This window comes from Erythrolamprus reginae, chromosome Z (genome assembly GCF_031021105.1).
Source record: "Erythrolamprus reginae isolate rEryReg1 chromosome Z, rEryReg1.hap1, whole genome shotgun sequence".
In the NCBI taxonomy this organism is placed as follows: domain Eukaryota; kingdom Metazoa; phylum Chordata; class Lepidosauria; order Squamata; family Dipsadidae; genus Erythrolamprus; species Erythrolamprus reginae.
Genome location: NC_091963.1, coordinates 11,941,935 through 12,086,113, shown reverse-complemented (window position 1 = coordinate 12,086,113; position 144,179 = coordinate 11,941,935). Strand labels below are relative to the sequence as shown.

The 144,179-nt window shown below is 40.1% G+C and overlaps 2 protein-coding genes across 3 annotated transcripts; one reads left to right on the top strand and one right to left on the bottom strand.

The window, feature by feature from the left end:
- Positions 1-32,437: 32,437 nt before the first annotated feature.
- Positions 32,438-102,293, top strand: LMBR1 (limb development membrane protein 1). The gene is made up of 17 exons (XM_070727946.1): positions 32,438-32,850; positions 44,816-44,888; positions 49,754-49,793; positions 60,734-60,873; positions 63,845-63,948; positions 73,254-73,380; positions 73,920-73,988; positions 76,593-76,657; positions 77,135-77,207; positions 81,606-81,686; positions 85,554-85,630; positions 85,849-85,926; positions 86,772-86,845; positions 87,097-87,187; positions 91,552-91,618; positions 96,533-96,694; positions 100,376-102,293. Exons 1-17 carry the CDS (start codon positions 32,788-32,790, stop codon positions 100,459-100,461), a joined length of 1,470 nt encoding a protein of 489 aa, XP_070584047.1. The 5' UTR covers positions 32,438-32,787; the 3' UTR covers positions 100,462-102,293.
- RNF32 (ring finger protein 32) lies at positions 102,020-126,734 on the bottom strand. 2 transcript variants are annotated; one of them, XM_070727949.1, is made up of 9 exons: positions 126,543-126,734; positions 124,137-124,237; positions 123,307-123,592; positions 119,529-119,671; positions 118,272-118,304; positions 114,279-114,403; positions 112,618-112,726; positions 108,444-108,611; positions 102,020-107,339 (listed from the first exon to the last, which is right to left on the bottom strand). In XM_070727949.1, exons 2-9 carry the CDS (start codon positions 124,158-124,160, stop codon positions 107,112-107,114), a joined length of 1,116 nt encoding a protein of 371 aa, XP_070584050.1. In that variant the 5' UTR covers positions 124,161-124,237; positions 126,543-126,734; the 3' UTR covers positions 102,020-107,111. The 2 variants fall into 2 exon arrangements, with proteins under 2 accessions (XP_070584050.1, XP_070584048.1); XM_070727947.1 differs by having other exon boundaries at positions 126,435-126,562.
- Between the last annotated feature and the right edge of the window lie 17,445 nt (positions 126,735-144,179).

Below are 144,179 nucleotides of genomic sequence, written 5' to 3'. Positions count from 1 at the left end.
AAATGATTAGAAGTTTAGGCATGAAGGCTAGCAACTAGCCAAGCATGTGAACTTCAACAGTTCCCATAATCTAAAAGTTCAGAGAGGTACCAAAGGAAAGGTTACCCTTCTATCAGCGTTTAGTAAGATTGCAAGAGCTGTTTCCTCACCTTCAGTCATCTTCATTAGAACAAGATTTTTTTTCTATTGCTCTCTGTTTTCTCACCTTCAATCACCTTCATTTTTATTTTATTCGAAAGAACATATTTTTTAATATTATATATGTTGTTTTTGTGATGGTTTCTTTTCAAATAAGCCTTAATTGCTGCCAACCTGCCTTCCATTGAGGACCTGTATACTGCACGAGTCAAAAAGAGGGCGGGGAAAATATTTACTGACCCCTCGCATCCTGGACACAAATTGTTTCAACTACTACCCTCAAAACGTCACTACAGAGCACTGCACACCAAGACAACTAGACACAAGAACAGGTTTTTTTCCAAACGACATCACTCTACTAAACAAATAATTCCCTCAACACTGTCAGACTTTCTACTAAATCTGCACATCTATTCTACCAGTTTTTCTCATCATTCCTATCACCCATTTCCTCCCATGTTGACTTTATGACTGTAACTTGTTGCTTATAGCCTAAGATTTTTATTAATATTGCTTCTTCATTGCTTATTTGACCCCTATGACAATCATTACGTGTTGTACCACATGATTCTTGACAAATGTATATCTTATTTTATGGACGCTGAGAGCATATGCACCAAGACAAATTCCTTGTGTGTCCAATCACACTTGGCCAATAAAAATTCTATTCTATTCTATTCTATTCTAATTTAGCCTTGACAAAGAATGACCCTTAATTTAATTGGGCTTTATAGTATTTTTTGTATTGTTTTTATATGCTGTAAACTGCCCTGAATCTTTGGAGAAGGGCAGCATATAAGTTAAATAAATAAATAAATACATTATACATACATACATACATACATACATACATACATACATACATACATACATACTATCTATAGGCCTCCAGGGCAATCTGAGGAACATGACAACAAGATGGTGGATGAGATTACCCTAATGGCAGTAAAGGGAGATATTGTGGTTATGGGTGATTTCAACATGCCTGATGTTGACTGGAATATCCCCAGTGCCCTTACATGCAAAAGTAAGAATATAGTAGAGGCCTTTACAGGAGCAGCTATGGCACAGCTAGTTAAGACACCAACTAAAGGGGAGAATATTCTAGATTTAGTTTTTACCAATGGGAATCGGGTTTCAGAGGTCAAGGTGGGAGAAAATTTAGGTTGCAGTGACCATCTATGTTTGTGGTTTGATGTAAAAACTGATGGTGAGCAATCCTATACTGCAACCAAAGTATTGGATTTCAGAAAAACAAATTTTAATGCAATGGGGGAATATTTAAATAATGAATTAAAGGGGAGGGATAAAATGGCAGGAGCAAGCACCCAGTGGACTGTATTAAAAAAGGCCATCTTAAAAGCCACAAGACTTTATGTAAAGCAAGTAACTAAAGGTAAAAGGAAGAAGAAACCGCTATGGTTTAGCAATGATGTAAGGGCTATAGTCAATGAAAAAAAGGCTGCCTATAGGAGGTATAAAGAGTCTGGAAGTATAGCTGATAGAGAGGTGTATAAAATGAGACAGAAGGAGGCGAAACAGATAATACATGCTGCTAAAGCCTCAAAAGAGGAAGAAATTGCCAAATCTGTAAAGAAGGGGGATAAAACCTTCTTCAGATATATTAGTGATAGGAAGAAGAAAAACTGCAGCATCACAAAGCTTAGTACCGGGAATAATACATGCATTGATGGGAATAAGGAGATCGCTGACCATTTCAATAGCTACTTCTGTTCAGTTTTCTCAAAAGACACCTTACAAAATAATAATAATACTATAGAGGGATATAGCATTGCTTCCAGCTGTACGGACTCAGCTCCAGTGATCTTAGAAGCCGATGTCTTAGAAGAACTTGAAAGATTAAAGATAAATAAGGCAATGGGTCCAGATGGCATCCACCCCAGAGTTCTTAAAGAACTCAGATCTGTCATTGCTACCCCCCTGACTGATTTGTTTAACAAATCCCTGTTAACAGGAGATGTTCCTGAGGATTGGAGAATGGCCAGTGTTGTGCCTATCCACAAGAAGGGCAGTAGAGAAGAAGCTGGTAACTACAGGCCAGTTAGCTTGACATCAGTTGTAGTTAAAATGATGGAGACTCTACTCAAAAAGAGGATAAATCAGCATCTAAAAAACAATAACTTATTGGACCCAAATCAGCATGGCTTTACTGAAGGCAAATCGTGTCAGACTAATCTCATTGAGTTCTTTGACTATGTCACAAAGGTGTTGGATCAAGGTGGTGCCGTGGATATTGCCTATCTGGACTTCAGCAAAGCCTTTGATACGGTTCCACATAAAGAGCTGATAGATAAATTAGTGAAGATTGGACTTAATCCCTGGATAGTTCAGTGGATTTCAAGCTGGCTGAAGCATAGACATCAGAGAGTTATTGTTAATGGTGAGTATTCTGAGCAGAGACAGGTTACAAGCGGTGTGACACAAGGGTCTTTTCTGGGTCCTATTCTTTTTAATATGTTTGTGAGTGACATAGGGAAAGGTTTGGTAGGGAAGGTTTGCCTATTTGCCAATGACTCTAAAGTGTGCAATAGGGTTGATATTCCTGGAGGGGTCTGTAATATGGTAAATGGTTTAGCGTTACTAGATAAATGGTCAAAGCAATGGAAACTGCAGTTTAATGTTTCCAAATGTAAAATAATGCACTTGGGGAAAAGGAATCCTAAATCTGAGTATTGCATTGGCAGTTCTGTGTTAGCAAAAACTTCAGAAGAGAAGGATTTAGGGGTAGTGATTTCTGACAGTCTCAAAATGAGTGAGCAGTGTGGTCGGGCGGTAGGAAAGGCAAGTAGGATGCTTGGCTGCATAGCTAGAGGTATAACAAGCAGGAAGAGGGAGATTGTGATCCCCTTTTATAGAGCGCTGGTGAGACCACATTTGGAATACTGTGTTCAGTTCTGGAGACCTCACCTACAAAAAGATATTGACAAAATTGAACGGGTCCAAAGACGGGCTACAAGAATGGTGGAAGGTCTTAAGTATAAAACGTATCAGGAAAGACTGAATGAACTCAATCTGTATAGTCTGGAAGACAGAAGGAAAAGGGGGGACATGATCGAAACATTTAAATATGTTAAAGGGTTAAATAGGGTTCAGGAGGGAAGTGTTTTTAACAGGAAAGTGAACACAAGAACAAGGGGACACAATCTGAAGTTAGTTGGGGGAAAGATCAAAGGCTACTTGAGAAAATATTATTTTACTGAAAGAGTAGTAGATCCTTGGAACAAACTTCCAGCAGACGTGGTTGGGAAATCCACAGTAACTGAATTTAAACATGCCTGGGATAAACATATATCCATTGCAAGATAAAATACAGGAAATAGTAAAAGGGCAGACTAGATGGACCATGAGGTCTTTTTCTGCCGTCAGTCTTCTATGTTTCTATGTTTCTATACATACATACATACATACATACATACATACATACATACATACATACATACATACAGCCACATCTACTTATTCACCATGTTTCTAACTTCATAACTGCAGTGATTGGCTTAACGACAGTGGCAAGAAATGTCATACAATGGGGTAAAACTCATTTAACAAATGTCTCAGATTAGCAGCAGAATTTTTGGGTTCAATTGTGGTGGTAAATCAAAAACTATCTGTACATTCTTTACCTTGGCTATTTTCTGCCTTCTGTAAGAGGCAGCCATAGAGGAAGGAAAAGCTACTCCTAGAAGATTGGAAAACTTCAGAAATTGTGCCACTTTGTAAAATGTAGGAGCTCTGGAGAGAGAGAAAGGGAAGGGGGGGGACAGAGATGTAATAAGGGAAGAAGTCAAATTAAATCAGGTATTTGGAGAGGCATCTCGCCCATGGGATTGGCCCATCCCACTTATTCCAGGAGGCTCCCTATGGACCCCTGTGTGTCAAGGAACTTCAGCTGGAGGGATCCAGAAGTTGAAATATTCTTCTGTTGCAGGTGAGATCTGCCTCCATCCTTCTCCTCCCAGGGGAAGGGGCTTCTCTGTGGTTGCCCTCTTGTCCTGTCCTGGAAGGGCCCTAAAACCTGACTACCGTCTGGCCTGGGGGCCACAATGGAGGGCTCTACATGATGGGGTCAAGAGAAAACCCTAACTTGATGCTACCTGTCCTCTGTGTTTTTAGTTTCTATTTAGGTAAAGGTAAAGGCTCCCCTCACACATATGTGCTAGTCGTTCCTGACTCTAGGGGGCGGTGCTCATCTCCATTTCAAAGCGGAAGACTCAGCGCTGTCTGAAGACATCTTGGTGGTCATGTGGCCAGCAAGACTAAACACCAAAGGCACACGGAATGCTTTTACCTTCCCACCAAAGATGATCCCTATTTTTCTACCTGTGTTTTTTTCGAACTGCTTAGTTCAGCATTTCCCAACCTTGGCAACTTGAAGATATTTGGACTTCAACTCCCAGAATCCCCCAGCCAGCAAATGCTGGCTGGGGAATTCTGGGAGTTGAAGTCCAGATACCTTCAAGTTGCCAAGGTTGGGAAACACTGGCTTAGTTGGCAGAAGCTGGGAGAAGTAATGTGAGCTCACCCGGTCACATGTCACAATGCAATACAGTACAATACAATTCTTTATTGACCAAGTGTGATTGGGCACACAAGGAATTTGCTTTGATGCTTATGCTCTCAGTGTGGATAAAAGAAAATATAGATTTGTCAAGAAACATGTGGTACAACACTTAATGATTGTCAAAGGGATCTTAACAGATGGTCTCTTGAATATGAAATCCATTGAGAATTGCAGGAAATAGTAGAAAATGAAGAAACTATTTGAGAGCATTTCACCGAGGCAGTCTTCGTCGGCGCCATCTTGGAACTATGAGCCGAGCAGTACAGCAGGTAGAGTGCTGTACTGCAGGCCACCGAAGCTGACTTGTAGATCTGAAGGTCAGCGGTTCAAATCTCATCACCGGCTCAAGGTTGACTCAGCCTTCCATCCTTCTACCCGGATTGTGGGGGCAATATGCTGGCTCTGTTAAAAAAGTGCTATTGCTAACATATTGTAAGCCGCCCTGAGTCTAAGGAGAAGGGCGGCATAAAAATTGAATAAATAAGTAAGTAAGTAAGTAAGTAAGTAAGTAAGTAAGTAAGTAAGTAAGTAAGTAAGTAAGTAAGTAAGTAAGTAGGTAAACAAACAAACAAATAAATAAACAAACAAACAAATAAACAAACTATTGAACTTCCTACCTTTCCATCAACAAACTCAGTGCCTTAGTCACTGCGTCTCCATAGTTTCTATTTAACACTTGTTAATTTTGCTTACATATTTATCTTTTTATTGATGCCCAGAATCACTTCCAAGTGATTGGTGGCATATAAATTTAATAGATAAGGTGATCCCAGAACATGCAGAGCTCAACTGAAAAATTCAGAGCTCAGTCAAAAAATTGAGCTCAGCTCCTTGGGGAATCAAGATATCAAATTCAGCCCTAATGTTTACCCTGCAACAAATCAGTTCGTGTGAACTGGGTTTATTGGGGTTTGCATTCTCACGCGCTTGAGCTCTCTGGAGAGGTTGGCCGATTAACTTTGTGTTAAGAAAAATGTCTCCCTATTTAAACCACTGCCAACTTTTGCTGAAGTTTGCTCACTGTAACCAAATAAAGAGCTGAAGTCCTTCCACCAGTCTCCTGTCCAGGGGTGGGCCACTGCCCAGACAGGTGGGGTAGCAAAAATGGAGCCCCACCCTAGAGCACCTAATTTGCATGGAAGGATGTTGAAAGAAAATGCAGGGTGTCCTGCATAATAAGCCACACCCACAGTGTGGTAGTAAAAATTTTGGTAGCCCTTCACTGCTCCTGTCTCTCAGTATCAGAACTTACCACCTTGCTTTCTTGCTCTATTTTTGACCTCCAAGATAATGGCCTAAAGGTGAAATGGAAACAGGATCATGTCTAGCCAACTTTCAGTCATCATGCTGGTAATTGCCAACAAGGGACCTAGTTGCCAACTGTCTTATTTGCATCCATGATAGTGCTGAGCCTGGAGTGGACGCAATGTCCTCAGGCTTGTGTCCCAAAGCTGTCATTCTTTGTCCTTCCGAATGTTTGTATCCTGCTTTGGCTGCAAAACTTTAATAACTCATTAATTTTTAGAAGATGGTTTGTTAGCATCTGTGCCTTCCTCCTTTTTCAGTCATTACATCATGTATCGGAGGTGGCAGGCGCACTGAACAAATAGCTTTTCAGTTCCAAGACCAAATCCTTTATACCTAATGAATATTTCTCATTTATTGGCACAAAAGGTTCTGCTGATCTTTCAGAGTATTCAGACATCGTGTTTATAACCCTTTTTTAAAAGAGCACTTTCCTCATACGGTATTCCCTATGCGTATATAAAATAAATAAAAATAAATAAAAAAAAAATATATGGAAGCTGCCATCCCTGGAAAAGACATGGCTATTTTGCAGAGTTACACATGGAGATGTTTACTTCCTTTCTTGCTGTGCACCCTGTTTTAGGGATTTGAACCCGAGCGCTAACTAGCATTTGCTAGATTGGCAGTAGCTGGACCTGGAGCAAGAATGGGAGTTCCTTCCATCACGTGGCACCTGGATCTTGAATCTGGGCTGGCTTTCCATTGCAGCCACTGTGCCACCCTGGTCAGGATTTGATTTGATTTGATTTGATTTATTTATTTATTTTATTTTATTTTATTTTATTTTATTTTATTTTATTTTATTTTATTTTATTTTATTTTATTTTATTTTATTTTATTTTATTTTATTTTATTTTATTTTATTTTATTTTATTTTATTTTATTTTATTTTATTTTATTTTATTTTATTTTATTTTATTTTATTTTATTTTATTTTATTTTATTTTATTTTATTTTATTTTATTTTATTTTATTATTTTATTATTTTATTTTATTTTATTTTATTTTATTTTATTATTTTATTTCATTTCATTTCATTTCATTTCATTTTATTTATTAATTAATTAATTAATTAATTAATTAATTAGATTTATATGCTGCCCCTCTCTGTAGACTCGGGACGGCTCACAACAATAAAAACAACGTACAACAAATCTAATATTTAAAACATCTAAAAAACCCTTATTAAAAAAGCAAAACATGCACACAAACATACCATGCATAAATTGTATAGGCCTGGGGGAAGGGGGATATCTCAATTCCCCCATGCCTGACGACAGAGGTGGGATTTAAGGAGCTTACGAAAGGCAAGGAGGGTGGGGGCAACTCTGATCTCTGAGGGGAGCTGGTTCCAGAGGGTTGTGGCCGCCACAGAGAAAGCTCTTCCCCTGGGTCCCGCCAAACAACATTGTTTAGTCGACGGGACCCGGAGAAGGCCAACTCTGTGGGACCTGACTGGCCGCTGGGATTTGTGCAGCAAAAGGCGGTCCTGGAGATATTCTGGTCCGATGCCATGAAGGGCTTTATAGGTCATAACCAACACTTTGAATTATGACCGGAAATTGATCGGCAACCAATGCAGACTGCGGAGTGTTGGTGTGACATGGGCATATCTGGGAAAGCCCATGATTGCTCTTGCAGCTGCATTCTGCACGATCTGAAGTTTCTGAACACTCTTCAAAGGTAGCCCCATGTAGAGAGCGTTACAGTAGTTGAACCTCGAGGTGATGAGGGCATGAGTGACTGTGAGCAGTGACTCCCGGTCCAAATAGGGCTGCAACTGGTGCAACAGGCGAACCTGAGCGACTGCCCCCCTCGCCACAGCTGAAAGATGTTTCTCTAATGTGAGCTGTGGATCGAGGAGGAAGCCCACATCGCGGACCTTCTCTGAGAGGGTCAGTAATTCCCCCCCCCCCCAGGGTGATGGACGGACAGATGGAATTGTCCTCGGGAGGCAAACCCCACAGCCACTCCATCTTATCAGGGTTGAGTTTGAGTCTGTTGACACTCATCCAGACCCCAACAGCCTCCAGGCACCGGCACATCACATCCACTGCTTTGTTGACTGGGGGTGAAATTCATCAGGTTCAGACAGGTTCTATAGAACCAGTGGTGGCAATTATGGACAGTTTGGAGAACTGGTAAATCACACCACTGACTGGCCCCACTCTGCCCCTCCCTCTTACTCCTTCTCTTCTCCTTCTCGGGCTCATACACATAGAGCAAACATGAGAAGCAGGCAAGAAGCCGCCAGGTTGAATGCTAGAAGGGGGATTCTTCTCCAGATTTCCAACACCGGGGGTGGAAAGGTTTAATGCCCTTCGTTGTCCCTGACCTCGGGACCTCCTCTCTGCCTTTTCTCCCCTTCTCCTCATCCCCAGGGTTATTCGGAAAATTCTCACGGAGGAAGCAGAGATTCTCCTTGTTGTTCTACACTGGAACAATGCTCAGTGAAGGGCTGCAATTTTTTTTTTATTATCTCAATGTGGGCGTGGCTTATTTTGTGGGTGTGGCTTGCCAGCCCTGTGACCAGGTGGGAGTGGCTTGATGATCACGTGACCGGGGGGTGGCTCAAAAGTCATGTGACTGGCTTAAAGATGGCCAACTTCACGTCCCACATGTCAAGGGCTTGGGTTAGGGTTAGGGTGCCTGGCCTCTCCTCACCTCAAAGAGATACAATTTCTCTTACTATTACTAAACACCCCAAATATACTATTTAATTCTATGTATATATGCCATATGTGTACATACATATTATACACAGGCACCCAAAAATATACATTATCTACTATATAAAGTGTATGTGCACACAAGCATGCACAGCTCTGCTCTTCTAAAATTATACACATTCAACCTCATTTACTGTGATAGGAAAAAAATATCCAGTGCCCAGAAGAAGAAGAAAAATCAAAATTTTTCTACTGGTTCTGCGTACCTGACCGTACCCGTAGGAGCCCATCACCAGCCCCTCTGTCCTTGGTGGAATTCTTGGTGCCACATCCCTTGCTAAACTTTTCTGTCAATTCTGTGGGCATGGCTTGGTGGGGTGGTGCTGCCCTACCTTGCCATGAGTGACGTCAAGTTGGCCATGGCCACTCAGTCACATGACACCCCACCAAGCCATATCCATGAAGCCAGGCCCACAGAACCAGTAGGAGAAAAGTTTGAAGGTCACCCCTGTAATTACTACTATAGTAAAATCTGCAGGGACCCCTTTTATCTTTAATTTACCTGGCATTTTAAGGTTTAAGAGTCTTCGGAAAGGGGCGGCATACAAATCTAATAAATTATTATTATTATTATTATTATTATTATTATTATTATTATTATTTATGATTCCCATTTTTGGTGTTTCAGCTTCAAATTAATTTCTGATCATCTAGGGCAGTGTTTCCCAAACTTTTTTTGAGCCGCGGCACATTTACAAAATCCTGGCGAACATTGAGCTGGGGAGGGGCTAAAAAAAGTTTGGACAAAAAAAATCTCTCTCTTGCTCCATTTCGCTCTATTTCTCCCTCTCTCCCTCTTTCTCTCCCTTCCTTCCTTTCTTTCCCTCTCTCTCTCCATCCCTCTTTGTTTCTCTCTTCTTTCCTCTCTTTTTTGCTCTTTCTCTCTCCCTCCTTCCCTCCCTCTATGTCTTTCCCTCACTCTCCTTCCCCCCTCTTTCTCTCTCTCTCTTGCTTTCTCTCTCTCTCTTGCTGTCTTTCTCTCTCTTTCTCTCTCCCCCTCTCTCTCCCTCTCTCTTTCTCTCTCTTTCTTTCTTGCTATCTCTTTCTCTCTCTCTCTTTTGCTTTCTCTCTCTTTCTCTCTCCCCCCTCTCTCTCCCTCTCTCTTTCTCTCTCTCCCTCTTGCTATCTCTTTCTCTCTCTTGCTATCTCTTTCTTTCTTTCTTTCTCTCTCTCTTTCTCATACACCACGCCACAGCAGCGGCATTGGGCAGTAGCCATGGGGCGGCGGCAGGGTGGTCAGCTGTGAGGCGGAGCTCCGGAAAGTTGCGAGACCAGAAGCTGAGCTTCCTTCTTCGCGGTACACCTGACCATGTCTCACGGCACACTAGTGTGCCATGGCACACTAGTGTGCCACGGCACACTGGTTGGGAAACACTGATCTAGGGAGATTGGGCAGAGTGAGTGTGGATTGATTGCCATTAACTTCAGTTTGGTTCGATGAGCTCCAGGAAGGAAAGGATCCTTGACTTACAACCATTTGTATAACCATTAAAAGTTACAGTAGCACTACAGAAGAGGCTTATGCCTGATTCACGCAGGTCATAAAATGGGGCAAAACTCACTTAATAACTGCCTTGCATAATAATAGAAATTTTGGGCCCAATTGTTGTCATAAGTTGAGGATGACATGTATAGGTAATGTCTTCTTGGTTCCTGCAAGAGGAATATATACACGTAAATTCTGGTTCTTGGGCAACTATGGTTGCTTCAATATGGGTGTGGGCCGGGGTGAAATTCAATTCCCCCCCCCAACGGTTCTGTGGGCATGACAGCGGAAGGATACTGCAAAACCTCCATTCCCACCCCACTTTGGGGCCAGCTAGAGGCCGTGTTTTCCAGTTCTCCCTTTTCAATTTCACCCCTGGTGTGGGCTATTGGTGTAGCTTTAGGTGGCTGAGTTTTTTTCACAAGAAAGATCAGTGAGAGACAAATACGGAGAACGGAAGAAGCAAATGTACCACGCTTTGCTATTGAAAAATAATTCTTTTGTCCGTGGGGAAAAGTTCAGATTTGAAGCATGGCTAGAAAAGTGTTAACAGACCAATTTCCATGTTACCCATGGGGTTGCTGAAAGCATCATAAAAGTTGTGAGTGAAACCTAGCTTCTAAATTAGCTGCTTGTTAAAAAACAAGAGTTCAAAAATACGCAAGGATAAATCAAGCGAGTGGCATTAATCAATGCCGTACATTATAGGACTCTGCATTTCCTCTATGAAATTTATATAATTAATGTGTCTATGCCAAGGAATATAACTCTTTCTATTAGGAGAGACTTAACTTCAACCTGAAAGTTGACCTCACCTTGGAAACAATTTTCTGTATTATACTGCCATTTATAGGATGGTTTTCATCAGCACAGGAGTGGTAAATGGTTAGAAAATGTCATTTTCTCCCCCCTTGTCCTTTCTACCTTATTTGTTGAATTGATAGGCTTAGTTATATATGGCAAAAAGTCCATTCCTTTTTACCTAGTGCTTAATGTCAACCCTTATTTCCATTAAGCCCCGTCCACGTCTGTAATGCACATTTAGCAGCTATTATGCATGATTATAGTGAAGGGAAAAGAAAGTCAAAATAGAAGAAACAGTAATGAACACAAGCCAGAAACCTTCAATGGCAGCATCTTTCATTTATAGGCTTTTATCTTTTCAACTGGGAAACAAAACAAGATCTATTGGGTAGTTTGTTTGAACAGAATGTGATTTATTTTTTAAAAAATTCAAACAGGAAACATACTTTTCAGTTTTTAGACGTCTTTTCTAAAATGCCACCTTTTATGGTTCTTTCTTAACCATCAGTCGCGAACAGAGTACATAATGAGTGTTTTAGTGCTGCAACTCAACAGGACCGACACAGACTTCAGAGGATAATCAGAACTGCAGAAAAAACAATTGCTGCTAACCTGCCTTCCATTGAGGATCTATCTACTGCAAAAAGAGGGCAGGGCAAATATTTACTGACCTCTCGCATCCTGGAAACAAACTGTTTCAACTCCTACCCTCAAAATGTCGCTACAGAGCACTGCACACCAAGACAACTAGACACAAGAACAGTTTTTCCCAGAACGCCATCACTCTGCTAAACAAATAATTCCCTCAACACTGTCAGACTTTTTACTAAATCTGCACTTCTATTTCTGCTAGTTTTTCTCATCATTCCTATCATCCTTTTCTTCCCATGTATGACTGTAACTTGTTGCTTGTACCCTAAGATTGTTATTAATATTGATTGTTTCTTCATTGCTTATTTGACCCCTACGACAATCATTAAGTGTTGTACCTCATGATTCTTGACAAATGTATCTTTTTCTTTTATGTACACTGAGAGCATATGCACCAAGACAAATTCCTTGTGTGTCCAATCACAATTCTATTCTATTCTATTTAGTCAGCAGGTTTTTTTTTGTTAGAGTATAAAGACCCTGTGGAAAGAGCCTAGAATACGACTTGTTTTAAGAAAGACAGTAAATGAAGTGTTTTATTTCATTTTAATTGCACCCAGACTGAAGTCATCCAGGATAAACTCTGCTTCCAAAGTTCGCGCTTTCAGGAAGTCCTTAACTAAAAAAATCACAATTGGGACCTGGACTTCCGTCTCTAAGTAAAGTGGTCACTAAGTGACTCATGCCCAATTTTATGACCTTTTCAGCTACAGTCATTGACCGAGTTTCCCACATTGCTTGTTGGTAGGCCGGTGGGAAGGTCACAAATGGAGGTCACGTGACCCCAGAATGCTGCAACTACTGTATGTGAAAGCGGTTGCTAAGCAACCTGTCATGTCATCACCAGGGCCTAAATCTGCAGAGGAGCTGGAGCTGGAACTGAAGGAGATTAAAATGGCAGCTTTGTTGGAATGTGGGAGGCAACTCAGGGCCCCTCAGGATTGGGATGGCTTGTTAGCAAGGAGGAATGTATGTGTGTGTGTGTATGTGTGTGTGTGTGTGTGCTTTGCTCTGGGACTTGCCAAGTGCCTTGTCCCAGGTCATCACACACTCAAATTGTGATCGCCTGAGGGTAGGGATGCTGCAATGGTCATAATAATGAGGACCAGTCACAAACCAATTTTTCCAGCACCATTATAACTTTGAACAATAGTTAAATGAATTATCATAAGTTAAAGACTACCAGTATATTTGTGAACACATTATTCCCTCAGTCCCCTCATCCAATTTGGTTTCCTTACCAGGCACTCTTTGTTGTTCCTCACCTAAGCACTGCATTCACTAAGGCCAGGGGTGGGCAATTAATTTTGCCATGGGGTTGCATGAGAAATTGGGATGGTTTTAGAGGGCAGGATTAATATAATTAACTCAGTTCTACCCAATACTGTATATTATTGGGTAGAACTTTATAATTATAAATTATAATTATATTGTATTACAGTGAACCCTCGATCATCGCGAGGGTTCCGTTCCAGGACCCCAAGCGATGATCGATTTTTCGCGAAGTAGCGGTGCGGAAGTAAAAACACCATCTGCACATGCGCAGATGGTGTTTTTACTTCCACCGCCCTTCGCCCGCCCAGCCCGTTGCTCGCGCCTGGGGTTTCCCCGCGTGCGCGCCGCCCGCCCACGCCATTGCTGGGGCCGCTTCCCAGCTGGGAAGCGAAGCTGGGGTCCCCGCGCGCGCGCGCCGCCCACACTACGAGCGGCATTTCACCTTCCCTCCCAGGCAAAAAGATGCCGGCATTCTGGGCTGATGGGGTCGGACTTCCCAGGCGGAAGGCGTGCCCCTCTCCCCGCATCTTTTTGCCTGGGAGGGAAAGTGAAATGCCGCTCGTAGCAGCTGCTAGAGCCGCCGGCATTTCACTTTCCCTCCCAGGCAAAAAGATGCCGGGGAGAGGGGCACGCCTTCCGCCTGGGAAGTCCGGCCCCATCATCCCAGAATGCCGGCATCTTTTTGCCTGGGAGGGAAAGTGAAATGCCGGCGGCTCTAGCAGCTGCTACGAGCGGCATTTCACTTTCCCTCCCAGGCAAAAAGATGCCGGGGAGAGGGGCACGCCTTCCGCCTGGGAAGTCCGGCCCCATCATCCCAGAATGCCGGCATCTTTTTGCCTGGGAGGGAAAGTGAAATGCCGGCGGCTCTAGCAGCTGCTACGAGCGGCATTTCACTTTCCCTCCCAGGCAAAAAGATGCCGGGGAGAGGGGCACGCCTTCCGCCTGGGAAGTCCGGCCCCATCAGCCCATAATGCCGGCATCTTTTTGCCTGGGAGGGAAAGTGAAATGCTGCTTGTAGCAGCTGCTAGAGCCGCCGGCATTTCACTTTCACTTCCACCCCCTAGCCAAACGGCTTTTTTCGTGTTTAGCGCTCGAACGCCGTGCTAAACAGGAAAAAAGCCGTTTGGCTAGGGGGTGGATTCTTGCTTCTTAACCGGGAACAGTTGCCCCCTCTCCCAAAGCGATGTTCCAAAGCGGTCTCCGGGAAGCGACCGAGGGAAAGGCAGTTGTCTGCTTTTCCTTCAGCTGGAAAGAGGAGGCAAATGCCCTGCCTTCCCCCAGCCGGTTAATCGAGCGCTTCAAGTTAACCGGCTGGGGGAGTAGCCCCCGCCCGGCTCCCTTCAGCCCCCCGGGGTCAAGCGGGCGGGGGGCGGGCGGGACCTCGCCTGTCTCCGCCGCCCGCATCGCCCCTCCGACGGGCCGGCCTCCCCCGCCCGCCTCTGCTGCAGCCACCGCCGCCTCCCCGACTGGCACAAAAGGGCCCCGCCCGCCCCGCCCCAAAGTTTACCTTGCGGTGGGATTCAAAGTGCTGGGGTGGGGGGTGTCACTTCGCCGCTCGTGTCCTGGCTAAACCGGGCGGCAGGAGACAGGCTTTGAGTTTTTAGCTGCGGGGAGAGAAGTAGGACTTTCCTAACTCCCTCCCCCCGCAGCCAAAACTCAAAGCCTGTCTCTTTTTTTTCTTGCGGCGAGCCCAAGCCGTTCCCCTCTCGACCGCAGCCGAGCTTCCCTCGGCCCCCTTTGGCCCCGTCGCCTCCTCCCCGCCTGCCTTTCCTCGCCAAGCGCACGAAAAAAAAGAGAGAAGGCTTCTACCAGAAGCCGGGGACGGCGGGCAGGGGCATGAAGGATCTCTTGCGGGGGAAAAGCCGCTAGCCAGCTTTCGGAGCTCCTCCGCCATCACCCGCTTCTGGTAGAAGCCTGGCGAGGAAAGGCAGGCGGGGAGGAGGCGACGGGGCCAAAGGGGGCCGAGAGAAGCTCGGCTGCGGTCGAGAGAGAAACGGCTTGGGCTCGCCGCAAGAAAAAAAAGAGACAGGCTTTTAGTTTTGGCTGCGGGGGGAGGGAATCCCGCCGCAAGGTAAGCTTCGGGGCGGGGCGGGCGGGGCCCTTTTGTGCCAGTCGGGGAGGCGGCCGCAGCAGAGGCGGGCGGGGGAGGCCGGCCCGCCGGAGGGGCGATGCGGGCGGCGGAGACAGGCGAGGTCCCGGCCGCCCCCCGCCCACTTGGCCCCAGACCGGTGCAGCAGGAAAGGGACGGAGAAGGCTCACTGGCAGCCCTTGCCCATCGCCGCACCTTCGCTTCCCCCCCTCCCCCGCTGGATCCGGCAGCGTGCTGAGGGGAATTGCCGCGGACTGGAGGCAGTGAGGCAGACCGGCTCCGAGGCGAGCGGCCGGAGCTGCGCCCTCCTTCGCCCGCCAGGTGAGGCGAAGGCGAGGGGCGCGCGGCTGCAGCGAGGAGCCGAAGATCCGGGCGGGGAAGACCCAGGGAAGGTTCCTTCGTCCGCCTAGCAGCTGATCTGCTCGGCAGCGCAGCACCAGCGAGGAGCCGAAGATCTTCGGCTCCTCGCTGCTGCTGCGCTGCCGAGCAGATCAGCTGCTAGGCGGCCGCTCGAGAGCAAGAGGGGGAGAGATAGAGAAAGAGAGAGAAGGAAAGAAAGAGATGAGAGAGGGAGGAAGAGAGTGTGAGAGAGGAAGAAGCAACATAGAGAAAGAGGGGGAAGACCCAGGGAAGCCTCTGCCCGGCGGGGAAACTCCACCATCTACGCATGCGTGGAAGGGCACGCATGCGCAGATGGTGGAGTTTACTTCCGGGTTGAAAACTAGCAAAATAGCCCTTTCGCGATCCTTGAGGACGCGAAACTCGAGGGTTCACTGTATATGATATTATATATATATATATATATATATGTTAAATGTTTTTAACACATACAAAATATAGTTTGTCGGCTATAAATATATTACTGCCTTGCAGTGGCCCTGGGCTGGGCCTAGAGGCAAAAAAAAAAAAGGAGCTGTGACGTTCCTTAAAAATATACCAGGGTGATCCGACATAAGGAAAATATATATATATATATATATATATATATATATATATATATATATATATATATATATATATATATATATATATACTGTATATATATATATAATTATATATTATAATTATATTATAATTATAAATTAATTGCACACCCCTTCCTTCCTTCCTTCCTTCCTTCCTTCCTTCCTTGTTCCCTCCATTTCTCCTTCCTTCCTTCTCCAGATAGAAAGAAGCTTCTGTCTCTCTGATTTTCTCTGCCTTTTATTTCTGCTTTTGGGCAGTTCTTTACTTCTGTTTCAAAATATTCCTTTCAGGTGCCCCTCTTCAACTGACCTACAATGTCAGTTGAGAAAACATAATGCCACAAAGCGTAGCTTTTGATTTCAGATTGATGCGGAATAAAGATAGAACTGCCTGTCTCAGAGAAGAGAAACATTAAAAAAACAGCAGCAGAAAAAAAAACCCTAGTGGTGCCCTGAATTTGCCGTCTGAATTTGTTGCTTTTTTTGTATGAGGTTATCAGGAAAATAAAGTTATAAAGCATGTAGCTCTCGTGAGGAATGTTCGCGGGAGAAGTTGGAATTACTATTGTGTAGCAGGAAGCCAGCGGAAGAGAATGAGCAGTGCCAGTGGTCAGTAGATCATTGACTGCCGTTGTGGTGATGGTTAGAGATGAGCATCCTCATTCCGTTTCCCTCCGAGTTTTCGGAGAGGGGCGGCATACAAATCCAAATAATAAATAAATAAATAAATAAATAAAGTGCAAAGTGTGTGCTATAATATGCTACGTGAATGCTAAGGGCATGGACGCTGCTGCTATGGGTACCCAAGATGCTTACTAAAGCTCACAAAATTGACAGAGTCAATGCTGCCCGACAATTTCCTGACCATTTGACGGTGAGACTTTTCTCAACTGTATAGTGACAGGAGATGAAACGGGCTTATCACCATACTCCAGAGGGCAAACGTCAATCAATGCAGTGGCGCCATACCCATTCTCCTTCAGCCAAAAAATTCAAAACTCAGCAATCGGCGAGGAAAAATCTTGGGTACTCATTGCGCACAAATCTTGGGCACCCATCGCAGCAGTGTTCCTGCCTTTAGAATTTAGGTAGGGTATTACAGTGTGCACTTCGCACTTGGAGGGAAATGGAATGAGGACGCTTATCTCTAACCTTCACCACAATGCCAGTCGATGATCTACTGACCATTGGAACTGCTCATAATCTTCCGCTGGTTTCCTACTACACAATAGTAATTTCCCCTGCGAACATTCCCTGCGAGAGCTATGTGCCTTGCAACTTTACTTTCTAGATAACCCTCGTAATTTATTAATTTGTTCTTTTTTAATTATGATGTTTATATTTTACTAATTTTTATTTTATTCTAATTAATTTTATATTTAAAATTTAAAATTATGATGTTTATATTTTACTATTTTTTATTTTATTCTAATTAATTTTATATTTTAAATTTTAAATTTTAATATGCTTTTAGTTAAGTATGATGGACATGTGTTTATCCCAAGCAAGTTTAAACTCAGTTGCTCAGTTGCTGATGACTGAAACAATGGAAGTTGTTTCCAAACTTTCGGTAGGCTTTCTATGAAGTAATGCTTTCCAACAATATTTTCGAACTTTTCTTCTTTCAGTTTGAGGTTATAACCCTGTGTTCTTGATTTTTGCTTAATATTGAAAATACAGATAGTCCTTGATTTACAACAGTTCATTTAGTGACCTTTCAAAGTTACAACGGCACCGGGAAAAAAACAAATCCAAATTCACTTAACAATTGGGTCCAGATTTATTGCTCAAGATTTTGCAATTTTGACTTCACAACGCATGGAATGAGAACCGCCAGAAATACAAGTTTGTTTCAAAACAGAAGAAAGATATAAGAACACATTGCTGACAACTGAAGAACAGTAAGATATCTGTTTCAGCTTTATTAATTTTGTAGACCCTTCTGATTGTAGGTCATAACAAATCGGGGATAACCCTCGAAAATGTGGATGTAAGGGCCACTTAATATGCCTGCTGAACAGTTCTATGATGACTAAGAAACAACAAAATTGAAAATGGAGCAGTTAAATAATTCAAATGTAGAAAAAGAGTATGTCAAGAGAGTTATTGACTTATTTATTTAATGCCTGTGTGTTAAACGTTTTGCTGAAAATGCTGAACTAGGAGAAATAGAAATTGGAATTAAAATTGCTGGTAGAAACATTAATAACCTCAGAAATGCTGATGATATTACTTTGATGACTTGAAGAAAACCTAAGGGATTTCTTGAACAACAACAAAAAAAACCAACCCAATGCAATTAAACATAGAAGGTCAGATCTCCTGAGACTCAAAATTCTCAGGGACAGCTCATTTTTGAAAAAAAAAGAAGAAGGCAGTTGAAAAAAAGGCTAATTAAAGATGACATGGCTAAATAACATCACTGATGACATAAGCATGAGTTGCAAGAACTTAATTATAGACACCCATTCCCGGTAAAATGTTGCGTCTTGGGAACTGAAGTCAAATGTTCAACTAAGGAAGTATAGCGAGCTAATCCTTCTGATTAAAATATACTCCCAACTGGATTGTTTTATCATTTAGTTCCCACCAAAAAAATCTATTCTGTAAGGTTGGAAGATTTCATTTGATACACATGTAATTGTTCAAAAATTGCAGATTTATTTATTCCCCAAATTTTATTTTATTGAGTGGGGAATACAGTGTTCCCTCGATTTCCGCGGGGGATGCGTTCCGAGACCGCCCGCAAAAGTCGAATTTCCGCGAAGTAGAGATGTAGAAGTAAATACACCATTTTGGGCTATGGACAGTATCACAAGCCATCCCTTAACACTTTAAACCCCTAAATTACCATTTCCCATTCCCTTAACAACCATTTACTCACCATTATTACTGGTACTCACCATTGAATTAGACACTTAGTGATCCTGATATTTATAAACATAATTATTTATTAACAATAATTAATTTTTTTGTTATTTATTTGCAAAAATTATTAGTTTGGTGATGACGTATGATGTCATTGGGTGGGAAAAACCGTGGTATAGAAAAAAACCCGCGAAGTATTTTTAATTAATATTTTTTGAAAAACCGTGGTGTAGGCTATCCGCGAAGTTCGAACCCGTGAAAATCGAGGGAACACTGTAATTCGAAAGCAAGTTAATCATTTGAGGGAGCCACTGCAAAGTTTGAGCTTTATATATAAAAAAGTCTTCTGTCGAGCTCTCTGGTAGAATCCTCCCAAAAATGCCCAGATACAATTTCAGACACACACACACGTTTGAAAATTCAAAACAATGTTCTTTATACCGAAAAATGCAAATAAACAAAGCACTCTTTTTGTATAGCAAAGAGCACTTGTCTCCAAACAAATTGATAATTTGTACAAGTCCCTTATCAGTTCTCTGATACTTAGCTTGCAGCTGTGAGGCAATTCACAGTCCTTATTCTTTCACAAAGTGAAACACACTTTGCTCTGGTTTAGTTTCAAAGCGGGGAAAAATCAGCACACAAAGATCAAAGTCAGCAAAGCAGGCACGAAACACAACAATCACATAATCCTCCACAATGGCCAAACCCACAGGCTGCTATTTATAGCAGCCTCACTAATTACCACAGCCCCACCCAACCACAGGTGGCCTCATTTTCTTTGATAATAATCTCTCAGTTGTTGTTGCCTATGCATTGCTCTCCGCATGCGTGGCTGTATCATTAACTCTTGTTCCGAATCCAAGGAGGAGCTAGATAAGTGATCTCCTTCTGAGCTGTCTGCCACACTCTCCTCCTCCCTGTCACTCATGTCTTCTTGGTCAGAGGAGCCTTCATCAGCAGATTCCTACGGGGGGGGGGGGGGGAACAGGCCTGCAGCATGTGGATGTCTCCCCCACATCCACAGTCCTTGTGGCAGAAGCTGGGCCAGAGCTAACCACAACAAAAAAGTATAACATTTAATATGGTAGTAGGTAAATATGTGGCATGAATTGTTTAATTGTGGTTTGCTGGATTAACCTTGGTTTGGTATTTCTATTCTCCCCCTTTACCAGACAAACTTAGCATGTTTGAATATTTAATGTTATCCATTATACTGATTTAGAACTTCTCTCAGAGAGTTTCTTTTCTGATTGAACTTCATAAAGGCGGGCTAGAATCTACATGAATGGAAAAGCAAGTCTGTTGGCCACAAAGAAATATTTATCAGCCTTGATCACTTTGGGTTATCTGGACTGTAACACCCAGAATTCTCTAGCTAAGAATGCCCCAGCCAGAAGTCTGGGAGTTGAAGTCCACAAATCTTGAAGTTGCCAAGGTTGCGAAAGGCTGCCATAGAATAGTAAGATCAGCCAAGAAACAGTTCTCTTTCTTTAAATCCCACAACATTTCTTTTGCAAGTTAACAGCAAGCTGATGCTTATTTTGACAGTAAAAATTGGTCATCGTTGTTACATTACTCACAATTTGCAATGTTATTCTAAAATAACAGGGTTCACCTCTCGACAGACAGAAGATAATTGCATTTGAAACACTTCAACTTGTATCTGAAACAATTAAAATGGCAATTATAAACAGATATTCTTTGATTTATAATCATTCATGAAGTTACGACTGAAAAAAAAAGTGATTTATGGCCCGTCCTCACACTTTCTACCATCACAGTATCCCCATGGTCACATGATCAAATTTAGGGGCTTTGCAATTGGCATGCATTTATAATAGTTGCAGCATTGGAGGGGGTTATCCCATGATTAACATTAGTGGCCTTTCCAGAGGGCTTCCAATGAGCAAAGTTAATGGGGGAAACTAGATTCACTAAATTAACACCTGATTTACTTAACAACTCCAGTGATTTTCAAGAACCATAGCAAAACAGTGTGTAAAATCTGTAAAATCAGGTGATTCACTTAACAACCGTCTTGCTTAGCTATGGAAATTTTTGTCCTAATTGTGGTTATAAATTAAGAACTACTTGTACGTCATCCTGGTGCCTATGTAAAATCTTTACACTATTAGCCCTGTTGCAAAGAAATAATCAACATAATGCATTGGTTAATGGGGCCTACATATTTACATATAAACGTAATTTTTTAGCTCTCATGACTGAATAGACCTTATCCATGCTCTAATTCTCCCAGACGTCAGTATAAATGTTTCCTGTGGATTAAAACAAATCTATTTCCATTCTGGGAGAGGCCCAAGTCCTTTCAAAAGTCTTTCTCAAAAGAAAGATGAAAGTAGCAATAACATAATGGGCCGCAAGGTTAGAGTCCCCCATTAAATCTCATTTCTCAATAAACATATGCAGATTAAACTGAGATCATGTACAGAGATTGTTGTCAACAGTGTGATGGATGCCTTGCAGTGAAACCAGAACTTCCTCCCTTATGAGAATACATGGAGGGCAATGTGTACAGCGCAGTGACAATTGTTAGAGGTCTTTGTATTCTTAGGACAGTTGCAGAGATTGTGTTTCAAAGAGAATACCATATTTTTTGGAGTGTAAGACACACCTTTTCCCTCTTAAACAATGTCGTCTGGTGGGACCCAGGGGAAGAGCCTTCTCTGTGGTGCCCCCGACCCTCCGGAACCAGCTCCCCCCAGAGATTAGGATTGCCCCCACCCTCCTTGCCTTTCGTAAACTCCTTAAAACCCACCTCTGCCATCAGGCATGGGGGAATTGAGACATCTCCCCCAGGCCTATATAGTTTATGCATGGTATGTTTGTGTGTATGTCTTGCTTTTAAAATAAGGGTTTTTTAGAGATTTTTAAATATTAGATTTGTTGTACATTGTTTTTATTATTGTTATGAGCCGCCCCGAGTCTATGGAGAGGGGCGGAATACAAATCTAATGAATGAATGAATGAATGAATGAATGAATGAATGAATGAATGAATGTATTTGTTTCTCCTCGGATACGCCTGCCTTTGGCTGGAAGGAGTGCAGATATGTTTGTAGCATTGCGGATTCCCACAATCTGAAGGCAATACATGAATTGCTTCTTTTTTACTGGGTATTGCCAGATATATATAGCCACACTTTATTCTACTGGATTCAAACTTTCTACCAGGAATTGAACTCAGGCACCCTTGCATTTTAGTAAATGACATACTCCGTGTTAGCTTCAAGAACTTCCACCTTTCATGCAGGGGTAGTATTCCTTCCCTATCGGTTCGCAAGTGTGAACATGCGCACTGAAAATGTGGATACATGGAATGGAATTACATCCGGGCGGGTGAGTGGGTGGGGCCACTCCCAGTCAGCACTATCGGTTCACCTGAACTGGACAGAACCGGCTGAATACCATCTCTGCTTCCATGTAAAACCCACATATGTTGGGGTGAGATACTGCAACATCCATATTTTTTCTTGCTGTCTTAGGGCTTAAGGGAAGGTGGGTTAGATATACTATTCTGACAGCATCCTTCTGCACTTATCCATAATCTCTCAAAAGAGCAAGCAGAAAGGATGGTCAGAAGAGATCATTTCGGAAATTGAGGAATCTCATTAATATCCATTTAGATCAGGAGTCAGCAACCTTAAACAAATTGCTATTTGGACCTGTTTACCACAGAAAGGAAAACACCGGGAGACACAAAACTCTTTTGACATCTAAAATGAAGATAACACTGTATATGTCATATTTTACCTTTATTCTATGTATAAAATAAATTAAGGTATTGCAGTTATGAAATAAATAACGAGCTACAGAGAAAACACATTTTTATTTCTGCATGCAATAAAAACATGAAAAAAAGATGGGTCGAAAAGCTCGATAAATTATCTGCTAGCGGGTGTCGCACATTCGCAGTAATGATGCATATTTTGAGTGACAGGGAGCCACAGAAGCAGGATGAAAGAGTCACATGTGGCACCAGAGCCATGGGTTGCAGACCCCTGATTTAGATAAGGAACACTGCTGGACAAAAGCGTTTGATGATCTCTTCACAGTGCTGACTTTTTAGACACATCGAACAAGGACCCCTCTTGTGGTTATCTCTGACCCAGCTCCTGCCCCAAGGAATGTGGAGGTGGATGTGGGGGAGACATCCACATGCCGCAGGCCTGTTTTGCTCCCAGTAGAATCTCCCGACAAAGTCTTCTCTGACCAAGGAAGCATGAGTGACAGGGAAGAAGGGAGTTTGGCAGACAGCCCAGGAGGAGATCAGTCATCTGTATCATCCCTGGATTCTGAACAAGAATGAATGACACATCCATGTAGGCATGGAGAGATGCATAGGAGACAACAACTGAAGGATTATTACAAGAGAAAATGAGGCCACCTGTGGTTGGGTGGGGCTGCTGTAATTAGTGCTACAGATAAAAGTGCAGCCTGGTGTTTTAGCCTCATGGCAGTTTATCTGATTCATTGTTTCATCAAGATCGTGGTTTTTGCTGTTCAGGATTGTGTGTGTGGACTCTCTGGACTTTAGAATTGGACTCAATTTCCCATTATTGGGTGAGCAATTGGACTGCATTTAACCTGTGCCTTGTGTGTACCAGAAAATCCCTTTGACATTTAAAAAGGGAGCTGTTTCTGTTTTTCTGTTTATAAAAACTTTTGGGTTTTCCTTTTATCGTGTGGTGTGTGTCTTCCTGGACTAATTACCCTGTAATTACGGGCGGTTGAGACACGCCAGCAGAACAGGCCTCATACATGTCAAACTACAACCTAGGAAGAACAACCAGGTCTTTTAAGTATTCATGGAATGCCAGACTCAAATCCCACTAAGATCCTCTTGAATTGTTATAGGTCAGTCGTGTTTGCACCACAAAAGCAGGAGAGCTCAATGCTTAGCATGTACTTCTTATCAAAGGTGCTTCAGAAGTGATTAAATATCGGTATTAAGTTATGCAGAGTTTCTCCTTCTGAAGCAACAAGGCCAGCTTACTCAGCTAATTCTAGCAGGTCTTCAATTAAATTCCATCAGTTTCTCCCTCAATATATCTTTGAGTGCTTTGGAATGAGTCACAGTCTAATTCAGATCTCCTTTTATAGCAATCTGACAAGAACCACGCCATCTTGTCCTTTGCCTTTGGCAAAGTCACAGATGTGTTCCGACCAAAGGCTATGCCTTCCAGAAGGAACTATAAACGGAGGAGTTGTGATACGGGGAATGCAAATTACAGAATGCAAATGTGTCGACAAGCTTTTAAGACATCCTGTCCTTTAAGGAAAGGATAGATTGCACTGACTTAATCCAAAAAGACTGGCATTCAAAACTAAAGTACGTTTCCCTCAATACGGACACATTTTATAAGCTGTCCCAAAATGTTACGAGTCATGGTTTATTTAGTCAAGATTTTGGAATAAATCACAATTAGCTGTTTGTGCAACCTGAGTTATGATTTATAAATCCCATCATTTATGGTAGTAGTGGGTTTGAAAATCCTTTACAATAGAATAGAGTAGAGTAGAGTAGAATAGAGTAGAGTAGAATAGAATATAATTCTTTGTTGGCCAAGTGTGGTGGACGCACAAGGAATTTATTCCTCCTGCAAATGCTTTCAGTGTACATAAAAGATACATTTGTGAAGAATCGTAAGGTACAACACTTAATGACTGTCGTAGAATACAAGTAAGCAATCAGGAAACAATCAATTTTAATATAAATCATAAGGATACAAGCAACAAGTTACAGTCGTACAGTCATAAGTGGGAGGAGATGGGTGATAGGAATGACGAGAAGACTAATAGTAATGCTGCCCTTGTGAATAATTTGACAGTGGTGAGGGAATTATTTGTTTAACAGAGTGATGGCATTCGGGGGAAAACTGTTCTTGTGTCTAGTTGTCCTGGTGTGCAGTGCTCTGTAGCGTTGTTTTGAGGGTAGAGTTGAAACAGTTTATGTCCAGGATGTGAAGGGCCTATAAATATTTTCATAGCCCTCCTTTTGACTGGTGCAGCATACAGGCCCCCAATGGAAGGCAGGTTGGTGGTAATTGCTTTTTTTCTGCAGTTCTAATTATCCTCTGATCTATCTACTAGTTTGCATGCATGCACGCAATGCTTCTGCACATAGGCAGAAGCATCCTGGGCAAGTGGGCAGAGCCTGCCATCACCAGCACTACTGGTTCTTAGAACCGGGCCAAACCGGGAGCAACCTATCATTGATTTATAGGCTGGCTAGGTTGATACGACACATTGAATCTAAACAAATACATGATAATGCTATTGGATGTCTAAATGTAAATATTTCCCCTCTCCAGGTGTTTCTAACTCTTGTGGTCATCTAGTGGTCATCTCTGTTTTTTAGCTGTCCAATGACATTTCCCTGGTCATAAACAAATAATTCCCTCAACACTGTCAGACTTTCTACTAAATCTGCACTTCTATTCTACTAGTTTTTCTCATCATTCCTATCACCCATTTCCTCCCATGTTGACTGTATGACTGTAACTTGTTGCTTATATCCTAAGATTTTTTATTAATATTGCTTCTTCATTGCTTATTTGACCCCTATGACAATCATTAAGTGTTGTACCACATGATTCTTGACAAATGTATATTTTATTTTATGTACGCTGAGAGCATATGCACCAGGACAGGTTCCTTGTGTGTCCAGTCACACTTGGCCAATAAAATTCTATTCTATTCTATTCTATTCTATTCTATTCTATATTGTCAGCATGACAATATGCATTGTCATGTATAAGTGCTCCATTGTGCCTAACATCCCCCTGTCCTAATGTTTCTCTCTTACTAATATCATGTATATAAATGTTGTTATATCTTTGTATACTACCAGTATGTACTTGACAAAATAAATAAATAAATGATGATAAACCCGAGGCACACAGATTTTAGTTTCTGGTAAATACTCCCTAGAGCGAACAATGGATTCACTTAATAATTGCCTGTCCGCTTAATGACTGCAGCAAAAAATGGTAATAAATCAGGTCTCTTGTGCATTGACCATGGTTACAAGCAGTGATGGGCTACCAAAATTTTTACTACCACATTGTGGGCGTGGCTTATACATTTTGTTTCAACATCTTTCAGTGCAAATTGGGTGCTCTGTGGTGGAGCTCCAAATTTTGCTACCGGAACTGCGTTCTTGACTGTTCCCATAGGAGTGAATTACTGGTTATAAGTTACCTTATTGGGTAGTCTCCTTTCCCATTGCAAGTTGAGGACTATCTATGCTCCGCTTGCTGTTTATCCATTTTAGTCGAAGAAAAACCTGCACACACATCATCGTCTTATTATTATTATTATTATATTTGTATGCCACCCTTCTCCAAAGTATACATTTAATATTTTCATTTCCACTGGAATTGCAGTTTATTTCAGTATAATTTTTCAGGAGACGCATGTCTTCTTTATGTATGCTTTTTGCAGGAGCTGCACGGCTACTTCATGTATGATCTCTAGCATCAGGGTATAAATGTACCATTCAGTTATAAAGAACCATGTTTCAGTTTTTTAAAAATCCTTTACTAATTGTTGAAATTACACTCCCCCCCCCCCCAAAAAAAAAAATCCAGGCAAAAAGTATAATAAACCTTCCGACATGTAAAGTCTGCCAGATAATCAGACACATCAACCTATGGGAAACTGAAATGATGGATATAAATATTCTTTTTTGAATTGAGACCAGAGATTGATTCATCTGTCTTCTTCAATTGAAAAGATAATTACCACAATAGCAACTGGCCACAAAAGTTGAGACTTGCAAATAATTGTCCTATAAAAAATCAGGACACATGATTAGAATGTTGGTGAATAAATCAATTACCTTTTTTCCCTTCTCTTTAAATATTCTTGCTCTCAGAGATTGCCTGGATAAGTGAACCAGTATCCATACAATTACCCGCCGTGGGCCAAGTTTTGCCTCTTCCTAGGACTGAAAGTGGGCCAATCTCACCGGAGGTGCTTCATGTTGAAGGTGGGGCTAGAATTCACGGTCTCCCAATTTTTATGTCATTTTCTTAAACCCAGTTTCTTCTCTTTGACCTCTTGCAAAAAGCAAAATTTGGAGGTTTCCATGCAACACAATTCTTAATTCAGTTGGAGAATTTGACACATAGTCGACTCTATACCAAGTAGAAAGTTGTAGATTTGATATAAACTGTCCAGAGAATTTCTTAGTACTGTATCCATTCTACAGTAAGTTTTTGAGAAGCCCTATTCTCCTATATTCCACCCCCAATGTCTAATTTATTACGTTGTTTCGGAGGAAAGCAAGAAATAGGCAACTTTTCAAACGGACACTCTGGGCTAATTATTACAATTGCTGTATTCTTGTAAATCAAGGTGCAATTGGAAATTATTGATATTGATGACAAGTTGGCTGGTCTATAAGAGTCACCTGACTTCCAGGTCCTTCAGAAGACCTCTATCACTTCTGGAACAGGAGATATATTTTTTTAAAAACCAGAGCAGTAGGTTAATATATTTCCAGAGAGAATTGAGGTTTGAATAGAATATTGTTAAGGTAGCCAACCTCAATCTGGTTTTCTGGTTGGCTATTTTGAAATTGAAATTTTCGGAATTGAAATCTAACATATTTTGGAATAGCTGCTACAGCAGACCTGGGCAAGGGCGGCCCACAGGCCGTATCCATCCCACCTGCTGTCTGTGACTGGCCCGCCCGCTATCTGTGACCGGTTCGCGGAGGTCAGGGTCTGCTCCAGTGCGAGCATGAAAGAGCTCACCGTGTCTGCCAGCACTGCTCCGGTTCCTGCTTTCCTGATGAATCACAAGGAAAGCAGGAACCGGAGGAGTCCCGACAGACACGGTGAGCTCTTTCACGCTCGCACTGGAGCAGACCCTGACCTTCTACCGAGAGCAGCCGAGCACAGAAACCATACAAACACTCCAGCACAGTGACTGTGGTGCACCATGTTCCCGTAAAGCAAACAATTAGGGTCTGTAGAGTGGGTCTGGGTGTTTAGGTCAGGCCAGGGTCTGGGTCTTTACAGTATTGGGTACAACTGAGTTAATTATATTAGTCCAGCCCTCTAAAACCATCCCAATTTCTCATGCGGCCCCATGGCAAAATTAATTGCCCACCCCTATGCAACAGGGATAATTATGTTATGGGAAGATTGGTGCTCTCAGAGCTTTGGTGCTTTTCTTGCAGATAATTCATTGCCGAACTAGATAACAACATCAGTGCTATAAGGGAGTTCATAAACTCCACAGCCTTCCAGTACTGATGATATGACCTAATTGGGTAATGAAATGTTTGCAAGAAAACAACCAAGCTCAGAGAGCACCAAGGACCCCACAGTTCAACCCTGACCTACATATATATTCTCTCAAGCGAAGGGCTTCACTTAATTTTCCCTCCAGCACGGGACCCTGAGTCCGGTGGGGGCGGGTGCACACCTAACAAGTGTGCATGCACCCACATGTGAAATTTTACTTCTGCGCACGCACCTGAAGCAAAAACTCGGGCAAGGATGCTCATGCGGATGAGATTTTGGCAATTTTTGCTCTCTTTTTTTGCTTCTGCGCATGCACAGCCAAAATAAGGGGCGAGCATAAGTGCACTAGTGTGCCTTCCGTCCCCTGTCCAATTGTCCCCCCTATATCTTATACAGTGATACCTTGTCTTACGAACTTAATTGGTTCCAGGACGAGGCTCGTAAGGTGAAAATAATTCGGAAGAAGAGGCAAAAAAATCTTAAACCCCGGGTTCGTATCTCAAAACGTTCCTATGACGAGGGGTTCGTAAGACGAGGTATCACTGTATATCTTTTCTTCCATTCATATATCTTTTACTCTATTCCTCATTAACGTATTTTATTCTCACATCTCTTCTTCTATCCTTTTCCTGATATTTATTACTACATGTTTTTATTCTCTTTAGCTTTCATTTTGTATTGGTCAAAATAAATAAATAAATAAATACATACATACATACATACATACTTAGAATAGAATAGAGCAGGAAAACCTATAGCATCTCAGACAAATGATTCTCTTGACCAGTGGTGACAAGCCTTTTTCCCCCTGGGTGCTGAAATAGTGCACGTGGACACTATCACAAGCATGCCCCCAACCCCCCATTTCCTGACTTCAGTTGGGTCCGGCAGGCCCATTTTCCTCCTTCCTTAGTCTCCAGAAGCTTTCTTGGAGCTTGGGGAAGCCGAAAACACCCTCCCTGCCCACCCCGGAGCCTGAAAATTATTATTATTATTATTATTATTATTATTATTATTATTATTATTATTATTATTATTAATTCGATTTGTATGCCGCCCCTCTCGCAGACTCGGGGCGGCTAACAACAGCAGTAAAACAGTACAACAAAATCCAATACTAAAAAAACCAGTTAAAAACCCATTATATAAAAACCAATCATACATGCAAACATACCATACATAAAATTGTGAAGGCCTAGGGGGAAAGTGTATCTTAGTTCCCCCATGCCTGGCGGCAGAGGTGGGTTTTAAGCAGCTTACGAAAGGCAAGGAGGGTGGGGGCAATTCTAATCTCTGGGGGGAGTTGGATCCAGAGGGTCGGGGCCGCCACAGGGAAGGCTCTTCCTCTGGGTCCCGCCAAGTGACATTGTTTGGTTGACGGGACCCGGAGAAGGCCAACTCTGTGGGACCTAACTGGTCGCTGGGATTCGTGCGGCAGAAGGCGGTCCCTGAGATATTCTGGCCCGGTGCCATGAAGGGCTTTATAGGTCATAACCAACACTTTGAATTGTGACCGGAAACTGATCGGCAACCAATGTCCTCCTAGCACCTCTATGCAAGCCAAAAATCAGCTAGTGGGCACCCACATGTGTGCAGGAGCTGAGCTAGGGTGATGGCTTGTGTGCCAGCAGATATGGCTTCACATGCCACCTGTGGCTCACCTGCCATAGGTTTGTCATCACGGGTCTAGACTTTTCTTAACAACATCCAGTCATGGAGCTCCTACGATTCCTGGAGGCAAGCTGTTCCACTGGTTAATTGTCCTCACTGTCAGGAAATTTTTCCTTAGTTCTAAATTGCTTCTCTCCTTGTTTAGTTTCCACCCATTGCTTTTTGTTCTGTCTTCAGGTGCTTTGGAGAATAGGTTGCCTTTCTCTTCTTTGTGGCAACCCGAGATATTGGAGCACCGCCTTCGGAGAGGGGCAGTGTACAAATCCAACAAACAGATTATCCTTAATTTCAGGTTGCTTCTCTCTTTGATTAGTTTTAAACTACATCTTCTGTTTCCTCTTTCATTTTCTGGAGAGGATTAAAGCACCTGGCTACACAGTTTAGCTTTCCATAATTACAAAAACTAATAACATAAACAAACTGGAAAATTATTTAAGCTTAATATTTTCCACAATTGTTCATGCTAAACACATTACATATGTCAAAATTAAATATGTGTTTTAATATATGCCAGGTTTATAAACTGTTAGTCAAATGTTTCAATTGCTCTGCAATGGAATTCACAATGACTACAGTTGGATTACTCTCTTTGCACTTTTAAAAGGTTGTCATTTTAAATTTATAGATTTTTAGTACAATTGTTATTGATGGGGAACTGATGCATTTTCCATGCAATGGAAATTCAGTGTGGGGAAAAACATGGAAAGGGCCATTTTGCTTCAGGAAATGTACTATAAATCTTATTTTTTATGATATTTGAAGCTCTTACCCTGATGACATCTGGGTCAATTTCCAAAGTCTTGTGCATCTGCAAGCAAGTGCAAAGATTTCTCTCTCTCTCTCTCCCACTCACTCACTCCCCCCCCTCTCTCTCCCTCTCTCTCTGGCATGGGAAGAATTAAATGAAAAGAAATGCAAGAGAAATCTCATTGAGAAGCTTAGCATTGTAGAACAGATATACTAAAAACACAATTTTGAATTTATGTGAAAACTTTTTAAAAAATAGTTTTTATTAAGTTTCTCTTTAAAAAAATACATACATCAAAAACAAAAAGACAGTACAATACAAAAATACAGAAACAACAGAAGCCTGGATTTGCACATCTCTTGGTGAGCTCAGTACACACACAATCTATGCTTTTTTTTTAATGCTGTGGTACTTTTTGCATTGTCTATTACAGTTATTGCTCTTTGTTAGTCCACTTAAGAGTAGTGTTCAGTGAAGTGGTTCATAAAATTCAACAAATCAATGACAAATTTTGTCAGCTTACGCTTCGCGTGTCGGAATCCCCAACTAATACCTTTTACCTTCATTTTTATTTATTTATGTGTTTGTTTTTGTCAAGAATGATATTTATATACATGATACTAGTAAGAGAGAAATATTAGGACGGGATGGAAGCAGTGAAGGACTACCAAAATTTTTGCTACCACACTGTCGGTGTGGCTTATGCAGGGTGCTCTGCATTTTCTTTCATCTTTCAGTGCAAATTGGGTGCTCTGGGGTAGAGCTCCATTTTCACTACCCTACTGCATACCCCCCCCCCCCAATCCGGGCAGTAGCCCACCCCTGGATGGAAGGCATGCTGGTGCACTTATGCACGCCCTTACTGACCTCTTACAAATCGGGAGAGGTCAACAGTGGATAGTCTAACGGTAAAGTTTTGGGGGTTAGGTGATGATTCTACAGATACAGATACAATATAGTGAGTTCCATGCATTAACTAGTTGATTACTAAAGTCGTATTTCTTGCAGTCATGTGTGAAGTGGTTTACTTTAAGTTTGTATCTGTTGTGTGCTCGTGTGTTGTTGTGGTTGAAGCTGAAGTAGTGGTTGACAGGAAGGACGTTGTAGCAGATGATTTTATGGGTTACGCTTAGGTCATGTTTAAGGCGATGTAGTTCTAAGCTTTCTAAGCCTAGGATTGTAAGTCTAGTTGCGTAGGGCAGTGTTTCCCAACCTTGGCAACCTGAAGATATTTGGACTTCAACTCCCAGAATTCCCCAGGTAGCATTCTCTGGCTGGGGAATTCTGGGAGTTGAAGTCCAAATATCTTCAAGTTGCCAAGGTTGGGAAACACTGGCGTAGGGTATACTTCCTACAACGTGCTAGCTGCTAGGCGGACTTCCCTTCCACTGTTTCTCTTCAGGAAAAAAAAAAGCCAATGTCACATTTTACAGGGCGCGCATTTCCAGCGCCCCGCCGAAAACCGAAGCTCCGCCTTCTTACTTATTATTGGTCCTCGGTGCCGATCAGCGCCCCCCCCCCCCCCCCCCCAAATCACGAACAGAACCTCCTCCTGTTTCAAGCTTTGCAGGCCGTTGGCGCCCCTACCGCTTGTCAACGTTTGCGCAGGCGCACTTCTCCCCGCGAGACCGCTCTTTGGTGCGCTCGCCCTCTTAGTGGCGCAGGAGGGACGACAGGCCCCTGCGCGAGGGAAGGGGCGGGGCGGCGTGTGACGTAGGTGCTTGTATTCTTACTGGCGCAGGAGGGATTGACAGGCCCCTCGTGCGAAGGAAGCGGAGGGGGGGCGGCGGCTTGTGGAGGTTGGTGCTCGTCTTCTTATTGGCGCAGGAGGGACTGACAGGCTTCCGCGCGAGGGAAGGGGCGGAGTGGCGTGTGGACGTTAGTGCTCGCCCTCTTAGTGGCGCAGGAGGGACTGACAGGCCCCCGCGCGAGGGAAGGGGCGGGACGGCGTGTGGTCGTTGGTGCCGCGCGCGGTGCTGCTGCCGCCTCTACCGTTGTTGTTGTTATTGTCACCGTTGGCGCCCCCGCGAGTGGCCCGTTGGGCCCAAGTTTCCTCCGTCCCCGGCCTGAAGAGGGTCCCGATCGCCAGGCGCTGCCCACCGGCCATGGTCTCTAGCTTGTCGCCTGGAAGTCAGGAGGCGCGGGGGCAGCTGCGGCCGTTGCTGGAGGGGGCTACCCGGCGAGGGTTATGACAGGATGGACGCGGACGAAGTGACCATCCGTGAGCAGAACTTCCACAGCCAAGTGCGGGAATACACGGTGCGTAGCCGCCCGGCACGGCGGGCCGCTTTCTGCTTCACGGCGGCGGTTGCTCCAGATGCCCGTTGCGCCCCTTGTCCCCGGCTGAGGCGGGGGCTGCGATTCACCTGAAGCGACGGCCTGCCCGCCTGGCGTGAGGGGTGAGGGGTGGGGACGCGCTTCGGGAGACCCTTTCTTGCAAATCACCCCATGGTTGTTTTGGGCTTTGGGTCTTCCCGCCTTTAAAGTCACCAACTCTCTTTCCTCCCCTTTTAAGAAAACAGGTTCACCACTTGTGCAAAGTGTTTATGTTTTTTAAAAAACCCTTGGCAGTTAATAACACTGGGGAACAACAATTTCGTTGTCTTAAATCTGTGACTTACTTTCAACTGGGTCTCTGGATCCAAAAATGACGAGTTTTTGTCTATCACGACACCGTTTTAAGCTACAGCAGTGTTTCCCAACCTTGGCAACTTAAAGATATTTGGACTTCAACTCCCAGAATTCTGGGAGTTGAAGTCCAGATATCTTTAAGTTGCCAAGGTTGGGAAATACTGAGCTACTGGATACCCTCAAAAGTCATTACAAATTGTACATTTAAAGGAAAGTAAAAACTTACCAAAAATACTGTTTACAAAGAATAATTTTATTCATACAAAGACTATAATAGTTACTGCAAGTTAAATTGTGCTACGTTGGTTTTTTATCAAATGGTCATTATACATATTAAGGTAAAAAAATCCACTTATAGCTTTTTCTGGAGTGGTTAATCTGTGGACGTTCTCACTTGATGCTCCAACAATAGTCAGCCATCATATGTACATCCCATCTACCTTGATACTGTGCCTCATGACCTTCAAATCCTGGTGGAATCGCTCACCCTGCTCATCATTGACTGCACCAAGATTTTCCTAAAAGTTAGCAATGTAGAAAATGCAATTTGATGCTTATGTTGCATAATTAACTATATTATATATATAAGGAGAAGAGAAAAAACTTGACCTGGTAGAAGAAAGCTAACTACTAGCTTAACTAGTTTTGTAACCAGCATGCCTAATTAACTATAAAAAAGCTCAAAAATCAAACTCAATAGAAATTGTGTTACAAATTGTTCCCCAGTATTTGTTGGTTTTGTTGGTTGTGTGAAGGCAAAATGCAATAAGAATGTGATTACAAAGTCCTTTCTTTTGACACTTCTACAGGTCAAGATATCCATTTCCATGCTCTTTTTGAATCCTGGGAAGTTCGTGAGAGATTTTATTTATTTGGATTTGTATGCCGCCCAACTCCCCGAGAGACTCTGGGCAGCTCACCACCAGAAAATAACACAGACAAATGTAACATTAAAACCCCTGAAAACAGTTTAAAACAATTTAAAACCAACAACTTTAAAAAAAATTAATTGTTGAGAGGCAGTCAAGACAATAGTATAGAGTTCAATAGTTTCACACTTTTACAATTGAAGCAGGCAGCATTTAGAGTGGTGGATTGCAGTCCTCCCAACCCAGTTAGCATGGTACAGATAATTCCTTTGAATTATAACCACAAGTGAATGCAACATTTCTGTAAAACTATTGTACACTGCTTTATTGTTGCTGTTAGCCGCCCCGAGTCTCCGGAGAGGGGCGGCATACAAATCCAATCAATCAATCAATCAATCAAGAGGGGCGGCATACAAATCCAATCAATCAATCAATCAATCAATAAATAAATAAATAAATTAATTAATTAAAAAAAACAGTTATTAAGCGGGTTTTGCCCCATTTTATGAGCTTTCATGACACAGTTAGGGAATCATTGGGTGGTAGTAACAGTTAAGTGAATCTGGATTCTCCATTGACTTGTCAGAAGATGGAACAGCTTGCCATCAGAAGTTCTGAATATTCCAACACTAGAAGTTTTAAAGATGTTGGATAACCATTTGTCTGAAATAGTGTAGGGTTTCCTGCCTAGGCAGGGGGTTGGACTAGAAGACCTCCAAGGTTCCTTCCAACTGTTGTTGTTATTGTTATTATTATATCACAAAAGATCACATGACCTTGACAACCATCATATATATATATATATATATATGTGTGTGTGTTTTCGTAAATTTTCACGGGTATATGTATGTAGATTGTTCTGAGTTTGGGTTTTGCCCTGTTTTGCCCTGTTTTGCCTGATGATGGTGAATGTGATTTCACCGAAACGTCGCATAGACATGCAAAATATTACACAGGGCAAAACCCGAACTCAGAACAATATATATATATATATATATATATATATATTTGTTTTCGTAAATTTTCACGGGTATATGTATGTAGATTGTTCTGAGTTCGGGTTTTGCCCTGTGTAATGTTTTGCATGTCTATGCGACGTTTCGGCGAAATCACATTCACCATCATCAGGCTGGAGTTCCAATCTTTGTGTTTTTGCAAAAACACAAAGATTGGAACTCCAGCCTGATGATGGTGAATGTGATTTCGCCGAAACGTCGCATAGACATGCAAAACATTACACAGGGCAAAACCCGAACTCAGAACAATCTACATATATATATATATATATATATATATATATATATATATATATATATATATATATATTTTTTTTTTTTTCTTAAGTCGGATCACCCTGGTATATTTAAGGAACGTCACAGCTCCTTTTTGCCTCTAGGCCCAACCCAGGACCACTACAAGGCAGTTAATATATTTATAGCCGACAACTAGGCCGAAATGGGACCATCCTAGTCTCCCTTAATTTTAAAATTCCAGCTGAAAACATTTTAACATATATATATATATATATATATATATATATATATATATGTAACTGATCAATCACTAAACGAATGGTTGTAAATTGAGTACCATCTTTATTTCTACTATATGTAATACAATAGGCAACCTAGAAAATTTTACTATTGATAAATATTTGGCTTACAAACATAAATGTAATAATTATAGCTTTGCCACAGGCAACATGCTTAGATGTGTTTGTGGAATTTGAAAAGTGGTATATATGATGGAATCCTTTTAACTTTCAGACCAAAATTATGTGGTGGATGCTATATGTTTGCAGCCTTAAGTTATTTATAAAGTAATAAATAATAAAATTATTTTTAAAAATAATTGTAAACATGAAAATCTACTGGTATGTAATATCAGAAATGGGGAATAAAGATTACCCTATATATTGCAATATTATGCCAGATTAAGAAAATTATATATATGTAACATTTTATTTTTATTTTTTAAATCAAATTTGGAGACAACCCATTGCACCAAACAACTCTGGATAGTGTACAATTAAAAGCTGAAAATCATATAAAGACCATACTTTTGTAGGGCACTTTTAAAACAGGAGTATAATAATTAAAATGGAAAAAGCGAGGGAAGGGCTTCAAGGCACTAGCCAATCCAAAGGTAGCTACTTCTCCCTGAGCCCCATGCAAATTGGCCAGGTAACTCTTCCAAAAGACCTCATTTTTGGAAGGAGGATATTCCAAAGGACAGTTGAATAGAAAATGCTCTTCCTGTAGCCTGTTAATCAAAATTGGTTCCTGAAAAGCTTGGCTTGAATTCTGGCTTAGGTTAATACCTATAACATTAAGTCATACTGAGATAATCATTTAACTTAATCCTGCTATTGAAGTAATAGTACACACATTGTTTTACTGGCACAATGGCTAAATTTGACTTTTTATTTATGCCTGCAGCAGATACATTTCATTAGTTTCATATGATTATATTAACTTTCATGTTTCACTTTTCATCCCAAAGATAAATATAGATGTAATCCACTTTTGTTTATTTGTAAAAATATATGCAACCTGAATATTGTGTATTAGCTTTTACTAGCTTCCTGAATTTTAATAATCCCATATGTAAATCATTACTGACAGTTCTCACTTAAGAATGGCAATTAGAAATGGCAACTCTGTTGCTAAGTAACACAGTGATAAAATTCTATGTCATATGACTGCACCAACCTACAACATAGTTGCAATAGTCTTAGCTGGTATCATTAGTGAATCTTGTACCTGACAGCATCCTGCAGTCATTTGCTACTTCCTATTATCTTCCCCATTGACATTGCTTGTCCAAAATTTTCAGTGAAGGTCCAATAGGATGATTATATGATCATAGGACATTGCTACAGACAAAATTGTGAGCTGGTAACCAAGTGCTCCAAACACAATCATGTGATTGTGGCTAGAGTGCAGTGTCCACAACTGTGAGGATAAATCCCCCTCATTTAGCATCATCACAACTTTGAACATTTGTTGAAAGAGTGGTAATACAATGAGGACTACTTTTATACTACACTGAATGATATGACCATCAATTGCAAATGTACATAATTTGTCCTATCTTCCTGATATGATATTGTATGCTCTAAATTAGACTCCTAATACCTGTGTATATTGAGTTTTTCACTGTAACATCACATTCAATTATTCTGACTGGTTTGTGTTATCCAACTTTGCATTTTTTCACAGTGTTCATAGTACAAAGTAGATTGCATAAGCTTTTAAACATCTATTTGAGATTTTTCTAATTCATGTTGTCATTTTTTGCAAAAAAAAAAAGTCAAAAGGAGGACTCTGTAGTGCTTGCTAGTCAGTCTTCTATCCCAGGCCTACGCAGATTGAAAACAAAGGAGAAATCCACGTGCTGATACCTGTATTTTAAAATAGAAAGCAGCATTTATACAAGCCAAATTCATGCATGTGAGTTCATCTTGGCAGCTTCTCAGTGAGAGGAGTTAAAAGATAACAATCCAGCGGCTAGGGTGCTGCTGAAGATCAAAGCTAATTTGCACATTCCTTTACGAGATAAAGAGTCTTCTGTTTCACTGACTTACATTTACAGCTTCTCAGACTCCACAGACAAGGCACTTTTACTCCAAGGATTTTAGCTGAGAAATAACAGTTGGCTAGCATAATATGGATGGAACCCCAAACATCAATGGACTCCATTATAAAACATTGAAACTCCACCTCAAATTTCCCATTGGCCATCCTTAAATACCTATGGGGAATAGTCATCAATTTCCTAGAGTTAACAACTACAGATTTCCTTTTCCCATCCATACAAGTATTTTCTTAGTCTTTTAAAGCGGGTATCTAACAAAAGCTCATACTTCTTCTTCCTCCTCTATGTCAGACTGTGACAATTGTCATTAGCATATCTGCCACTTCTGAGGGTCTTTCAGGTTCATCCAGGTCTATTTCTCCCTCACTTTCACTTTCTGCATCAGCAGGCAAAACCACTGGCCCAGTAGACCAAGATGGGCCTGGCTCATCCTCCTCAGAATCTATCACTACCAGAGTTGGTCGAGGACCACTCACAACAATCAGTATAGGCTGTATTCAGCTGTAGCTATGCATCTCTTGATGAAACAACAAGCGAGAGAGAGAAATAAAGTAAGTATCAAAAATGGTACTTTTGCTTTTTATTTATATTACTGTATAAAGTCTCTCTGATTTTCTATTTAGTAGACTGTGCTATCTCTCCTATTATTTAGTTCCTTTAAATATATTATCTGCTGTGATCTTCTTTTGAATGATCTGATTTTAAAAGCACAGTCATCTTGTTCTAATCCAACTTCCCTCAATATATTCTGAATAAATTTGGGGAGAGTATGCAACTATATTTATACTGGTAGCTATGTCTCACTCCTTAGTCAAGCTGGAGCCAGTCTGTTGCTCTATGATCTGCCCATTTTATAGTTTCCTTGTTACTGTATATATTTTGCATGAGCAAGATGTTCCAGGATTCCTATATTGTATGGCTTGATATGTTGATACAATCAAAGGCCTTTTCATAATTAATAGAACAGACATTCACTTCTTTTGGGTATTATTTGACTTTCTCAATCATCCATTGTGCCTCAGCAATAATATCTTTTGTTCTTTAGCCTTTCCTAAAACCAGCTTTAACATTTGGCATCTTCCTTTCCACATAGAGCTTTGATTTATGTTAGTTGATCTTAGGCATTATTTTGTTATCTTGTGAAACTAACGATATTGTACAATATTGTTGTTTGCATACTGTTGTGTGTACTGTCTTTGGTGCTAATATATAGACTCATTTCTTCCAATCTGTTGAGGACTGTTATTCTCTAAATTTTCTACTATTGTTGGTTTAAAATCTTTACAGATTATTCTGCGTCTCATATTTTTGTGGATATGATATTAATCCGATAACTTTCCAATTGGTGATGATTGAAGTGAGGAAATTGACCCAGCTGCTGTAGAGAATTTCAGAATACTTTTTCCATGTTTGTTGAATTGCTTTAGAACTGGCTACTACCAGACCACTAGTTTTTTATAGCCTAACAATTTGATGTAGGAACTTTTTGAGTTTTTAGATCTTTTGGAAGATTTTCTCTGTTTTTAATGTTTGTTTTCATCTTCTAGGACCATTATATATATTGTAATCTTTTCTAACAGCTGTCTGAACTTCTTTGTTAAATACCTTCCGGAGATCTTAATTTTTGTTGGCTTTTGTTTCTCTTCTCAGCAATTTCCACTCTTGTTCTGGCTTGTAATTTTGCTTTGGCAGTTTTTCTTCAGATTCATCTTTAACAACTTTGATTTCATTCCACAATTCCTCTAGACCACTGACTATGAAGTTTAGGTCTTCCAAGCAATTCCTGATGCTGTGCTTGAAAATCCTTGATCCCAATTTTGGAGCTGCCTCATTTTAACTGGGCAGATAGGTATTTATTTTTATTTGTTTATTTCTATCCTGACTTATTATATTTTTACAAACAACTCAAGACGATGAATATATCTAATATTCCTTCTCCCTCCTATTTCCCCCACAACATGAACCCTGTGAGAGAGTTTGAGCTGAGAGAGAGAGTGACTGGCCCAAAGTCATTCACTGACTCTCAGCATGACTTCATGCCTAGGGTGATCGCTGAGTTTATATAGTGTTATCATGCAGTCTTTACTCATCCCTCCTAGGGTCACTCTTCTCCTCCCTCCTCCCATCATGTGGTAATATAGCAGGACTTTCTTAAAATTCTTAAAGTGATTATAGAAAGAAAACCAGAGATTTTTCTTTTGGGTTTAATGGAAAAAGATCTGAAAAAAAATGGAACTCTGATATTGTATACTTTATATGACTACTTTTTCCACTGAAATGGAAGGTCACCTCAATGGATGTATAGGTGAATGGCTACAAAATGGAAGAATGGCTGTAAAAACCGATGGAGTTAGCAGAGAAGATTAAATTGACTGTTTTGATTAAAGAAAAAAAAAATACAAATACCTTTATTTCTACCTGGAAATCACTTCTGGACTTGAGGTGGAAAACAATGAAATCTTGAGCTTGGGTTTTATTGATTAGATTATTTTGTTGTAGAAATACCTAGTTTATATTATGTAAACGTAAAAAGTTGAAGTTTGCTTCTTTGTCTACATATACAGTGGTCCCTTAACTTTTGCGAGTCCGACTTTTGCAAAAAGGCTATACCACAGGTTTTCAAAAAAAAGTTATTAAAAAAATACTTCACGGTTACAAAAAATAATTGCCCTCCACCACTCCAGCCATCCTGCTTCTTTAAATAAAAGCTCTGCTTCCGCCCCAGTCTCCCGATCCCTCCCCTTTAATTCTCGGAGTGTTAGTACGCTCCACTTGAAGCTGAGCCTTACTGCCACCCGCCGCCGCCGCCTCTTCTACCATCCACCTAAGCTGTCTCCCTTAGTGGTAGCGTCTGACCTCCCAGCTGACTGGCCTGGAATCCCGGCTTCGAGTCCTGGCCTGGATCTCTCTTGCCTTGAACTTCCCTTTCCCGTGCCCTGACGCTGAGCATCGGTGCTGGGGAGACACCGGCAGCGAGTGCAGCAAAGCCCCCAGCTTGCCGCCCCATTGCCCCTGCGGGTTCTGGGGGTAAGTAAAACCAGGAATGGAGGAGGGAGGGGGGAGGAAGGAAGGAAGCGTCTCTACTTCAGAAAATTTGACTTTCGCAGGTGGTCTTGGAATGTACCCCCGCAAAAGTCAAAGGACCACTGTGTGTATGTGTGTAGGATAAACATCATAACAGATGAAGATAAAAACAGTTAAAAAATCACATACAGTGGTACCTCTACTTAAGAATGCCTTTACTTAAGAACTTTTCTGGATAAGAACTGGGTGTTCAAGATTTTTTTGCCTCTTTTTAAGAACCATTTTCTACTTAAGAACCCGAGCCCAGAAAAATTTCCCAGGAAATTTGAGAGTGGCATTAAGGCCCGGCCAGTTTCCTGCCATTCCCCCTTTAATCCTGTCCACCTCGGGATTTTCTGGACTGCCAGATGAGCCTTTCGGTGGCGCTTAAGGAGGCTTTGGCAGAGCAAATGGAGTGTTTTCCTTTCTCTGGGCGCTTGGAGAGGGAATAAATCTCTGCCAGCACCCAGAGAAAAAAATCGCTTCTTTTGCTCTTGGCAGCGACTGTCCTCCTCCTTTCCTTCCTCCTCCTTCTCCCACCCAAATTCCGTACCATCTTTCTAATGGGTTTGCATGCATTATTTGCTTTTACATTGATTCCTATGGGAAAACTTGCTTCTTCTTACAAACTTTTCTACTTAAGAGCCTGGTCACGGAATGAATTAAGTTCTTAAGTAGAGGTACCACTGTATATACATATCATTCAAGGCCAGACCTCGTAAAATTGCAAGATCAACAGCCCCAAGCCTGCCAGAAAAACTAGGTCTTCAATGCTTTCCGGAAGGTCAATAGACTGGTGGCAGTCTGAATCTCAGGGCGTAGTTGCTTCCAGAGAGCTGGGGCAGCCATAGAGAAGGCTCTTCCCCATGGCCCCACCAGGTGATACTGTTTACCTAACCTGGAGGAGACCAGCTCTCTGGGACCTTATTGGGTTGCTAGGAAGGCGGTCTCGGAGATAATCTGGCCCCGAACCAAAAAGGGTTTTAAACGTAATAACCAATTCCTTGAATTAAGCCTGGAGAACCAGTGCAGTTCATGGAGGATTGGTATAATATGAATGTATGTAGGTGCACCCACAACAGCTTGCCCGGCTGTATTCTGGACCAATTGTAGTTTCTGAACGCTCTTCAGGGGTAGCCCCATGTAGAATGCGTTGCAATAATACAACTGTGAAGTGATAAGGGCATGAGTGACTATGTGGAGAGCCTCCTGATCCAAGTAGGGTCCAATTGGTGCACCAGTTTAACCTGTGCAAATGTCCCCTTAGCCACAGCTGTTAGAGAGTCTAGGAGAGTAGGAGGACTCTCAAATTGCGAATCCATTTCGAGGAAGAGAGTTTCTCCCCACCTCCAGAGCCAAGGATGGAGAGTCGAATGTTCTTCTCTGGGTTAAGTCTGAGCCAGTTCACTGACACCCATCCAGACCCTCACAGCTTCCAGGTACACATCACATCCAGTGCTTCACTGAACTGATATGGTGTGGAGATATACAACTGGATATCATCAGCATATTGCTGATACCTCACCTCAAAACATCAGATGACCTCACTCAGTGGTTTCATGTAGATATTAAATAGGAGGGGAGAGAGGACCGAGCCCTAAGGTAGCCCACAAACAAGGGATCTAGGAGTTGTCCTCTATCCTCCTGCCAACACTGACTGTGAGCAACCAGAGAGATAGGAGGAAAATCACCAGAGCATGGTGCCTCCCAACCCTAGTTCCCTTAGTTGTCCCAGAAGGATACCATGGTCAGTGGTATCAAAAGCTGCTGAGAGGTCAGATAGCTCCAATGTCAATCTTCCATAAGTCCTGCTACGTTATCTTATTTTTTAAATAGCTTTTTAGTAGTTTATAATATGGCCTACAAAGAAAATATTATGGAAGTTAGGGAGGGGAAAAGGAAAGTGGATAGTGGGGGAATGCAAGGTCAAAAGGGAAAAAAGGCATTGACTTCAGATTCTTTTGGTGCAATAAAATAGGGCACTAACATCTAACTTTGTTCATGATTTAATTCTGGAAGAGGGGACTGGCCTGGCATGCATAACTGAGACATGGCTGGGCCAAAGGGCGGTGTTCTGCCCTCAGAGATCTGCCCGGATGAGTTTCAAGTTTTACATCAGCTGCGACTCCAGAGAAGAGGTGGTGAAGTTGCAGTCATTGTCCAGAAAAGTCTTTGCCCACTAGGACCCTTGCCCCAGAGATTGTTGGGTGTGAGTCACTCCTCTTGAGGCTGGAGGTTCAGTTGATCTTGTTCTTAAAATATCTGCACCCCAGCTGCATTACAACAGCTCTTCCTGCGCTGTTAGAGGCAGTTGCTGGGTTGGCAGTGGAGTTCCCCAGGCTTATGGTGCTGGGTAACTTCAATTTGCAGTTATTGGGATGCGGCTCAGGAATTCATGGCTTCCATAGCGATCCACATACACTTGATCTCGTGGTCCTTTTGGGGCAGTGGAGAGATGATCTGGAATTAAGGAGTATAGATTCTTTTCCCTTGTCATGGTCAGATCATGGTCAGATCATTTCCTACTGAGGGTTAGACTTTAGGACTGTGGGGAGGCGGAGTCGATTAAGTGGTTCCGTCCCAGACGCCTAATGGACCCTGAAGTAATTAATTGTATTGCAACAATTGTAACTTAAGGATCGGTTGTAAATAACTTTTTTTTGAGTTTGTGGTAATTTTGAATGTTTATTAAGCAACTGGTTGTAAATCTACGACTACCTGTACAAAACACTGAAGATGCACAATAAAAAAAATGGAACAAGGTAAAAACGTTGCGAAGGAGAATTCACAATGGGTGAGATATTCTCTTCTTCCATTCTTTTTTCCCATAATTACTTAAGCAATATTTAAATATTTATGTTGTGCTTTTAATATTTAATGTTATAGGAACACTTTGTTTATATCTATTTTAATGATTTCACCTATTGTTTTAAATTAGTCTGTTAACTCTTCATTGAAATTGTATTTCAGATACTGTATTTTTCGGAGTATAAGACGGACCTTAGTTTTGGGGGAGGAAAATAGGGGAAAAAAATCTGCCTACCAGTGGGGTGTGTGACTGTTTTTATATTTAGGGTTTTAACTGTTTTTTAATAATTGGATTTGTACTGTGCTTTGCTGTTGTGAGCCGCTCCGAGTCTTTGAAGAGGGGCGGCATACAAATCTAATAAATAATAATAATAATACTTGATTCTACGTTGATGAATGACATTTTGGAAATGTCGAGTGGCAAGAATCTTAGATTGCTCTTTCCACTATTAATATTGACTGGAACTGAACTACAGAAATACCACAAGAAGCATTGTAACATCATGTCCCATCTCCATGTTTGCGGATACTGAATGTAACTGAGAAATCATAAGGACCAGCATAATTTCAATACCTCTACCTGGCCCTTTCAGAGGTCATCCACAAGTGTGATCAGTGGCATCTAAGTGGTGTAGGCTACTTAGATAAATAAATAAAATATAAATGGCTCCCATTATATTATTTTGCTATATAAGGTTTACGGATGTAAGATGTAAAAATGTGGATGACTACTAGGATGACTAAAAAGTTATTTACATCTCTTTATTGCATTTTCCTGGGTGTCTGGATTTTGTTACAGAGCTTGTAACCCTGTCAGTGTCTATTTCTCTATTCTTAAATAGAAATGTTACATTAAATATAGATCCTTTGATTTGTTGGCATTGTTTTATATTAGTAATGTAGAGTTGTGATTTTTCTTGATTTCTGGCAAGTATTTAGTATATAGAAAAATGTGAAACAATATATTTAATTGCACCTTAAAAATTTATAGGGATAGGGGTCATGAGATCACTTCTCTCAAGTAAAGTCAATGGGTAAACCAGATTCACTTAATAACCATGGTAGTTCATTTGACAACTGTTGCAAGAAAGATAAAATGGGGTAAAAATTCACTTAATAAATAGCAACATAAATTCTGGGCTCAATTGGTTATAAGTCAAGGACTATCTTTTTTATAAAGACATTTTTGTTTTAAAATTTGTTCCATTCTAATATTTTCAGAACTTGTTGCTTCAACTGTGAAATTTCTCTTTCAGATCTGTTTTCTTTTGTTTGCGATATTGTATATTGTTTCCTATTTCATTATCAGAAGATACAAGAGGAAAGCAGGTAATTGATTTCATATTTATATATTTTCTATAATAAATTATAATAAGCTGAAAAATGTTCTGGAAAGGATGTATAGCTATTTATGGAATAAATATTTTATTATAATTGCATGTAACTGAGAACTTTACCAAACAAATTGCATCACCATTTTCTTATCTTTTTCCAATTTGCATTTATTTCTCCATAAGCCCTTTCAGTTTATTAATTTTTTAAAATATATTTTATTTTAAAATATATTTGCTGGAAACTACACTGGGGAACTGCTGTTGTGTTTGTATCCTGCTTGTATATGTCCCAATAGAGTTAAACATGACCTGTTTTTCTTAAGTAATTAATTTGTATCTTTTAACTTACATACTGTATTTCATTTATATATTTTAGTTTAAGTTATAACTCTAGGCATGACTTAAGCGTCACTTATAAGTTATTAAGACAATTATCTCACCATCACTGTTCCTGAAACTTCCTATTAACTTACAACTTCCTTGTGTGAGGGACAAATTCTTTATCCTTTTTTATACCTTTAAGAGAAAAAGTGGAAGCAAAAAATCTTTTCAGGAGATACTCAATCTGTTCCAGGCTTTCCACTTTCAAGCCGATACATGTAATTTTCTACATACGACCATAATGGAACCTTTACGATTCTATATTGTAACATTAGTAAATTATCATGATCAATTTTATGACTTTTTTGTAGTGTTTATTAAATGAACCAATGGCTCGCTATTAGTATTGAGCGAACCGAACTTGCAAAGTTCGGGTTCGTGCCGAACTTTGCAGTGTTCGGCATGCCGAACCCGAACTTTTTTAAAAGTTTGGGTAAAGTTCGTGTTTGGGTTCAGCTGAACACCGCGAAACGCCGCTGCCCTGGAGGAGAGTGGGGAATCCCATCGTGGGATTTCCCACCTCCTTTTGCTTGCAGCGCTGCAAGCAACAGAAGATGGGAAATCCCATGAAGGGATTTCGGGGGTGGAGCTTTGACGTCACGGAGACTACTTCCTGGCCGGCCGAAACGGGGAGGAAGGAGTCTCCATGATGTCAAAGCCCCGCCCCCGGAATCCCTTCGTGAGATTTCCCACCTCCTTTTGCTTGCAGCACTGCTGCGGCATCCTTTTCTGTAAAAATAAAAGGAAGCAAAAGGAGGTGGGGAATTCCCCATCTCCTTGTTTATTTTTACAGAAAAGGACGCCACAGCATCTTGCTGCAAGCAAAAGTTCGGGTTCGGGTTCGGTGAACTCACCCGAACTTTACGGCAAAGTTCGGGTGAGTTCACTGAACCCGAACTTTGTTGGGTTCGCCCAACACTACTCGCTATGGGTGTGATTTTTCTGAAAACTAGAAGTACTAGGTTTTGGCAAAATTATCATAAAAAACAATCACGTGGCCAGGTAATGCCGCAAATGGCTCCAAATGTGGCCATATTCCCAAGGGCCCAAAATTAAGTCACATGACTGTGAAGGAGGTCCAACTATCAGAACTTGAAATTAGTTCCCTTTGTGGGTTAGTTGTAACTTTCAAGGACTACCTGTTCTGGAAAATTGAACTAGGATAGCCATTGCCCTTTAAACTACAAAGCATTATTATTATTATTATTAATAATAATATTAATTAATTATTATTTATTAGATTTGTATGCGCAGACTTGGGGCGGCTCAGAACAACAATAAAACAATATACAGTGGTACCTCGAGATACGAGTTTAATTCGTTCCGGACCTGGGCTCTTAAGTCGAGCAGCTCTTATCTCGAACAACTTTTCCCCATAGGAATTAATGTAAATAATTTTAATTGGTTCCAGCCCTCAAAAAACTCACAAAGTTAGTCTAAATTATGCAGAAAGACATGTTTTTAATGAAGAAATGTACATGTACATATAAATGAATAATGAAGTTTCTTTCACTTAACTTGTAAACTTTCTTAAACTTTTAAATTTACATATGTTCAACTTCTCTGCCACCCAATCCTGTAGGACAGAGGTCCCCAACCCTTTTTGCACCAGGGACCGGCTTTAAGCGATCAAGAGAGGAATGGGTGAATGAATGGACGGAGGGTGGGAAGGAAGGAAGGAAAGAGGGAAGGGACAGGAACAGAGGAAGGAAGCAAGGAAACTTATGAAAGGGGAGAGTAAGAGAGGAATGAGTGAAGGGAGGGAGGGAGGGAAGAAGGTGGGAAGGAGAAAGAAAAGAAGAAATAGAGGAAGGGAAGGTAAAAGAGAGAAAGAAAAAGAGCAAGAAAGAAAGAAAGAAAGAAAGAAAGAAAGAAAGGGGGAAGGGACAGGAACAGAGGAAGGAAGCAAGGAAACTTATGAAAGGGGAGAGTAAGAGAGGAATGAGTGAAGGGAGGGAGGGAGGGAAGAAGGTGGGAAGGAGAAAGAAAAGAAGAAATAGAGGAAGGGAAGGTAAAAGAGAGAAAGAAAAAGAGCAAGAAAGAAAGCTGCAAGCACCCCCCCGAGCCCCCCAGGCCGGCTGCAACCTTTTAAAACACGCGCGCCGCTTCGCAGCTGTCTCCTGAAGCCGAACGCGGAAGTTAGCGTTTGGCTTCAGGAGACAGCTCCTTGGCGCTTGTATCTCGAATTTGGGCTTGTAAGTAGAACAAAAATATCTCTCCCCTCCCAGCTCTTATCTCGAGTTGCTCTTAAGTAGAGCAGCTCTTATGTCGGGGTTCCACTGTACAACAAATCTAATAATTTAAAAGTCACTAAATTAGCCCTTCTCTCTCTTTCTGTAACTTTCCTACCCTTAGCCATTGCCGAGTCTTGTTATTATCTTCTTTACCTGTTTTTCTTAAATATAGTAGCCAATGTAATACTTTATCTTTCCATGCCTCTTTCCTGCCGTTCATTTGGTCCTTCCTATAGGCCATTTTCAGTATTAAGTAAGCTTTCCTGGGCTGCTAGCATTAATGCATCTTTTTCACTTCCATTAGATATTCTACTAATGCCCGTTTCTTCTTCAACCATCTGTATATACTTGCAATATTCCCTGCCTGTCTATTTTCCTAGATAAGAAGAGTTAATGTTATTCTGAGGATGCAGGACATAATTAATTGCCATTATTTTTCTATTCTTGCCATCTAGGGCTTTTAGTTGTACTGAGTCCAGTCCACTATTCCAGCTATGTATCTAATGACTGAAATTGCCCAGGTGCTTATTGCCTTGATGGTATTTCCTCTACTGAATTGGATCTTCTCTACTCTCTTGATGTATTTACTTCTAATCTGTTTTTTTGACTTAGATTGCTTGATGTTGTCAGTTTGAAAGGTGTTTGTGGTGATCAATTTCATCCAAACTCAATGTTATTTCCATCTTGATTCCTTCAGTTTTCACCTTTTCCCTCTATTTGATGGCAAGCATAGCTCATTTGTCTGTCCAAATTCCAAATTCCATTCCAATATCTTGGCTGTATGTATGGACAGTTCTGAGCAGTGATTCTATTTCAGGTGATGTTTTTCTATACAGCTTCAGATCGTCCATGTAAAGAAGGTGAAATAGCCTGGCAGATGTTTTAATCTACGGCTGTATGCTTTTTGATGCTATATGGTAACTTCTGTCTACAAGTAACTTTCACTTTAACTCACTATTTGAGAGTCCCTGGCAGGAATAATCTTGCACTGGAGATTAAAATGTTTATAATTTAACTCTTTTTAGATGCTGCAAATTTCTTTTCGCTGGAAAGATTTTGCATCTGATAAGAAATTGCTGGGTTACCAAATTAATACTTTAGGTAGCTTGATTTTATAGTTGTTTGCAGTTGATTATCTTATAGATACAGTATTCAGACATTTTAAGGAGTAAATTAGCTTTCTCTTTCTGGTCACTAAAGGTAGGATTTTAAAAAAAATTCTATTGAATGACTAATTTATGAAACAATTGCAAAGAAAGCATCCTACTCAATGATTTCTTTTAGATCTGGATCCCCACATGACCAGTCCAGAAATGTTCCTTTTGAACTCTGCAGGACAGTTACATGACATAAAATAACAATGTACTAAAACCAACATATAGGAAATAATTTTAAGTGATTTCTTCTTTGATTTGTTAAATGGAGAGCTTGTGTTGTATCTTCCCTGGCTATTGCCTGTTCAAAAGAAAATTGAGATTTTTGTGTTATACCGCCATCTAGCGACCAAATTACTTCCAAGTGCTTTGTTTATTTTTCATGAATAGTTGCGTAGATGTGATGCCACTAGTAAAATAAGAATTAAAAATAGCTAATGTAATTTACAACTATGTTACATGAAAAAATCAATATGTTTTAAATAATGTAATATTAAATTCTATTCATGGGCATCAAAATGTATTTTTCCTTCTTCGTTGTATTAGAGGCATGCTTTATTTTCTTTGTCATCCAATCATGTATATTTTCCTCCACATGGGTATGTAAGATTTGCAAACCAGATGCAAGATTTTGAATAGTGACTACTGTATTGAATATTTCTCTACGGTGATGAGAATGTTAAAGTCCTGATAATAGCATCTTTTAATTTACTCCACTATATGATAGAGTATTATGCAATGTTATATGATTGTCCAAAGACATCTAAGTAATTCTGAATTAAGGCTAAGCAGCTTGCAATTCCATTGCTGTGCCTTTTAGGAAAGATCTTTTTAATGCAAATATTGATGGAACATAATGTTATTGAAGATTGAAGAGTCTTTTGAAAGATAACAGTAACCCATTGCCTACCCCACACCCACAAACTGTCATCAGTTTGAAAATTGTAAAAGAATAGCCAAACATTAGAATGAAAGATAAGTACATGATCATGCTACATATTCTCTTTGCCAATTGCTATTCGACAAGAAGTAAAACACTTAATAATGGCCATGGTACCAAATGTAATCTAAAATATGCATTTTTCCCCCAGATGAGCAAGAGGATGAAGATGCTATTGTCAATAGAATTTCGTATGTATATTTTTACTTTATCAATAGATTTCAGAACTATGCAAATATAGCAACTCAATAAAGAATTTCCCTGTTTATAGTTCAGGGTGCATTGCTGATTGTAGTAGTGCTGAATGTTTACATTGTTTGGAAAGCATTTCTAAATAAAGTATAATACTAGCATCTATTTTGCATAGCTACTTTGCTCACAATTATTATCATCTCCTTTTAATGACCCCATAATCCCTTGCTATGTTGAATTTGGGCAACTGAATGGATCTGAGTGTTTGCTGGCCACATGTCCTTCCTGTCGCCAATGTGGACTTATATTCACAGATATATTCTCAGAGAAACATCTGGCTCTACCTAGGATCAAACTCTGAGGCAAGAACTCCACCTTTAGGCCACTGCGTCACTCCACTTTGCTCACATTTATGTGTGAAAAAAATAGGTATATGAGGAACACATACAGTATATGGAACACACAAGAAGATAACTTGTTTTTCCAGATTTAGTTTTATGTAAAGCAAGTCTTTTGAAAACAAGGTGACTTAGGTACAAATGTTTTAATGAGTGAATTCTAAATTTGATTATCTTCTTTGAAAGTCAAAAGGCTTAGAATATGGAATTCACTTCTAAAATTATTAGCCATTCATTGATATTTATGAAAAATATTTTATTTACCCTTTTAGTGTTTATACATTAATAAAGATAGATAACAGTTGCACTGAAAATTATGTAATAGTTAAAAAAATTAATCCAACTAGTAAAATAGGGCATGAAATAAATAAATAAAAAAAAAGATATGTACAAAATAGTGAACGTTCAACAGATGAGAGTCTTCTCTTTTGGAGACATATTCAGCTCTATGTGAAAATTCACTTTGGTCCATATTCTCTTTATCCAGGGTTTATCCGCTTGGCTGTCACCTTCCAAAACAGCTGGGGGGCTTCTCCGCGTTCTCCCGAATGCTGAACCCGGAAGTTCGGCAAAAGTTCGGGTTCGGCGTTTAGGTTTGGGAGAACGCTGAGAAGCGCCGTTGCCTGGCTGTCACCTTCGCAGAAGAGCTGTGGAGCTGTCGGCCGGTTGGGAGGCTCAAACAGAGGTGGGGAATCCCAATAGGGAATTCCGGGGGCAGAGCTTTGAAGTCACGGAGATGTCCTTCCTGGCCGCCTGAAACATGGACTCCAGGAAGGATGTCTCCGTGACGTCAAAGCTCCGCCTCTGGAATTCCCTATTTTTGCCGAACTTCCGGGTTCGGCGTTTGGGAGAACGCCGAGAAGCCCTCTGGCTGTTTCTGGAGGTGACAGCCAGGCAACGGCGCTTCTTGGTGTTCTCCCGAACCCGAACTTTTGCCGAACCTTTTGGGTTCGGCGTTCAGGAGAACACCGAGAAGCGCCTGGCTGTTTCAAAGGGTGACAGCTGGGTGGCAGCGCCCAGCAGAGCACTGTTTTTGCGAATTTTTTTTTTGCTTGCACGCACTAATTGGTTTTACATTGTTTCCTATGGGAAACATTGTTTCGTCTTACGACCTTTTCGCCTTACGAACCTCCTTCCCGAACCAATTAAGTTCGTAAGACGAGGTATCACTGTATTTAGAAATAATGACTGGCATTATGTTTCTATACCTGTTAAAATAACCCTCTGGGTTTAAGACCTCAGGCTTGCAATTTTTCCCCTCCTGTTTGTATGGTAATCCCTTCCGTTAGAATGTGAGAAACTTGTACAAATGGCTGTTTAGTTAAGTGTAATATGAGCATGCACTATCCTATTGGATTATTAATGCACAACAAAAATTGCCTTTTGGAAGATTTGCTTGAACTACAGTATGGTTCTGGTTCTGATATATATATTTAAATTTGCCATCTTTTATATGCTAGCTATAGCAAAAACACTAATTTATATTGGTTATATACCTTTCTGAAAATGTAAAATTTAGTTTGGTTATATACAGCATCAAAAATACAATATAAGATCCATAGTTTAAGTTCTTTTCCTGTTTTATAAAAGTGAAAGGATTGCTTTAATTGCCTTATTCTAACCTTAAACAGTGAACAAGAAGTTATAACTGAAAATTATTCGTAAATATTGAAAATAGCTACTTCCTTCCTTACTATTTCTGACAGCTGTTTCTCACGGTCATTATCTTTTATTGCAAGTACAAGTAGTTTTTCTGTAAAACTGACTCTATCATAACGATTCCCTTTCTGAACAAGGTATATATCTTCCTGCCTTTTATGAGAACTGGCTCCCCCCCTTTCATGTGACTAATCATTCAAATTTTGTTATTACCCTAAACCCCAAACTTAAAACACATGTTTCTCCATATCTTTCTGTTCTTTCAAACTGTCCTGCCTTCCACCACATCAACATACTCCTTCAGATATGGTCTTTTGTTCTTCAAACTTCTCTTTCACCAGCTCTCTTCAACCATAACTTTCTCAGGGTTCCCCTTCCTCTTCACTCATTGATTCTTCTTTTATGCATTTGTTTTGCAATCTGATCCACATTCGTTCTCTCTATTTGACCACACCATTTCAATGTATTTCTTTCGTCCTGGCCCCTCATTTTTGTATTCACTTCACATTCAGTCAGCACCTAATAATTTCAACCCTTTCTCAACTTGTGTTAACACAGATTTAAATACTCAGTTCCCACTGCATTATTCAGCTGATTTTATGTTTCTCCTGAAAAACAGTTCTCACTTCCATGTAGTAAAACGGAGCAATAATTTCCCCCCCAAAAAACAAATATTCATTATTTGCCATCACTAATGCACCGTCCACTACTTTGTCCATCTGTCATCCTGTCTTTAATAAACATTCTATTAAGGTACACCAAATTATCTATTTGCTCTGATTTTTGTCCTTGATAAACTAATAGCAACCCTCAGTCCCTCTGATACCCATCATAACAATCAGTTTGATTTTTATTGGAAAAGATACACTGAGCTTTCCAAATATTGCTTATTGTTACCTTTTTTACCATTTTGATCATAATTCTGTAAAACATACCACCCCAAGCACACATTAAATCAACCCATTTGTAATTTCTAAATTGTAATTTAGAGCCGGGGTGGCGCAGTAGGTAGAGTGTTGTACTGCAAGCCACTGAAGCTGACTGTAGATCTGCAGGTTAGTGGTTCAGATCTCATCACCGGCTCAAGGTTGACTCAGCCTTCCATCCTTCTGAGGTGGGTAAAATGAGGACCCGGATTGTGGGGGCAACATGCTGGCTCTGTTAAAAAGTGCTATTGCTAACATGTTGTAAGCCGCCCTGAGTCTAAGGTGAAGGGCGGCATAAAAATTGAATGAATGAATGAATGAATGAATGAATGAATGAATAAATTTCTGCATTTGATGTTTCCCATTGTAACAACAACAACAATAACAACAATACCTTGGAGGTCTTCTAGTCCAGCGTTTCCCAACCGGTGTGCCGCGGCACACTGGTGTGCCACGAGACACCGTCAGGTGTGCCGCGGCGAGAGGCGGCGGAGGAGAGTGGGCGGATCGGGCGGGCAATGGGGCAGGGCGGAGAAGCCAGGGGTGCGTTTGGCCGGAGGCACCTACTGCCGCACCTCCCTGCCCCTGCCTCCCCACGTTGCCTCCGGCCAAACGCGCCCCTGGCTTCTCCGCCCTGCCCCATTGCCCGCCCGATCCGCCCACTCTCCTCCGCCGCCGCCTCCTGCCTTGGGGCGAGCAATCCGGGAGTCCGGGACTGTGTGGCTTTGCGCCATGAAGAGAAAACGGCCGACTTTTCCCTGCTGCCGTTTTCTCTTCATGGCTCAAAGCCACACAGTCCCAGACTCCCGGATCGCTCGCTTCTCCGGTCAGCAAAGCCATCTGCCCAGGAAAGCGCCGCGCTGTCCGGAGAAGCGAGCGATCCGGGAGTCCGGGACTGTGTGGCTTTCGGCCGGGCTAACGGGAGGCGGCGCGAGGCCGGGCGCTGGGGACGTCTGGGAGGGCGAGGAGGCTGATGGCTGCTGCACAGTCCACTCTCTCTCCGGCTCTCTCTCGCTCTTTCTTTTTCTCTCTGTTGCTGGCGTGGTGAACGAGAGAGAAAGAGAGAGAGAAAAAGGAGGGGAGAGAGAATGAGAGAAAGAAAGCAAGAGAAAGAGAGGGAAAGAAAGCAAGAGAGAGAGAGAAAGAAAGGGGGGAAGGAGGGAGAGGGAAAGACATAGAGGGAGGGAAGGAGGGAGAGAGAAAGAGAGGAAGGAAGAAAGAAAGAGGGATGGAGAGAAAGAAGGGAAGGAAGGAAGAGAGAGAAAGAGGGAGGGAGAAATAGAGTGAAATGGAGGAAGAGATTTTTTTTTTTTGTCCAAAGTTTTCTTTAGCCCCCCCCGCCCCCCCCCCCCTTCAGTGTTCCCCAGAATTTTGAAAACATGAATAATGTGCCGCGGCTCAAAAAAGGTTGGGAAACACTGTTCTAGTCCAACCCCCTGCTTAGGCAGGAAACCCTACACTACTTCAGACAAATGGTTATCCAACATCTTCTTAAAAACTTCTAGTGTTGGAGTATTTACAACTTCTGGAGGCAAGCTGTTCCACTGGTTAATTGTTCTAACTGTCAGGAATTTTTTGTTAGTTCTAAATTGCTTCTCTCCTAGTTTAGTTTCCACCCATTTTTTTTCTACCTTCAGGTGCTTTGGAGAATACGTTGACTTTCTCTTCTTGAGATATTGGAACACTGCCTTTGGAGAGGGGCGGCATACAAATCCAACAAACAAACAAACAAACAAACTAACAAACAAACAAACAAACAAACAAACAAACAAACAAACAAACACTGCTACGTGTCTCTCTTGGTACTTCTTTGCATTAAATTAGACATACCAGTTCCTGCAACTGTTCTTCATATGTTTTAGCCTCCAGTCCCCTAATCATATTTGTTGCTCTTCTCAGTATTCTTTCTAGAGTCTCAACATTCTTTTTGCATCGTGGCAACCAAAACTGAATGCAGTATTCCAAGTGTGGCCTTACCAAGGCCTTATAAAGTAGTATTAACACTTCACGTGATCTTGATTCTATCCCTCTGTTAATGCAGCCTAGAACTGTGTTGGCTTTTTTGGCAGCTGCTACACATTGCTGGCTCATATTTAAATGGTTGTTCACTAGGACTCTAAGATCCCTCTCACAGTTACTATTGTAGAGGGAAATAGAACACTATTCTTTATATTGTCAGGCACAAGATAATCTTTACATATATATTAAATGTATACAGTCATTCTATAAGCAAACCCCATTAATAGTTTCTGTATGTGATCTGAATTGTGACTTTATTATTTTTTAACAATGACATCCAGTACTTTACTGAATGCTAATATGGCATTTAATTCAGTTCTATTCCATGAGATGTCACTATCATTCCCATATAAATCTCTAAAATATTCCTTCAAACATTCCCAACTTTAAATAAATTGTCAGGGGAGCCACCTGTTCCCAGATTACAGCAATGTAGATCAAGTTCCTTCCAAGGTGATCAAAGGAATGGTCAAGTATCTATTGATCTATTGAAAGAAATCCAGAAAAAAATTAAAACTTCACATAGGCTCTGAATTCTGTATACAGCCGCATGCCATTTTCTGCCTATGTGGCACCCTTCCTGGCTGTAAGAGAGATGCACACTTTATTTAACCGTTGTGAGCAATGTTCCCTCTAATTTTTTTCTGGAAAAGTATAGTGTCTGAGCAGCAGATTTTTTCACAGATGTCACCTAAGACAACTTGTTGCATAATTATTTGGTGCTTGGTGCTGGGGCAGAATAAGGTCCCTTTCCACTATGTTATTCTGTTATTCTGGTTCCTCTCTCTCTCTTTCTCTTTTTATCTCTCCCTCCCTCCCTCTTGCTTTCTTTCTTTCTCTCCCCTCCTTTCCTTTCTCTTTCTCTCTTTCTCTCTCCCTCCCTTTCTCTCTCTCTTCCTTCCTCTCTCTTTTCTCTCTCTCTCTTCTTCCCCCTCTCTCTTTCTCTTTCTCTCCCTTACTTTCTTTTTTCTCTCCCTTCTGCCCTCTCTTTCTCTTTCTTTCTCTCCCTCACTCCTTTTCTCCATCTTTCTCCCTCTCTTCTTCCCTCCCTTTCTCTCTCTTTCTCTCCCTTTCTTCCTCTCTCTTTTCTCTCTTCCTCCCTCTCTCTTTCTCTTTCTATTCTTTCCTCTCCCTCTCTATTTCTCTCTATTTCCCTCCCTCTCCCCCCCTCCCTCCTTTCTTTTTCCCCCCCTCTCTGGAGTTGGTTGGAGTGCAACAGCCAGCTGAGCTCCTGGATGGGCCCCCTCCCAGGGGGGCTTCAGAGATGGCGGGTGAGGGCTCTCTGTGCCTCTTCCTTCCTGGGCCACATGGGGGCTGTGGCTTCAGAGGCTGAGGAGAGAGCGGCTACAGGGGAAGCCTCTCCTGGTACCTCTCCACCACAGACTCTGCAAGGCAGATGGACGCTGTGGTGGGGAAGCCAGTGTTGGGAGAGGCGGATTGGGCACTGCCAGTTGCAGTCAATGGGCAGGGAGAAATGGCACCCAGCTCCACTCCCGGAGCAGGAGAGACGAGGAGCAGCAGCGGCTGCGAAGTTGGAGACTCTTGGAAGGAGGTGGGAGGGAAGAGAATATTTTTGTGGCCGTGTGTGTGTGTGTGTGTGTGTGTGAGAGAGAGAGAGAGAGAGAATCCCCCTTTTTACTTGCCTCCAGGTAAAGGAGGCTTCCTTTGTCTCTCTCACCCGCCTTAGTCACTTCCCCGCTGTTCCACAGACTCGGCACTCTGACTGCGGCGGTCCTCCTGTATGGCAGCTCAGGCATCACTGCATAGCCTTGGAAAACGCTGTGCGGTAGTTTGTTGTTGGGTGTGCGGCCGTGCAGCTTAGAGGGAACACTGGTTGTGAGTCTTTTGTTGAGTAAGTTTAAAGCTTGAATATGGGACTAAGGTATTCTCATATTCACAAAGTGCTTGATTTATATCTGGGCCCAGGATGAAGTATGATCTTTAGATTTGCCTATACTAGCTTAAAGATTACGTTGTGGATACAAACATTTTACCACCTGTAAACTAACATGAATAGATTTCTAAGAGCATAGATTCTCAGATATACCCTGAAAATTTGGGGGTATGTTATACTCTGAATGTAACTTTTTGAAGCTTTTTTCCTAGCCGTAACTAGGTGCTAACGATCTTCATGGCTTCCTACTCACTCCGAATAAGTTTTTCCCCCCAGCCCTAAATCTTTGCATGCTTGTTTTCCTTCCTACTCCCTCTGAAAAAGTTTTTTTCAGCCCTAACTAAAGACCTTAGCCTGGTGGGTAGATGTTTTTCCCCTATAACTAAAGTGCGTTTTATACTCCAGTGCGACTTATACTCTGAAAAATACGGTATGTTTATTGTAGAAAAGTCATGAAGCCATTACAGAAGAACTCTGGCAACTGCTGTCTATCAAAAGTTTACAGTAAAAAAATCAGTGTTCAAAACATTCTCTCTTTCTCAAAAGATTTTAAAATTGTATTAGAAGAAGTGTTCTCAGACTTCTTTGATCAAACAGCTTTCTGATACTTGTTAAAATCTTTTCATTCTGTAAAGAATTGAATCCTTCACACACAGAAGCCTAAGCTTTCTCACACATATAAAATGCTGTGCTTGTACAGATTCTCCTTAAACATTTTAAAACTGGGCATAATTTTTGAAAATGCACTTGGGTGTTTCCTCCCCTGTATAGAAAACATTATATTTCAGACAGAGCCGGGGTGGCGCAGCAGGTAGAGTGCTGTACTGCAGGCCACTGAAGCTGACTAGATCTGAAGGTCAGCAGTTCAAATCTCATCACCGGCTCAAGGTTGACTCAGCCTTCCATCCTTCCAAGGTGGGTAAAGTGAGGACCAGGATTGTGGGGGCAATATGCTGGCTCTGTTAAAAAGTGCTATTGCTAACATGTTGTAAGCCACCCTGAGTCTAAGGAGAAGGGTGGCATAAAAATTGAATAAATTAAATTAAATTAAATTAATTATATTTTAATCCTATCGAGCTCTTGGAGCAAAATCAGTAAGTTCAAAGCTACAGACATTCAGTTCTTTGAACTCCTGCAATTCTTTTTTTTAAGAGTTTGACATGTTTTATTTCATTATGCTTAGCAAATGACAGCAGCTTCCTTTTAAAAAATATTTAACGTTTAAATTTTTAAAATTGATTATAACATAACAACAAAAAACAAAAGCAAACATGCATACAACAAGTGTAAATAAGTGGGTTATTTACAACCCTGTTTTTTTGTCAGAAGTTCCTATTGAAGGGGTTAATGAAATTGTTATCTGTAATTTATACATTTTGGTTCACATTTCTTATGTCAGTGTTTTTCAACCAGTGTGCCGTGGCACACTAGTGTGCCGCGAGACATGGTCAGGTGTGCCGCGAAGCTCAGAGAGAAAGAAAGCAAGAGAGAGAGAAAGCAAGAGAGAGAGAAAGCAAGAGAGAGAGAAAGCAAGAGAGAAAGAAAGAAAGAGAAAGAAAGAAAGAGAGAGAGAGAAAGAGTGCGAGAGAAAGAGAACAAGAGAGAGAAAGAGAGAAAGACAGAGAGAGCAAGAGAGAGAAAGAAAACAAGAGAGAGAGAAAGAGAGGGAGGGAAGGAGGGAGAGAGAAAGATATAGAGGGAAGTAGGGAGGGAGAGAGAAAGAGCAAAATAGAGAGGAAGGAAGGAAGATAAAGAAAGAGGGATGGAGAGAGAAAGAAAGAGGAAGGAAGGGAGAGAGAGAAAGAGGGAGGGAGAAAGAAACAGAGCAAAGGGGAGGAAGAGAGATAGATAATATTTTTGCCCAAACTTTTTTTAGCCCCCACCCCACCCCCACCCCCACCCCCGCTCAATGTGCCCCAGGGTTTCATAAATGTAAAAAATGTGCCGCGGCTCAAAAAAGGTTGAAAATCACTGTCTTATGTTATACAGTAATACTTCGTCTTACAAACTTAATTGGTTCCAGGAGGAGGTTCGTAAGGTGAAACGTTCGTAGGATGAAACAATGTTTCCCATAGGAATCAATGGAAAAGCCAATAATGCGTGCAAGCCCATTAGGAAAATCCAAAACATTAAGGCTTAAAAAAGAAGAAGCTGCGGGCAGACGAAGCTGAGGTGAACGGAGTGGGGGGAGGGACAGCGAGAGGTGGCAAGAGGTGGCAGTCCCAACGAAGCAAGGCGAAAAGAGCCTCTCTTGAGCTCCATGGGTCTTTCCATCCTGTTTTTGGCCACCCTGTCCTGCTCATTTTCCCCACACCTTTCTCCTCTTGAGCTCCATGGGTCCCTCCCGTTTTTACCCACCCTGTCCTGCTCATTTTCCCACCTTTCTCCTCTTGAGCTCCATGGGTCCCTCCCGTTTTTGGCCACCCTGTCCTGCTCATTTTCCCCACACCTTTCTCCTCTTGAGCTCCATGGGTCCCTCCCGTTTTTACCCACCCTGTCCTGCTCATTTTCCCACCTTTCTCCTCTTGAGCTCCATGGGTCCCTCCCGTTTTTGGCCACCCTGTCCTGCTCATTTTCCCCCACACCTTTCTCCTCTTGAGCTCCATGAGTCCCTCCTGTTTTTACCCACCCTGTCCTGCTCATTTTCCCACCTTTCTCCTCTTGAGCTCCATGGGTCCCTCCCGTTTTTACCCACCCTGTCCTGCTCATTTTCCCCACACCTTTCTCCTCTTGAGCTCCATGGGTCCCTCCCGTTTTTGCCCACCCTGTCCTGCTCATTTTCCCCACACCTTTCTCCTCTTGAGCTCCATGAGTCCCTCCCGTTTTTGCCCACCCTGTCCTGCTCATTTTCCCCACACCTTTCTCCTCTTGAGCTCCAGGAGTCTTTTCTTCCTGTTTTTTCCCACCCCACTCTCCTAATCTCCCCCACACCCTTCTCCTCCCTTGAGCTCCAGGAGTCTTTTCTTCCTGTTTTTGTCCCCCCAACTCTGCCCGTTTTTGCGATCCTGGGATTTCCCTACAGCATCGCGTTTTTGCAGAAGTCAGGAGGTGGGGTTTCCCATGGAGGGGAGCCTTGGGGGATCCCAGGATTGCAAAAACTTGGAACGAAAGTCTGGAGGCGGGGCATCCCAGCGGCTGTGGCAGGTTCGTAAGGTGAAAAAAGTTCGTAAGAAGAGACAAAAAAATTCCAAACCCTGGGTTCGTATCTCGAAAAGTTCGTATGACGAGGGGTTCGTATCATGAGGTACCACTGTATATACAATTGCTCCAATTTTGGCTATATATATTCCTACAATTCTTTTGGTTGTCTTTACAGAAGACAGTTACAATTCCAGAAGAATTTCATTGCATACAGTTCCCAAAGGGTCACTACCTTTAATATACACTATATAAACATGTCAAACTAAATAGATAAATAAAAGATTATGTATATACCCATATATATTATATGACACAAACAACGTAGGCTAGTCCGGATGTATACATGTACAGTTCTGGTCTTCTCCAGTAGAGGGAGTGCTTCCTTAACTCAAGATGTTGAGCTGGCGTAGCATGTAGAATACATATTTTTTTAAGTGCAGAATTTAAGTGCAAATGCAGGTATAACTGCATTTGTTTCCTTTGGCTGTCTTCAGTCATTATGATATGAATTATTTTTGCAATTATTTCTTACTTACATTTCCATGGATGATACTTTTAAAGGAGTTTGGCAAGCAATGTGAAATAACTGATACCGCTATTCTACTTAGAATTGTTTTCAAAACCTTAAGAAATGTTTAAACTTTGTGTACATGTGTTTGAGCATGTAGATGGTTATATGATGACCCAGCATAGAAAAATTTACTAGACTATCAGCATCATAGGATTTTATTTTTAACAAAGGTTCAATTATATTTGCAGAAATTTTTCATCAGTTATGCAGCATTTATTCTACTTGAAGCATAGTAACTTACTCGTGCTTTTAAATAAAATATTTGCTTAAACTTCTGTTGGTTTTAAAAGTGCTCCATAGAGACTAAAAATATTGCCTCTCTGTATTTCAGGCTGTTCCTGAGCACTTTTACGCTTGCAGTTTCAGCAGGTGCTGTGCTTCTCTTACCTTTTTCAATAATCAGCAATGAGATTCTGCTTTCTTTTCCACAAAGTTACTATATCCAGTGGTTGAATGGTTCTCTAATTCATGGTTAGTAACATGTCATGTAATATTATTGTTTGAATATGTAATATGTTATAGCTTGTGATTGCTTTTAAAGGTAGCATGCAGGTGGTCCTCAGTTTACAACCCTCTGAAGTTATAGAGGCACTGAAAAAGTGACTTATGACCTGTCCTCACATTTTTGACTATTGCAGCACTCTCCTCCCATGATCAAATTTTGGGCATGTGGCACCAGTGTGCATTTCTGAGGGTTGCAAGGTTCTTGGTCATTTTATCATCAGAGGTAGCCTTCTCGGCTGCTTTCCAACATGCAAATAATTGGAGGAAGCCAGATTTGCTTAACGACAACAATGATTATACAATTATTTGTTTAAGAGCTGTGGCAAAAAAAAGTCATACAATTGGGGGCAACTCATTTAACAATCATCTTTCTTAATTCTGGTCATAAGTTGAGGACTACTTGTATATGCTTTTTATTAGAATTAGACAGGCATGGAATATGGTTGTGAAAATAATGTGGACTAGAATCATATAGTAACTGGAGGATGTTAAATAAATGAATGATGTAGTGGGATCTTTTTTTAAAATAGAATTTAGAATTTTCTTAATAACCAATAATATAGTCAGCATCTTGAAATACTGGAAGTGAACATTTTGAACGTTTGAACACAGGGGTACTTAGGTACACATTGTTAATTGGTTCCCGGGGGCATGATGAGGACCAAACAAACCATGTGACTTAACACATGACCCTTTGTTTTGGCTGGAAAAGGTAGTAAGTTGATGAGGCAGCTGACACCAAGAAGTTTTAGCGTGCGTATCATGTACCAAATAAATGACAGTTATCAAAATTTTCACATTCAAATGTTTTGAGTAACAAATTTGGTGAGTTTTAAAGCAGTTGAATTCTGAGGTATAACTGCATTTGTTTCCTTTGGCTGTCTTCAGTCATTATGATATGAATTATTTTTGCAATTATTTCTTACTTACATTTCCATGGACGATACTTTTAAAATAGTTTGGCAAGCAACGTGAAATAACTGATACCGCTATTCTTCTACTTAGAATTGTTTTTAAAACCTTAAGAAATGTTTAAACTTTGTGTACATGTGTTTGAGCTTGTAGAATTTAAACAAAATAATATTGTAATGATTGTGCCATTTCTATATAATTTTGAAATCTATTATTATTATTATTATTATTATTATTATTATTATTATTATTATTATTATTATTAATAATAATAATAATTAGATTTGTATGCCGCCCCTCTCTGCAGACTCGGAGCGGCTCAAACAACAATAAAACAATGTACAACAAATCTAATAATTTAAAAATCACTAAAAACCCCTTATTAAAAGCAAACATACACACAAACATGCCATGCATACACTGTATAGGCCCGGGGGAGATGTCCCAATTCCCCCATGCCTGATGGCAGAGGTGGGTTTTAAGGAGTTTACGAAAGGCAAGGAGGGTGGGGGCAGTTCTAATCTCCGGGGGGAGCTGGTTCCAGAGGGTCGGGGCCGCCACAGAGAAGGCTCTTCCCCTGGGTCCCGCTAAACGACGTTTCATCAATGGGACCCGGAGAAAGCCAACTCTGTGGGACCTAACCGGTCGCTGGGATTCATGCGGCAGAAGGCGGTCCTGGAGATATTCTGGTCCGAAGCCATGAAGGGCTTTATAGGTCATAACCAACACTTTGAATTGTGACCGGAAACTGATCGGCAACCAATGCAGACTGCAGAGTGTTGGTGTAACGTGGGCATACCTAGGGAAGCCCATGATTGCTCTCGTAGCTGCATTCTGCACAATCTGAAGTTTCCGAACACTCTTCAAAGGTAGCCCCATGTAGAGAGCATTACAGTAGTCAAACCTCGAGGTGTGTGTTGTTTTAAAGTAAAAACAAAATGGAAAGACCCCACACTATAAATAGGTTCAGCTTTAAATCTCAGTATACAAAACAAAAGGGGAAAAGTGGGGAGATGAAAAAGCCTGAAATTCTAAAGATACATTTGCCTGATTTAAGTGTTTCTTTTTCTATTTCATGTGTGTCCAGCAGATGGAGATAGAATATAGTACAAATTGCCTATGGACGTGTACCTTTTTATTCCCCCAAATATTGTAGTTTTTATCAGAGCTCAGAGTTTAATTTCACTTTTACTTAATAATAAATATAATATTGCATCAGACAGAAGCTTGCAAAAATTGTTTATCGATAAAATCCCAGATACACTGTAGTTTTCTCATTGGGCAGGTTTATATTTTTCTCTAATACATTTAGCAACTCTCATTTCCATCATTTGATGTTAAATAACTATCTTCAGAGGATTATTATAATGGTCCAAAGATAGGCATGTAAATCTGTGTCCAATGTTTATGACTGTATTAGACATAGTATAAAACAGATTACTCATGCAGGATATTCTCTGAAGGATTTCTTCCTGCATAGTTTTTGTATAAACTGCTTGTGTCATAGTCTTATTTAGAACTTTAAGCCACTCAGTTGTGTTACCAGTAGTGACTTCCAAAGAATCAGGCAATGTTTGATAGCTAATAGAAAGATTAACATTTGCATCTGGCATTCAGTCTGACAGAATTATTTAGAAGTGGGAGTATGGGAATGCAAAAGGAGGCAGCTGCTTTGTCTTTAAAGTAACTCCATAAAATAGCTGCATTTGTTTTTAGAAACCTGAAAAGACTTGCACCAATTTTGAAACACCTCATGAAGTATACAGAGCTCTAATATCTAGAATTTTAAATTTTCACAGCAGTGAATATGTCAGATCAGAATAATTTCTGTGATTCTGCGGCTAACATATTATGAAAGCTAGTAGTCACCAAGCATGTCTGGTCAACACTTGAGAATGCATTTTAATTTGTGGACAATTGTAAAATTAGCCTCTTTTGCTAAAAGTATTTTTTCTGTGACACGTTTAAAATTCTGGGTCTTTGAGAAACAATGTATTGAATATATCTCTTTTCTTGTTTTGTTCAGGTTTATGGAACCTTGCTTCCCTCTTTTCCAATCTTTGCTTGTTTATATTGATGCCCTTTGCTTTCTTCTTTCTGGAGTCAGAAGGCTTTGCTGGATTAAAAAAGGTGTGTAGCTATTATATCTTCATTGAATGGGATATCAGAAAAATCATGGGATGGGTTGATATTTACTGCTTTCTGAGCTTGGTTGTTTTCTTACATGTGCTTTGTCACAGTGCCAGGTAATATCATCATCATTCAATGTCTATAAAGACCCAGGTTATGGTTGTCCCAAAGGTGCTTTTTCAAGAGGCAGCTTTCTTGTTTTTCTTTGAAGGCGTTTCACTTTTCATCCAGAAAGCTTCTTCAGCTCTGATTTGGATGGTGGGGAACAGAAAGATTTACGTATATTCCTTGAAGACAACTGTTCATTTGCATTCTTTTTAGAGAGTTGTTTGAGGCTACTTGGAGGTTTGTCTGTGTTCTCAGGATTATGTGAGTAGTGCAAATGGGTGTGGATCCTTCTTGGAACTGTGTTATAGAACTATGCTTTTTGCAGGATGTTTTCTGCCCTATGTCTCGTCACTATTAAACACAGGCACAAGCTGTTGGGAATGAGACTGCATCTCAAAGTAATGCATCCTGCTGAAAGCACAGCTCCACAACATATTTTCAGCAGTTCCAAGAAGGCTCTACACCTATTTGCATTACTCAGATGACTTTGAAGGCACAGTCAGACCTACATGAGATCTCAATGACTGTCTAAAAGGATGCAAATGACCAGCTGTCTGAAAAGAATATATATCCTTCCATTCCCCACCAGCAAGTCAGAGCTGAAGAAGCTCCCTGGATAAGAAGAGAAATGTTCAAAGAAAAATAAGAAAGTCCAGTTGCCTCTTGAAAAGCACCTTTGGGACAACCATGTCAATAGACACGTTGACATAAACAATAGCTACATATTATGCAAAATATCAACAAGCCAAAAAGAGATTTAAAAAACCAAAACACCTCTGCAGCAGCAATCAGCATCCAAATGAGCATAGATTTAACTTCAGGATTAACATCATAACAACAATCAATATCCCAGTCAAAGAAAGGCCAAACAAGCCAACAGTAAACAGTTCAACCAAATAACTGTTAAGATCTTTCCCACCAATACTGATGTGGGAGAGTCACCGGAATATGAAATGACACAAATTGGTACTGGTGATGATACCTAATTTGGGTAATGCAGGGGCAGGTTGCTCTTACCTGCCTACCAGTGTGCTGTGCACGCATCATGCTGCTTAAGTAGGAAGATCACAAGTGATTGTCATATATATGACCCTTAGATACTGCAGCCATCAAAGAATTTGACCATGGGAATGATCATTGTAACGGGACATTGTAAATATAAGTACGGGTTGCAAATCATTTTTTTCAGCACCATTATAACTTTAATTGTTGGTTTAAAGTCAAGGATATGCCTGTAACAGTGATGTCGAACCTATGGCACACGTGCCACAAGTGGCACGCGGAACTATATTGGTGGGCACACGAGCTCAGATCCGACATGTATGTATGCGCTGGCTAGTTGATTTTCAGCCCACTGGTAATTGGGAAACAGGCTGTTTCCACCCTCTGGAGGACCTCGGGGAGTGGGTAGGGGAGGTCATTTTTGTCCTTCCCAGGCTCCTAGAAAGGTTTTGGAGCCCAAGGATAGAGAAAAACAGGTGTGCCATCATGTGCCGGAAGCGATGTGTGTGTGTGATGTGTGCATACGTGGGGAGATGCATGGAATTAGGAGTGTGGACATGTGCGCGTGAACTCCCTATGCTCTCCCCTTTTGGCATTTGAACCAAAAAATGCTCGCCATCACTGACCCATAGGGTTTTTTAAATGTATAATAGTAAAAAATGATAATGAAGTTTAAAAAAAACCCTTTGTTTACATTAAGTTAAATTGTGAGTATTTAACTATTTTAAGTATGGTTTCTTCTATTGAATAAGTAGTATATGTAACAATTTGAAAGAGGAGAAGCACATGGATAAGTATGGATCATTAAATACTGACAGCATTCAGATTTTAATGTGCATTAACTTGAATAATAAATTCATAATACATTTGTGATTATTACGTGTCAATTTATTCAAAATGCAGTCAGGCTGAATTTGATCCTATTTTCCTTTTTCCAGCATTCATTTTAACTTGTCAATTAGAGTTTGCTATTCCATTTTGATAATATTTATAATAAACCAGATGATCTGATTTATCCTACTTCATTGCAAATGTAGTCTGGTGAGGCAGTACGTTGCCTCTTACCTCTGTCCTCCATGCAAGTAGATAAAAATAATCAAGAAGTCTTATTTTATAATTTCCAAACCAAAATTTCCGATTTGGATTCCTAAATAGCTGGGTGCTTATAAAGCAATAATAAATCTTATCAGCATACATTTATTCCACTGTTTTTAGAATGTTTTTGTAAATTCCTTGACTTGCAACCGTGCTGGCTGCTATCTGATTGGTTGGACTTAAACAGCTAGCACGCGGGAGACTTGGACAGTTCTCATTGGTTCTTCCCTTGGCAGCCTCCCTATAAATAGGGAAGCTGTCAGCCCCATTTCCATTGTTGTATATTTGAGCTGAATTGCTTTGAATAAACAGCTATTTTTATGCAAAGCCACCTCCTGCCTCTTCATTTGAGACGGCTGACTTCCAGCTCCAACATTGCCAATGAGGAGGATAGCTGAGCCTTCACTAGCCATGTCTGCTGTGAGGTTTTTATGCATTTTTTTTCTTTTCTGATGGGTTACTGCTTGTTTCCTGAGTTACTCATGCTGAGCTAAGTCACTGTTCCAGCTTTCTAGGGTCGACGAGACATCACTATCATAGCTGCTGCTATTTTCCTTCTCTTTTATGATGACTACTCTGCCTTCGTTTTCTCCTTTTGAACCAGCCACTAAGACCTGGGATGATTATTTAACCAATTTTGAGTGTGCACTCAGGGCTGCTGACTTGACTGAATTATCCAGCTCTCACAAATTGGGCTATTTTTTAAGCTCCTGTGGCAGGGATATTTTTGCCACTGCTGGAGCCTCACTGCTCCTCAGGAGGAGTACCTTGTTCCCGGGACACGCTCATAGACAAGCTTCAAAACTATTATTCTCCTGCACCCTCCATGGTGGCAAGCAGGCATGCTTTCAGATGACATTTCCAAAAGGAGGGTGGATCGATAAATGATTAAATTGCTGCCCTGCAAACTGCACTTGTGAACTGTGAATTCACAGATCTGGAAGACCTTTTCCTTGATCAATTGATCTGTGGAATCCAAGATTTGCAATTCCAGAGACACTTACTGGCAAAAAAGAACTCAATCTTAATACTGCATTGGATGAGAGAAGAGCTTCTGAGCTTTCTGAGAAGTCTGCCTCAGAAATGCAAAAAGCCAGACCTGTAGCTGTTCAAGCCAGACTTCAATCTATTCACCATGAGGACTCAGACCCTGACATTTTTTCAGATGACAAACATGATATCTGCAAACTCCAAACAACAAGTCGAAAGCCCTCCAAAACAGATCAATCATCTGAGCAAACTTGTTTCAGCTGGGGAGGGGAGGCACAATAAAACTGACTGTCACTTTAGAAATGTTATCTGCTGCTATTGTGGCAAACAGGGGCATCTAGCTAGAGTTTCCAGATCTTCTCTGCCGGCACCAGTAAGAATGCCCACTGGGGCATACCCCCAGAAGCCTTCTCCTGTTTCTACCTCAAACCCATCTCCAGAATTTAGACCCCCTACTCTCCAAGAGTTTTGTTATTCCATCTCTAGAGACCTTTCTTCAGTCTCCTACTATGTGAACCATGCCTCTCTGGTTGACTTCTCACAAAAGCTGTTTGTCACTATTTATATTGAGGGCCAACCATGTTGGACGAAGTAGACAGTGGGTCATCTAAACCTTTACTTGCCTGGGCCACCTTGATCCTGTGACTCCCTAATTTTGATCTCCTATACAGGTTTCAGAGACTATCTTCCTCTCATTGTTGCCAGTGGACACCTGCCTGTCCTGCTCGGTATCCACACTATCACCATTTTACCAGTCTCCTTCTCCCAATTTTGAGAGCCACATGGCATTGCTGTAGAAAGAGTTACCTGATGTTTTTGCCGGGGCTCAGTAAATATCCTGGCAGCCCAATTTCTTTTAATTTGGATCCCCAGCCCATCTGGCTTAAGCTTCAAAGGGTCCCATTAGCTCTAAGGCCTAAAGTAGATCTCGAATTAGACAAGTTAATTGGACATTTCTCAAAATGTATTATATCCCACTGACCATACGAAGTGGGAAACTCCCATCGTAATTCCCCTTAGATGGGGCAGTAAGAATTTGTGCTGATTACAAAGCCACTTTGAATAAGACTCTTCAGTACAATTCCTACCCTGTTCCAGTAGTGCAAGACTTCCTGCACTCGTTGGGCTGAGGGTCTGTTTTCGCCAAGCTGGACCTGGCACAAGCTTACCAGTAGTTTCCAGTGCACAAACCAACTGCCTTAGCTCAAACTATTGTTACCCACTAGGGAGCTTTCAAATGGACCAGACTCCAGTTTGGTGTTAGCATTGCCTCTGGCATTTTTGGGAGGCTCATTGAAAGTCTCCTATATGGGTTGCAGGGGGTGGTGCCCCATTTCAATGATGTGCTCATTTCCGCCTCCACCCTCCCAGAACTTCTTACAAGAGTTAGAGCCATCCTCCTCAAATTTAGAGAAATAGGCCTGCGCTTGTGGCCTGATAAATGCCATTTTGGGGTCCCCCAAGTGGAAGTCTCCAGAATTTTTTTTAAATCTATCCTTTATCCTTGCCAATAGAATTTATTTTTAATCCTTTCATGAAAGGGTTTTTCAAGAACATGAGAGTTATACTGAATATCTTTAAAAACACATTTAATTCACTATAACATTCTGATAGCCATTATACTAAAGCCCACAAATAAACATTAATGGAATGTAATCTTTCTGTTCATATTCTCCCAACAACTTGAAGTCAAGCAATTAATAGCACAAGTAATATAAGCAGACTTTGGTAATGACTACATGCCCAGCTCTCAGATTGGATTCCGGAAAAATTGGAAGTACTGCTTGGTGTACAGTGATCACAATTGAGCCCAAAATTTATGTTGTCATTTTTCACATTTCTGACCATGACAGCATTTCCCAAGGTCACATGATCAAAATCCAATTTCTTGGCAACTGGTTCATATTTATGATTCTTGCAATGTCTCACGGTCATGTAATCTGCTTTTGTGATCTTCTGACAAGCAGAGTCAATGGGGAATCCAGATTCACTTAACAACGAGTCTGCGGAGAGGGGCGGCATACAAATCTAAATAAATAATAAATAAATAAAAAATAAATAAACCGTGTTATTGAATAATGATAATAATAATAATAATAATAATAATAATAATAATAATAATAATAATAATAGATTTGTATGCCGCCCCTCTCCGAAGACTCGGGGCGGCTCACAACAATAATTAAAAAACAATATTATAGCGAAACAAATCTAATATTAAAAAAGAAGCATATAAAACTCTATCATATTTACAAACCAAACAACACATACATACCAAACATAAAATATAAAAAAGCCTGGGGGAAAGGTCTCTCAACTCCTCCATGCCTGGCGGTATAGGTGGGTCTTGAGTAGTTTGCGAAAGACAAGGAGGGTGGGGGCAGTTCTAATCTCCGGGGGGAGTTGATTCCAGAGAGCCGGGGCCGCCACAGAGAAAGCTCTTCCCCTGGGGCCCGCCAAACGACATAGTTTAGTTGATGGGACCCGGAGAAGGCCAACTCTGTGGGACCTTATTGGTCATTGGGATTCATGCGGTAGCAGGCGATTCTGGAGGTACTCTGGTCCAATGCCATGTAAGGCTTTAATGGTCATAATTAACACTTTGAATTGTGACCAGAAATTGATCAATTTTTCAAAGGTAGCCCCATGTAGAGAGCGTTGCAGTAATTGAACCTTGAGGTGATGAGGGCATGAGTGACTGTGAGCAATGATTCCCTGTCCAAATAGGGCCGCAACTGGTGCACCAGGCGAACCTGGGCAAACGCCCTCCTCGCCACAGCCGAAAGATAATGTTCCAATGTCAGCTGTGGATCGAGGAGGACGCCCAAGTCCCCCTCCCGGGTGATGGACGGACAGATGGAATTGTCCTTGGGAGGCAAGACCCACAGCCACTCCGTCTTGTCTGGGTTGAGTTTGAGTTTGTTGACACCCATCCAGGCCCCAACAGCCTCCAGGCACTGGCACATCACTTCCACTGCTTCATTGTCTGGACATGGGGTGGAGATGTATAACTGGGTATCATCGGCATATTGATGATACCTCACCCCGTGCCCTTGGATGATCTCACCCAGCGGTTTCATGTAGATATTAAATAGCAGGGGGGAGAGGACCGACCCATGAGGCACCCCACAAGGGAGAGACCTAGAGGTCGACCTCTGACCCCCCCCCATTAACACTGACTGCGACTGACCGGAGAGAGGTAGGAGAACCACTGAAGAACAGTGCCTCCCACTCCCAGCCCCTCCAGCCGGTGCAGAAGGATACCATGGTCGATGGTATCGAAAGCCGCTGAGAGGTCAAGAAGCACCAGGACTGAAGACAAGCCCCTGTCCCGGGCCCGCCAGAGATTATCCATCAACGCGACCAAAGCAGTTTCCGTGCTGTAGCCGGGCCTGAATCCAGACTGTTGAGGACCTAGACAATCGGCTTCTTCCAAGGACCGCTGGAGTTGGAGCGCCACCAAAATTCTCAACAACCTTCCCCATAAAGGGAAGGTTGGAGACTGGATGGTAGTTATTAAACACGGCTGGGTCCAGGGAAGGCCTCTTGACGAGGGGGCGCACAAGTGCCTCCATATAAGGAGCCGGAAAGGACCCCATCCCCAAGGAGGCGTTGACAATCTCCTGCACCCAGCTCTGTGTCACCTCTCGGCTGGCCGAAACCAACTAAGAGGGACACGGATCCAGTAGACAGGTGGTGGAACTCACAGCTCCAATGGCCTTGTCCACTTCATCAGGTGTCACCAAGTCAAACTCCTCCCAGACAGATGGACAAAGACGTTTAGCCCCAATCACCTTGACTGACTCATTGTTAGCCGATACTGCTATGCAATTGGAGTCAAGGTCCGCCTGGATCCAAGCGACTTTATCAGCGAAAAATGAGTTAAATTCTTTGGCACTACTTTGCAAGGGCTCCCTAACTCTCCCCTGATTTAGAAGGGAGTGGGTCACCCGAAACAGCGGCTGGGTGGGATTCCACTGATGCAATCAAGGCGGCATGATACTCACATCTTGCCGCCTTGAGCGCCACTTTGTAGGTCTTAATAAAAGCTCTTACAAGTGTTCGATCGGATTCAGACTTACTCTTCCTCCATCGCTTCTCTAGACGTCTCTTCTGGTGTTTCAACTCCCGGAGCTCCTCGTTGAACCATGGAGCTCTATGGGGTCTAGTGCCACAGAGAGGTCACAATGGCGCAATTCAGTCAAGAGCCTCCCCTGCAGCCTTGTTCCAGGCCTCGGCAAGAGACTCTGCCGATCTGTGGACGAGTGAATCTGGTAAAACCCAAGTGCCCTCTGAAAGCCCTCAGGGTCCATCAGGCGTCTGGGGCGGAACCTCCTAATCGGTTCCGCCTCCTGCGGGGGAGGATTGGAGCCAGGAAATCAAGCTGCAGTAGAAAATGGTCTGACCATGACAAAGGCAATGCTTCTAAGCCCCTTAGTCTCAGACCATTACTCAATTGCTCCAAGAGGAATACCATGTTGGTGTGTGTCCCCCCTCGTGAGTCGGACCCTGAACTACTTGAGTCAGGTCCATGGCTGTCATGGTGGCCATGAACTCCTGTGCTAATCCAGAGGAACCGCCGAGTGACGGCAGATTGAAGTCCCCCAGGACAATGAGTCCGGGGAACTCCACCGCCAACCCGGCCACCTCCTCGAGCAGCACAGGCAGGGCTGTTGACACGCAGCTGGGAGGCAGGTACGTGAGTAACAAGCCCACCTGATCCCCTAAGTCCAACTTCACAAGGAGTGACTCAGAACCCGCAATCTCAGGGGCAACGAGTCTACGCAGGCGAAGGTCCTCCTTGGCTACAATAGCCACTCCTCCCCCCCTTCCCTAGGGTCAAGGCTGATGCCATATCTGAAACCCGGCTGGACATATTTCCGAGAGAGGAACTCCTCCCTCTGGGCCCAGCTAGGTTTCAGTCACACATGCCAGATCGGCCTCCTCATCCAGGATCAGATGCTGGATGAGGAGAGCTTTATTTACGACCAATCTGGCATTGAGCAGCAGCAGCTTGAGCCCAGGGCCCGGATTGCACTCGTCACCAGGACCCTGGGTTGAGCTCATGGGGCCGGAACCAAAGGATCGCTTTTAAGCAGCGATCTCTTTTTCCTCCAGAATGGCTCGTTCCGTGACTCCCGCCATATCTACCTCTCCCCAGCACGACCAAAATATTCTAGCCCTCTGTCACCCCGGAGATAGATATCCCCATCCCTCCTGTCTCTCTACTGCCAGGTAGGCTGAATTCTACATTCATACTATCTCCATTATTCCCATACATACCATCCCACCCAGCCCACTCATTCATATCATAAAAATTACACCACCCACTCCAACCATCCATCATTAACCCCCCCCCCCCATAAATTAGTTAAAAGTTAAATTCTAGAAAAATTAATAGCAACCCTTAATAATTAATACTAGCGATATCAAAAAACCCTTAGTTTCTTAAAATAGAGTAAATATGAAATGTAAAATACTAAATGTAAGTACAATAATAAAATATAAAATATAAAAATATAGATAGGATTGAATAAATTATGTTAAAAAGCTAATTAATAAGTGCGAATGCATCAGTTCTATTCTGGTCAGCCCAGTAACTGATATGAGTTGGTTGTCTTTTGCTCTATAACAACACATCTCCTCAACTAATTAGAAGTAGGAGCAGTGTTACATTGGTATCACTTATGCACCTGTACAGTGGGAATAGAAGTTGAAGTTATTTGTGTGATTTTTCTTTTAAAAAAACCCTTGTTTTGTTATTGTAAGAAAATTTGTAACTGAAGTTGTCATAATGTACATATTAATTCTCAGAGTTATTTGCTGTTATAAGAAATAAATATTTTTATTTTTTTGAAATTCAAAGTGCTGATACAGCTTTCAAATTGAATGTCTTAATGAAAACAAGCCTTTGTGAAACTAACATAATTAACTTCAATGAAAATAAATTAGTACAGATGATACTTATTGAGGATTGTAAAATATTTTCCCAAGGTATTTCAATTTTGGTTTAGTTTCTTAAAAATGCACATTTAAAGTAGATATCAGTATATCGTATATCTATCTTTGTGTCTGTTTCTTGTTTACTATGTGCATTGTTTTAAAAATAGGGAATCAAAGCACGTATTTTGGAAACCCTTGTTATGCTCATTCTTCTTGCGTTGCTTATTCTTGGAATTGTATGGGTAGCTTCAGCTCTCATAGACAATGACACTGCGAGTATGGAATCCTTATATGGTAAGAAAATATTTTCTACTTTCTGCTTTTCTAAAGAACGGTAACTGAGTGGCCATTAGACAAAACAAATCTGGGGTTTTTTATAGGCTAACTTAAATTCTAAGCTTTTAAAATATTGTTATTTCTTCCCATCTTATGTTTCACTTGGGATAGGATTTAAGCTAACTGCTGCATGGGATAACAGTGATTATTTATTTGTTTCTAAATCTCAGAACTGAAAATATCATAAATTAAAAAATATAGGAAATACTCATGAAAAGGCTGTAATCTAGTTGAGGGTAAGAGAAAGTATTTTGGTTTCGACCAGAAGTTGAGATTGGATCTTCTGGATAATAGATGTTTCTCAGAGAGATTTGTTTTCTGATTTAAAAAAAATCATTTGAAGTGACAGTAATTGCCTTTAATCAACTATATTTTTATTAAAAAGAATGTTGCTGCATATTTGAGGCCAGTAATAGAGTAGATGAAAACATTCTTTTTCATACTTTCATGTATGTTGGATGAAATAATGTACTAAATAAAGTATTTTTAAATTTCAGATCTTTGGGAATTCTACCTCCCTTATTTATATTCCTGTATATCTTTGATGGGGTGTTTATTACTTCTACGTAAGTTTTCCATACATATATTAGAAATAATATTAGTAAGACTTTTTGGCCTTCCAATGCAGGTGTCAGACACTTGCTATTTTCTGGGTGAATATCCCGTATTCAGCCTTAGCATTGCAAAGCATTTGAAAGAGAGTCTTTTTAAAGATTAGCACAATGAAAACGTATTTCTACAACTTGCTGAAAAAGCTCCGTCCTTTGATAGAATTACCTGGTTTGAAGACATCTCTTAGTTATTTACATGTCTGTTTACTTGAACAGCCATTTTGTTGATGGCTGTACATGCAACTTGGTCAAGGTGCAGATACATGTGGATTACCAAGGAAAGCTTTTGAGGCAGTTGAAAAGGTCTTCTAAGGATGTAGCTGTTTTAAGATTTCAAAGTGAAACTCTTCACAGAAACTGCTATACTTCTAGTATTTGGCCTAGTCTCTAAAACCTGAGTTTTCTGAAATGTATTGCTTTAGTTGTCACTGATAAAAATAATTACCCGTATATACTTGAGAATAAGCCGACCCGATTATAAACCGAGGCATCTACTTTTGTCACAAAAACTGGGAAAACTTATTGACTCGGGTATAAGCTGAGGTTGGAAAATACAGTGTCTACTGGCAACTTATAAAAATGGAAAACCAATAAAATTACATTAATTGAGGCATCAGTAGATTAAATGTTTTAGAATAATTATTTTAAAGAAAACCAGTAAACTAGCTCTGTAAACTAGCTCTGTAAGTTTAAAAGAGGGTAACAGGTATAGGCAAAAAAAATATGCAAGTACAGTACATACCTCAATCCCCTGCTGCTCCCACTGGTTTGGGTTAGGGTTAGGGTACCTGGCCTCTCCTTGCCTCAAAGAGATACTATTTCCCTTTCTATTTACTATTACTGAACATCCAAAATATACTATTTAATTCTATGTATATATGCCATATGTGTACATACATATTACACACAGGCACACAAAAATATACATTATCTACTATATAAACTGTATGTGTATATACACACATACACAGAGAGAGAGAGCTCTTGTAAAATTATATACATTCAACCTCACTTACTGTGATAGGAAAAACAAACCCAGAGTCCACTTTCTGCCACACATTTAACCATAACTAGAACATTACACATGCCTTCAGATGTACTTCCCTAGCTTGCACATCACTGTTAGAGCTAGGAAATGTCATGGATTGAGTAAAATGTGGTGATTCCCACTTAATGCTTTTGCTTAACAACCAAAATTTTGGGCTCAATTGTAATCATAGGTGTTTCTTTCTTTCTTTCTTTCTTTCTTTCTTTCTTTCTTTCTTTCTTTCTTTCTTTCTTTCTTTCTTTCTTTCTTTCTTTCTTTCCTTCCTTCTTTCTTTCTCTCTCTCTCTCTTTCTTTCTCTTTCTTTCTTTCTTTTTTTCTTTTCTGTTTGTCTTTCTTCCTTGTTCCTTCCTAGCATCTCCACCCCCCCGGGTAAATTACACAGTCAATACTGTACTGGTTTTTATTTAAGGTTACAAAGCAAATGAAGAATCGTTTTTAGTATTCTCTAAAATTTCTTCAGTGGGATCCATAGCTTATTTAGCAAAAGATTTCTCACCTGGCAGGAGCTTTGGCGTGGGGCATGCAGAAAGTGAAGTCCTGGCAGATGGGTGGCTGGCGAGGCCCACATGCTCCCATCCTCTCCTTGCCACGACCATTTCCACTCAATCATGCTTCTTCCAACCAGTAGCCATGGGACAAGAAGACAATTGGCCGTGTCTCACCACCCAGCCTTCCTCGCTGGGTGCTGCTGCACCGGCGACTCCAACCTCCCCAGCTTCGCCAACCACTGCTTCCCATGAACTTTCCAGGAATTGTCCAGAGCAAGGGGAGATGGGAGTGTGGGGCCTGCTCAGCCGCCCATCTGCTGGGTCTCCACTTTCTGCCTGCCCCGCGCTAAGGCTCGCACCAGCCCGGAGACTGCATTCCTGGAAGGCACATGACACTGCCGGAATGCAGTTGCTACCACTGCTGCCCCTCTTGCTTTCCTTTGCCCCACAGCGCTCCCACCCGCCCCTTGCTCCGGCCATTTCAGAGGGCCCCCCTACCGCCTGCTCCGGTAATTTTCTTTTGGAAAAATTCCTTGCAATCCCAGCCACTCAGTTTTTTAAAAAGCTGAGTCGCTGGGATTGCAGCAAGGAATCCCAGAGCGGGATTCTGGATGAGAGAGATTTGACTCTGCTTAAATGTGTGTGCTTTTAACACTGTTTCAGATAAATTACTTTTATTTCTTCAGATAAATTACTTTTATTTCTTCCGGCTTGTGTGCATTCCTCTCACTGGGGGTTGTTAACGAGAAGCCCGGCATAACATATACAATAACAATTTAATTTACCATTTATATATTTTAGAGCTATTTTATAGAATATGGTATTAGACAGGTTATTGGTTTGTTTAAAATGTAAATTAGATGCAAAGTATAAGGCTTAATCCTAATTACAGTATAGCTATGTATTTAACATACTAACTCAACTTCTTCAAGAAGATCTGAGGTATTTGCCTTTTTTTAAAAAAAGCTTGCAATTTTGAATAATGAATCAAAGATGATAGATAATATCTGTGTTTCTCTACAGTTTGTACACCAGTAGGACTGTCCCGTATGTTTACAGTGATGGGACAATTGCTTGTAAAGCCAACAGTAAGTATAGTTAATGTTAAATTATTATGTAACATGTGGCCGTAAATCCTTTAGGGCAGCAGTCCCTAACCTTTTTGGCTCCATGGACTGGCAGCGGCAATGTCGCCAGTGGATGGGGAAGGGATGGTTTTGCATGTACAACCTAGCTCCTGGGTATGCACAAATGAAAATTTGCATGCTCACCTTGTGTGGCCCGGTTTAGGAAACATACAAGTGAAATTGCAGATACTACGGCAAAGTGTTTCATTTTGTAATTCCTTCTTGTTTAGAATAGAATAGTTGTTTGTTTCAATTTGAATGAGCACTGTTTAAACAGGGAAGCTTGAAACTTTAGACAAATGAAGATCAATTCATATTGATCTTATGTATATATCCAGTTTTTTTAAAGCGTCGGTTCTTTTTCTCTCTTATTCATAGTACATTGTATGCAATCTCCAAATATTTTATCTGATATGATATTTGTATACCTGAACATAGATTCTTGAAGATTTGGATGAGCAGATATATATTATTACTCTAGAAGAAGAAGCTATAATGAGAAGGTTAAATGGTAAGTATGTTTAATACAGCCTGGCTTTTATATTATTGCATTTAGGTATGTTGGGAGTTGTTGTTCCAATATTTACAGAGGATGCTAGTTTTAGAAATTCTGAACACCGTAAGTTTAGAGTCAGTTTACACACACCCCATATTTTTCAGAGTATAAGACGCATGGAGTATAAAACGCACCTTAGTTTTGGGGGACAAAGATACGGAAAAGAACCTGTTTACCCGGTATTCATCTGGCTAGCGTTCTTAGTCTGGTCAGTTTCAGTACATTATTTTCTCTCCTGGTTAAGGGCTTAAAAGAAACTTTATTCTGAGACAGTAACAATGAGAGAACTTTGAAGCTAGTAAGAGCTGGGAACATCATTAGCACCTGGAAAGAAACAGTTGGAACAAGTAGAGCAATGGAAAAAACCTGCAAAGACTTAGGACTTAGAAAACATTCTTCTTCACAGAAACAATTAAAGAGCTTGCAAGCCAGCAAGAGCTGAGAACATTGTTAGCACCTGGTTAGGGCTGGAGCAAGTAAAGCAATGGGAAAAAAATCCCTACCAAGACAGGGTTTAGAAACATAAAAACATAGAAGATTGACAGCAGAAAAAGACCTCATGGTCCATCTAGTCTGCCCTTATACTATTTCCTGTATTTTATCTTAGGATGGATATATGTTTATCCCAGGCATATTTAAATTCAGTTACTGTGGATTTACCAACCACCTCTGCTGGAAGTTTGTTCCAAGCATCGACTACTCTTTCAGTAAAATAATATTATCATATGTTACTTCTAATCTTCCCCCCAACTAACCTCAGATTGTGTCCCCTTGTTCTTGTGTTCACTTTCCTATTAAAAACACTTCCCTCTTGAACCTTATTTTAAATGTTTGGAAAATATTCCTCACAGAGAGTAATAATGAAAGAGCTTGTAAGCGGGTAAGAGCTGGGAACATCATTAGCACCTGGTTGGGGCTGGAAAGAAACACCTGGAGCAAGTAAAGCAATGAAAAAACAACCCTATGAAGACAGGGTTTGGAAAACATTCTTCTTCTCAGAGAGTAACAATAAAGCAGCTTACAAGATGGGAAGATCTTTAGCAGCTAGTTAGGGCTGGAAAAAAAGGCTACATTCAGAGTACAGTGATCCCCCGAGTTTCGCGATCCCGAACATTGTGAATCGCTATATCGCGATTTTTCCACCCGATGACGTCACTCCCTTCCTTTCTCATCTTTCTTTCTCTCTCTCTTTCTCTATCTTGCTTCTTCCTCTCTCACACTCTCTTCCTCCCTCTCTCATCTCTTTCTTTCCTTCTCTCTCTTTCTCTATCTCTTCCCCTCTTGCTCTCGAGCGGCAATCGAGCAGCCGGGCGGGCGGGTGAACGGGCAAGCGGCAAGCGGCAAGCGAGCAGCCGGGCAGGCAGGCGAACGGGCAAGCAGCAAGCGGCAAGCGAGCAGCCGGGCGGGCGGGCGAACGGGCAAGCGGCAAGCGAGCAGCCGGGCGGGCGGGCGAACGGGCAAGCGGCAAGCGAGCGGCCGGGCGAGCGGGTGACGGGCAAGCGGCAAGCGATCTTGGGGTTTCCCCTTTGCCTGGGCGGCGGGAAGACCCAGGGAAGGTTCCTTCGGCCGCCCAACAGCTGATCTGCTCCGCAGCGCGGCAGCAGAGAGGAGCCGAAGATGGGGTTTCCCCGTTGCCTGGGCAACGGGGAAACCCCATCTTCAGCTCCTCGCTGCTGCCACGCTGCGGAGCAGATCAGCTGTTGGGCGGCCGAAGGGTCTTCCCTGCCGCCCACACGCAAACTCCACCATCTGCGCATGTGCGGCCATGGAAAAAGGGGCGCGCATGCGCAGATGGTGTTTTTACTTCCACACCACTACATCCCGAAATATTGATTATCGCGAGGGGTCTTGGAACGGAACCCTCGCGATAATCGGGGGATCACTGTACATTAAGACGCACCCTAATTATCAGCCTCTTTTAGGGAGGAAAAAGGTGCGTCTTATACACCAAATTATACGGTATATCCTTTTCAGCATCTGTGTAATGGCTGATTGTAACCCAGGAGTATTGTTATGTCAGTTCTTTTATAACTAAATACAGTATTCCAAACAATTATAAATCAATACTGTACAAAATGCAGAAGAGAAACAAAATTATACAAAAATTATAAACATGATCGAAACATTTAAATATATTAAAGGGTTAAATAAGGTCCAGGAGGGAAGTGTTTTTAATAGGAAAGTGAACACAAGAACAAGGGGACACAATCTGAAGTTAGTTGGGGGAAAGATCAAAAGCAACATGAGAAAATATTATTTTACTGAAAGAGTAGTAGATCCTTGGAACAAACTTCCAGCAGACGTGGTAGATAAATCCACAGTAACTGAATTTAAACATGCCTGGGATAAACATATATCCATCCTAAGATAAAATACAGAAAACAGTATAAGGGCAGACTAGATGGACCAGGAGGTCTTTTTCTGCCGTCAGACTTCTATGTTTCTATGTTTCTATAAACAACGCTGGTCATACATTATTTTGTACTAGGACTTTTTGCAAGTCTTAGTGGAAAATAAACGCAATATTGAATCATAACAAATTGTGAAAAGATTTGCTCTGTAACTTGCTTATATGCAGTTAAATCATTCATTTTGACTAAGTAAAAATAGAATTCTGCAAAATGATAAAAAATTATCCATTTTTCATGCATTTTAACATTTGATCCTTGGATAAAGTTTAAAATTATTTTGTGGCAACTTTTGGAGGTGCTCTGGAAATCACAGTCTATACAGAATGATGCCATATGAAAAAAAAATTGGATAAGATCTAACTGAAAACATATCACAGATGTTAAATCATACTTTGGCAGAAACTCAGATTATACTATAAATAAAGGATTGCAGTACCCCCTCCTCTTAAGAAGTAGAAGGAATGTTAGAAGTAATTTTAATAGCTCTCTAGCTAGTAAATTAGAATCTAGTCTAATTCAGTATTGTGTTAATAGGAATCAAACTGCAGAATCTTGAATTACAATTAATTGCATGTCTTAAAATTTTCACTTTTTACACACAGTATAAGGAATTAGGAAAGTATGTACTTTTGAACTTCAAATTTCATATAATTTTATTAGCACAGGAAGTTTGGGAAAGAAAAATTATCCCTGCAGTGGTTAGTCTGCATAAATTGTTTTGTTATTAGAGAAATCGGAGAGAAAATGTGTTTCTTCCGTATTGTATTTCAATACCCACGTCATTTGTGCACAAAAAGAATAAAGCTCAAACTTTCTTTATATTAAAAAGGAAAAGTTGCTTTTAGCTATTAGTTTTCCTGAATCCCAGGAGACGGGTGGAGCAGGATCAAAAATTCTTATTTGATCAAAGTTATTAGCTCTGAAGGTATTCTAACCTATGTAAGAAAGATGAAAGGTGTTGTTTTTATTGCACACTAGTAACAGTGTAATTTTGAACTAATTGGAGTTGAACTGCCAATCACCAACAGGGAATGCAAATAGATACTCCTATAATTTCCTTTGAGGTACTGAAATATTAAGTTGGGACCAAAGAAAAAACAAAATAATACTGTTAAATTGACCTTAAATGAGCTGCTTTGTGGTTTTCTTGGAGAATCCCTTCTAATTTTTCATGACTTGTCTGAACATGTTCTGTCTACCAGTTTGATTTATTGGCCAGACAATGCAGTCATTAAACTTTTCAGCTTGTTTGAAATAAAGTTGAGAGCCCATGGTGCTTTGAATAGCTTTGCATTCAATAGTTTGCTCCCTCTTCCAGAGATGTGATTTGATTGCTCTAAAATGTTGCTTCATTCCTTGGAAATTTACCAGTATTAGTTCGATGCTGCTATCATTTTGGGGTGCGTGGTGAGGGTGGAAGTTGTAAGGGTTATAATTTGGGGGGGGGGGGTACAATGAATAAGACTCTGATGGATTTCCCGTATAAGTGTTAAATATGTAAATTTAAGACGGAGACTCACAGTTGAGCATCCAAATATTTGGATATATAAAATAATGAATTTAGTTATCATAGTTAAAAGTGAATTTTGTTTAGGTTTGTTTGAGATCTCAAGGAAGTCTCAAAATTTTTGTCAGGATTTTAAAAGCAAATTTTATTTAATTTTTTTAAAAAAACCCACTGGGCCACTCAGTCCTTTAGTGCTTAGAAATGGCTAATTAAATGAATTTTGCATATCTGTCCCCACATATCAAATTTAGCCCATAACTTTGTTTCATCTAAGAAACTTATTGTAATGGGAGTGAAAACTGTCATTAGAGCACAAGATTTATACGTCACAGGGACATTTTCCTTATCTTAATCTATTTTTTCTCTTGTAGTTAGCAAAATGGTTGTGTACTACTGATGGAATATTTTAATAGAGGTATTTTTGTTTTGGCACAGGAGGATTTTCTGCAGTGGAGTATAATACAAAGCAACTTGAGCAGGAGTTGAATAATGTGAAGAGCATGAAAACAAAATTAGGTAATTGCTTCATTTTTGGGGGTGGGTGGGTGGTATCTACTGTGCTTTAGCTTGGAGTAAAACAATCTTTTTAAAATATCAGAAAAAATATCTGCTGTTCTTACAAAAAATAGTTAAGGCACATATAGGGAAGGGAATCCTTTTAGTGTAATACTTGGAATAAAAGACCTCCAAGATCCCTTAAAACTCTCTTATTCTAAGCAAATTCTTAACTTAAGACATTCCAGAGTGTCAACCTTTCAAGATGGACCAGATCTGGGAACCGCAAGAAGACTAGAACTTTGCTATATTAATAAAGTCTTGCAAATATGTGTCACCTTTTCTTATACCTGAGAGAATCAGAAACCTTTTCCCCTCTAATGGCTCCTGGTGTCAGTGTTCCAACTAATATCTAAGTTTAAATCAGAGTCCAAGGCAAATATTTCCTTAAAGTTCCAATTTATTCTTAGAGTCATCTTGGCATGTCTCTGGAGAAACCTGGATCTGATTTCCCCAGGATTTCTACTTCCAGGTTACAGTTCATTCTCCTGTCCCATACTCAAATGTTCGTCACACAGACCACTAATCTTCTGCCACCAGGTCCGACAAGTCCAACTTCTTACAGCCTGGTGCTGACGAAAGATAACCTTGAAACTGTAAAAGGAATTTATTTTGTCTCCCTCTAATTCCTCATGCAACTGCCCCTCCCCTCTTCCCACAGCAGGAAACATTCCAAAAGAACGTAGCATAATGTGGCAGGCCCAAAGCTCCAAGCATTCTGGCTTCGGCCTGACACCTGGATTCCTTCTCCAAAGACATTTCCATGGCATTTTACACCAGTATGTTATTCTTATTTTGAGTACTGTTTCCTTATTTTTTTTAAAAAACCCAGCATCATTTCTAACAGTAATGAGGAAAGGTATTTTCCTTTGAAGGCCATTGAGTCAGCGCTGTCTCATTTTCACAGTCATTTGGTTAGCGTGATGTCATGGAGCACTGTTACATTCCCACTGAAATGATATCAATTTATCTACTTTCATTTGTATGTTTTCGAGCTGCTAGATTGGCTGGAGCCAGAGTGGGACGGGAGCTGACCCCATCGCGTAATGCTCAGGTCTCTTGAACCTAGGCTGCTGACTTTCCAGATAACAAACCCAATGTCTTAATCACTGAACCGCCATGCTATCCATAGTAATGGAACCTATGTAAAATCAGATTAAAATTATCGAAAGAGCCATGTCATGGCGCTGTATAAGTAGGCATCTTGTGCCTCATATCAGGCTATAGAAGACATTGAGACTGCCATAGACATCAGGAGAAGGCTTCTGTTTTGGTTGCTTTTCTCCTACAATCTGGAATTTAGAAACATGATGCTTCTGATGCTAGTACAGTGGTACCTCTACTTAAGAACTTAATTTGTTCTGTGACCAGGTTCTTAAGTAGAAAGGTTTGTAAGTAGAAGCAATTTTTCCTATAGGAATCAATGTAAAAGCAAATAATGCGTGCAAACCCATTAGGAAAGAAATAAAAGCTCAGAATTTGGGTGGGAGGAGGAGGAGGAGGAAGAAGAGGAGGAGGACAGTTGCTGCCGAAGGAAGAAGATGAGGTGAGGGAAATAAAAAAAATCTAAAACTTTAAGGCTTAAAAAAAAAGAGGGACTCTGAGGCGGCGAGGAGGAGCATGTACCTCTCATACACCTGGTGCGAGGCTGCCTCCCATACACTGTGCCAGAGAGAGAAACTCAGGGAAAATGGCAGGAAAATGGCCGGCCTTCGCATCGCTCTCAAATTTCCTGGGAAATTTTTCCGGGCTCGGATTCTTAAGTAGAAAATGGTTCTTAAGAAGAGGCAAAACAACGTTGAACACCTGGATCTTATCTAGAAAAGTTATTGAGGCATTCTTAGGTAGAGGTACCACTGTGGTTTCCTACAAGCTTATCTTTCATATACAGTGATACCTTGTCTTACAAATGCCTCGTCATACAAACTTTTCGAGATACAAACCGGGGGTTTAAGATTTTTTTGCCTCTTCTTACAAACTATTTTCACCTTACAAACCCACCACCGCCGCTGGGATGCACCACCTCCGGACTCCCGTTGCCAGCGAAGCACCTGTTTTTGCGCTGCTGGGATTCCCGTGAGGCTCCCCTCCATGGGAAACACCACCTCTGGACTTCTGTGTTTTTGTGATGCTGCAGGGGAATCCCAGCAGGGTAATTCCAGCAGCGCAAAAACGGGCACTTCGCTGGCAATGGAAGTTTGGAGGTGGGGTTTCTCAGCGAGGGGAGCCTCAGTGAAATCACAGCATCGCAAAAACACAGAGATCCAGAGGTGGGGTTTCGAGGACTTTGGTGTTTTTGCGATGCTGCGATTTCACTGATGCTCCCTTCACTGGGAAACCCCACCTCCGGAGGTCCGTTGCCAGCGAAGCGCTCATTTTTGCACTGCTGGGATTTCCCTGCAGCATGACAAAAACATGGAAGTCTAGAGGTGGGGTTTCCTATGGAGGGGCACCTCAGGGGAATCCCAGCAGCACAAAAATGGGCACTTCGGCTGGCAAAAGGGGTGAATTTTGGGCTTGCACGCATTAATCGCTTTTCCATTGATTCCTATGGGAAACATTGTTTCATCTTACAAACTTTTCACCTTAAGAACCTCATCCCAGAACCAATTAATTTTTTAAGACAAGGTATCACTGTATTAGTGTTATTTCCTTTTTTTAGACAGTAGCCACCTCTTATAATTGGTCCCGGCCAAGATATGTTCTTAATCAACGTTGTGTTCTATTCATTTGTACTAAAAGTATTGCTTAATTTTTTTTACATTATTACTATTATTAAATTCATTTGATATCTATTTAATGGTTTGAGGCAACTCAGTTTTTACTGATTTTGCAATGGAGAATTTTTATGAAAGGTACAGTATATTAAAAAATAAATGCTGTTGAGATTTTAGCTTTCTTCATACATCTATGGAGATTCTCAGTCACCCAGGGTCATGGTTGTCCCAAAGATGCTTTTTCAAGAGGCAACTGGACTTTCTGGTTTTTCTTTGAAGACATTTAGCTTCTCATCCATTCAATTCCTCATCATCCAGCCAGAGCTGAAGAAGCTTCATGGATGAAAAGCGAAAACATCTTCAAGAAAAACATCTTCAAGAAAGTCTAGTTGCCTCTTGAAAAAGCAACTTTGGGACTTTCTTCATACTGTCTTTCTGCTATTACTTACTTCCATTCATAAATAAAATAATTTAAGTCAGATTAGAAGAAATTGAAGGTGTCTTGTCTCTTACTGAAGTATTCCATTTATGATTAAAGCCGAGGGGATCAGATCTTTGAAAGCGGTTCCATTTAAAGTGCTCACACATTTTTTAAAAAAAATAGTGGAACCTTTTTAATGGAACAAATAAGAACTTAATTTTTTTTTAAAAAGAACTTGATTCAGCTTTGGGGAGCAGGTTCTTTCAGAATGATTTTTTAAAGCCTCTACTACAGTGCTTTTCAAGCTTGGAAACTGTAAGACGTGTGGCTTTCAACTTCCAGAATTCCATAGCCAGACAGCATGACTGACTGGGGGATTTTGGCTGTCAAAGTCCACACATCTTAAAGGTTGATAAACATGGCTTTACTACTTATGCTGGGCAGCGGGAAGACTAGTGTGTAGTAGAGGATCTGGTGCTGGATCTTAACTTAGTAGAGGATCTGGATAGGATGTTTGAGCTGAAAGTACATAAATAGGCCAATTTGCTTTTGAAGTTTTAGTGGTCCACCTCACAGAATGCTTGGACTCCGTTTGGTTGTTTGGCTAAGATTATGTTTACAGAGCTTCTAATTTTAAAAGGATTGTATGTATTTGTCTCAAGCCACCCTAACGTTTTCTCCTGTTTAAAGAGCGACGGAAAAAGGCTTCGGCCTGGGAAAGGAACCTTGTGTATCCAGCTGTAATGATACTACTGCTAATTGAAACGGTAAGCTCTAATTTCTTAAGACCCACCTGGCCTCTTGAAGATAGTAATTTATTCCAGGCACGTGTCTGAATTGAATATCATTTTTTTAAAAATTGTGGTTTGTCTTTTTTACAGTTTTTGTTAAATCTCAGGAGTGTTCAAGCCAATTGCTGCAAAATGGAGCAAACGGTTTTTGCACAAACCTGCACCCATGCTTGGATTTTTTGCTTCTTTTTCAGGCAATCTCAGTGCTCTTAGTTGCTTGCAATATTCTGTGTCTCTTGGTTGATGAAACTGCAATGCCAAAGGGATCACGGGTAAAGTCTTTTCCTTTTGCAATATCACTAATGGCAAATTTAATGATTTGCAGATTTGCAACATTTAAAACATTTAAAAGAATTAAATCTGCACATGCAAACACTATTTTGGTGTTGTGGTTAACCTAGACTGGAAACGAGGAAATTCTAAGTTCTAGTCCATCTTTAGGGACAGAAGCCACCATTCTTAAACCATTCACACTCTTTCAGCCCTGGGAAACAGGCAGTGACAAAAATTCTGTCAATCTTTGCAAAGAAAATTGCATGGACTTGCCAGGCCGTTGCCTGTGTCAAGATTGATGAAAATGAACAAACAAAAATGGAATATAATTAGTTACCTGTCTGTGGAATTTCTCAGTTATCCAGGTCATAGTTGTCCCAAAGGTGCTTTTTCAAGAGGCAACTGGACTTGCTGGTTTTTCTTTGAAGATGTTTCGCTTCTCATCCAAAATGTTTTTTCAGAAAGTCCAGTTGCCTCTTGAAAAAGCACCTTTTGGACATAATTAGTTACTAAAATCCTGGCACAAAGCATTTGTGTCAGGATTCGAGTATCTAATTAGGGGAACCGCTTTTAAAATTTCTCTAGTTCCCTTACAGCACTTTTAATCATCAAATTATTTGAATTTTAATAGTTGTTTTGAATCTCACTAAAACTTTTTTCTGATACAGCAAAATCCCATTTCTAATGCTGAATCTTGTGGTGATTTTTACTGCCTCAATATTAGCTAATAAAAATATATAAACAATATACAATTGAATTGTCTGAGGTCATTCAGTCTTTAAAAAAATAACTAAAAGAACGGCATCCTCTGTCTAATACCCTTTTTTAAAAAAAATTCTTGCAGGGGCCTGGCATAGGAAGTGCCTCTCTGTCCACATTTGGTTTCGTGGGAGCAGCACTTGAGATCATTTTGATTTTGTATCCTTTCTTTCATGAGGCGTGCTTGTCTGTTAACAAGTATTCTGTCTAATTTTCTGGGAGGCTGCTAATTTACTAAGATGCCTGCTTAGTACAGAGAAAACAATAGGCCAGCTATTCCCAGGCACTCAAAGTGGATGTTCTTTCTCTATTCCCCCTCCTCCTGCATACTTTGCCAGGCTTAAAAGACCTTTAGGACTCTGAAACTTGCATTCTTTAGGAATTCTTTTTTTTTTCTTTAATTCTCACAGCTATCTTATGGTTTCCTCTGTTGTTGGCTTTTATAGCCTACGTATTTTTGGAGATTTTACCCCCAGGAAGGATGACACAACTATGACAAAGGTGAGTGAAAAAGCCTGAAATCCTGTTTTCTTCTCCTTCTTCTCCCATTTCTTCTACCAAAGCAAACCTAATTCTATTAGAAAGTAATTGCATTCTGAACAGTAATTAGTTGTTTAAACTTTCATCAACAAACTTTTTGCTTAGTTTGGGGTAGCTTGGAATGGCTTGGAAAAGGCCTGAAATTGCAGTAAGCGAGCCATAGAAAAATCTGATGAGTCATTCTCCCACGCCCTTCTCTCTCTCTTTCTCTCTCTCTCTCTCTCTCTGTGTGTGTGTGTGTGGACACTCTTGGTTACTAGGAATAATATCAATAGGTTCCTTTAATTTGAATAAATTAAGTGAGTCTATTCAGCAATTCTCAATCTGAGGCTGCTTTAACTTTCAGGAGTTTATGCAATTGCAATCAAAAGTTGCATAAATGTTAAAAAGATACATCTTAACAGGTCTTCATAAAGGTTTTCACAAATAGGAGAACATTACAAATAAGATGAATATGAGCCAATTTCTTTTCCTCTTATTTTTTCGCCATTTAGAAAGGCATTCAAAGTAGGGGGGAAGGTGAAATTTGGTTTAATCTTTCCAGGAATTCTCAGAAATGGGAAAGTAAACAACCATACAGAAGGCCCTTGATTAAACCAGTTGAGCAGTGCCATTATGTTTGCTCATCTCTTTTATAATACATAATTTTGAAAAAGAGAAATGGTAAGCCACATATTCTTCAGATTTTTCAACTTCTTTGTATTTAGAACTCCTCTTGAAGAGAGATCTCAGCATTTTCTGATTCTTTGAAATAATAATGCTATATCAACTTCTATTTGTTTATTATAATTCTTTATATCCTTTAAGGCAACACATTCTTTTACTAGCCTCAAGATTGCACTTTGAAAACAATAGCAATACAATATTATTATTTATTCAGTTATAGAAAGCAGAGAACAATTAGTTTCATTTGAGCAGAGTTCAGAGTGGAACTTATCCACATGCAGCCTTCCAGTTTCAATTTCGATTCTCTGTACAGACTCAGGTGTGCTTAGCTCCCATTGGCTGACTTAGTTGCTATGCCTATTCATATCTTAACATTCCTCCCTTCATGACTGGAAGAGACATAAATCCAATTAATTTAATATTCTTTCCGTAGTGCCCTCCATCTAAGAATTTGGTCATTATGTCTGCCAAATTGTCCTCTGAAGACCAGAGAAGCAAGCTAATTAACCTACATTTAATGGCTTCCTTGACATTGCAATATTTAATGTCCAGATGCTTGCTTCTATTCCTTACTCTGTGACCCGTTGCAATTTTAATGCAGGAGCTTTATCTTCAGACAACAATTCAGCTTCATTTACCTTTCATTTAAATCCTGTAACAGCTGTACATACCAGGTTACCTCTGAACAGAGTTCAGACAAAGCAATAAATTATGCTTGTTTTCTGGACTTCCAACCAATTAAAGCCCCTCCAAACAATACAATCCCAGAATTGGACTTTCTGGATCAAAATGCCAGGAAGAGAAGGAACCAATTAAAAGAATAGATAAAAAAACAAAACAGACAAACCAACAAATAAAACGAGATGACAAGGAGACCAACAACAACAACAACAACAACAATAATAATAATAATGACAGATGGAACAAGCCGAGAGGAGAGTATTTTAAGGGAATTAAAAGAGGAACTGGAATTGCAGGAAGACTTTTTTGGAAGAGAGATAGGGACAATAATAGATATTTTGAAAATTAGAATTGGCATCCTTCAATCTCAAAAAACCATGATATCGTGCTCTCTCTCTCTTTCTCTCTCATACACCACACCGGCAGCAGAGAGCGAAAGAGAGAGGTAGAGATTGGGCACATTACCGGATGGTGGAGGTGGTGTGGGTCCAGATGCTGGGTGCCAGGGACGCGGGGGGAGGGCGAAGGGGTGGCCGTGGCCGCTGCCTCTCAGCTGCAGAGCCGAACGGGGATGGAGATCAACGGTGGAGTCCGGCGCTGGGGCCATGCGGGGCCGCTCATCCAGGGGGGCGTGGACCGGCAAGCCGCCCTCCGCTCTCTCTCTTTCTCTGTTGCTGGCGTGAGGCCCCCCAAATATCAGAATCTGCCAGAGCCAAATTGCGGGATTCCATTAAAACTGAATCTGCCTGGTCAGTAGGAGGAGTTGCAACCTCAGTGCGCACATCTGCCTTGGATGCTTTATCACAAAGTTTCGTTAAGGCCTTGTGCATCCTGATCTTGGATTTCTTTGAGGCCTTAGTTATTTTAGGCCTGATCTCCTTAGCTTTAAAGGCTCTCTTTTTTGAGTGCGCAAAGGAAAACCCCACATTGCTGGGGCCTGGAGAATGAGAATCCCATTCAGTGGTAGATAAGGAGACCCCAGAATCCTGCTCTACCAAGGCAGGGGTTGCCATCACTAGATTGAGTAAGGATAGGCCCAGACAAAATGGTGGATCGCAGTTAAAATGGCCACCAAGGTGAGAGGCCTAGGTTGTCTTACTTAGATAGGCCTCAGTGACTGACCCTACAACCGTCACTTTAAGATGGCAAAAGGAGTAAAAGCGCCTTTTTATTTATTTATTTATTTATTTATTTATTTATTTATTTTATTTTGTATTTTTAAAAGACCTCACTCACTCACTCCTCTGAGTCAAAGGAAGATTAGCAATTTCGTCCTAGCCGCTTCAAACAAACCCCCCCCCTTCTCAGTGTTCTTCAGAAATCACAATTAAAACAGCTCTTAAATTAGCGCGAAATCGCGGACAACTGAGGGGACCGTGCGTCTTGCTGCCGCCGGAGCTGATCAGCTGATAGGCGCTGATAACGATCGTTAGAATTCAGGGAGCCGGGTGATCGCAGCCGAAGAAAGAGAACTGAAGTTGCTGTTCGGGCCGATGCCTGCTTCGGCAACTCCGGTCGCCGGCTCTAAACACCCACGGGAAGGATCTGGCTGCAAAGATTGTAAGATCACCTCCCCCCCGCCGGGCTACGTAAGGCTCCAGAAAATCAATTTGTAAGGCGGCAGAAAGGTCTGGGCCAGATGACGTAGGAAGGAAAAGCCTTCCGTCATCCTCAGAATGCCTTCCTGGGGCAGCGGCATGAAGGAGAGGAGGAGAGCTCAGGGAGGGTTTGTTTTTCTGGGGGGGTTTTTTTAGGAATAAAAGGATTTACCTGGAAAGTAAGGAAGAGAATGGAAAAGGAGGTGAAGTAACAGACAGTCAGTGAGTTGACCACACACGTCGTGCTGAGGGACTGAGGAAAAAAGCGGGAAGACTGACAGAATTTGAGCTTTTATAACATGGCATGGGCTCAGTCCTGATTTGTTGACGGATGGAGGTCAACCCACTGACTGTGGACTACTTCAATGATTGGAGAATCAGATGACAACTCTGCTAAATATAAAAATGACACTTAAATAGTTGAGCTATTTCAAACTAGATTTTACTCTCTCTTTTCCTTCCTACATTTCTCTCTCTCTCTCTTCTTCCCTCTCTCCCTTTCTCTATTTCTATTTCTCTCTCTCTCTCCCTCTCTCCCCTCCCTTCTTCCTTTATCCTTCTCTGTCTCTTCTTCCCCCCCCTTTCTCTGCCCTCCCCCATTTTGTTTCTTTCTCCCTCTTGCGGGCCTCTGTGCTTCCACTGCTCGAGCTCTTGCTGAGCAGTTCCTAGAGTGAACTAAAGCGTGGGAGTGCTGAGAACCGGCATCGTGCTCCCCCCCCCCCACTTAAAGCCCCCACTGACAATGGGCGGGTTTTCTGCAGGGGGCTGGCAGGCTGTGCTGGAAGGCTGTTGACCTTCCTATCTCCTTCCCTCCCTCCCTCCCTCGAATCCTGCTGGACACGGGTGTGGGGCTGGGCTGGGATCGGATGACCGGCAGGTCCCGCCCGCAGCACCAGGCCTGCCTGCCTTCCTCCCCTCAAGTCTGTTTATCTCACTCTCTCAGCTTCTCTCTCTGTCTCGGCTTCTCTCTCTCGGCGGGGATGGTGGGCAGGGCCTCCCTGAGCATCTTCCCTCCTGGGCCACGTGGGAGCTGCAGTTCCAGAAGGTGTGGTGCCCCTACTCCTCCATGTGGCGCCAAGGAGAGAAAGCAGCCATTGGGTGGGCGGAATAGCGTTCAGCTCCTGCACAGGGTTGAAAAACCCTGTGTGGCAGGCTCTTACTGGGTGCACCAGCGCGTACCTACACACCTTGGGGGGAACAGTGAAGGGGGCCTGAGGATTTTATGGTGGACAGAATGAGGCAAAATATTATTTATTTATTTATTTGATTATTATGCCGCCCTATTGCTTAATATGCTTCAGTTAAATATTGCCATTTTTTATTTGGCAATTGGGAACTTCATTTGTTTTAACTGAAATAATACCATTTTTCTATCAACAGATAATCGGGAATTGTGTATCTATCTTAGTTCTCAGTTCAGCATTGCCAATTATGTCAAGAACACTGGGTAAGTTTAAAATCAGCCTTACAGAGTCTTGAACAAATTTAGATAAAGAAAGTTATCTATCTTTTAAAGGTATCTTTATCTTTTAAAGAAAGTTCAGCTACACTTTTAGAAAACAAAATACTCATACTGAAGGAGGTATTAATTATACAATTATGTTTCAGTTTGTTAAAATAAGTTTTAGAGTCAGTAATTTAAGTATATTAATCTATCAACATGGAGTTACAGATATATGAACAATGAAGTTTAAGTTTTCTGATCTTGGTCCTGATAAGTCTGTTGATCTAGTGGCAAGTTAAGTTGATCTTGAGATTAGGATATTAAAGTATGAGTTGGTAAGCCTGAATGTTAGTTTTGACTTGTGGAATGCGATGGCTGAACGATGAAACTGATTTTGACACTCAAAATGCTGTGCTACGGGATGAACTCCTATTACTCATTGCAGTTCCTGCCACATTAATACCATGAAAGCAGACAAATGCAAGTAAATAAATAGGTACCACTTTGGCGGGAAGATTACGGTGTTCTGTATCTTCATATGGGCTATATGATGATGGAAGCATCTCTTAGACAATACAGGCTCCCTTGGCTGAGAATCGGAGATGAGCACTGCTCTCTTGAGTGGGTCACAACTGAAGAAAAGTTTCAAAACCTTTTCTTTGCCCCTTAGGCATAGAGGTCATTTGCATATGACTTCAGGTCAGTGGGGGGATAAGCATTATTGTTATCTCTGAATTATGGGTTTACAGTATTTGTTTCTTGTCAAGGTTTTATGAAAATGTTTGGGTTTAATTGTTACCTTGTTAAATATTACCTATATTGGTGTCTCCCCTTGTCAAAAACTACAGATTCTACAGATCCTCAAGATTCATGGAAATCTTGTTAAGTTTTTAGTAAAATTTATTTTACATCCCCCCCACCCTCGAACAAAATATCAGCAATAAAGTAGGAAGTATAAAAACATAAGAAAACAGCAGTTGGAAAATAGCAAAGTTTTTATGCTGTAGTTGGAACATATGTTAAGGGACACTAGCAGACAAGTAAAAAATAAAAATAAAATTGTTTCTACAACCCCTCATCCACAGATTTAGTCTGCTTCTGGAAAACATGCATCTCGAGCTATCAACTATTCTTCCTTTACTTATTTTTAAAAATCTTTTTTGTATTCTTCTCTTCATTGTTTTACATCTTTGGCCACTGGATGAGAAAGAAGGAAATCTTGCCTTTCATTGATGTCAATTTTTCAAATATTACACTTTTTGCAAGTCAATTTCAATCATAGGCTGCAATCCAGTACATTAAAACACTGGACTTTTTGCAAAATGAGTGCCTGAATATTCCCTGTCTTAGCAAAGGTTATTTTTGTTGTTTTTGAACAGAGAATCATCTCTATAGTATTTGTCTTTCTTCTCTTCTCTTCTCAGTCTCTGAACTCGCAGAAAGGCTGCTCTCTTGCGCCACCTAGGGATTGCAAAAGAAAATTCTCAGTCCTCCCTCCCTCCCTCCCCTTGAAGTTCCTAAATAGAGTCTGTTGAAAAGCATTTCCTACTAGCTGTAGCCTCTCTACTCTGATTAACAATAGTTCTACCGTATATACTCGAGTATAAGCCGAATTTTTTAGCCCCAAAAATGGGCTGAAAAACACAGCCTCGGCTTATACTCGGGTCATTGACAAAGTCACCACACGAGGGCGCCATTGCTTGAGCCAGAGCGAGGAGGCACCAGCTTTTGTCCCCTCTGGCACGCCATAGTTCCTCTCCCTAGCTCAAGCAAAGAAGGCAGCCATTTGCAATGGTGAGTCGGATTAAAAAGGCCCCCTGCTGTCAGATTCTCCTCCCCCTCCTTTGAAAGGATTTAAACTGTTTAAAAAATGGTATTTTGTGGTAGTTGCTGTCCTTGCTTGGATAGGATCTAATAATGTGTTATGAGGCAGAGCTAGACAGGAATTCTTTTTCTATCTGTCTATCTTTCTATCTATCTATTTTTCTATCTATCTATTTTTCTATCTATCTATCTATCTATCTATCTATCTGTATCTATTTCTTTCTATCTATCTATCTATCTATCTATTTTTCTATCTGTCTGTCTGTCTGTCTATCTTTCTATCTATATCTATCTATCTATCTATCATCTATCTGTATCTATTTCTATCTATTTTTCTATCTAACTATTTTTCTTTCTATCTATCTATCTATCTATCTATCTGTATCTATTTCTATCTATCTATCTATCTATCTATCTATCTATCTATCTATCTATCTATCTATTTTTCTATCTGTCTGTCTGTCTATCTATCTTTCTATCTATATCTATCTATCTATCTATCTATCTATCTATCTATTTCTATCTATCTATCTATCTATCTATCTATCTATCTATCTATCTATCTATCTATCTATCTATTTGGTTTTCTATGCTGATAACCTCACAGCAGCTAATGCTGAAGCTCTTCTTTGGATACACTTATTTGTTTGTTTGTTTGTTTGTTTGTTTATTTAATTGGATTTGTATGCAATCCCTCTCCAAGGACTCAGGGTGGCTCACAGCATATATAAAAACAGAACAATAATGTAAATCCAATTAATGATGAGAAGGAATCCAGTTTTGAAGGATTTTAACTCTTAGGTTTTAGCTTCCTGATCGAGCTACTTTTTTTACTTTTTAATTTATTGTTAATATTGTTAATTTGTTTACCCTCTTTTAAATTTACAGAGCTAGTTTACTGGTTTTCTTTAAAATAAATATTCTAAAACATGTCTCAATTAATGTAATTTTATTGTTTTCCATTTTTATAAGTTACCAGTAGCCACTGCATTTTCTAACCTCGGCTTATACTCAGGTCAATACGTTTTCCCAGTTTTTGTGGCAAAAATTGGTGCCTCGGCTTATACTCGGGTCGGCTTATACTCGAGTATATACGGTAATTCTTGGGCTTCAGTGGTATCCTCTATACATTATGTACTGTACAATCAGGTTAAGTTATAAATTTGATTAGTGGAATATTTGCTTGGGATAGATAAACTGATCTGTAGTCATTTTCTGAACTTCACAGTATGTGTTGGTCTTGATCAGATAATTAAGATACAGTCTGAGCTTCTTTATCTTCTCCCATCAGGAATGCTGGTTAGATGTCATCCTTTTGGGAAGTTGCCTTTCATTTGTTGAAGAATTTTGTAGAATTTTTCCTTGTAAATGCAAATATAAGCAAACATGTCCCAGATAACCCTGGTTTAACAGCTACAAATTGCTGGCATGTTCAGTGGGAATTCTATTTAGTGGGATCACATTGAGTTGTCTTAGACATGGTCATTTCTGTCACACAGTTTATTGGTACAAAACATTTGTTTGTTTCTTTGTTAATTTATTTGATGCTGGTGCATTTGCTGTTTTACCCAAGACAAATTAGTGTTCTAACAAAATATCCACATTTTTTGAGTCTGTAAATGTTTACTTGCTTTAAAAGTTATAAAATGGAGTAAACCAGGAATGATAAGCAGTTAAAGTAGAGTTAACAAAGTGCATAGGCACATCAAATAAAATTAGTAACCAGCATACAGTACAAGGGGTCACATGTGACTTTGCAGATCAGTCAATATGTATCAAAATATGTAGCTCTTTGGTTTAGTGGTTAATGTGCAAGAGTAGAAACGTTGTGAGATCTAGTCTCATCTTAAGCATAAAAATTAGCTGGGTGACTTTGGATCAGTTACTTTCTCAGCACAATATACTTCAGAGGGTTGTTGTGCAGAAAATACATACAAGAAGGAGTATTAAGCATGTTTGCCATCTTGGAATATATCCAATAGCTGGCTAGATGAAAAGAAATTGAACAGATTCAATTTAGTCTTAAAATACCATTTCAGGATGGTAAAAGGAGTATTGTGCTGTTCTGAGGGGGCAGGGTGTGTGGAATAAATGGGAAAGAAAATTTCCCTTTTATCAAACTATTCTTCATTTATTTGAATGCAGAATTAATCTTTATAAGCATTATTGCACCTGAAATCTGACAGGGTAATATGATATTGTCATCTTTAATAGTTTTGGAAGATAATAAGCTATGCAGATTATCAATATTTTCCTTTATGCACTTTCTTGGCATGGAAGACTATCTCATTCAATTTTATGAAATACATTCCTTGCTGTGATAATGGTCTCTCCCCCCCCCCAAAAAAAACTTTTTTAGTAAATATTATCTTTGAAGTGCAGTTTAAAAAAGGTTGATGAAAAGGAAAAAATTGGGAGTACAGTAGTCCCTCACCTATCGCGGGAGTTACGTTCCAGACCTGGCCGCGATAGGTGAAATCCGCGATGGGGAATTTATCCTCCTTCCCACCAGCTCCGGATGCCTGGAGGCGAGAAACGGCCGGCTAACCTTTCCCCCCACTACTACTTACTCTGTTCTTTGCAGCAGTTCGGCCAAATGTTGTGTTTTTTGCCTTGCCCCGGCTGTAAAGTCCCTGGTGAGCTGCCCCGGCTGTTTCTTTTTTTCTCTCTCTCTCTTCCGCCCTCGAGCACTTCCTCTTCCGCCCTCGAGCCCAGTCTGGAAATCCCCGCCGCATCGCATTCCTTTCTTTTTTTTCCTTTCGGCACTGGCGAGGGGGATTGAACGAGGGGACGGGCCTCCGCCGGAGCTCAGTCCCCACCCCACTCATCATTTGGGAGTCCCGCTGGAATTATTCTAGCGCTCGTTTGTGTGGTGAAATGATTCAAATGAAGCTGACTTCAAAACCCGCGATGAAGTGAAGCCGCGGCAGGTGAAGCGCAATACAGCGAGGGACTACTGTATAAATATCTAAAATTTAAATTTGTTTTATCAAATTTTATGTGAAGAGTTGCATGCAATGTATTAGATTGTTTTAAAATTTCTAAGTATTTGTACAAACTTTATGAATATATTCTCCCCTCACCGTTTATTAGGCATCACCAGGTTTGATCTCCTTGGGGACTTTGGAAGGTTTAACTGGTTAGGAAACTTCTACATAGTATTGTCCTACAATCTTCTTTTTGCTATTATGACAACCCTGTGCCTGGTGAGAAAGTTCACCTCTGCAGTTAGAGAAGAACTCCTGAAAGCATTAGGTAACCCACTTTCTTTCTTTTATGATAGTTTTTTAAAACATTTATCCACTTGAAATTGTGCCAGAGGTTACCAATGTGGTTGTGCTAGGGAGAATGATTAATTATTAAGTGCTTTTCTATTCCCTATAGAAAGTTAGTCCGCTCACACAAACACACAGTTTCTCCCTCTTTACTTTTCAGGAACAAATGATGTTTCTGGTAAACTTTATATCCTTCTTTCCACCAGGTAAAAACTCCTCAAAGCAAATAGTAATAAAATAATATAATAATATAAATAATATATAAAAATAAAACAATAATGCAAAATAACAAACAATACAAGCAAGGCAGATAAACCACATCAATAAAACTAGTAAAATAGTAAAATTCACTGTAGTATATGCCCCGTTTACCTCAAAATAAGACATCCCTTGATAAATAAGCCCAGTTGGGCTTTTGAGTGCATGTCAATAAGGCCAAGCGCTTATTTCAGGGTTCAAAAAACTATAACAAAGGGTCTTATATTTGGGGAAACATGATAACACTGATAACTTTAAAATAGTGAAAGTCTTGGTTAATTAAACTTTTAGCCTCACAGTTCTAATGAAATTCGGTGGCAGTTTGTTTCACAAATGACTTGAAGAATAAACTGAAGATAGTAAATGTATCCTCAGTCCCATTTACTCTTTAAATGTCCAAAGTCTTCTGTAAGCAAGTTGGAGGTCTTTCTTCACCTCATTTTGGAGACAGCATAAAAGCCCCCCAGCCCGGCTGTGACCTTTTAAAACAGCCGCGCGGCTTCACAGCCGTCTCCCGAAGCCGAACGCCAAACCCAAACTTCCGCGTTTGCCGTTCGGAGGCTGCTGGGAAGCCCCCCAGCCCGGCTGTCGCCTTTTAAAACAGCCGCGCGACTTTCCAGCAGCCTCCGAACGCCAAACGCGGAAGTTTGGGTTTGGCGTTCGGCTTCGGGAGACGGCTGGGAAGCCGCACGGCTGTTTTAAAAGGTCACAGCCGGGCGGCAGCGGTTTTTTTGCGGGGTTTTTTTTTGGTTGCACGGATTAATTGAATTTACATTGTTTCCTATGGGAAACAATGTTTCGTCTTACGAACCTCCCCCTGGAACCAATTAGGTTCGTAAGACGAGGTATGACTGTATTATCAGTTGAAACAGATAAGAAAGTCCTCCATCTGACTGATATTTTGTGATTGCAATGGTAGCACTCAGCTTTACGGTATCCAGTATCACTTTTTTAGATCAATTGTCAACTTAGAGGATTCTGCCAGCGAATGGAATTTTACCACCACCACCACACCACCACCGCTCAATCAATCATCATTTGACTCCCGGTGATATTAGGTGCTTCAACAAAAGCACTTGACCAAATGAATAATCAGTTGTCTTCACTTGACCATTCGGAACAAAATTCTGGCCTTGGAAACTGGGTCATACCCAAATAACAAGCTGAAAAAGGATATTACAGGCCATCATAATATCTTCTTAACCTTTAGATCTCGATCATTATCATGTTGGCGGGAAGTGGGCCTAAATAGGTTGCTAGCAATTTCCTGCTATTTCTCTGCATGCTGGTAGCCACATTGATGCCTTATGAGGTCTTAGATCTTATACTTTTTGTAAGAAATTAGTTTAGTCTAAGTACGGTGAAATTTGTAACCAAATTCCTACTCAAAGGAAATAAACTAGTGACACCTCCTTAAATATGAATGTTTTTTTGGTAGAAAAAAAAAATCATATTTGGGACCAAACCCAAATCTTAAAAAAGATTCTTGCCACATCTGCTTAAGAAATTTGGCATAATACAAAGTATAGCCTTTGCTGAGCTGTTGAAACTTCAGTTGGCTCAAAATGTTTTTTCAGATAACTTGATCTTGAAATTGACCAATATCCAATTTAGCTGTTGTGATACAAGACTTTGGTAACACTCTTTCTCATAGAGAACATGCTATAACAGAAAATGCTGTTATGTTTCCTGCCAACATTTTATGTCTTAAATTTCCTTTAACCATTTCCCCATCTTTAATTTTTTTTCTACAAAAGTACAGTATTTACTCTAGTTGTTTTTATCATGTATACAGGTAGTCCTCAACTTACAATCACAATTGAGCCCAAAATTTATATTGTCAAGTGAGAAATTTGTTAAGTAATTTTGTCTCTTTTTATGACTTTTCTTGCCATATTTCTTAAGTGAATCACTGCAGTTAGTAGCCCAGTTGTTAAGTGAATCTGGCTTCTCCATTTTGCTTGTTAGAAGGTTGCAAGGTGATCACATGACCCCAGGACACTGCAACCGGCATAAATGTGAGTCAGTTGTCAAGCATTTGAATGTGAATCACATGACCATGAGGATGCTGCAACAGTCATAAGTGTGAAAAATGATCATGTCATTTTTTTCAGTGTCATAAATTCAAATGGTCAGTAAGTCAACTGTTTCAAGTTGAGGAGTGCCTGCATATAATTTGCAGATGTGACTACAACTTGTTACAGTTCATTACATCATTAATTCTTTCCTGTTTGTTATAATAAACCAATCATATTTATATTTATAGTAATTCCTTTACCTTTCCTTTGTGTATGTGCAAATACTATAGACCTGGTCTTACTCACTTGATTCTTTTTAAAGCAAATACAGTGGTACCTCACTTACGAACTTAATTTGTTCCATGACCAGGTTCTTAAGTAAAAAAGTTTGTAACAAGAAGCAATTTTTCCCATAGGAATCAATGTAAAAGCAAATAATGCATGCGACTGGGGAAACCACAGGGACGGTGGAGGCCCTATTTCCTCCCAGGAGATTCCTAGACAGACCCCACGAAGGCTTCTCCCTGCCTTTTCCAGTTACAGTTTGGGAGGCTCGGGTTTGTAAGTGGAAAATGGCTCTTGAGAAGAGGCAAAAAATTCTTGAACACCCGGGTTTTATCTAGAAAAGTTCGTAAGTAGAGGCGTTTGTCGGTAGAGGTACCACTGTACTCACTAGTGCCATTCTCTCACCTCATTTCCTCTCCACGCCATAATCCATTCTGTCCACTTAAGAAAACAATCTCTTTCCAATCCCAGAGGGAAAGGCAGTTTCTAGTTTATTTAGGCAGTTATAGATTATTTCAAAACATATCTCCGGTTTTTCTACCAGTACTATTCACCATCATGCTATCACCAGTCTATGGATTTCATGCACTCTTTCAGATACATTTTAGCTCTCTCATTTATAATTAACAGAGAAACATTAACCGAGTGTTAGCATTAACAAAACGAACAGAAATTTGGAAGGGTCTTGGAAATCTTCTACTCCATCCCCCTTCTTCAAACAGGAAACCCTATAAATCTTACATCTCCTTCCCTGCATATATTTTAAATTCAAGTTAATTGTGATAATTCATATTATACTTCCTTGCCTGTATGTATATATTATCTCTTCAACAGAAGAGCAGAGAAACAAACAAACACACACACACAACACCACTATAGTTCCTGGACGGACCTATTGATGTTGACTGCCTCTAGTCAATTTAGGCTTTCACCAAATGCTTTTTAATATGAGAGGGAATTAACCATCTTAATTGTGCCTGTACCATGTGCAGAAATTTTACTCTTGATAAGGATTGTACTATGTTCAAGTTATTACTTTGGTTTTATAATGGGCAGTGCCAGTTAGGAATGAAACATAAACTCTATTCTTTATTTTGTAGGTTTAGATAAACTGCATCTCTCGCACAACGCAAGAGACTCCGAGACAACAAAGCCTTCTGTAAATGGGCATCAGAAAACACTGTGAATCAGTTGGTAGCAATGAGTCTTTCAGCTTCCTGACATTCCTCTTACTGTACTTGTTTTCTACTGCTCTTACTTGTTTATACCTTGGATTGAGGTCGATGCAGAAGAAATCTGATTGCATTGGACCATACACTTTTTGCTTGGATCGATCTACTTTAATTTTTCTGTCAACTGGAGATGTCTCTTGAACATTCCTCTTTGAACAGACCTTCATACTGATTTCTGAATCCAAGGACAAGAATTTTCTGCATGTAAATATATTATTAAAGAGGAATTTTGGAGATGAACTTCCTATCTGAAAATGGCAAACCTCTGCTCAAAATGATGATTTCTCCTGTAAGATGCATTTTGAAAACCTATGAAAACCAGTTTGCACTATGATTGTATCTAAGATAACAGGAGTTTTTAGTTCTAAATGATAAACTGCCCCATTTCTGCTAGGGAAAATTTCCTTTGCAAGCCCTGATTATGCAATAACATAATCTTGTAACTAAAATGCTAAGTCTGAGCCTGGGAATCAGTAATTGTACATTTCTGATCATTGTATGTATAATCATGCCTAAAAACATGATTGTCATACTTGGTTTAAACAATACAAACAAAAATGTGTGTAAAATGTACATATGTATAAACTCTGAGAAGAAAACAATTGCACCCAATTTTCACAAAGTTGTCTTTAAATGATGCCAATTCCTGTGACTGATAAGTGTACTTTATTTTGCTGAACAAGATATTTTTTTCATCAGTTCTTTTCAGGGTGGATTTGATTTAAATCAAGTCTATTTAAATCACAATTTAAATCACTAATAAAAAGGCTTGATTAAAATCAACTCAATTTAAATCATATTTTAAAAGAGCAGCTATCATCTCTATCTTGCAGCAACTCCTCTGACCTGCTGTTGACTCACCCGCAGTCCCAATATTGCATAGCCTCATTCTACATAATTCAAATCCATTTTATTATGAATAAACTAAATTATTAATGTATCTTAAATAGAAAACTATCTTTAGATAATTTTTACTCCAAATGTAGTTTATTAAAATAAATTTGATAAAAATAAAAAAAATCTGATTTAAAATTTAAAAATCCAATTTTTAAATTATTTTTTAAAAAAATATTTTTATCCACCCTGGTTCTTTTAGTTGTACATTTACTTTTTTATGAACACAGAATTGACCTAGCATTTTGGTTAGTATATAATATGAAAACTTAATATTCTTGTTCAGGATTTTAGATATAGTAGACATAGCATTAAATTAGATATTGCTACAATGTTGAACTTTACAAAATCCTGTAAAGTTGTAAAAAAAGGCAGAAGGAAGTTAAACTGTACTTTACTAATGTACTGTGAGTAGAGGCAGGCAGATGGTAAAGACCACTGTGATGACTTGGTCCAATGGAGTTGATCCTATTCTCTGTATAATCATTTGATCAAGGACAGTCTATTGGGACGTTGTAATTTCTCTTTGTGAAAAATCTGTTGCTGTTAATCTGTTACTGTTAATCTCTGTAAATCTCTGTAAACCCAAAACCTCAAAATAGTTTCAAACACATTGCACAATGTCCAGATATTTAATTCAGGTGTTTTGGATTACAATGTTGCTAATTTCATAGGATTCATAAACATGTTTTCTATTAATTCCATTGATTTACCAGTATGGAGTTCTTGGACATCAAAAACCTGTTTCTTAACTTTTATACTGTTTCTTCTATTAATGAATTTTACATTATTTGGAAGATAAAAATCGTAGCAAATATATAATAGGAATTTTTCTAGCATAACTAATAGAAGTGTGAAATAAAGTATTCAAAAGGAAGATTCTAAGAATTTGGAATGAACTGCATTGGTGGGTTATTCGCTACAGTGAAAGCTGCAACAAAATTAGCTAATTGAAATGATTTCATATATTGAACTATCACAAGTTGAAATGATAATAATCACTTTTAGGTCAGTTTGCCTCCTTTTTTATGTTAATATAATACAAATATATTGTTAAATATGAGGAGCTAGTGTTATAAGTTAATATTTTATCTAAGTAAGCTGAACTCTTTGAAATCTTGGCTTTAGGCAACATTTAGAAAAAATATACTCAATTTAGTATGGGTGTGATTTAGGATCTTGTTTCCTGGTGGGGAACACAGTTGAAACTATGCAAGCTTTGAATTTTCAGCAAGTTCTTAGACTAATTTTTAACAGCACATAAAGAACAATCGTAATTCTCAGTGGAAGAAGCATCTCCTATGGATACTGATTAAAGGGCCCATTGCTTTGAATACAAATCCCTATTCAAATAAGGACATGCTAGAAGGGAAATACTTCCTTAGTTATCCTAAATTAGTTTATATTAATAATACTTAAATTGAAAGAGGTTCTACTTAAAAAAATTACTTGAGAATTTAATCTACTTGGATGTTATCAGTTCAGTTTTTCAGCCCATGTATTGACATGTATTTGAATATTCTGCCTTTGCCTTAGAAGCATTTGACATCTTAATGTGGTCCTAGTGCCAGCATAACACCTGTTTCCTAGTTTAGAAAGATTGCATAGAATCTCATTTACGAAATGTTGTTCATCTTTAAGCCCTATACACAGATTAATGATAATGTTACTTTGAAAATGGATGTTAGATAAGTGGCATTAGAAAGACATATATCTATGAGCTCCCCTATTACTTGGCTTTATCTATGTGAAATGACCTATTGTAGATTACTGGAAATGACATTTTTACTTGCAACTAACTATGTTTTCAAAAAACCCACTCAAGTATTTTATAGTCAGAAAATACATTATTTTGGTTCATAATTCATTGAATAATGCATTTCTAGCGGTTTGACTCTTACGAGTCAAGTAACCTGTACTTCTTGAGATATATAAAAGTATATCAAAATGCTTATCTTCAGGTATCAACCTTTGCCTCATTTATTATGAGGCTTAAGCACAAATATAGTTTCTTTAAATATACTAGGGTATCTATGAAAGCAGACCAAAGCCAAGTGTTTCAAGTAAGCCTTTGTTTGGCTTTCTCCATGATAGATTGAGAGTACAATACGACTTGAGCACATCTTTGCTATTTACTTTTTAAAGCTAAATTAAAGTGGACATGGGTTAATTCAGCAGTGGTTAGGACATTTGGTTTAATTGGATGTAATGTGGTTACCTTCACCGCTTTTTATTCACACTTTTATATATTTGCCTGTTTAGTGATGATTAAAGTATTTGAGAAGACTTTTCCCTGTGACTTGATTCTAAGGAGTTTTATTGAAAACAAGCTTTATAATTGCATATGGGGAGTATTAAGTTTGGAGTGTGCATCACTTAACAAAGCGTTAAGAACAAAGCTTCCATGTACCAATGCACAGATATTCTATTTATATCAAAACAGTATTTTTCTTTGCCAATTTAGAGTATTTGATAGCGTTCTTCAAAGAAACTTGAGTTACTGATTTTGTAAAAGATTATTTTTTTTGCCTACTCTAGGTACATTAACAATGTCCCTAAAATCTTAGCATTTTTAAACTCTTTTGTTTAAATTAGAGAGAGGTAATAATGTACAGTCACAGCATCATATACATCTCTACCTAATTTTCCAAGTTTAATAAAAAACATTTTTCTAAAATCATCCTGGGCCTCAGGTAACAGTAATCTATCTCCTTTTGCTGACACAGAAGAATGTGGGGTGGGGAGGAGATACAAGAGTGTGCGGAAAAGCAGATACCAAAGAGAGAAATAGAGAAATAGGCTGGGAGAAATAGACAATCCCATTCAGCTTTGGCTTCTTTCACCAGTGGCATGCAGCTTCTAACAGATTATCCTCAAACCCTTGATCAAAGAAAGCATATTGCCTATCTCAGGTATAAATGGACTGAACAAAACCCATGTGAAAATGGGAGTCCTCTTTGTTATTGAGACATTTTGTGAGGAGAGTTCTTCAGCTGAACTAATGCAATTCTTGCCTTAGCCCGAACAAGTATTAGGATTATAGAATCTTGCAAGTATTGTGTGTGTATGTGTATATATATATATAAAAGCTGAGCTCCAGGCAAAGCACCTCCACCCCGAATAAGTTAGTGGTTTCTCCAGTTAATTAAGCCTACCCAATCTTGAAATATGATCTCACTGTTCTCCCAGAAAGGTCTACAATAACTCTCACAAAAGTTTCCTGATGTCCGGGATCCTATTTTTCACTCCCAAAATCAACGCCCATTACCAGATGTGTTTTTCAGTTGTTGCATTGAATTAAGAGGAGCATCTATTTCCACTTCCTAAAACAATGCATTAAAACAGTGAAACAGTCAAGTGAAACTTTATGGAAAAATCTCATCTCTGGCTCGTAGAGACACATGCTCCATCCTGGGAGGAGCCAGCAGTCCTGTCAGCTTTGAAGACTGAGTCCATTTGAATTAATTAGGACCAGTCTCTATCCCAGTCTTGACTTGGTCCTCAGTGAGGCAAGACATGGCACAAGAAAAACCCATCCTGACCATTGGAATCCTGTCCACCCCAATTGCAAACAGCAAGTTCTCATGGCTCCATTATAAGTCTGATAAGTAAATTGAACAGCACAGTGGCATAGACCATAAGTCTATCAGCCCAGTCTACTGTGTGTGGGGGGAGGAGGGATCTAGGGCTGAGATCCCCCTATAATTTGGAGGCCAGTTTCTGGCTATTGGACTACATCTTCCCAGCCATCCCTGGAAGCCCTGATTCTATCAGCAGAACGTGTAGCTTGTAGGGTTACTGCTTTTGTCTCTCTCATCATCAAATCTTGCTCTGGCGAGGCATGCCTACACAATTGGCTCAAACTACTTGCCAGAACCTTGCCAACCATCATTTGAGTTTGCTCTGATAATAAACCCCAGCTCGAAATCTTGGTTCCAGCAATATCACTTAGTCCCAGGCCTCCTTCACAGCACCATTGGAGCTTGCTCTGGTGCAAGGCCCAGTGGCTACAGTAATCTACTCAACGATCCACTCTGGGTGGGAAACAGCCACAGAGCTCATAAATAGTGCACCATCTGAAATTGCTCTGGCATGAAGTGGGCCGTCACTTTTGCAATAGCATTGGAGAGAACGATCACTTGTGCAGGCTGCAGCTAATAAATGCCACTAGTCTAAAGATCTTTAGCAGCTAGCTTGCCTCAGGCATGAGTCACTTTAAAATGTCTGAAGCTACTCCTCAAGCCGAGCAACAGGGAGGCCAAAAATCAGACAGGCACATCTAATACAATCAGATGATGGATCAGAGGAACAAAAGCCAATGCATATTTCATCTCTTTCAAGACTTAGAAGGATTACATCTCATAATATGCACAGTGCTGTGACCATAGCTGCATGGGCAACTCAAGCTTCCTAGGAAGACCACCTGGTCCTCACCATCACAATTTATAAGGCACTACAATATTGATAAATATGTGTCGGGTGACGCTGCATTTGGCAGAAGGGTATTACAGAGTGTGATTCAGGAAACAAGGTAATTTCAAGGGGCTTTCCTCCCAATGGGATGAATGGCTTTGGTATGTCCCATACTGACGGCTGGCTCCTCCCAAGATGGAGAAGGGACGTTGATCTGATTTGATATGCCGCTTCTCATCTGGAGGAGCCAGCAGTCAGTTCCTGATTAAGGAAAGATTATGGAAGCATCAAGCTTGAGGTCAAACTAACATCACTACACAATGAGACATTATATATTCCTACTGAACTGAAGTAATTGAATGTGTCAAGACACAGTTGGAACAGCAGTACGGAAGCAGAAAATATTGAATTATTATTACCTTGTGCTATGCTGAGTCTAGTCTTCGGATTTGTCAAACTGGGATAGTAGGCAGATGCTGACAATTACAAAGACTCGGTCCTCAATAGTGATAGGACAAGGACAACCCATACTGACTGCTGTCTTCTCCGGATGAGAAGCGGTGTATCAGGTAGGACCAATGCCACTTTTCTCCCTTTCTAACAATCCACTGGAACCTGTGGGACCTCATGTTCATACAAACATTCATTGGAAGTGAAACAGAAGAGAACTGGAATGGATGGGCTTCAAACATTTTTAACAAGGGGTTCTCTGCCTGCTTGCTGTGTGGTTATGGCCATGGTGGGCGTGACCTAATTGGCCTCCTGCACCATATCGGGGGTGGGGAGTGGGGGTTGTCCTCCCCGGGCTCCAGAGGCTTTTCTCAAGCCTCTAGGAGGGTAAAAACGGCCTCCCCAGGCTCTAAAGGTCCTCTTGAGGCCAGAAATGTGCCTGTTTTCAGCCTTCCCAAACTTCCAGTAGGCCCTTTTCCACCCTCCCGAACCTCCATTCGCATCCAAAATGGGTCGTGTAGGGAGTCCTGGGAGAGGAGGGGTGGGGGGCAGTGCCAGCCAGGCGGGGTGGGGTGGGGTTGGGGGCTCTCTGAATTGCACAGAATCTTAGTTGGAGGTTCTCCTGAATCTCTTCAAATCTCCAGCTGCCCACCCCTGAACTGGAATCCCACTTGAATGGCTGGAATATCTCTAGGGAAAGTATTTCCTAGTTTTTCACATACGTGCACCCAGAAAAAATAATTGTGTACTCCCTCTTGTTGAAATGCAATTAAAACATGTTTAGATAAATTATTTCTAGTAGGGTCTCCTAAGATATATTCATAATTTTATGGTAAACTGTTAAAGGTTAGCTGAGAATTTTCTTCTGATAATAGGAACGGCATAAAGGACAGATATGTCTTTCTCGTAAGGAAAATTCTTCAAATGCTTGAAGACAAGTACTATGGAACATGTGAGAACAGGAGAGCAGTGCTGTCTGACGGGGACATGACTGATAGCCATCTGGGCAAAGTCCATCTTGAAGCTGAAGTGGCATGATGCAAATAGGACAATCAGCAATATCTTGTCGGAAAGCCTAAAACAAAAATAGTTGGGAAGGTCAGAGAATGCAGTGCATGCGAAGCACCAAAGCTGCTTCTATGAATTTATTTTGTCTTTTATATTTTGAGATGATTGACTCTGGTTACAGTAATTCAAATGCCTCATTTATTCAAAAATTTTAAAAAAATACAAATACAATTTTACAGTTTACAGCAGGGATGTTAAACTAAAGGCCCAGGAGCTGGAGGTAGCCTGGGAGATGCTTAGATCTGGCCTGTAGGCTGCCCTGGAAACAGCCAAGGACTGGCCTGCAGTGCTTCTGCCAGTGAAAATGAAGCTGGGGATGACTGCAGTCAGCCCCCCCAAGCTCAATTTTAGCTGGCAGAAGTTTTCAGAAAGCCATTACAGCCAAAAATGGAGCTCTTAGAGCCACCACAGTTGCCCCCGACATGAGTGATGTCAAACTGGCTACACTCCAAGATCAAACACAACCCTGATGCAGCTGTCAATGAAATCGAGTTTGACACCCCTGGTTTACAGTTTTAATTCTTGGCCATTAATGTACTAAAGCTGAATAGCAAAGAAAATATAGCAAAGTAAGGTAAAATTTCACCTGTGCTACTAAACTAAATTGGGATATATGGGAAGAATCAACAACTGTGTTTGTTAAGCAACCAGCATTATATACAAATGTGATTTAATGGAAGGAGTGGTAGACTTGAATCAGAAACACAGCATTAATCTGACTCTAGATTCAGATAGATTGGTGGGTCCTCAGACCACAGAATTGTTGTAAGAGCAAATTGGGCCCATACCATGTATACTTGCTTACTATAATGCTGATTCAGCAATAGTTCAAAGTTAGCATGATGCCAGTCTTACAACCAGTCCTGGAATTTGGGAGCTTGGCAACAGCTGCAGATTTACATTGGTTGCAGCCTCCCATGGATCATGGTTTACAACCTCCAAAGCCCCTTCCATCAAACAAAACCAGTCCACTGCCAGTACCAAAGCTGGCAGAAAGTTGCAAGTTGTAGTCACATGACATTGTACTTGACAACCACGGCTAGATGTGACCACATAACATTTTACTTGCTGCTCTCTGAGAGCTTGGTTATTTGCTTACTAGGAAACCAACCTGAATTTGAATTTTTTCCCATTCAACTTCATGTATCTCTGGCCCCAATTTTTCCTCTAGTTGCTGAAATACTTCGTGGCTTGCAGCTACAGTGGAATCGATCTCACAGAAGAATTCATCAATACAAGTATCATAAGATTTCAATAACCGCTGGCAAATCTCAGTCAGCTGAAGATGGGACAAACATTTTTACTATTAATGAATTTAAAAAGAAGAGAGAGTGGTCCATGTAGCATTTTACCAAAATATATCACTTTTGTAGGATTTCAAAGAATTTTTTGTGGCTCAAGTGAAACAAATCTAATAAGAATCCTATCTTTTTTTGTGTGTGTACTTTTTCATATATGTGGGGTGGATGTGTGCATGTGGGAATGTGTCAACAAGCAAAATCTGCTTGCCGAAGCCAAACTCCAGAAATTATTTATTGCATCTGCTGTTAGAGAATGTAAAGCAAGGCTCTGGAAAACTATACTGATTGCTTTCATTTCTGTATCAAACCCAGGGGAACAATAGGAAACAAGGAAACAAATAACCCTTTTCAAAGTTTTAAATTAAGTATTGAATTAAATTGTATTAATAGCTTAACAACTGGAGCTCTGCAACAGATTATAATTCAGACTTTTTACTCTAAATATCCCTCTCATTTGCTGAGAACGCATTTAAGGTACTTGATACAGGCTGCTTCAATGTTCATTTCTCCATTTTATTCTTTCCTCTAAGTATATTTAGGCTTTTTGAACTCGCTCACTATTTCTTTGGCCTGCATGAAGTCCTCGAGTTAGGACTACAATTGATCTCGAAATTTCTGTTGCTAAGTGTTCTGTCTGGGTGCCCCCAGACTTCAACACCAACTGGAAAAAGCAGCCAGACACGCTGGTAAAAGCAAAAGCACTTTATAGTTTAAAAAATAAACACAGAGAAAAACCTGTTCTTCCCAACAGGCAGGCTATGAGACTTCACAGCAGAGTCCTGATGGCCAGACAATACAGCAGACTTCTTGCTGGCACACCCACCACTGTAGAGAATAAGACCCACACCTTTTCCCCCCAAGGTTTCAGTATTCAAAGTCACAAACCAGAATTCCAAGACGCCAAAGATCACAGCCAGGTCCCAGGACTCCCAAAGATAATACTCCACAAGCCAGGAAGGGTGGGTCTGCCTTTTCAGCCTTTCCAGAGAGCACCACACCCAAACCCAGCTGTTGCCTCTTTAGTACTGAAAGTACCTGGCTAATTGTCCCCTTCGTTGTGTTGCTCTTCTCTGCCGGAGATCAATTATTGCTTGTGCATTTTCATCTAAGGAATCCAGGCTGCTTGCTGGGGAGAGCTTCCTCTCGGGGGACTCTGGCTGTCCTCCCTCTCCCTCAGCCTGAGATTCCTCCTCCCCGTCTGCCTGAACCTCCTGTTCCTCCTCCTCCCCCTCTGAGCAGGAAGCCGGCAGAGGATCAGCCGTTCCCTGAGGGGCCTCAGACGGAATCACAACACTAAGTGAGATATTTGTTAAGTGAGTTTTGTCCCACTTTATGACCTTTCTTGTCATAGTTATTAAGTGAATCAGTATAGCTGCTAAATTAGTAACATGGATTGTTAAATTAATCTGGTTTACCCATTGACTTTGCTTATCAGGTGGTTACAAAAGATGATTAATTACATGACCCCAGGACACCACAACCATCATAAATATGAGACAGTTGCCAAGCATCTGAAATTTGATAATGTGACCATGAGGATATTGCAATGGTCGTAAGTGTGAAAACAGTCCAAGTCACTTTTTTTAGTGCCATTGTAGCTTAAACTGCTGTAAATTGAGGACAATCTGTTCCCATTCTACATTTGGATTTTGAGAGTTTTTGCTTGATTTGCTTGATTCTGTTATCTATATTGATTCTACAGCAGATCTCATGTTGGGATAGTTTTAAAAATTATCAGCAATAATAATGTAAACATCTAACCAAAGGATAGTTTCAGATTCCTTCACAAATGAGAATAAAACGAACATAATTAATGGAAGTCACTAAAACCTTTTGTCCTGATTTTGGTGGCTCCACTCTGAGAATTAAACCTAATTCAATCAGATATAATATACATTTTCTTCATTTTGGGTATTTATGGAATCCTCTCTTTTATTTCTGGTTATTCCATTGCATATTTCTTCCCTGTCTCTTGTCAATTTCTCCCTGCAAGCTAGTTCACATGAAGGCAGATGTTTTGTGAGATTATTTCAAAATGAACTTTCTAGGGTTGAATTCGAAGTATATTTTCAATATTTGGAAATATTGTGCTTTTCATGGGTCTCCTGCATATTTTCTGTACTGGATTAGCACAGAAGTACTGAATTGGGATTAAAATAAATAGATTGTTTTGGATTCCTAAATATCTTGCATGAGCACAAAGATACCGTGTTTCCCCGAAAGTAAGACAGTGTCTTACTTTCTTTTTACCCCTAAAAGCCCCACTACGTCTTACTTTCGGGGTATGTCTTACATTGGAAAAAAATTGAAAGGGTCGCGTTCCCGAAGGCATCTCCCCAGAGTCCAGAAGGGCAGCCGTGGGACAGGAGCCTCGTGAGCCCTTTTCCAAAAGACATTAAAGGCATTTATTTTCTCTTTTAAAAAATTAACAAGTGTAAAGAGAATTTGCAATTTTAAAAAGGAGAAATTTTACTTTCCATGAAAATGTCTATTCTGAAATGATTCCCTATCCAAATTTAGTGCTTTCCTTTGTCACCTCTGTGCTTTTCAATATAAACCATATGGCAGTGGAGGCATTCTAAATATTTTTAGCTATATGTAAAGCACCATCAGTCACAGGTTTTAGGTGACGCCCAAGAACATGATTAAATAAAGATGCACACAAAAGCATCAAAATGAACTTTGTCTGCCAAGGGGAGCTGTTTTAAAGCAATCCATCTTGATGTCAGCAAATTGCTTACTAATGTGTTGACTTAAAAGTAAAATGAAAAGCCTGGAATTTACAGCGTATCAATGAATCAGTTGATAAGCTTTTACTAGTTTAATATCCTCTTAGCTTGCTGCCTGGAGCCACATCAAGTTAGCAACAGAATGTTTGCCATCTCTATGTGATAAAGGAAGTCAAATGGCTAAACAAACTCCTAGACCATTATGTTGTTTGGTGAGATTTAAATTAAAAACTTTGGGTAAGAGTCACATGGTGAGGAAAGAGTGAGCAGTGCCATTTTATAAATAATATACCTTGTTTCAAGCAACAATAGCTGCCTTTTTTAGCTACAGTGAAGATAATGGAATGCATTTGAAAAGATTTAATTATAGCAATAAATTTTTGGGCTCAATTAGATGACATATACAAGCACTGTTTATAGCTAACAATCAAAGAGGTTCCTTATCTAACCCCGGGAAATTCAGCAGCATTTCATTCTCTGTGGACGTTAGCGTTAAAAATTAGCATGGATTGCTTAGAATAACTTTTCCTATTTCCTTTGATCTAAATTAGCAAGAGTTCTAATTGATTTATGTAATAAAACAATTTAGTGATTCAACAATGATAACTCACAGGACCTAACTTAGGAATTTATCTGTCCCAAAACTTGACCCTTGCTATATATGTTCTTATCAATGCTTTAAAAAGAAAAAGTAGAGGCAACCCTGAGTACTTTGTGCTGCCTTTTGAGAAAATAAACCTAGATTTCAGAAAACATTGCTTGGAGAAGGTTCTTTAGGTAGTGATATAAGTTACTGAAAATTGTAAATTACATTTTCAGTGTGGTAACTTTGAACAGTCAATACATAAATGGTTGTAAGTTGTGAACTATTTTCCTTGTTATTTTCAAAACTCTAAAACAGAGGTCTCCAAATTTGGCAACTTTAAGACTTGTGGACTTCAACTTCCAGAATTAAAGTTGCCGAGGTTGGAGACCCCTGCTCTAAAAGCTTAGTAGATCCTGACATTTTAGTCTAACCAGGGGGGTGGAGGAAGAAGCAAATTCATCTTTCTTCTGGAGACATCTTCAACCATACTATTCGTAGAACTACCATTTTGGGGTAGATCACTGCCAAACTGAAACATGCATGCATAAATATTTGGATTCAGATATGAACAAAGTCACGGCATTTTGTTCTGATTGTGGATTTGATTAGTACTGAATTTGTTTTGACTTTTAGCATTGTAATATATTTTGAAATGTAAAAATTTCCTACCTTTTTTTCGAAGAATTTTTTTCTTAATTTCACATCTTTGGGGGGTACTGTTTTTCTCAGATTTTTATACCATTTTCTAACAATATGTCCCCTCCAAAAAGCTTGAATTCTGCGCATAAAAAAGGTCTTTGAATATAACATAGTAACATAACAACACACAGTAACATAAGATAACAAAATGTAACGTAACATTCTTTCTTACCACAGTTCAAAGAGGTTCCGTTTTTTTCTACCGCCAGTTTCCTTAGGGACGTGCTAGGTGGGCAATTGTATGTTGTACGCCCCATGCACACATGCACAGTACTAAAAAAAGCTGGGCATGTGCAGAAGCAAAAAAACCCAGGACAGCACATCTATGATGCCTCCAAGAGAACCGGCTCAGGGGTGTGACAGACCTGGGTCACTTCTGGTTATAGCGACCCAGGCACCCAAGTTACTAACAATTCTATAGAACTGGTCCGAACCAGTAGGAACCCACCTCTGCCATATTTGATATGTGAATCAATGAAATTATTAAGTTAGTCACATGGTTAAGTGAATCTGGCTTTCCCATTTGCATGTAGAAGTACAGTTGTAAAAGATGATCATGTGACTCTGGGACACTGACACTGATACAGTACATGCCAGTTGCCAAGTGTCTGAATTTTGACCACATGACCATGAGAATCTGCAATGGTCATAAGTCACATTTCATAAATATGAAAATGGTCATAAGTCCCTTTTTTAGGATCATAGCTTTGAAAGGTAACTAAATGAATCATTGTAAGTCAAGGACAAGAACAAAAATGGCCCCAAAAAATATCAGATGGCCAATGCACACATGCTCGCTGGAGCTGACATAGGGCAATGCCTCGCATGCCCTCAGGTATGGCTCCATGTGCCACTTGTGGCACACATGCCATAGGTTCACCATTACTGATATAGGGTTTCCTGCCCAAGCAGGAGGTTGGACTAGAGGACCTCCAAGGTCCCCTCCAACTCTGTTATTTTGTTAAATGACAGGAGTTTTGACTTGGCAGAATGAGACCTTGCATTTCTTTGCCTCATTGGAAAAAATGATATAGTGATGTGCTGTTTATTTTGTGATATCACAGGATCGGGAGCAGTTAAGCACTGCTAATAGAGCAAAGCTTCATAATCCACATACAGCTTGTAAATATAAAGAGGGAAAACATAATTCCCAACAATTAAATGATTTGAGTCCTGGGAAACATATTTTCTCCTTTACTCACCTCACTCCTATTTAACCAAATGCATGAACCACATGGAGTATATCTAACAAAACATTATATATGAGGCCAAAACATAATCTTAATCTCCAGTTTAGATGACATGAACATTTGCATTAAAGTATTACATTATGATATTCAAATTATTGGATGTACTGATGAGGTTTTTAAAAAAAGCTTTAAAACCTATAAGTCACTGACATTGCTCCATCAGTATACAGTACTTTGTGTTCTATATTTACAACAGCACGAAGCTTATAACTTCAGCCTGATGATGGTGAATGTAATTTCACCGAAACATCGCATAGACACTCAAAATATTACACGGGGCAAAACCCGAACTCAGAACAATCTACGTACATTGTATTCATGCAAACATTTCAACAAATCCTTTTTAGAGAATGAACTTTGGTATTTGCCAGTCATTCTTACCTTGTAGCACATTTTATTTTAAAAAGGCGGGCTCCATCGTGAATTACTCGTGTTTGATACTGGGTCTTTCTGCACATGGGACAGCTCTTTTTAGCTGCAAATCTTTCAAAAGATTTCAGGCATGCCTGGAAAAAAATAATATTGGTTCCAACCATTCTTCCTTCAACAAATAAGCTTTCGGGGATGCTGACTTTCCAGCAAGACCTGGAACCTGCCCACACTGCCCAAAGCACCAAAAACTCGTTCTATGATCGTGGGATTACTGTGTTTGATTAGCCAGTAAACTCACCTGAACTGAACCTCATAGAGAGTTGTGTCACCTGCAAAGTTATGGAATCAATCATAAACCAATCCATTAAACTCCACTTTGAAGCTAATAACCTACTTTCCAATAAAGAATTTGGTTTCAGAAAAAAATTATCCTGTAATCTACAACTCTTACACTGTAAAAACATTTGGACCACTCAATTTGACCAAGGTAATCCAATTGAGGCGATCTATATCGACTTTTGCAAAGCCTTTGACTCAGTTGTCCACAACAAACTTCTGAAACTCAAATCATACGGCATCTCTGGACTACTACACAATTGGTTAACAGCATTCCTATCTAACAGACAACAAGTGGTCAAAATAGGAAGTGCCACTTCTCTTCCTGCTCCTGTTAACAGTGGCGTCCCTCAAGGTAGTGTTTTAGGACCCACACTATTCATACTATACATAAATGATCTTTGCGATTGCATCACTAGCAATTGCATTCTCTTTGCAGACGATGTCAAACTATTTAATACCACCGACAATGCTGCTACCCTTCAAAAAGACCTTGACCATGTAGCAGAATGGTCTAAAACCTGGCAACTTCAAATCTCCACCACTAAATGCTCTGTCTTACGGATTGGTAAAAAGAATCAGAATACTAAATATAAACTTGGAGGAATTGAACTTATTGATAACTCTCAATCTGTCAAAGACCTTGAAGTACTCATATCCAATGACCTAAGTCCTAGAGCCCACTGCAACAACATTGCCAAAAAGGCTTTAAGAGTTGTTAACCTAATCCTTCGCAGTTTCTTCTCTGGTAATTTTGAACTGCTAACAAGAGCTTACAAAACCATTGTCAGACAATCCTAGAATACACTCACCTGTATGGAACCCACATTGCATATCTGATATCAACACAATTGAGAGTCCAGAAATATTTCACAAGAAGAGTCCTTCATTCCTCTTCTCACAACAAAACACCTTACTCCGCCAGACTTGAAATTCTTGGTTTAGGCAACTTACAACTCAGTTGTCTCTGTTCCGATTTGATTATAGTTCATAAAATCATATACCAAAATGTCCTACCTGTTAACGACTACTTCACCTTCAGCCGCAACAACACACAAGCACGATTTAAACTAAATGTCAACCGCTCCAAACTTGACTGCAAAAAATAGGTCTTCAGCAACAGAGTAATCAATGCCTGGAATGCACTACCTGATTCTGTGGTTTCTACTCCTAATCCCAAGACCTTTAGCCTTAGACTATCTACAATTGACCTCTCCCCCTTTCTAAGAGGTCTGTAAGGGGCGTGCATAAGCGCACCACTGTGCCTACCGTCCCTGTCCTATTGTCTTCTTTTGTTACTTTTTATCATTATTTATCTAATGTTTAATTTGTACAAATTATCACCCTATAATTGTTTGACAAAATAAATAAATAAAATAAATAAAATAAATAAAGAATCTATGGGGCATTGCCAAGAAAAAGATGAGAGACATGAGACTGAACGATGCAGAAAAGCTGAAGGCCTCTATTGAAGCATCCTGGTCTTCCATAATACCTCAGCAGTGCCACAGGCTGATAGCTTCCATGCCACGCTGCATTAGGGTGGTAATTGCTGAAAAGGGGCACAAACCAAGTACTGAGTATATATGCATGCTTATACTTTTCAGAGGTCCAATATTGTTCTATGTACAATCCTTGTTTTATTAAATGCATGTAATGTTCTAATTTTCTAAGATTATGGATTTGGGGTTTTAATGAGCCATACACCATAATCATCACAATTATGATAAATCATGGCTTGACCTATCTTGCCTTGCATGTAATGAGTCTCTCTCATATATTAAGTTTCAACTTTAAATTGCATTACTGAAATAAATGAACTTTTACATGATATCCTAATTTTTTGCATTTCACCTGTATAATCTGGCCTGAAACATGACTGAAAATGATCCATATAGTCCATATTCTCCAGAGCCCTTTGAAACTATTTACCAAATTTTTACAACAATCTTCCCTGAAAGTGAAAGGTTAGAGATTGGATAAAGGCAATCCAACATTGCTGAATCCAAATATGAGAATGACACAGGGATGGACCTGTGTTTCCTTCAAGACATTAGTAACCACTGCCTCCAACGAAGAGGCATTTACCACCTCATGGTTCCAATCATGTGCTACCTCACAGGAGGACTTGATAAATCAGGGAACATTTGAATCCAGAATACAGATGACAAAGCTTACCAATCTAAGGATCTCTCTACTTCTCTGTACTAACAAGTTAAGTTCTTTCCAGATAACCAGACAATGTTGTGGATTAGTCATTTTTATAATATCTGCCCAGCCACAGCAACTCAGAGTAGATTCAAGCAACTTTAGTATAATGGATGCCTAAATCAGATTGACTCTCTGGCCCTAGCATTGACTGACTGAAACAGCTAATGTCCTCTTGATGCCATTAAGTGCATTGTGTAAATGGAGCCTTGCAAGCTGCTTATTCTGATTCATTATAAAATTACAAATTTCGGTGCTAAGTCTGGATACAAAATGTCTAAGGAAATTCTCAGCCATCCAGGTCATGGTTGTCCCAAAGATGCTTTTTCAAGAAGCAACTGGCGTTTCTGGTTTTTATTTAAAGACATCAGAGCTGAAGAAACATATAGGACAGTGATGGCGAACCTTTATTGGTTCGTGTACCAAAATGGTGGTGGTGGTGCCGCCAGGCATGGGGGAATTGAGATCCTCTTTCCCCCTAGGCCTTTACAATTCTATGCATGGTATGTATGTATGTATGTTTGGTTTTTATATTAATTGATTTTTAATCATCAATACCAAATTACTATTGTACACTGTTTTATTGTCGCTGTTAGCCACCCCGAGTCTCTGGAGAGGGGCGGCATACAAATCCAATAAATAAATAAATAAAATAAATTTATGCCCACACCCATAATTCCATGCATCCCCCTGCACATGCACATGAAACCCTCTGCTCCCGGCACATGATGACATGCCCACTTCTCTCTCTACCCAGGCTTCAAAGCCTTTCTAGGAGCCCGGGGGAGGGCAAAAATGACCTTTCCCACCACCACCCCTGGAGGCCCTCCGGAGGGCAAGAATTTCAAGTTGGATCTGAGCTCGCCTGACCACCGATATGGCTCCGCGTGTCACTTGTGGCACGTGTGCCATAGGTTTGCCATCACGGTTTTAGGATAAGAAGCGAAACTTTTTCAAAGAAAAACAAGAAAGTCCAGTTGCCTCTTGACAGAACACCTTTGGGACATCTGGATATAAAAGCTTGGTGGCCATCATTGCAACTGAACCTTTTGGGAGCATATAATGGTTATTTCTACTTTTGCCCTTCCCTATGCAGGCCTGCATGTGAAACGATATGCTCCTACCCAAAAGATAAACTGCCAAACATCTCCAACAGTTCTAGGCCTCATCAATGTTACCAGCCAAAGAGTTGATTGACATATCAGGTAGTCTTTGTGATCTTTTTCTCTACAAACAAGCTTTGTAGGCTTGTTCCATATGCAATCATACTGTTTAAGGTAAAATATAGTCTCAAAGCAATATGTTGAAATTACATTTTTAATTACACAATTAAAGGCAACAGCAGATTTATTCTTACATGTAAAATTTCACATTGTAATTAGTTCTGTAATGTGCAACTTAGAAGACTGACTGGATACATATTTGCCATTAAATTGATAAAAGATACGGTTTACTTACTCTATGAAATACATGAGAACAAGAGAGCAACACCTGTTTAGAAAAAATAAAAGCATTTTGAGATTTCAATTTATCTAAGAATCCCCTATTCTTATTATGATTACCAAATGAATAATAAGTAGCAGCTTTCATTGCAAAAAGAACATATTAGTATTAATTACCCAAAGATTGTTAAAATGCTTTGGACAAAGACACAAGCTGGCACTCTAAAACCCAAGGACATAAAATGAATCATGGGCTCCTGAATACTAAGAATACCTGTGGTGAAATCCATTTTTTTTCTACCAGTTATGAGGGTGTGGCTTTGTGGGTGTGGCAGGGGATGGATACTGCAAAATTTCCATTCCCACCCCATTCTGGGGCCCGCCAGAGGTGGTATTTACCGATTCTCTGAACTACTCAAAATTTCTGCTACTGCTTCTCCGGAACCTACTGGATTTCACCTCTGCCTGAGACCATCTTCTTCCTAGAACAGATGGACCTTGAAGTCCTTGTCTCTGACAGTTACATAAAACAATCTTTAAAAAGTGGAAAGAAGGCTGCTGATCATTTGTTTTTTGGAGAAGAGAAATTCTATCATATACATGACCAAGGAAAGTCCAGTGTTCTCTGAACTTTAGCAACTCACATAACAAACTCCCTTCCCCTCAACTCCATATAACTAAAACACAAGTTAGTTTATTTCATTTCTTCCCAATGGTAATTTTTGTGTGTGTTTCACCAGATTCTAGGACTATGAGATGCTTTGGATTCAATCTGGAATTTTGTAAGGAAACTGTCTGGAAACAGCAGCAACTGCTTTAATGTCTTGCAGACAGGTGCTACATAGGTTTACTTATATACCTGAAAACATCTCATCAAATTTGAAAACTGCAGTGTTCCCAGTTCCATCAGATACACAGGAGGGTCCCCAACTTACATTTATAATTGAGTGCACAATTATGGCTGTAAATCATGATGGTAGTTAAGTGAGTCAACACATGACTGTAATTGAAATTACCTTTATTGCAGCAATTGAGTAGCGAGGTTATTAAATGAACACCACTGTACCATTGAGGAAACCAATTATTAATTATGAAGTTTCACCAGAAAGCAGAAGTAAATGCCAATTCCATTAAAAATGCTGTAGATGCATGACTGCAGAAGCTACCAAGATATGGTGAAATTATTGGCCATCTTGGAATTGTTTGTTAAGTAGCCAATCATAAGTTGAGCACTATCGCTATTCCATAATATAAAAGGAGGCAGATAAAATACCTGTGGTTGAAGGGCAAATTCTTCTTTGCATATAGCACAGGGTTGAATAGAATCTCCTTGCTTTATGGATCGTTGCTTCACATATTCCCAATCGCCTAGACTTAGTGGCATGGCAGGAAGCTCCACCAATCCAAACTTCTGAGCTGCAGGTAAAGTCCAGCAAATGAAACCAACTCTTAATTTATCTTCTGTACTGCAGTGCATATTTAATATTTCTACAGAAACATAAGCATTCTTTTGACTAGTAATGTTCTTCGGGGATAAACTTGAATTAATACTTTCTAGCTCATATTTCATTATAAATCTAAATGTCGTAAATTCAATGAAAGTAATTTAGTAACAATAATTTCATTAATTACAGATTTGGGGGATGGTTTATTATGGAAAGAATGAAACCTGATGGAAGTGGTTTTCGGAGCAATTATTTATTTATTTATTTATTTATTTTTCCTCGTAAATAATTGTCAACAATCACTTCTGACAGAAAAAGAACTAGCCATAACTAGAACATATACAAATGCCCAGAAATATCCATATTATAGTATATTAACATAGTCTCCTATTTCACCAGCAGTGAAATCCTCTGCATATCAGCTTAGAAAGATATTTTATAGTGTAAAATGGATATTCCCAGGTACAAATGCACCATGCGCTGCACAGAATTGGAACTAAATTTACTTAAGTTCCCCCCTTGTTCCAGTAAGCAGATGTGCCACATGTCAGAGGAATTTGACAGGTCTGTCACATTTTTCTCGGGCAACCAAGACTTCTTGATTCCACACTGGGGTTTCTATCCAAAAGAATGTTTGCAGGGCTGAGTGATAATGAGCAAAACCCAAAACAAACAAATTAAACAGGCCACCCTAATATCTTACTCCCTAGATTTCAAACCCTATTTTGTTACTCATTTTTTTAAATTTAACTACTTTAGCATGGAAATTAGTTCATACTATAATATTTTTAAGACAAATATTAATTTGGTCATTTTAAGTTTCCCCAGAAACCAAGAGTTTATCTATCTGAATAGATGCGATTTACATTTAAAATAATCACTCAATGACATGTAGATTTATTATAAAAATAGTTAAGCAAAACATTTTAAAAATATATTCATAAAACTTTTTTAAGATTGAGCAGATTTTAAAGGTTTTTAAATGTTCTGCAATGATATGGTCCGACAATGCAAAGCTGGGAAGTCTGTGAATATTTGAATGTGGTTGAAATATAACTCTCAGCAGCTCACTGTTTTTTCAGTGAATATCAAATATTCCAGTTTATAGATATAGGTGACCAGTTAAACTATCAAATTAACATACCAATGTGCATTAGCACACATATAGAGAAATATATCTTCTACATCTGTCTAGTTATTTATACGACTACAGAGCTGGGCTTTCAAATCTTGAAACAGACACACACTGCTTTTTAAAAGAAGAATGGATGGAGGTAAAACAGGAGGCAGAAGAAGATAATTTATTTATTTATTGGATTTATATGCTACCCAGATCACTTTCAAGCAACTCAGAGTCTTAAAATGTTATAAAGCAACAATATAAAACAATTAAATCATTTTAAACATTAAGCATTAAAATTAAGAGTTTAAAATTACAGGATAAAAAGGCACCATTATATAAATGGGCTAGAATTGGGATTCTAATTTATAACCCAGTCCAGAGTGGCATGCCCTCACCAGGGGCCCAGGCCAGGTGGCGGAGACAGGTTTTCAGGCCCCTCTGGAAGGCCAAGAGGATGGGGGCAGATGTCATCTCAAGGGGCATGTTGGTTCAAAGGGCAGGGGCCATGGCAGAAAAGGCTCATCTCCTGGACCTTGCCTGGTGAACCTAGCATGCCTCTTCTGTTGGAGTGACTAGCAGGCCAATCACATTGGGATGAGATGGCAGCTTGGTCATGCCATAAAGTGTTGCCTAACTCAATTCATTTCTTTTTGTGTTTGTTTGCCTTCAAATCAGGGATGGGTTGGGTTCACCCAGGTTTCAGGACATAGCTAATGTTATGGCCTGTTCAGAGAACCTCTAAATCCCACACCTGGCTGCCCCACCCACCTCTCCCACCTCCCTTCCACATAGCCTGTTTTGGATGCAAGGTAAGTGCTGGTCCTGCGCGGAGGCTCAGAGAGGAAGAAAAACGGGCCTCCTGGGAGCTCCGGAATGCCTCCGGAGCCTGGGGGAGACAGATTTTGCCTTGAGGAAACCCTCTGGAGGCTGGGGAAGGCAAAGATGCCCCCCATAGCACAGGAGGCTGACTAGCCATGCCTACCCAGCAACCAGGCAAAGAACCCATTGCTGAAATTTTTGAAGCCTACCCCTGCTTCAAATCAATCTTAATTCTTACATTAACAAGTTCCTGTACGTTTTTTTTAATGTTTTGCATAAATGATTTACCCTTGCCTTCTTCCAAGGCTGAGTGAGAGAGGGGTATTAACCCAAGGGGGGGGGGGGCTTAACCAGAAGGCTTTTTGCCTAAGAAGGATGGCAATACACCATCTTCTAGTTTCTATCCTGTGTCCCAACAATTACATCAAACTAGCGCCCAAGAGATCTTTACTAGTGATTTTAAAGGATGAAAACCCTTGTAAACAAAAATTAAAAAAGTGTAAAAGTAGCAGCTGGGTAGTTCTTCCTAGTTATTAGTCAGACCATGTAATGTTATTATCTCATGACAGTATAATATGTTGCCGCTGCACCTCCTGTTTCCCCAGGCAGGAAGCTTATGCATCCATCTCCTTTATTATAATAATATAATACTGTAAGTCTCTTGTTTCTTGATTTGAAGGTGGGTGTTTAGCTACAGGCATTATTCATGGATTTGCCCTCAAATCATTACAAAAACACAACTTGTAAATTTTTGAGCAAAGGGTAGTTAAAGGTGAAGGGTTTTTTTTTAAATAAAAAACTATGCCCAGCCTAGTAAATTATTTTCCCTTTTTTGTAAAAGCAACAGTTGCCCAAGTACTTATCCCAATTATAGTAGAAGGCAACTCTAGATGGTGCTAATGTAGTTTCACTTGGTGGTAGGTTTGCTTATTTCTGTATGAAGGCTTTCCTTCCTAATGGCAGAAATATTTGTGCTGGCACTACAGTAAAATCTTTTGCTATTGATCACAGTGAGAATCAATTTAACCTATACATCAAGAGGTATTGGAGCAAAGAAAATATTCATTCTCTAAGTAATTCTCCTTAACTTGGCAGCATTACCTTTTATTTAAGATAGATTCACTAGATTTGATAGTTTCAGGGTTTATCTAATGCAATATATTGCAATATAATGCAAAGAGAGAATGTGATATTAATGACATAGTCAGCAGCAATATCTGTAAGGTTAATGATATTAATGTTATTTTTTTTCTAATTATTTAAAATTAGTTAGTGATTCTTTACCCAATTCACACATGTACTCTCATCCAAAATAAGTTATACTGAGTTGTTTTAATATAATGCTCACAGACAGAAATAATCCAAAATGTTTAGGCAAAGAAGAAATACAGTAATTGTTTTTCCCTGTTGCTTGTAACTTTCAAAGAAATATTTATCTACTGCAAATGGAAGCTGAAAAGGAAAGCAAAGCAAACTGCTAGTAAGAACAAGCAACTCTTCAAACAAATTGTGATGCTATTGTACCATATGGAAAAAAGTATCTATTTATTATTATATAAATACTTATTTATTAAATTTATATGCCACCAAATCCTTTCATATCCAAGAGGCATTAATCATTTGTTAAAATCAAACAAGAACAGACCAGAAAATTAAGGTTTTACCTAAAGTCAGAGGCTGAGGACTTGGATCAAGAACATATTCTTTTTCTGGATCTTCGTTTTGTGGGTTATTTTGATTGTTTGGCTGTTTGTTTGGCTTTTTTAATCCAGTATCTATAACTGCTCTGATTTTCTCTTTGTTCACATGTCTGTATTTATTTATCTTACTCCATGTCTTTGACTTAAAAGGATCTACTAATGAAAGATTTTGCAGTTGAAGATCATGTAAAATATGATCTTGTAATGCCACAGCAGTAAGTACAACAGACTCTGGTTTGTAGGAACTCCCCTAAAATAAAGTTTCATAATTATTTTTATAAATTACTGTTATATATGAATGATATGTACAGCATATTAAACAACAAGGGAAATTCAGCCTTTAGCCAATGATTTTTTTAGCCTGACAGAACCTTTATGCTCATACAACTCCCATGTTTGAAGTCTTGCTAATATACAATTACCACAATATGAAACATAAGATTGATATTTGACACATCTCACTTCAACTTATATAAAGGCAAAAAGAAATCTTTGATTTATCATTTATATTAAATAAAATAGCAGCAATTTTAAACTTTTAATTACCGAACCCATAATTATTGTGTGCAATAAACTCATTATGAACTATAAAAGTTTGACATGCCTAAACATATTTTGTTTCAGTGTAATTAAAAATAAAACCTAAGGCTACTTCTCCCTTCCAAAGCAACTGCACATTAAAACAATTATAGCAGTAGATAATATTTTATATGCATTAAATCGGCCTATTTATAAAGCTTTTATTTTCAAAGCTTTTTCTTAGCATATGTTTTACAACGAAAAGATCCGTGCACCTTGAAATATTTCTTTTGCATCATGGAACAGGGGGATGTGATAATTTCTTTATCTTCAATATACAAAGAAATCCTGTATGCACTACCAAATTAGTACAATCCTAAAAAGAAGCAAACAAAAGAACACCAAATAAAAATACTGAATATTGTAAAGAGCATGGTAATTAAAATATATGGTTGGTGTTTGCAAATAGTTCTTGATTTACAGCCATAATTGAGCCCCAAACTTCTATTACTAAGCAAGGCAGTTGTTAAGTGAGTTTTGCCCCATTTTAAAACCTTTCTTTGCCACAGTTGTTAAGATATTCATATAGTACTGTAATTGAGTCTGCCTTTCTCCATTGACTTTGTTTGTTGAAAGCTGGCTGAGGTCACAAATGATCATATGACCCAGGATAGTACAACTATTATAAATACATACCAATTGCCAAAGGTTCAAATTTTGATCAAGTGACTATGGGGATGGTGCAATGAAAACCAGTCATGATTCACTTTTTTCAGTGCAGTTGTGAATTGAAATGGTCTCTAAACAAATGCTTGTAAGTCGAAGACTATCTGTACAGTTTTACATTAAATCTGGTAACATTCACCAAATAAATGGTTGCAAGTTGAGGACTACCTATATCTTATTCTTGGTGACCTATTATTGTAATGTAAAAGTTGTTGTGAGAGAGGAACAATTCTTAGTTCATACTTGCTATTGATTTGCCCCCCCTCCCAAAAGTACAGGTAGTCCTTGACTTACCACAGGTCATTTAGTGACCGTTCAAAGTCACAACATTGATTTAAAAAGTGATCATTTTTCACACTTATGATCATTGCAGCATTCCCATGGTCAAGTGATCAAAATTCAGATAATTAGCAACTGATTCACATTTATGACAGTTGCAGTGTCCTGGGGTTATATGATAACCTTTTGTGGCCTTCTGACAAACAAAGTCAATGGGGAAGCCAGGTTCGCTTGAGAAACATTTAACTAACTTAATAACCGTTTTGATTCACTTAACAACTGTGGTAAGAAAGGTTATAAAATGGGGGAGAACTCAGTTAACAAATGTCTCACTTAGCAACATAAATTTTGGGCTCCATCGTGGTCGTAAATCGGGGACTATCTGTATAAGGAAATAGTCTTTTCTTTATTAGAGATACTATGGTTTGTCACAGTCAGATAGATGTTTACACTAGATATGGTATTTTTTGTCTGCCTACAAAGTTTTTCCTAAGGGAATTCAAACATTGGGGATTGGAACTCCAACACCAACCATTGTTGGTGGAGGATTTGAAGAATGTGAGGGCACCCAGTTGCCCCCAATCTTTACTACCTTGGATATGAAAACTCCCCATTCCCATCCAAAGGGAGGGGTGGTGGTGGGATATGAAAACTCCCCCATCCCATTCATCATGCTGGCAACATGCTGGGACACTGTCCTCATCTACAACGATAATGGCACCCTATACTACGCGCTTTTCTAACATGCCCCTTTAAAGGTGTGTGGATTTCAACTCCCCAAAATTTCCCTGCTGAGGAATAATAATAATAAATAACAACAACAATAATAATTATTAATACTAATAATTAATAATTAATAATTATTAATAATAATGATAATAATGATAATGATAAATAATAATAATAATAATTATTATTATTGTGGGGGCAATAGCCTAGCTCTGTTAAAAAAGTGCTATTGTTAACATGTTGTAAGCCGCCCTGAGTCTAAGGAGAAGGGCGGCATAAAAATCAAATAAATAAATAAATAATAAATAATAATAACAACAATAACAACAACAACAACAACAACAACAATAATAATAATAATAATAATAATAATAATAATAATAATAATAATAATAAGAGTTGGAAGGGACCTTGGAGGTCTTCTAGTCCAACCCCCTGCTTTGGCAGGAAACCCTACACATCTGCTTAAAAACTCCCAGAGTTGGGGCATTCACAACTTCTGGAGTTTGCTATTCCACTGATTAATTGTTCTGACTGTCAGGAAATTTCTCCTTAGTACTAAGTTACTTCTCTCCTTGTTTAGTTTCCACCTATTGCTTCTTGTTCTTCCCTCAGGTGCTTTGGAGAATAGGCTGACTCCCTCTTCTTTGTGGCAGCCCCTGAGACGCTGAAACACTGCTATCCTGTCACTGCTATCAATTCTGGGAGTTGAAGTCCACACATCCCAAAATGGCCAATTTTGACCCCCCTCCCCATATGATAGGTATCCCTTGGACTTCGTTTTCTTCGCGCCCCCTCCCCACTTCCCCCCCCCGCCCCCCAAAGTAACTTGCCGCCACCTCAGGCGCTTTGGGAGCTAATATTATTCCGAAGGCGTCCTTTTCTCCCTTCAGGAACCAGTCACACTCGCTTCCCTTCGCTGCAGATAAACGTTTGCCTTCTTTCACCTTTTGCTGCTGCTGCTGCTGCTTGCCCAGCTCGTGCGCTCACCAGGTTGCTAAGCGACCAGATTCAAACTAGACCCGAAAGACCGGACGAATCTGTTTGAGCGGGGGCGCGCGCGCGTGGGAGAGAGAGAGAGAGAAGCACGCGCAGGCAACCGCCTGTCCTCACTGTCTCGCGTCCCCACTTCCCTGGAGAAGGGGGCCACTTGGACGGAGCCCACTTAGAGGCGTCGCGTACGAAGTCTTCCTCAGGGCAGCACCTGAGAGAATCCCAGGTAGAATTGTGCTGTCTCTCTGTAGCCACCTAGGGGTCGTCTGGGTGTTTGCAGCCCAGATTTGATAGCCGTTTGCAACTGAGGAGGGAATGATGCTGGGACAACTGGTGGGTGGATGGGTGGGTGAGCGTTGCTCCTTAGGCTTGGTGACTTTGAGACCTGGAATAAAGGTGAGTCTCACCTGAGATAAAGGTGAGTCTCTACGAGTGAGAGATCCTTTTCCATGGGAGACATTCCATGGGATGGAAGTCCCTACTTATTATAACTACTACTACTACTACCAACAACAACAACAGCAGCAACAACAACAACAGAGTTGGAAGGGACCCTAGAGATCTTCTAGTCCAACCCCCTGCTTAGGCAGAAAACCCTACACTCTTTCAGACAAATGATAAGCCAACATCTTCAAAACTTCCAGTGTTGGAGCATTCACAATTTCTGGAGGCAAGCTGTCCACTGATTCATTGTTCTAATTATCAGGAATTTTCTCCTTAGTTCTAAGTTACTTCTCTCTTTGTTTAGTTTCCATCCATTTCTTCTTGTTCTACCCTCGTGCTTTGGAGAATAGTTTGACTCCCTTTTTTTTGTGGCAACCTCTGAGATAGTGGAAGACTGCTATCATGTCTCCCCTGGGCCTTCTTTTCATTAAACTAGACATACCCAGTTCCTACAACTGTTCTTCATATGTTTTAGCCTCCAGTCCCCTAATCATCTCCATGGTACTCTAATTAATTCCCGTTTCTTTAGATTTTGACCACTCCCTTGCTGCTATCTAGTTGGTATGATGCCTTCATTTTCCATTTTATTGGTTATGTTTAACATCACATTGGATTTTTTAAAACTTTGGTGCGTTTATTGTGAATTGTCCAAATGAGGTGCAGCAAAGGCAAAAAGAATCCAAACCACACTTATGAACTGAATAAACAAATTCTCACAGCAAACCCACACTCAGTAAAAGACCTTGGAATACTAATATCAAACGACCTAAGTGCTAAAGCCCACTGCAACAATATCGCCAAGAAGGCTTCCAGAGTTGTTAACCTGATCCTACGTAGCTTCTGCTCTGGCAATCTCTCACTACTTACTAGAGCCTACAAAACCTATGCCAGACCCATTCTCGAATACAGCTCATCTGTCTGGAACCCACACCACATCTCAGACATCAACACTCTCGAAAACGTCCAAAGGTACTTCACCAGAAGAGCCCTTCACTCCTCCACTCGCAACAGAATACCTTACGAAAATAGACTAACTATCCTGGATCTTGAAAGCTTAGAACTGCGACGCCTAAAACATGATCTAAGTATTGCCCATAAGATCATATGCTGCAACGTCCTTCCGGTCAATGACTACTTCAGCTTCAACAGCAACAACACAAGAGCACGCAACAGATTCAAACTTAACATCAACCGCTCCAAACTTGACTGTAGAAAATATGACTTTAACAATCGAGTTGTCGAAGCGTGGAACTCATTGCCAGACTCAGTGGTGTCAGCCCCCAGCCCCAAACATTTCTCCCTAAGACTCTCCACGATTGACCTCTCCAAGTTCTTAAGAGGCCAGTAAGGGGTGTACATAAGTGCAGTGATGTGCCTATCGTCCCCTGTCCAATCTTCTCTCCTTCTCTCATATCTCATACATTTTCTCTCCTTTCCTCCAACCTCTCTTCTTTCTTACTTTCTATCATTATTTATATTACTTAATGTATATTCTCCTTCATATGTATTATATATTGGACAAAGAATAAATAAAATAAAATAAATAATAAAATGGTGTGGTTTAATTAAAAGTAACAAACTTTTTTAAAAACGTTTTTCCTTTGAATTGAACCTATCTTGAAATGATGTGGAATCAATTAGTTTTGAATATAGAGAACTGTAAAATACCATCTCTCAAATGAAACTTAAATGCTGATGACTTTGTGGCAGGCCAGATTTTTCCAAACTGTATGATTCTCAATGAGTTTTTTGGACTGACTTTCTACCCAAGATATATCCAAGGACTAACCAGGTCCAACTTTATTTAATTTCTTTATTGAGATTAATCAAGATTCATTAGGTCAGTGTTTTTCAACCAGTGTGCCGTGGCACACTAGTGTGCCGTGGGACATGGTCAGGTGTGCCGCGAAGCTCAGAGAGAGAAAGAAAGAGAGAGAGAGAGAGAGAGAAAGCAAGCAAGAGAGAAAGAAAACAAGAGAGAGAGAAAGAAAGAAAGCAAAAGAGAGAAAGAGAGAGAGAAAGAAAGCAAGACAGAGAAAAAGAAAACAGAGAGAGAAAGAAAGAAAGAGAGAGAGAGAAAGCAGGAGAGAGAGAAAGCAAGAGAGAGAGAAAGCAAGCAAGAGAGAGAGAGAGAAAGAAAGAAAGAAAGGAAGAGAGAGAAAGGAAGAGAGAGAGAAAGAGAGAGAGGGAGGGAAGGTGGGAGAGAGAAAGACATAGAGGGAGAGAGGGAGAAAGAGTAAGGAAGGAAGAGAGAAAGAAAGATGGATGGAGAGAGAGAAAAAAAGAAGGGAGAGAAAGAGGGAGGGAGAGAGAAATTTTTTTTTGTCCAAACCTTTTTTAGCCGCCCCCCCCCTCAATGTGCCCCAGGGTTTTGTAAATGTAAAAAATGTGCCATGGCTCAAAAAAGGTTGAAAATCACTGCATTAGGTGACGCACCTACTTACTCCCAAGAGATTGATTTTTTTTAAAAAAAGGATAACTGGGTATACAGAATGGCATGCTAAGCCATGGTTTATTTATCCACAATCTATTTATTAAATCAGAACTCACAGATTTGCACAAAACACTGAAGCATCAACCATGTTTTACATACAACCCCAATTTTCTCAAATTTTGCATACAATTTCTTAAATCATATTTTGTCTGAGCATACAGACATATTTCCATTTCTTATTAAAGATACCTTTTTGGGGATGCTATCCAACTGTTGACATAGAATTAGGGGAATTGAAATTTAAACAGTTGGACACCAAGTTGAAAAAAGCCTTCTCAGATCAATTAGTCCTAAATAGCATTCATGATTGGCATGCAAAAATCTTTTAATTCCCATTTGAAAAGATGAGACTTGTAAAACTAATTAAGTCATGTTTGTGCAACATTCTGAGAAAGAAAACTTTAACATACCTTTCTGCGCATATATGTTGTCAATGAGAATTTTTAATCTACATTTTACACTTATTTCATTTAGTGATTTAAAGTGTGTCTTTAAAATATGAATTTTATAAACCAATATTCATTTATTATGTTTGATATTTATTTCAGTATCATAGAGGTCTCCCACTCCTAGTTTGAGGATCCCAATATAGCCTAGCCTCTAGCTCAGTAGGATTTTTGGTTCAATTTTTTTATTATGTAGCCAGCATTCCTCTAGCTCAATGATGGCGAACCTTTTTTCCTCAGGTTCCAAAAGAGCATGTGCATGTGCTACTGTGCGTTCACGAGTGCCCACACCCATAATTCAATACCTGGGGAGGACGAAAACAGTTTCTCTTGCCCCCCAGAGGCCCTCTAGAGGCCAGAAATGGCCTGTTTCCCAACTTCTGGGCCCCCCCGTAAGCTCATGTTTCACCCTCCCCAGGCTCAAAGGCTTCCCCGGAGCTGGGGGATGATAAAAAGGCCCTTCCCCATCCCCCAGAGACTCTCTGGAAACCAAAAACACCTTCCCAGAGCCTTTGTGCAAGCCAAAAATCAGCTGGCTAGCACACACATGCATGTTGGAGCTGAGCTAGGGTAATGGCTTGCATGCCAGCAGATAGGGTTCTGCGTGCCATCTGTGGCATCCATGCCTTATGTTCGCCATCACTGCTCTAGTTTGTGAAGACAAATTGATTACACATAAGCAACAAAGAATTAAAACAATTGTTTCAAAAATTTGTTGTTGTTGATGATGATGACATTATTTTTATTTTTTGCAAATGCTCTTTACTTAATATATGTAATCATTCCTGTGCTTTAGTTCTGAAAAACATTCAGGATAATTCAATGGCATTAAATTACTTATACAATTATTGATAACTATAGAGTGAAATTGAAATTCTTGGAGCAGATGCTTCTTTACTTATTGAAAATAATTTCTGAAACTGATTTTAATGTCAACAGGAATTTGCTGTGCAAGTGTGAGAGACAGATATAGATGGGGAAAACATACAATTGAATTCTAATGGTCATGCATTACATAACTGTGGGATTCAAATTCTATGCTTAGCCATAAGATGGTTTGCTAGATGTAGGGTTTAGGTTAGGTTTATTGGATTTATATGCCGCCCCTCTCCACAAACTCGGGGCGGCTCACAACAATAATAAAAAACAGTACAGTACACAATACCAAATCCAATGCCCACCCATCCAGTTCCAATTTAAATTAATAATCTCATAAAAAACAGTATATATAAAAAACAGGCACACAGTCAATCAATCAACAAAACAACATGGGCAAGGGGGAGGTGTTTTAGTTTCCCCCATGCCTGACGGCAAAGGTGGGTCTTAAGGAGTTTACGAAAGGCAGGGAGGGTGGGGGCAATCCTAATCTCAGGGGGGAGCTGGTTCCAGAGGGTCGGGGCCCGGTTAGGTCCCACAGAGAAGGCTCTTCCCCTGGGTCCCGCCAGACGACATTGTTTAGTCGACGGGACCCGGAGAAGGCCAACTCTGTGGGACCTAACCGGTCGCTGGGATTCGTGCGGCAGGAGGCGGTCCTGAAGATATTCTGGTCCGGTGCCATGAAGGGCTTTATAGGTCATAACCAACACTTTGAATTGTGACCGGAAACTGATCGGCAGCCAATGCAGACTGCGGAGTGTTGGAGTGATATGGGCATACTTGGAGAAGCCCATAATTGCTCTCGCAGCTGCATTCTGCACGATCTGAAGTTTCCGAACACTTTTCAAAGGTAGCCCCATGTAGAGAGCGTTACAGTAGTCGAGCCTCGAGGTGATGAGGGCATGAGTGGCTGTGAGCAATGACTCCCGGTCCAAATAGGGCCACAACTGGTGCACCAGGCGAACCTGGGCAAACGCCCCCCTCGCCACAGCTGAAAGGTGTTTTTCTAATGTGAGCTGTGGATCGAGGAGGACGCCCAAGTGGCGGACCCTCTCTGAGGGGGTCAATAATTCCCTCCCCAGGGTAATGGACGGACAGATAGAATTGTCCTTGGGAGGCAAAACCCACAGCCACTCCGTCTTGTCTGGGTTGAGTTTGAGTTTGTTGACACCCATCCAGGCCCCAACAGCCTCCAGGCACCGGCACATCACTTCCACTGCTTCGTTGACTGGACATGGGGTGGAGATGTACAACTGGGTATCATCGGCATATTGATGATACCTCACCCCATGCCCTTGGATGATCTCACCCAGCGGTTTCATGTAGATATTAAATAGCAGGGGGGAGAGGACCGACCCCTGAGGCACCCCACAAGGGAGAAACCTCGGGGTCGACCTCTGACCCCCCACTAACACTGACTGCGACCGACCGGAGAGGTAGGAGGAGAACCACTGAAAAACAGTGCCTCCCACTCCCAACCCCTCCAGCTGGCGCAGAAGGATACCATGGTCGATGGTATCGAAAGCCGCTGAGAGGTCAAGGAGCACCAGGACAGAGGACAAGCCCCTGTCCCGGGCCCGCCAGAGATCATCCATCAATGCGACCAAAGCAGTTTCCGTGCTGTAGCCAGATGTAACTTAGCAAGTTGTGTGAACTAAGCTAATTATTAACATATTATAGGCCAGTGATGGTGAACTTATGGCATGGGTGCCACAGGTGGCACACAGAACCATATCTGCTGGCACGCGAGCCCTAGCGTAGTTCAACCTGCATGTGTGTGCCAGCTAGGCTCTGGGAGGGTGTTTTTGGCATCCAGAGAGGCTCCAGTGGGTTGGGGAAGGGCATTTTTACCCTCCCCCGACTCCAGGGAAACCTTTGGAGCCTGGGGAGGGTGAAACACGAGCCTACTGAGCCCACTAGAAGTTGGGAAACAGGCTACCTCTGGCTTCCAGAGGGCCTCTGGGGGTGGTGGAGAAAGCTGTTTTCACCCTCCCCATGCATTGAGTTATGGGTGTGGGCGCTCACGCATGTACGATAGCGCATACCCAAGCTCTTTCGCCACCCGAGGGAAAAAAGGTTTGCCATCACTACTATAGGCTAATACATTATGAATCAATGAATTGTGTGTTTCTTTGGTTTTAGATCAAAGCATTTCATTTTAATATCTATTACCATTTAGTCAACAATAATATTATAATAAGATTGCATTAATATTGTAAATAATATATGACATAGATAAAGACTGTGATTAAACATTTATACATAGAACAAGCATAAAAACTCTGATCTGTATTTTTTCTCAGGGTAAAAGTTACAAAGATTGTTCTATGAAAAACAAATCACGATTTGTACAGTATGTTGGAATTTCAGACTTTATTTTATTTACAATAAACAACAATGAAAACAAATCCTGGCTTAGCACTATGTATGAATTCAAAATGTTAAGCTAGGATTTGTTTTCATTGTTGTTTATTAAATAAGCCACAATTGGCTGCATTAACATGCTAGGTCACAAAAAAGGCAAATTACACATTTGTTTAATACGAAATGTGGACACATGCCTTCTTTTGCAATTTTGTAATACCATATCTATTATTAGTTAACTTCAAGCACAATATAGCCAGCCAATTAATCAATCAATCATTCAATCTGTCCATCTAGCCTTTCCTCTCTCCAGTGATTTCCATATTGACTGCTTCAAAAGACTGAAAGTCAATTTATAATATAACACAAAAAAAACCCCCACCCACCATCTATGAACCAATGTAAAAGGGACAATCAATTACAAAAATAATCAGATATATTACATCAATTAATCAATCAATTTTATTTGGTCAATGACCCAGAAAAATATTGCCTATGCCAAAAATCTTTGGAACAGTGGTTCTGTACTGCTTTGTAAAAAGCAAGCCAAATCTTCTACAGTCAAAGAATACGCTGTCATGTGTATACACTTGGATTTAATTTTCGTGATCAAATTCAAAAAGAATTTTGCTTTTGCTTTCCAATGCAGGTTTGTGGTATGTCATAGTAAATAAATACAGTTTTTTAAATGTTATTTATTTGTTATATACTAATGTATTACTTTATAGATAGACTTTTGTAATATGCAATTTTATATATTAAATCAGAGAAAATGTTTTAAAAGTCAAGATGCCTCCCGTAAGGAAATTAGAAATGTATTTTCTGAGTTTTTAAAAAACCTTAAAACTGTCAGGTTGATTTTATTTTGCCAACCTACTAAAATATTAAAAAGATTCATTGCTTGATTATGAAATACATGTGCAGTTTTTAGCATCTTAGGCTTCAAAGTTAAGGCAGAAAAGGGAGGATTTTTTTTAAAAAAAATTAAAGCAATTTATTGTTTGATTTGCTCTGTCAAACAAAGCAAGCTATTTGTCACTGTGGTTTGTGTATTCTTTTAAAGAGCTTTCAACTTTGATCTAAAGCAAAGTGCACTGGTAGAAAAGATGACAGAAGTAACAAATCCACAATGTCCATTGTCGCTCAGTCAAACTTTTTAAGTCAATAAAGGGTGAGATTTAGAGGTAGAAAGCCATATGACTTAGGATGAGGCTTGTGCATGCTTGTGAGAAAATGCAGACCTTTGCCTCCCTTCGTCCAGACAAAGGTGTGGGGAAATTTATTAGCCAGGAATTCAGTCCACTATGTACAATGAAAAGGTGCCTCATTTAGGCCTAGGTTTTGCTTGTTTTTCTAGGCAAACAATCCCATTTTAAAAAGGAGCACTGAGCTTGGCTTGTGGCATGTAACAGCTGTTTTATTCAAAGTGTCAGCCCAGTAGATCTCAGGCCATGCTTTAATGATTCTAGAGTTGACACTAAAGTCTTTTAAACGTCACATTTTGAACTATATTCAAATTATAAGTAATTTTTAAAAAAATTGATCAAAGGAAGTTTGCTTGGTATGAGTAATGACGATGTCAATGAATAAATGAATTAAGACCAAAAGTTCTCATTTGAAACTGACATCAATACATTGATCCATATTTGGCTTTTCAAGAAGTTTTGTAAACTCCATTGTATACCCTTTAGTGAGATTAACTTTCTTGACTAGGCCGTTGAATACAGGCATGGCTGCTCAAATGGACAATGGGAAGTACAAAGATCAAATGACTATCACTCCAGCTGAAAAGAAAAATGTTAAGAAAAATCTTCAAACCTGATGGTGGTGTTATTCATTCAATCATGTCTGACTCTTGGATGGCTCTATCAGCCAAGTGTCTCCATATTTTACTTTCTTGTACTACTTCTTTCAGTTTTTCTATGCTCTGGCTCAGAATGGGACAATTCACCACAGTCAACTTGCTGCAGCCAACTCATCACAGCCAACTTGTCATAGCCAACTTGCCAGAGGACAACTTGCTGTAGGGCAATTTAACAATTCAATTTAATTGTATAAAATAAATTTAAAATATTTGAATTTTGAATTTTTGAATGAACATTTCATTTTGTTCATCCCTTTTCATCCTTTAATGATTCTCTTCTACAATTCCTTTAATATTAGTGTAACTTTTGTCCCACAGTGAGTTGTCATGTGACAAGTTGCCAGGGTGAGTTTTCCCACAGCGAATTGTCTGCAACAAGTTGGCCATGGCAAGTTGGCTGTGGTGAGTTGGCCAAGGCAAGTTGACCATGGCAAATTGTTATAGAGCTGCTGCGGCTGGTGTCACCATGTTTTTTGGATACCTGATTTTCTTTTACCACTAAAATTATGCTCTTCCAAGCATAATTATTTTCTCCAGTGAATGACATAGCCAAAATAAATGGCATAGTTTTTGATTTTGCCTTCAAGGGATATATTTGGTTTGTTGGTGAGGGCCTCATTGGTCACCTTTGCTGTCCAGGGAATACATAGGAGCCATCTCTAGCACCAGTCAATTTTCTTTCTATCTTGCATTTTTAGGTCCAACTTTCACAACCAAAATATCTACCCTTTAACAGATTAAAGAGTTGGAAAGGACATTATAGGCCACCTACTCCAAACCTCCACTCAAGCAGGAGACCCTAGACCACTTCTGACAAATGGCAGTCCAATCTCTTCTTGAAAGTCTCAAGTGAGGAAGCTCAAGTAATCAAGTAATGATTACAACAAATACTGGACTGAAAGTAGATGCTCAACAGAGGATTGCTGTTATATAAAAATGATACCAAGTCATTTGGCCTTTCATAGTAGCTAGCAACAACAATAGCACCTAGACTGCTTCATAGTGGATTACAGCAGTGGCCCCCAACCTATTGGGGCACATGGGATGCACATGTGTAATTTCGCACACTATCTAGTCCATACAAAAGGATGGCAGACTGAGTCAACTTTGAGGATTGAACTCTTGACAGTGGGCAGAGTTAGCCTGCAATGCTGCATTCTAACCACTGTGCCACCGGGGCTCTTAAGCTACTTAAGTCGGACTCAGTGGGGTCACTGTGGCACCAACTGCTATTTCTGGTTTATGATCTGAGGTGAATTAACATGTGCACAACTTACCTCGAGGATACTATTCTAAGAGAAGATGATTTCTGGTGGCAGACCAATATACCTGATTATGTAGGTCTGAATCAGAATAAATCTTTAGAATGCTATTCTGAATAGTCCTATAAAATAATAATTAGTACTGATACAGTGAACCTTATTTTAGTGCAAAATTATTTATATTGCCAGTGGTGTTTCCCGGGTCTGGTTCTTGATTGGTTATTATTCTTTCCGAAGAATAATCTTTGATCAAAAGATACTGCAATGAGAGACACTGTTTACCTTATATTGGTGATATCCGGAATTATCTACATTGACTCTGAGAATTCATGAATACATTCGTAAGCCTGAGGACTGGCTTAGATGGGAACATCATTTTTGAGAAAGGAAGTCAAATTAGAGGATTATTTTTTCCAATCCTAAAATCACAACTTTATTGGGTCAAATAATTCTAATATTATATATAACATATAGGGACCGCCGTCTCCCTCATACCTCGCTGCGGCCAGTAAGGGTCCAAAGAGTTGGCCTTCTCCAAACAATGTCCATTGACGGGACCTTGAGGGAGACCCTTTTCTGTGGCGGCTCTGATCTTTTGTAATCAACTGCCCCCAGAGATCTGCATTATCCCCACCCTACCGGTCTTCCAGAAAGCCGTTAAGGCCAAGGCTTTTCTGGCAGGCCTGGAATTAGGCTGATTGCAAGTATGTATGTTTTTATATTACTGTTATTACTGACTTTTATTATTAGATTTTAACTGTTTTTATTGTTGTATTTATTCCGATTGTTTGCTGCTCAGAGTCCGTTTGGAGTGAACAGCATATAAATACAATGGATGGATAGATAGATAGATAGATAGATAGATAGATAGATAGATAGATGGATAGATGGATGATAAATGAATAAATAAATACATTGTCCAAAGTAGGCTACTGAAAAAATAATTTCCCAGATAACTGCTTCTCCTTTGACCAGCAGGGCAATATGAGTAAGGGTGCACATTTAGCATGATTTTTTACTCCTGTTTCTTGCTAAAGATTATATTCTTAATCACTGACACCCAAAAATTGGAGTTGGTAAATAGGGTTTGTTTGAGAGACCCTCTGTTTCCTATAGTATCTGCCTGACCAAATTGACCTGGCAGGATTGCCATCCACCAGATTTCCTTGATTTAATGTCATCTATCGGGATCCCAGAAGTATATCCGGTCCATAGGAAAGCCTGGTCTCTGAATGTCCCCCTCCCCTCAAGAATCCAAAGCCCAAATGAAGTTCCTTTTCTTTCTTTGTTCTCATCTGGATTTTTGGCTCATCTGCCATTTGTATTCTGTTTTGTCTTTTCGGTTTTAAATCTTTTAACAATTTGCAAACCTTGATGTATTTCTGGAATTAATTAAGTAACATGTGCATTTAAGTAACATATACAAGTAGTACATGTGCTTTTGTTTGTACTCAAATCTCTGCTCAAAAATGAAGTGGTTACTGTCCAAGCTAGACTATACCTTAACTACACCTATTTTCCCAAGTTAAGCCTATGACATAAAGCTCAAACATCTGTGTGCTTTCAAAAATGATTTATTATTACATTTATATGCTACCCATCTCACTATCAAGATATTTTGGAGGGCTTAATTATATGCATAATTTTCAGCTTAATTCTGAAAAAGAGTAAGAACCAATTAAAGAATTCAGTGACATACTGAATAACACGGCATCAAACAATTTCAAGATGGTCAGTCAGATAAATTAAAAGTGTTTTTTAGTTGAGAAAATGGCTTAATTATCTATTTTTCCTAGCCGTGCCAGGAAAAAGGGCATTATTATTTTGATACTTCTAAGTACAATTATCTCAGTTCACTTCATAAGCAGAAATTTAATTGTAAATAGAGTTTTCATATTTTTTTGTCTTTAGTAACTCAAATATCTTTTTCTTGTAGAATTGTCATCTGTGAGTTATTGTCTTCCTTCTTTATCAGCAGAAGATGCTCTGTGTTTCTCTGTGTGTGTATGTGTCTGCACGCACACATTTGCATACGTGAACATGTATGTGCTTTGCAAACTATGTTCAATTAAATTTGAGTGGAATTGACTGATTTCCATAGCAATTAAACTTTTTTAAAACCTCATTTATAGGTGAACAAATTGTTCCTTAATTTGTGTACTATTGAAAGAGACAAGCATCTTTCAGCAGATAATTAGCTCTTTAACTATGCCTATATTTAGGCATCGTTCTTTTCTACTACTGCTAAACAGAATTTTGATATGTCAGTTGAGTATATATATTTAAATATTTATATAGATGTCTCCATCATCTTAGCCTAAAATGAATATTTTATACAAAACCACGTGGGGCATGTGAAAGTTCAGCTGTCAGCCTCTCCAATTTTTAATATTTTATATCAACTAAGTCAGTTTCAAGTTCTTAAAGTTTGCTATTTCTATTCTCTTTCCCTTCTTCTTTCACCTAAAATGATTCTGGAAAAGAATGGGATCTACAGAGAAACAAAATGTCAGCTTAATACAACTGGTTTCTCTGCATTTAGAAGTAGCTAGCTTAATAGAAACTATGTGTTATTTTTCATACATTCTCCTTCAATTCCCATTAATATTTAAAAAATATGAATTGGCTCTTTGCCTTTGGTATGTGAATGTTTGCAGTAATTTCATTGAACATTTCCATTATTGTTGCCCTAGCCATTTGGAGCTGTGTGTTTTATTCAATTTGTAAATGAATTATATATCAGACTATATTTTCTGCATGTTATCAAAGCATACTTTTATGTCAGCTCAATTCTGATCAGCTATGATTACCATTAGGAAATGTTGGATTTGAATTTGGCCTATTATTTCTTTTCCTGTTTTTTTTCTTTTATGAATCTTCTTTTAACCATGTTTGTTTGTTTGTTTGTTTGACTTCTATGCCGCCAAATCCCGAAGGACTCAGGGCGCTTACAAAATAGAATACAAATACAAAAGAAACAAAGTAATAAGTGAAGTCGAATATAATATCTGAAACTAACCCCATAAAAACTCCATTTATAATAAAAAGACATAATCACATACATACACACCATTCATACAGTTTGGCCATGAAGGATGTACAAATAATGGCCCCGAGGCCTGCCGGCAGAGCCAGGTCTTTGTGGCCTTACGGAAGGGCAGTAGGATGGGAGCAGTACGGACGTCGGGCGATAGTTGGGGCAGCTACAGAGAATGTTGTCTGATTATTGTATCTGCTCTCTTATTTGATCTATGACTAGGGAAATTACGTAGTGGTTCTTTTTCTGTAGCAGCACCTGTCATTTGGAACAAGGTTCCACCAAAATCTGAACAGCTGTAAAGCTGCTATTGTTTATAAGAGCCATGGAGATTGGTTCATTACCCAACCTTTTAGTAAGAGAGAGTGAGACCCTTCACTTTGTTCTTTCTGGTCTGTGGCCTTTTCAATCATTTAGATTTATCCTTTATCTGTTATTAATGTTATCATAATTTATTTGTTTCATTGTGTGAACCTCCCTGAGTAATTGAGAATTGTGTGGTATATGAGTTCAAATAATAACAACTTAAAAAGAGCATGCTAGTTGCTATGAAATGATCCTCTTTTAATTGGTGTGTATGTTGGAATATATATGTGTATGGATATGCATTTCTCCTTGAAAACTATTAACGCATGAAGCAATGCCAACAACAAAGTTGTGTGATTGCAGTGGTGAAATCCATTTTTTACTACCAGTTCTATGGGCGTGGCTTGGTGGGAGTGGCAGGGAAAGGACAATGCAAATTCTCCATTCCCTCCCCAGTCCTGGGGGAAGGATATTGCAAAATCTCCATCCCCACCCCACTTTGCGGCCAGCCAGAGGTGGTATTTGCCAGTTCTCTGGACTACTTAAAATTTCTGCTACCGGTTCTCCAGAACCTATTAGAACTTGCTGGATTTCACCTCTGGTGTGATTGTAATGTGAATACCTCCTGATACATTACAGTATAAGATACCATTTGCTAGGTGTTCAGTGTCTGACTACAAATTCTTTCGTCCTTTGCACACCCAATCTTGTTTTATAATGTGGGATCATGAGTACTCTAATCTACACAGGGTGATATTCACAATGGGGAGGTAAAAAAAGTGAACATGGCAGCCACTTTACAATTGAAGCCCTATCTATATTTAAGATTGTGCATATAAAAATGTCTTGGCTTTGATTACACAATTGTAGCCACTATCTTGACTTTGTTGACCGCTCTGTAGTTGTTTCTGGTCCAGATTAAGGAAAACAATTCCCGACTCGACAAGAAAGTTGTATGAAGTCATTGAAGGGAAATAATGGATAGAAGTGTCATAAATAGATTATTTGGTTCTTTGTCAGTTTTGATCTGGGGACATTATATAATTGCATTGAGATGATAGTTTTAGTCGGCAAGCAATTTACTTCAAAGAGACAGAAGTTAGGACAGCTCTTGCCTGCCCTCCTCTTGTTCAAAGATCACTTCCAGAATGGGAGAAAGGAAGTGTTTTGAAGCGGTTAAGTGATTTCTCTCCCTTCACAGACAATTCTTAATTGAGTTTAGGCACATTCTGTACATTTTTACATTAGCATCAAAGCTAGTGTCCATCCAATGCTAAGCAGCTTGTTCTCAGATTTCAAAAAAGAAGAAAATGCACACATATAGATGCACACACACACAAAAACACACACACACACACACACACACACTTGTTTTCATAGATTTTCATGGGTATGGGTATGGGTATGTATTTGGTTGTTGGGGGTTTTCCCAGTGTATTGAGAATGTTTTTGCAATATTTTGACGAGCTCACACTCATCATCGTGCCCTGGGCTTTGTGCTGTTGCGGTTGTTTGTTTGCAACGGCGCAAAGCCCGGGACATGCCAGAAGATGATGAGTGTGATCTCGTCGAAACATCACAAAAACACTCTCGATACATGGGAAAATAGAACACACACACATTTATATAAAGCCTTTACTTTCCATATTCTTTTCATGTATATGAGTTTGTGTGTATGTGTGTGTGTGTGTGTATGTGTCCACACATATACTGTATAGCCTTCACTTTCTACATCTTTTACACCCACACAAGTACAGTTTCCACTAAGCTTTTAAGATTGAAACTCCCTATTGTCATAAAATGAAAGCAAAACAGAGCAATATATGGCCTCAGAGATTGAACTGGGAATATATACTGCTCAAAAAAAAGGGGGGGGGGGACACATCAGAGATCTGAATGAATGAAATATTCTCATTGAATACTTTGTTCTGTACAAAGTTGAATGTGCACAGCAGCATGTTAAATTGATTGTCAATCAGAGTTGCTTCCTAAGTGGATAGTTTGATTTCACAGAAGTTTGATTTACTTGGAGTTATATTATGTTGTTTAAGTGTTTCCTTTATTATTATTTTTGAGCAGTGTATAAATGCTGTGGATTGAATTCTCTTAAGTTTTACTCAGCAGTTCACAATGGAGTTATGATTGGTATGACAGCCAGAATTTGGCATTTTTATCCACCTGAGTCCTTCCTAAGTACATGAAATAGATGCCATTCTCCAAGCCTCTATTTGTCCTACTAATACCATGTAAATTTGTAGATTAGAGCTAATCTGTGTGATCAACAGTATTATTTGTATTATATTATAAAAGTATTTAAGATATTAGTTATTAAAAGTACTAAATTGTCCCATTCATAGAACTGTTATTTGAATTGTGTCTGTATTGGAAATAACTTCCAGGGAAATCTGTGTTTGGAAAAACATTGATTTCCCCTCAAAAGAGAAAAATATAGGTAAGAGAATGTTTTTTTTTAAAGTTCCAATTTAATTGTTTTCATTGCAGCTGTAGCCTTCAGATATTGGATACATTGATTTCTTCTCTCAAGCTGTGAACATTATATGTATCTTTACTATGCATATAAGTGGAACTTCCCTTGAGAAGTGGATAAAATTGGTTTAAATCAGTGTAAAATTGGGTGACTAGGCTGTTTATAGTTTCAAAAGATATATATTATATAAAATGCCTCTACTCTAAGAGAAATATTTATTAAAGATAACCACAGTGATATGCATTGGGTCAATTATGCAAATGACATCATAACACAAGTGATGCCACTTCCTAATCTTTGCTTCCTCTGCAGTTTTACATGCCTGTGCTGTTCCCAATTGCTTAGCAGGTGCAATTTAAGAAGTTATCTTAAACATAGTTTCATATTAAGCTATGAAGCTAGGGTCTTATTTAATGGCTAGTTTTTTCCTTATCAATCTATCCAGGAATTATATTCTATAGGAGAGGGCTTTTTAAGAATGTGCTCCTATGGTTATAGCCCAGTCCTTTCCAATATGTAGAAAAATTCCTTCCCCTGGATTATTTGTAGGGCTTTTTCTCTTAATTTATACAAATAAATTAAAGCCCAGCAGTAGCACTGATCCCAACTTGCTTGCAAATAATTTTCCCTTGAAGGTTTCTTTGAACAAATCCAAAGGGATTTTTTTTAAACTGAATGTAAGAATGTAAAGCAATATTTGTACTAAAGCAGTTAAGCTATTTGTAAACAATTACATGCCTTTCCTAGGTCTTAATTTAAACAGGACAAAGAAACCTTTTGTTGTTCTTCCTGGGATTTGAGTTAACTCAAAATGGAGCAACAAGTTAAAAAAAACAGCACCTACCACGTATTTTCTCTTTAATTAGCTAATAGGTATGTGTTCTGTCTGGGTTTTCCCAGACCTCCACACCCACTGAAAAATAGCCAGACACTCTGGTAAAATCCAAAAGTAATTTATAGCAGGAAAAAATAAGCACAAAGGAAAACCTGTCTTCACAGCAGACAGGTTACAATACTTTACAACAGGGTCCTGATGTCCAGTCAATTCCAAAAGCTTCTTGCTGGCACACCCCCCCAAGGTTTCAAGAGTCCAAGGCACAAACCAGGATTGTAGCCACCAAAGTTCACAAACAGGTCTCACGAATCTCCAAGATAAAACTCCACAAGCCAGGAAGGGTGGGGCCGCCTTTTATCCTTTCCCAAGCACCACACCCAAACCCAGCTGCGACCCCTAATGCTGGAAATATCTGGCCAATTGCGTTCTTCTCTCGTTAGCTCTCCTCTGTCGCATATCTATGAAGTCACTAGCATCTTCCCCCAGGGAATCCAGGCTGCTTGCTGGGGAGAGCTCCCCCTGGTGGAACTCTGGCTGTCCTTCATCTTCAGCCTGGGATTCAGCTTCTTCATCAGTCTGCCCCTCCTGGTCCTCAGCCTCTGAGCCGGACACCGACAGCAAATCAGCCATTCCCGGAGGGGTCCCAGGCTGAACCACAACAGTATGCAGGTTAAATCCATTTTTTTTGGGAAAAATCAGTTTAAAATAAACACCCTAAACTGCTCCTCTCATTTTGTTTGAAAATGGTTTGCCCCCTTTCTTTTTTCTCCCTCTGTTCTTCAGTCATTGACTCTGCTTTTAGGGAATTCTAGGTTCAAAGTACCCTTTTGCATAAAAAACACTCTTGAAAGCATAATTTCATTTACTGTGGGCTTGGAGCTTCTGATAAATGAGCTCTTGCCAGTAAAGCGATGGTGACATAGCATGCTTGCTGGCAGACTTCATATTAGAACAGCTAGAGAATGAATGTGGCTATCAACTTTGCTAAGAGAGAAACACTCCCTTATTCTTGATTCTAAGCTGTAGATGGAAGTGGGGTGTGCATTAAATAGGGGATAGAATCCCTTATTTAAATATATCTTAGGCACATCCTGCCTCTGACTTAAACATTTGGAAGTTGTGAACTTTATCTTAAAAATGGGAAAGAAGACTGTTAAACTTCATCTGAAAATCTG

Bases quoted from the DNA above. Each gene is read 5' to 3' on its own strand.
- LMBR1 (XM_070727946.1), top strand. From the start codon at position 32,788: ATGGACGCGGACGAAGTGACCATCCGTGAGCAGAACTTCCACAGCCAA. The intron at 60,874-63,844 runs GTTAGTAACATG...TGTTTTGTTCAG, and splicing joins GAATGGTTCTCTAATTCATG to GTTTATGGAACCTTGCTTCC. The intron at 73,381-73,919 runs GTAAGAAAATAT...TTTAAATTTCAG, and splicing joins GAGTATGGAATCCTTATATG to ATCTTTGGGAATTCTACCTC.
- RNF32 (XM_070727949.1), bottom strand. From the start codon at position 124,160: ATGATGCAAAAGAAATATTTCAAG. The intron at 123,593-124,136 runs GTGCACGGATCT...ACTTTATTTTAG, and splicing joins TGCAAAAGAAATATTTCAAG to GGGAGTTCCTACAAACCAGA. The intron at 108,612-112,617 runs GTAGGAAATTTT...TCCCATCTTCAG, and splicing joins AAAAATTCTTCGAAAAAAAG to CTGACTGAGATTTGCCAGCG.